Source organism: Telopea speciosissima, chromosome 4 (assembly GCF_018873765.1).
Source record: "Telopea speciosissima isolate NSW1024214 ecotype Mountain lineage chromosome 4, Tspe_v1, whole genome shotgun sequence".
NCBI classification, from domain to species: domain Eukaryota; kingdom Viridiplantae; phylum Streptophyta; class Magnoliopsida; order Proteales; family Proteaceae; genus Telopea; species Telopea speciosissima.
Genome location: NC_057919.1, coordinates 1,997,448 through 2,134,582, shown reverse-complemented (window position 1 = coordinate 2,134,582; position 137,135 = coordinate 1,997,448). Strand labels below are relative to the sequence as shown.

The window sequence follows — 137,135 nt, the reverse complement described above, 5'->3', positions numbered from 1 at the left end:
ATTGATTCAGATCTGTTATGACTGGGGAGTTCATTGCTTGAACCTTAGGCCTTTTTTATTTGCTTTCTAGTTTGATTCATGTTTATGCTTTGAGGTGTGACAAAATGGTATCATTTATTAGAGGGCAACTATTTAACTTATGTGAAGAGGAGAGAGATAGACATAAAAGTGCTAGCATATACTGCCTTGGCGGCTCGAAGAACCATTTCCCATAATTTAAGTATGAGAAAAATAACATTGCCTAGTACTCTAGTAGTGTGGTGTCTGTGCCCAGATACAAAGAGAGGCAAAATGATCACTATACCCCCATGAATGACAAAAATTACATCGCTATGGTACAGGGGCACGCTGCCCTCTCCCTTTAATCATGGGAAAAGTCTCTTAATCTAAGGTGTTTCCTACTCCCTTACACATGAATTTTTTACTATTTTATTCTCTTCAAAGAAATAAAAAAGATTTATGAGATGGTATAAGAAATACTATAGGTTCAGAGAATCCTTCCCTTTACCCTGACCGTTTTAGAGAACCCTTGCTCTCACCAATTTTTTTAAAGGATTTTTCAGTCATTACAAGAAAAGCTATTTTTGTTGAGCATAAATTTAACCATCTAAAGTCTAAGACATGATCAAATACAGCGATAGCCAGGAAAGAAACAAAGAAGGAGTGACATGAAAGGAGGCAGCTACCTTCCTATTGCCTTTGTTTCATGTTGAGGTATCGGTATCATATCGTGTATAGTGGGTGATACATACTCATTTTGTAATTGATTTATCCTCATACTGTGCCAATATCGTATCGATGACACGGTACAAATAAGGGATAAAATTCTAAAAAATAATCCATTTTTAAAAGAAAAATCAAGGACAAATTTGTTCAATTAAATCTATACCGATACCAATCTGATACCATATCGGTTTCTAGGTTAACCGATAACCGTTATGATACCGTGCGCTAACTAAAACCATGCTTTGTTTCTGGATGAAGTGCAGCAGACGCAGCCCACCATTTACTGTAAATCCAAAGCTGAACTGATTTCTAAGTTAAGAAAAAACAAAAATCACCAGAGTTTAGACAAACCGGTCCGAGTGATTGAAAAGGTAACGGTTGGGTGCCGCACTCTCACCGCCCAAAGCTGATCCGATCTGAAGATGAAACTGAGATTCTGAGAAACCTAGGGCAATGGGTAAGTAATCATTTCAACTCCCATGTGAGGCATTGTAAGGGAATTGGAAAATGTAGAGATAAAAATTCGATTATGAGAAGATATTCTTTGGTAACATTCCCCCCTCACTCCCTTTGCTTTGCTTTGCCTCAAATCCATACTCATTCTCTCTCTGTCTCTCGTCCATAAATTCTTTCTTGTTTCTGCAGCTTTCAACGTCATACGGACTTAAAAATGGGAAAGTAAAAATATTCTCCAACTTTTCCATCTCAAGTAAAGTTGTTGATGGCACTGGCACCGTGGCACGTGGTGTGCCGAAGGAAGGGGATTGGAAAAGCAAAATAACCCACTAAAGTCTTCTTCTACAAAATCTACGGAGTAAGTACTTCAAAGTGATTTATTATCTTATCCAAATAAGTAGAAATTAATTATATTATATGTGAGTTGAAAACTAGTAATCAATAAATATATGAAAATCATATCTTGTGGTTTGGGCAAAGTGGAAGGTGAGAATGAAATCGAAGAGACAAATCCATTCATTCATTCATGGCGGAAGCCGTAACCAGCTGTAAGAGAGATCTGGGCAGCTGTAGGCCCATGCTCAGCCCATTTCTATCCCCATCCAAGCCCAGTAAAATTTGGACTGTAACTGGGACCGCCCTGAACCGACCATGTAAAACTAGAAAATGACCCGTTCCATTATTGAGTGGAATTTTGGGCTTAATTCAGTGTTTGAGTGCCCAAACCGTAAAGAAACTAGAACTGAACCAAAACCGATTAAGAACCATCCCAAATTCAGGACCCAAAACAAGTCTTATTACTTGGTTTGAGAATTGAGTTTGTTCATCTCTGGACAGGGATTTAGTTCACGATATCGATGTCGGGATCGGTCACTCCCAATATTGATATGTATCGGTTGTATTGGGTCTAAAGATAGGAGGACTTGGACTCCATGCCAGTCTAATCCTTGGGTAGGTTTACTATTTTACTCTGAGTACAGCCAAAAGGCCCAAAACCCAAGTCCCCCTTCCCCAAAACTTTGGAAGAGTGACAAAGAATGCAACTTATTTGAGATAGTAGGCTTTATAGTTTTAAAAGTCTTAATATTGAAACCCAAAACGTAAGTCCAGCCCATTCTAATTGGGCTAAGAGTCGGCCAAGAGGGTTACACCATACTTTTTTTCCACCATACAAAAAAAAGGTTACACCGTACTTTAACCTTTGTCCGGACCAAACCCATAACTTGGAATGGTTATTCATTAATTTGGCAAGTGGGTTACATCTTTTTTTCTTCTTCAAACAATAGAAAATCCTATTTTACAGGAAAATTTCATTTCCTACCTTTTTCCATGAAAACAAACTGAGAGTTTCACTTGAATCATCTAATTTTGTCTTTCCTTTAATTTTTTGTTTTTAAAGGAGAGGGGGTGTTCAAACCTGAAAAGATTGTCAAACTCAAAACTGTTGAGAATACTTTCAGTTGGATTTGGGGAGATGCTCAACATCATATCAGAATTACTTTCTCTTTCATAGGAGTTCATGCCTTTATCAAATTGGAATTATTTAGATTCTTTAAAAAGCTTTGGAGTCACTAAAGATAATTCTAGGTCATAGAACAAGATTCTATTTGGAAAAATAAAAATATTGAATTCAATGAAATAGATTCTTCAGCCTGGAACCAAATAAAATACATAGTGGAATTCCCAACAATAGATAGTAAAGCTAAGTCATATCCTAATTTATCAAGCATCTATGCACTTCCCAAATGATGGGGTTTTTAACTTCAATCATCCAATGGGATAGCCAACCTTTTTCGAAATTTTAACAATTCAGATGTTGTAAATTAGTGGCTTTTGTTAGATTAGGAATAAATTTTCCTTCACATGTAGAGAAGCAAGAATTCCTTCTTCACGGGTGATGTGACCCTATGATTAAACTTTAGGTTCAAACTCAAAACTGTATTCTAAGTCGTTTTCGCAGTATTTTCACTCGTAATTTTTTTTCTTCAGTTATAGAGTAAGATTCTATATATTCCACTCGGGTTTTAAAACACAGGTGGAATTTCCCATATTCGAGAGTGAAGCTAAATCTTATCTTAGGTTATCAAGCATCCATGGACTTACTAAATGATAGAGCTTTAAACTTCAACCATCTAAGGGGATAGGCTCATTATATTATGAACGTTATACTATGATTTTGAAATTTTAATAATTCAAATGTTGTAAATTATTGGCTTAGATTATGTAAACCAAATAGAGTGTTTGACTTATATTTATGGTTGTCACGGCATCTAGGTGACCCAGAGCATTGGACGGGGGCCTGGACACCTAGGCAAGGTCTTGACAACTATGCTCTCTCTCTCTCTAATCGTTTAGATTTGGACACTCACATACATTGAATGGGTTGAAGATATGGTGCCGTTTTCAAAGTCAACCAATTGGTACCCATCTCTAAGGAAACCCATAGAAATCTCTTTACAATTTGCAGAATTAAGATGGTTTTGATTAGAATTGGATTCCATTTAAAAGCTTAAGGGAAGGGGGTAAGTTTGTAAGAATGGCATATCCATTGCTCTTGAGTCTTGACAAAGTGGATTCTAAGAGCATAAAATCTCAACCCAAAAAAGAGAAGAAAAGCACATTTGATGAGGATAGCCCCAAAGTGCAGAAGACTGGAAATAGATGAAGGGGAGAGTAACCTCTAAAACTTTTTATTCCATCTAATATACGGACAAACTCTTCTTCTCACAAAAGAAAAGCACATTTAGTGGAGATACCCAAAAAGTGCTGAAGATTGGAAATAGAAAGAGGGGAGAGTAGCCTCTACAAATTTTTATTCCATCTAATTTAAAGTTATTTTTTGGGAAAAAAAAATCCCTCCCTACTTGTTTGGCACCTACGCCCAGATATAGAGGGTGGGAGAAATGATGACCCAGTCCCCTATGAAATATGAAAAATCCATTCATTTTGATGCCCCTGCACATGTTCTCATTGGCCCTAGTGTTGGTTCAGGGATGGCGTGACCTAGTAATGATCCTCCATCCTTAGTTTTCAAGATAAATTATTAGAAAATCGTTTGAGGTGGCATGGTCATGTTCAGTGTAGGGTTTTGGATGCTTCAAGAAAAATGGATTAATACAACATATCTCTTAAATATTTTGGATTACTAAAAATATAATACCTATATTTTTTTTGGTAAAAAAAAAATGTCAATACATGATGTGCCTCAATTTGAGACATGTGATATACATAGCATCCCCCATCCAATTTAGCAATCTCCAATGACCTGGTTGATATGCCATATGGCAAGAATAGAATATGAAAACTCTTTGTCATCAATGTGTTCTTCAAATCAAACTATCAAGCAATTCACTTGATCAATGTATAAGGCAAGAGATCATTGCTTGGTCACCCTCTATACCAGCGTGAAGGCCAATGAAATTGTACACGGAGGCATCAAAAAAATAAGAAATTGGAATATACGTCTAGCTCTTTTCTCCTCAAATGAAGAGACTTCATTGCCCTCTTATGTTAGATACCCTTTTGTCGTTCTTCATTGGTACACTCTCTTATGCCCCTTGCTTAGAGAACACTCTCTTAAATCATATATAGAGCAATGTTACAATGACAATATTTGCAAGAGTTCTTGGTGGGGCAAAATAATTGTTCTTCAGATCCTTTATATTTCAATCATAAGTGAAAGATTGGTACAAAGGTCATTAAGGAACAGGAAGGGGTAAGTTTCACCCTCACCCCTTTTTTATTGATCTCTAAGATTTTAAACAGAAAGTGGTAAGTAGGTAATCCAATCCAATGACAATGTGGAGAAGCCACTATTAAAAAGAGGTGAAAGTTTTCCACCCATTTATTAGTGAATGAATTTCATAGGTTGACAACTCACCCATTTTCCCACTCTAATAATGAATGGAAGTAAGTGATAATGGATGAAAAGCCCTTTTTGCTTTTTTTCTTTGTTTTAAATTAGTAATATGCATCATTAATAGTGATGAATCATCTTTCACCAAATAGAGAGATTAGGATACTTATTTTGTCTGATGTCTCCCAACCTCCAACCATTAACCGAGGCCAGCACCCACTGTCCCCCAAAATTAATATTTCCTACGAACCAAATCGAGTCTATGAAACTTATTTTGGTTCGGTTTCGTTTTATACCTATTGTATTCTGAATTGAACCAAAAAAATCGAACGATTGACAATCTTAACCAAGACAAATAGTTTCAAGAATTGGGATGAGATCGCCCAAAATGGCTGATCCAGATTCTAGCCAATCTAATTCGTCCGTTTGTTGTATGGGAAAACCATGAAAGGCACTAAAATACTGATTCCAAGGCCGGTCAAAATTAATTCTGATCTAAATTAAAATTGACCGTACCAATCTGGATCCTGACTCCGTGTTCTTAAATCCTGAACCGGAATCAACTCTATGGCCCACTCTAATGCAACCATGTATGTAGTCATAGCATTTTAGTTGAAGTGGGACTCTTGATCATATATCAGGGCCGCTGGATATTTGTAAATTCCACTTGGATGTTAGGAAATTGTCCCCGCCAAAAATAATACGCGTAAACGTGTGAAGGATTGAGTTAACTCGGCAGTCGGCCGTCGGCAGTGGGCACCCAAAGAGTTGGGTAAAAAACAAAAAAAAAAAAATTGTTGTGATTGATGTGACAATTGATAAGGAACTTTGAACGGAAATCAAACCCGTGTTCATCTGACGGCTGTGAGGATACGTAGATAGATTCCACAATTTCCTTACCTTTGCTATCCTTTTCAGAAATATGTAAAAATAAGGAGATATCGTGGGTCCCATTTTCTCTGTAGGCATCATATAGTGGCCATCATAAGATCATAGCCTTCAACTTTTAAAAGTTGAGACCTCAAGAATTGAATGCACTTCCATTACTAACCCTAGTTTCTACTTTCTCCGTTTTGTGTTTTCTGTTCTCTCAATTTGGAAGTGAATAATCTGATTTTCAAACTTGGAAAAAGGATCTGCGTCCGGACACAGCCCTGCGCTGCCCCTTGGAAAGGCTGAAAGGAACACTCCGAGGTATAACACCGATTAACGTTTTTTCTTCTTAAAAATTTATAATAATTTTAATAATATTTTCTTAATAACTAGGTTTTTAATAAAAAAAAATCCAAAAAAAACAAAACAAATTGGACAAACCTGTAGAAACCGACCTTAATTGAATCGATTTCTTACTGGGCTGATTTTGGTTTTGGGTATTATGAAATCGATTAAAAATTGAACCATATCATATCAACTGAATTAATCGATTGAAACGAATAAAAAACGATATAAACCAAAAATATAAAAGAAATGCTATGTTTTTTTTCATAGTCATTTATATATATACAAGGTAAATCTAAAACTAAATATGACTCAGCTTGTTATCAAACCGATAAAATCTTGAGAAAATTGAAATAAAGCTGGGCCAAAATGGATAAAAAGTGAGCCTTCCCTTATCGGTTCAGCTTCAATTTGGCCTAGTCTAACCTAAAGACCAATTCAACAAGACCGAGACCAGGCCCAACCAACATTTGACAACCCTACTTTTAATGGTGAGTTGTATCTCACCCATAATTAATCAAAGGGGGAGCGTAGGAACCACATATGCACGACAGCTAATGAAAGCTCATGCTAGCATCTCAAGGATAGGATTTCTACCTTTCATGGGGGTGGAGCCGTCATTTTACCTCTCATTATATCTGGGCGTGAGACTGTATCCCCTTCAAAGAACTTCTCTCTTCATTTAAATTAAAACACATTTTCACTACTGTTTTTTTTTTTAGCTTCCTATTCTTTAGTTTTTTTAAAACTGTTTGATTTCCACAAAAATAATTATTGCACGTCAGATATAAATGGTCCAACGTGAAAACTCAGAAGAATATTAGTTCACCATATATAGAGTGACTGGACCATTAGATTGTAAGAACCAAATAAAGACAGAGAGATAGCCATACCGGCAGATTGCCAAGGACCAAGGAGTTATTCCTGAGTGAGTGAGAGAAAGAGAGAGGGGGAATGAAACAGAATCCAATCGTACATTTGCCAAATTTAACTCTAGATCTGAGGGTGACACATTACTGTTCTGTTCGTGGTGGTATCTACAAAAATGCCTTCTCCTTCTCGTTCACCTCCTCACTCGTTCCCTTCCCTCTAACCCTTCATTCCCCTGTCTCTGAGTCTCTGTGCTTAAGAGGAAATATAGAGTAATTAAGTGTAACCCATTCTTCAACCATGTTTGGGTCTTCTGAAATCCCAGATTGTGATTATCAAAACCAACCCAGTTTAGTTCGCCCATGGAGCCCAACCCCAAGACATAGTCTTTATCTCTCCAACCTTGATGACCAGAAGTTTCTGAGGTTCTCCATTAAATATGTATACCTTTACAGGAAATCAGTAAACGTAGAAAACCTGAAGTGTTCTCTGTCACGGGTTCTTGTCGATTACTATCCTTTAGCAGGGAGGTTAAGGATTAGTGCAGAAGATGAAGGAAAATTCGAGGTTGATTGTAATGGAGAAGGTGCTCTGTTCGCCGAAGCTTTCATGGATTTTACGGCTGAAGAATTCCTAGAAGCTTCAAGGCGACCGAACCGGTCTTGGAGGAAACTCTTGTATAGGGTGGAAGCCCGAAACTTATTGGATATCCCTCCTCTCCTGATTCAGGTCAGTTTTAGATTTCCCTATCCTTTGCTCCTCTGCTTCTCTGCTTCTCTGCTTCTCTGCACTTGTTTGTTTCAGTTTCTGAAAGAAAGAAATAAATAAACTGGTAAAGGAGGAAACCAATTTTTGTCGTTTTTTGAAAGAGTAAGAACCTCAGCGTAGAAGCAGGTCAGAGGGTACGAGAGGGTCAGGTCCAGGTGGTGGTGGGTTTGCTATTCAGGTATGGCCGTAGCCGTCATGTCACGTGGGATTTCGCCAAAATGTGGTTGGGACTTGGGAATGAAATGGAACATCTGAACTCACTTGCAAGTATGGTTTGAGGAACCGGTATCGGATCGGGCGTATCCGATTTCTGATCGATCCTCTATCAGTGGATAGGTATGGATAGGCGTAAAAATTTTAAAAAAATATTCAATTTTTTTATTTTTAATTTTTGGAGACAGAAAGGGTATCCGACTTTAGGCCTACTAAATCCCCTCATGGGCTCGTACATGACCTCTGCGTTACGCACGAATCAAAAGCTTCTTTGCCACGATTAAACCTGTCTGTTTTGGACCGATCCAATTACTAAAACCTTGCTTGCAAGCGCTTTACATATACGGTTTTAGTCGTATCAATATCGGTCACAGGCTCACAATCAATATTAATAACTGACTGATATGGATTGGCTGATACGTATGATGAGTATGAATTAAATCCATAATCTCCTATTTCCATTGCTTCATAGGTGTTTTCCTTTCCTTGTGCAAGCCAGTTATAATTTTTAAGGGAAAAGATACCACAAGGCCAGGGAACTATTGTCCTCTAAGTTCTTCATTATTTTCTCGATCTATTGTTTTGACCCAGTAACCTCAATGTGGATGATATCATTTTTTGCATTGTTATTGATGTGAAAAAATGCAGATTGCTCACCACATTGGCATTGTGGGGAATCCTCTCCCAAGTTCTAATTATAATTAGCCTAGGTGGATTGGGGCTATGGGATTCATCGAAACATCAAAGCAGTGAAACCGCGATATGTACCATACATTCATCATATGATTTATGAGGGTCCAGTAATAAGACCAATAAGGTGTGGTAAAAATATTCTTCATATACTACTAAATGATAATAAATAGAACAATTGTTGAGCATTGACTATACGTGGCAGGGCACGGCACGGCACATTTCTTGGAACCGATTTCTTAAATCTTAAACCCTGCTGTTTAAACTATTACAGGTGACAAATCTTAATGGCGGAGGAATGATTCTATGCACTGCAATCAATCACAGCCTTTGTGATGGGATCGGCACATCTCAATTCTTGCAAGCATGGGCCCACCTCACGACCAAGTCCAGTGATCCTCTCCCTATCTCACCATTCCACGATCGCCACATGTTGAGACCAAGAAACCCTCCAGACATAACATTCACACACCCGGAATACAACACCACCACCACCACCACCACCACCGGCACCGGAATTCAGTCTCAATGGCTGGAAGAGGTGCTTCAATCCCAGTCACAGTCACTCGTCCCCATAAGCTTAACTTTCAGCCCCTCTCAGATCCTTCACCTCAAGAGGCTCTGTGTGCCATCGCTCAAATGCACTTCATTCGAGGTCTTGGCATCGCACACATGGCGATCGTGGATTCAATCCCTAAGCCCACCACCATCTCTGAAGATAAAGCTCTTGTTCTCTGTGAATGTAAGGAAAAGATTGAAGCCAGAGCTACCAAGGGGTTATTACGGCAATGGGTTCGTGCTAGGGTGTGCTGAGACGACGGTGAAGGAATTGGTGGGAACTAATTACCCTAACATCCACCATGGAGTGAAACTAGTGCAAGAAGCCAAGGCGGTGCTCACAGAAGAATACATAAGGTCCATGATCGATTATCTAGAGGAGAGACGTGTGAAACCAGACTTATCCATGAGTTTCGTGATATCTCAATGGGCGAAATTAGGGTTAGAGGATTTGGATTTTGGGGAAGGAAAGCCTATCCACATGGGTCCCTTAGCTAGTGAGATCTACTGCATTTTCTTGCCGCTCGTCGGTGACTTGGATGGGGTTCGTGTATTGGTGTCGGTACCGGAGAGTGTTGCAGAGAAATTTGAGTACTACATGAAGGATTTCACCCACAGAGAAGAGGAAGAAGAAGAAATTAGGGAGAATGGAAGAGATGAAATCCAAACTTTCTTGCATTGTAATTGATTTTACGGTTAATTCCTCCCCCTTCAATATGCTTCTATTTGTCACATGGCAATGCATCGGTTAGACCATGACACCATGTGACAGAGGATCCACCAAGTATCTCATTGTTTTGAGTTGTATATTCATCTTCATTTGATGTCATATTGATAATTTTATTAAAACTTTGAATAGAAATTTAAACAACTTTCATTACCTACTTTAGACTAAATTTTGGCCATTAAAATATCAAGATTCAACCATGATTACTTTTCAAATTTATCTTTATAAATTGTTAGGTTTTTCATCTCAAAAGCTCGAACTCGTACATAGAACAGCCCAACTAGCATATGAAAGACCCTCAAAATCCCAAATTTAATTCGATGTGAATAAATTATTCTCAATATGAATTAGACAAAAAATAACTTTTGTTAAAGATATAATTGAAATCATAGGCTCAAAAGGTTCTAAAGTTGACAGGTTTCACTTAGAGCACACAAATTTTTATATAAAAATGTATATAAAATTTACAAATGTGTCTCTTCCGAATGTCAATCATTTTTTTTGGTATTCAGATTGAATCGAAATAGTTATAGAATAGGAAAACCTAGCTCTTTCTTTCTTGCCACAGGGCAAAAGTTTTTTCTGATTGAAACCTAACACTTGAAATAAGAAAACTATTATGTGGTTTATGTGGAAGTTGAGTCATAAGATTTTTCCTTGGATTTCCTAGAGCATGATTATTAATTTCACTAAAATATTTATATAGTGCAAGAAGATATGGCTATCTTTACAAAAGAAAAACCTTATCTTCTACAATCAATTCCCTTAATAAGACAAACTAACGCAGTCACCACTTAATTAGTGCTTTTGCATCTTTCTTCACCCCCATTCAAGTCCAACTATATGTTGCCCACTACTTCTATTGGTATCTTACATGTCTAGTCAATACATGGGGAGCAAAACAAATACTTCAACAAGGCCCGAATAATTGACAATCTGAACATGCCCTTCTAGATTATGAATTTAAGTTCATCAACCCCTACACTTTATACTTTTTATATATTTTTTAGCTCATTAACATATTTTTCTCTCAAATTTGGGGTGCAAACAGACAATAGTTATATTATTTTGTATATCTTGATCAAAATGATGTTCTTAACAACCAGAAAAAGTGAAAATTTAGATAGAAAGATTTCAATGAGTTGTACTCATTAGATGTTTCATAGTTGAGGTAGAATAATACAAAAAAATGACCTTTGAATGACCCACTAAGGAAAGACGGATTTTTTCCGCTACGGTTCCCTCACCCATACGGCTGTGAGGTTCTCTTTAGGGATGTTTGACACGTGTCAGAGAGAAATCCAACGGTTGTGAGGTGAAATACACTTCACGATATTGGTTCCCAAACAACCAGTGACTCTCTCTCTCTCTCTCCTCTCTGCACTATTTCCTCAAAACCACTCTCTTCTCTCTCCTCTCTCCACGTTTGCAGTTTCTCAATGAAACTGCAACTCTCACGTCTCCTCTCTCTCTTGTCTCTCTCCTCTCTTTCCTCTCTCTATACTATTTCCAAAGAAAAAACGAAGAGAGAAGCACCAACGATTTTGTCAGCTCGTGAGATCCCCTCATACATGTAACACAGCCTATCATGAAATTGAAGCCTGATATTATTTGCTTCATTTTCTTCAACTAATGAATTGGAGGATACATAAGACATGATCTAACAAACTAATACTTATGCAACTGTTTTCCAGAATATGGAGATTCAACATGATGGAAAGGAAATATGATTTTGAAGGTGGGAAATGTATTTATTTTTATGGGGATTCAAGAAAATTAATTTTCCTTCCAATCACTAGTGGACTCATCATAGATTCAAAGAACACCATCATGGATTCTTGTGGAAAGCTTATAGTTACTTCTTTCTTCTCTAATGTTACACATTCTACTGTTTTTCTGTTTTGTTTTTAATCTCTTTGAACCATAGCCAATAAATCAATCTCTGTTCTTGTCATGAAATCCATAATCTTCATTTTCATTCCAAGTTTCAACTCAGTTGAGGGTTACCCTATTGTTGTCCTATATCAATAAAAAAAAAACTCTCTAGTTTTCCCATGGAAAATCCCTTAGCAAACCATTTTGTTAGTCCATCCTTGCTGCTACAGAAAATCAGTAAACCCAAAAAAATTTGAATGAATAGAGTTTTTTTCCTTTCTTTTTTATAATCTACTTAGGCTCTTATCACCTTTTAATCACATCAGATCACCAAAGGCACATAAGAACTTGGGCAAATCCTTCTGCACACCTTTCAATTCCTTCCATATGCCCTCCTTCACGTTGTAACCCCTGATTTTCCCCAAATATTCATAGCAACACAAAACCCCATCAACAACAACAACTCTCCCCCTCCACCCCAAATCAAGCTCGGTCGGTACACTTCCGCCCAATTAGTAGATCGAGCCCAGGAATCCACCAAGCAACCTCCCATGACATAAATTTTTCCATTGAGAACATCAGCAGTGGCGAATTCCCTACCGACACATATTTTGGGACCGATTTCCCATCGACTGAATCGAGAATCGAAGATCCAAACGGTGGAGGATGGAATATCGTTTATGGAACCACCAAGGACGGATGGATGGAGAAAGAAGGAAGGATAACAGCCATCGGCTTCACCGGAGTTTCTCCAAGGCGCGCTCTTGGTTGATTTTTGGAAGTAGTATAGAGAGAGGAGAGAGACGAGAGCGGGAAAGAGGAGACATGAGAGTTGCTGTTTCATTGGAAAACTGCTTACGTGGAGAGAGGAGAGAGACAAGTCTGGTTTTGAGGAAAGAGTTGAGAGAGGAGAGAGAGAGAGAGTCACACGTTCATTGGAAACCACCAATGTAAACTATATTTGAAAAGCCAACCCTTGGATTTCTCTCTGACACGTGTCGAACATCCCTAAAGAGAACCTCACAACCGTATGGGTGAGGGAACCTTAGAGGAAAAAAATCGGGGAAAGACTTCCTTAAACCCACCTCATTGCGTCATATGGAAGGATGATGTAGCAATTATTGTCATTCGATAGAGAGGACAAGGCCTAAGTTAGGACTATGTCAAATTTTAGACCCTAATTGAATCAATGACCCTCCCACTAATTTGTATGAATTCGTATATTGATGCGCACCCTCCCCTCCCCGTAGTCCTTTTCTTGATGTACACCCTCTTGAGAGTCATTGAGTTTTCTGAACTTTATTTTGCCACATGAAAACTCAATTGGGATGAAATTTGACATGTGAGCAATGAACAACCACATGGTTTATCTGCTCACGAAATTTGGGGTCCATACGTGCTGACATATGAGTATATGACAAATATTTTAACCATATAAAAAGCCCTTCGTAGGTAGACCGTGTAGAAATTATTGCCTCGTGTAAGATTTGGATTATTACATTCCTCCTCTACTTGGCATAATGGTGTTTAAATTCCACCAAATATACCATACGCTAGACATGGGTGGATTCATGTTATAAGGGATCATAGACCAACCTCAAAACAAATGAGGAATTGCTTAAAAATGAGTTAAAAGTTACCCAAAAAAAAAAAAAGGTACAAATATTGCTTATAATCGCTTTCTAACCTTGTTTTAGGATTAGGGGTGTCAATTCCAGGCCCGGCCCGCCAGGCCCGACCTAGCCTGCCCGGTTAAAGCCCAATCCGGCCCGGCCCGATTATTAAACATATCGAGCTTAAGCCCGACACGTTTAGTAATCGGGCGGTCCCGGTGTGGGTTCCTAGCCTGTTGGGCGTCCGATCGGACCGACCGATTCCAAGCTCGACCTAGACCGCCCTGTTATAGCCCGACCCAATCGATCCTTTAACTTATAAACTACCCCTTCCCTTCCTTCCAAATTTCTTTTTTTTTGTTTGTTTCTTTGTTGGTCTTTGACATTTATTAGTTAGATACACTTAACGTAGGTGAGATGAGACTTAGTTTTAGTTTTTATGTTAGATATCAATTAGTAAACCCACACCGTTTAGAGACCGTTTTGAGTTAAACGATTCATTAGCCCGTTTTAGATCCGGTTTAGGCCCGTTTAGCCTGAATAAGGCTGCCCCGATTAAAGATCGAATATCGATCGACAGAAATGAAACCGTACCATGCCTGCCCAAGGCAAGCCCGAATGCTTAAACGATCGGACACGGTGCAGCTTGTAAAATTGGTGAGGTCCGACTAGGCCCGATTATGATCAATCGAACCCGACCGATTGACACCCCTATTCAGGATCAACTTGACTAGTAAAATGAGTGTTTGACACTTTTATCACATTAACCACCTACATCCATTCTAAATGCTAGCAACAACAAATGAATGAAGATTAAATGACATGGAAATATCCGATTGCATAGATATGGAGACACGGAGTTATTAGCTCGTCTAAAATTTAATTCGGGAGAAAATTCACTATGACACTAGTGTAGGGTGGAATTTACATGCCATACCATTGGATGTCTTGAAAAAGGCATGGGGCCACATATTCAGGGCCCAATTCAACATCACAAAACAAATGTTACACCTCAGAGTGTGGTGTGCTGTTTCAAAAATTGGAATCAGATCACTCGAATCAGTCATGATTGATCCCAATTCTGATCAATTTGACACAGTTGATTCTAAGGTTTTGGATATCAAGTTGTTGAGTTTTCATATCTAAAGACCGATCGATTCTAGGGTTTTTGAGATCAATTCGATTCTGGTTCAGGACCAATTCTGGCCAATTCGACTTAAATTCCAATTTTAATAACCTTGGGGGGAGGCGTAAGCAATTAAGCAAAGCCTAAGGCTCTTGATATTCTTACCACGGCAAGCATGACCTTTGACGTACTGTAGCCTGAATCACTCTTAATTGTTCGGGCCGGTGCAGAAAAAAACCGTAAAACGTGTTAAAACTTGCTTGGAAAGAAAACCTAAAACGCGTTACTGAAATTACTGAGCAGGTATGAAACTGGCCGGCCCAAGGGAATCATCGCTGTTGTATCATCGAAGTCAATAAGCTGAAAGACTTAGCGGTTATTTAGGGTTTTCCCTGTTTTTTAGTAATTCAAGCCCTATTTGGTTTTTATCATCAGGGAGCGATTTCCGAGCTCTCAGAAGGACTTCAACAATCTGATTATTTGAAGGTGATCACGAGCTTCAGGTACCTGTGTCCCTTCCTTACGTTGCTCGATTCTTATAAATGAAGCTCGGAATTTCTAAAAAGTAGTAAACTTTACTTCTTCTTGAATTTATGTTTAAATTAATGTTCCGTTAAATGTCTGACCCCGAATTTCCATATACTATTTTGTTTGAGTGAAACGAGAATCTGTTCTAAGGATCACAAGTAGCAGTTTAGTTGGATTCCCTTAAAATAGTTGTCCAATTTTCATGTCCATATATTCCTGCTAGTTTTAGGTTCACACTTTATGAGAGCGAATTTGTGAGACTTCCGAAGTTCCAGATTTTTTCGTCTTAGCATGAGCGAACCTTTTCCGACCTTACTGAACTGCTGTTTTGTGGTTTCTTTTGCGCAATGCAAGAAGAAATTGTTGATCAAAAGATGTATCCCATGAGGGAGTGAATTGGAGCTGCTAATCCTATATACATTAATTTAGAGGATGCAAATAAGCTACTAGAATCTAAAAACACAACCACGAAAAGATAGTATTTATAGTGGTTCCGCAAATGCCTACTACATTCCGTGCCCAACGTGAACTTTTCATTGCAGTATAACTTTGTCCAGTGCTATCCAAACCTTTACGGCTCCCTTCAATGATTGGAAATCACCTATTGTTTTCCTGCCCTCACAACTAACCCAGTAATTATACTCAAAACAGACACTTGCAACCCAAAATCCCACTCACACGGTGGGAAATCACCTACTGTTTTATTGGATTCACAATCAACAGAGTTCTTTCCTAGGATAATAACCAAATCTAGTTGTTTCAAGGATTTCAACTAACTTTTTAACTCACTCAAAGTCGCAAAGAGTTCTTTTGAGTTTTTGCAAACTTAGGCTCTAGAGTTTTGCAACTCCAGAAAACAAGCTTCTTGATAGGCAGATTGACAAATCAAAACTCAAATGGCAACCTCTGTCTAGGTTGGATATTCTAAATAAAGTTCTAACTCCCTCAACCTCACGCCCTTTCTGAATGCTAAGTTAATGCAGACAATAAATGCTCTCAAATGTATGGTGTTTTTATTTTCTCTTTGAAAACTGCCAAGAAACTAGATATTTGGTAGCTACCTGAAATTTTGAATTGGAAAAACCCTATGATCGCTATAGGAAACAATGCAAGATTTGGAAACATTTGAAGTCTTGTATAGTTCAGTTTATTCTTTACCTCGTAAACGGAGTATGTGTGAACGTACACTGGAACTGTTCCTCACATCTGCAGCAAGAAGCTCCAGACCCCAAAGAGTCATGGGTAAGGTACAACTATTAACCACAGATGTCATTTCATTCTTGGATTGCAATTGTTTGGCCTATTGTGTTGGTGATCCGCAATTGTGAAGTTATAATATTTGGACATCTAATCTGCTTGCTTTTATTGTTGCTCTAATGCAAATGCATTATAACATCCTTCTATCTAACCAGTGTTGTACCAATCTAATAGTATGGAAAATGCATTACAATATCCCTTTTTCATACCAAGCTTCTACTTGTCTTGTACAGGAAGTTGGAGACCCACAAATGAATCTGAAGTAAACAGAGAATTGGTTGGCAGTGGCTGGCAGTTTCATATTGCATATTTATTTCTATTGTGAAGAGAAGGTGACCATGGCAGGGCAACTGCTAGGGAATCCTTCTCAGCATGGGAGTATGGAAAATGGAGCCTACATGGTGTTCAATTATACATCAGAAGGGCCTCACTGTGCACCCAGGTGGTATTTTAGTAGACAAGAAATAGAAGAGTGTTCGCCATCTAGAAAGGATGGGATTGATTATAAGAAAGAGAGCCAACTTCGCAAGTTATACTGTTCATTTATTCAGGAGTTGGGCATGAAGCTTAAAATGTAAGGCCGTAATCCTTTTCTATTAAGTAATGCTTCAATTTTTATGGAACCACATGAGCTATTTGGCTAGTTTAAGCAACAGCTGCAGTTCCCCCCCTGAACTTTCAGCTTTTTTAATTGACATGAACATGATGATCTTTTGTTTGACTAAAAGACTGAAGTGTGCTTGACAGAAATGATTTATCTTTTTCTCTTGGAGGACTCGAAAAAATTCTAGAATTGTCCTGCTGCACTGTTTGGCAGCCATTATAAAATATTTAAGGTTGTAAACCTTCCAAAAGTTATCTAAGTCCAAATTCCAAACTTGGGTGCCTCTGACCGTATTTTACTTTTGTTGTAAGCCTTATGTTCCATTTTGTGCATTTTTTTACAAGTTAGATGTTCTGCAATAACATTATGCACAAATGAACTCATGAATGATGGTTTATGTTGCAGACCCCAATTAACAATTGCGACAGCGATGATTTTATGCCACCGGTTCTATATGCACCAATCTCATGCAAAAAATGAATGGCAGGTGCATGTTACACATCGTATGTTCTTTTCAGTAATTTTGTTGTTTAATGATTATAAACCCCCCCAGACGCAGCAGTGTGGCAGGAGCCTCATGTACTGGGTACGCTCTTTAATGATTATAACCCCCCTTGCTTCATTACATCTTTATTGGTGATATGAGTTATAATAACCTATGACTTAGATAATGTGCATGCATTTGCTTCAGGTGTGAAAATACACATTAAACACAGTGAGCAGTGGAAACTTACATAATGCATCCGTTTAGATAAATTCAAAAAGATATTAAAATAGTTGCATCCAGATAAATTGAAAGTACTTATTTATGAATACATAAGTAAAATCTATTCTTTCCTCCTCCTTATGGCATTTTGGTTGGCTAAGAATGCAAAACAGTAGAATAAACCCCTCAGAAGAATCATGAAATACACTTTTGTTAGCTATTTTGTCAATTAGTTGCCCTGTAATGGAATTTTTGTCAGGAAATTTGGAAAGCAAATTTCAGGATAGGATAATTTATGCGAGGGATCAAGGGGTTTTTAAACTAATTTTACTAGGAAACATGGGGAGAGAGAGAGAGTTTAGGAGATGGGGTGAAGAGTTCGGTTGAAGAGAATTGGCTATGTATATGTTAAGAGACCACTGGAGTGACTGGACTTCATTTACAATGTATTGATACATATGATATCATTTCTTTGATTCTGATGGTCGTGTTTCTGAGCTTTTCTCTGTATTTTACATACATATATCCTATGAATACACATGCAAGTTCTCTTTTTGATAGCCTTACTGTTTCCTTCAAGACAGCTTTCCTTTTTATCTGACGATGATCTTTTTTTTTTTTCCAGACAATTGCTTCAGTATGCATGTTTCTTGCAAGCAAGGTTGAAGAAACTCCACGGTTGCTGAGGGACACTGTTGTTGTGTCTTATGAGATAATCTACAGGAGAGATCCTCTTGCTGCACAAAGAATAAAAAATAAGGTGTGGCTGATATGCTTTTCTGTGTTTTTCTGTGTGCCTTGTAGTTTAAATTGGCTTGTGCTCCATATTTTGTACAGGAAGTTTATGAGAGACAGAAAGAACTAATTTTAATTGGGGAGAGACTTCTACTTGCAACTATAGCATTTGATCTCAATATTCAACATCCATACAAGCCACTTGTTGCAGCTTTAAAGAGATTAAACATTTCCCGTAATGACCTTGTAAAAGTGGCATGGAATTTTGTGAATGATTGGTAAAGTTCTTGCTCATTTCTTTTGTTTATTGACTACCTTGCTATTTCTTATTATCTATGTTTTAGCATCTGAAATTTGATTAGGACTGGATATATAGGCTCTGGACAACATTGTGCTTGCAGTACAAACCGCATTACATCGCAGCTGGCTCTTTGTTCCTTGCTGCAAAATTTCATAAAGTGAAGCTGTCTGCAGATAGAGGAAAAGCTTGGTGGTTGGAGTTTGATGTTTCACCTCAACGATTGGAAGGTATAGTCTCTACATGCCTTACTTTTATTTATTATTCATCTTTGTAATCAGCTTTCTCCTCATTCTATGATCATGATTCTAAAATTAAAACTTTCAACTTATTAGTGTGTGGAACTAGGAAATGAATGTGTGGACTGTTAAGTCACAGTGAGATTTACTGGGATATAGTGGTACATGTGGTTTTGTGAAGCGCTTGCCGGTTTGAACTTATGGATCATTGTACCAAGTATCTATCATGTTGGGTACTACCTGCGGCCAATTTTTGATACTTTTGCTGAGCCAGGATACAGCATGAGTGAAAAACTAGACTAGACACTTAGTAGTGAAAATATGATATCAAACTGCAATTTGGCCTGGGAATGAACTCTATTTGAATATTCGGTCCTATAACCTTTATTTACTAGCACACGGTCTAAGTTTATGGTCTACCATCTAGGTACCTTTTTAATCCTATATTTTCACCATAGTTGTCACAGCATCTGATGCAAACCCGAGAGGGTAAGCAAGCCAAGATCGAATCTGGAAGAGAATAGGTAGGTATGAAATGGGATAGCTAGATCGTAGAGCTGGAGTCCCACCAGTCTACCAGCCGTAGGAGTCCCACCTAGGCCAATCCGCAGGAGTCCCACCTGGGTTGCTGAGTCTCACAGCTCTGGTTTCTCATAAGGATTCTCAAAAGAGGAAATTTGTTTTCAAAATTCTGGGTTCTGAAACAGCAACCACCATTCCATTGTATAGCTTAGGAGGAGACTTAATAGCCTCTTCGATTACATCAAAAAGACTGTTGGAATTCCAAGTTTAATTAGAATTCCCACACCTAGAAACTAAAACCCATACATAGATAATATAAACTCAAATACATTGAACCCCACCCCCAAGAAAACTAGAGACTTGTTCCAAGACTTTGGAACTACAAACAAAGAAAAGAATAAATCTGCATAGGAATATGAAAATACACTTAACTACCTAAATATATGAAAATAAGCTACTACTAAGCCTAATCCCGTATGCCTTCCTTGTACCCATATTTTAGTCCCATTAAAGTGGCCCATTACAAGAAAACACATAAAATCAAAGGCCCAATGTATACATAACCCAACGTCCCCACCCAAGGCTTATTTCCAATAAAATAAGCCCATTATGTGACTTCTCTGCCGCAGCGTCTAGTCGACCCAAGGCGTTGGAGAGGGCCCAAAATTAAGGCGACACCAACTAGGTGACCAAGGCGACGCCTTGACAACTATGATTTGCACGAGTGCCTTCAATGAAGAGAACAGTCTGACTGTCTGACCACTTGGACCTAATAGGGCTGTTATAGCCCACTCAACTACAGATAGGTAAGTATATGATGCAGCAGCTTTAAACACTTGGGGAAATAATGTATTAAGTAATTTGTATGGAGGAGAGGTTGTAGGTCGATCAGTTTATTGATTGGGTTGAGAGTCTCAAGCCACAGAAAGCTATATTGGTTCGGCAAATGGGTATTGAGTAGATAAAAGTAATCAAAATCCACTGGAGCATTAATAGGGAATGTTTACTGGAGGGATACAGATGGCCGGTTGGTGGTGTTAGGATGTAATATTTGCAGGAGTCTTGATGCATTAAATTTGATTAGCTCTAATTATTTGAAGTATCAGGTAAATGTTGACTTGTAGATATACCTGTTGAATGTCGAATACACTGTAGCTTTCTCTAGTTGTATGTGAATTATATGTAAATTATGATCATCTCGTTGATTATGTTGGCCACAGAAAATTATTAGTTAAGTGATATTTTAAGAAATGTTAGAGGACCGAAAATAAAGAATTATGGATCATAAATTAATATTACTATTGTTTTGGATGTTTTTGTGGAAATGATTTTATGTCATTTTATTGACTAGTTTAAGTTCTTGGAGTTGAAAGATATTGGTTAGATAAACTTTATTTTCATCTCTTTCTTTGAATCGAGGCAATCCCTCCACTGAACTTATGCAAATAACACATTTTCTTATTCCTCTGTCCTGCAAACACACTTGATCCCTAAGTTCTTTAATCGTAATGCCTGCTTACTCGTTTTCTGAGGCCCAACTGATAAATGTGAAAGATTGGTGACTTGAGTGTGATTGGGAAGCATTGGGTGACAACTACGTAATGGTTTTAGTGGATAGATTATATTAGACTAAGTAACAATTACGTAACAATTAAGTTACACCATGATTTCTGTTTATTCAATCCTTGGTGGGGATTCTTCCTCTCTCTAATATGAACATTTTAATCCACCCTGAGGTATTTTTCTGTTCACCTTAGCGGTCTCTTATTTTTTCGTTTTTCAAATGATTTCAGAGGTTATCCAGCAGATGCTTGGGTTGTTTGAGCAGCAGAACAAAAAAACTTCAATTCCTTCTGCGCGTGAGAAGGCAATCAATGCTACATTTGTTGAGAAGGCAGTTTCCTGCAGTTCACAATCTTGTGTTCTAAGTGGGTCCAATGCAGCTTCTATTTCAAGTCAAGGTTCCGAAGGAGATGTAGGTGGAGGTGCCCTGTCAACAAGTAAGAAAGACACTTCTAGCTCTGTTGATGGAAAAGGAGAACTGCCACAATGTCGGACAAGTGACAGTGGAAGCAGGAACAGTGTTGTTGAAGATGACGATGCATCTGCAGAGGGTGAGGTTCAGGCGAGGGTGTTAGATACCGATCATTTATCAAGTTGTAAGATGGTGTCTGTTAATGTTGGCCTCAGTGATTTCGACAAGGTTCGCATTAGAGAGACGTTAAAGAGGAGGAGATGTGATGGGGCTTCAAGGAATGTTGTTGTAGCAATGGATGATGATGATGATGCCTGGATGGAAAGGGAACTAGAAAATGGTTTAAAGCTGGAGTCTGCATCTGGAGAAAGGAGACAAAGGATGGTTTGATGAATGCTTGGATTTGAACTGAGGCTCAAATTAATTATTACAAGGCCTTTTACCTGTCCAATAAGAAAGGAGGAAACAATAAAAGGTTATTGAATCCGTCAACTAGAGAATGTGTTGATTGGAAGTCTGGACTCTCTACTTTATCTGTGACTCATCAATTAATCTAGGTGAGATTAGGGTTGGATCTGATTCTTTTTCTTCTTTCTCTCTGACACAGTTATACTATTTTTTGTAACAACAATCTTGTTATCATTGTATTTGCATTCTAATCACAGTTTATATTTGTACATTTTGTGGTTCTATGTAATTCATTATTTTTTTTTTCATTTATCTTTCAACAGTTTATTTCTTGTAACGAATAGGTAATTGTGAAGCTTTGATTAACAAAAAGAAAAAATTAATTTCGTGCGATCATTGGGTTCGGACAGTTTCATGCTTGGTGTTTATTAAAATTTATTGATTGCTAGAGCCTCAACTCAAATCAACTAGGCCTCGTACTAAATTCTCTTCTACTAAATGTGGTTCTTCATTACAGTTGATATGTTGTAACTAATGCTAACGCTGTTGGGAACTTTCAACGTTGTTTAGTTCTTCTGCCTTTTCCAGGTCTTCCTATAAGGGAAAACAGGGTTGGCGGTTTGGCTTTCGTTAGGGTTCTTGTTGCTTGTTGCAGCTCAATGAACAGATCTTGATAGAATTTCTGGGTTTGGAAGTCAATTCTTAAGTGCATAATGATGCTCCATGAAGCAGATAAAGCCTCTCCGGTGGAAGATTTGGTTGGAAGGCATATAAGCATATGGTATTAGAGGGAGTTGTTTTGAAGTACCCTCTGTTGCAACAAGCAAACCACTTGGCTTTGTGTTCCATCTCAAATACTCAACAGCAGCGAGATCAAAATTAAAATGGTAAAGCGGTTGAGCTAGCAATATCTGTTTTTTTTTTTCCTGGGTAAAAGAGCTGGCAACTAATTAAATATTATGAATCCATGGAGCAAAGGGAAAGCTAATAATCTCAATAGATTATAACATTAAACAAGAATCGTATAAAAAAAAAAATTTCTAAAAATTAATGGATCAAATTTGGTCTATCTTGTAAAACTTTTTACAGGATGGCCAAATTTGCTCCATTAAATAATATTTGGGACATTGTTGCCAAGAAAATGAGTCACAGAAAGATAATTAAGGTTCCAAGCTAGCAAGAAGGGGAAGGCCTTAGCTTAAGAACAAAGTGTCATTTATGTTTCATTCGAAGTGCCTCTGCTAGGTGGAGTTAGGAGGGATCTTTATCTCCTGCAATTCTCCGCTCGGTCCAGTTCCCCTAGTGCCCCTAACAGGGGAGGGGGGGTGCAATGACCATTCCACCCCTGTCAGGTGAGGTCCACCCCCCTCTTATTACATGCACTAGAGAATTGGACCGGACAGAAAATTGCAAGAGGTAATTTTTCAGTTAGGACGCAGCCAAACACCCTCCAATGTAGTTGGTCACATAAGATGTTCATGAGAGTTTGCAACATAATTAAAGTATTTAATTCAGTAATTTACAATCCTTGCAGGCTGGACTTATCTTAGCCAATGTAGACCCAAGTCTTCTTCTGCCCAAGGTCCACCCACCACTTGACTACTTAAGATCAGAAAGCAGTTCTAGTAGTGATTCAAATCCTTCTCCTTAATTGAGAAAAAGAAAACCGTCTCTCTCTCTCCTCCCCTCCCATCATTGGTGGAGGTTTCTATTACATTGGTAGTTATTTGCCATGTGGTCGGCTGGTTGGTGCTCAAACTAGGTGCCATGTTATGTACATAATCATATGAAATATAATGTTTTAGAAAAAATTCTTGGAAGTCAAAGTCTATTTGAAGAAATTGGAGCGTTGAAGAAACTAAGGTGAAAAACTCTATATGATTATATAAAGGTGAGCGATATAGTTGAGATGAGCCACTTAGTTTGAAATATGACTTATTCCAGTTATATCTTATCCTTTGATTGACCAAAATGCCCAAATTATCTTTGAATATGTCCAAATCATGAAGTTGAGACTTAATTTTCGCATCTAACAACTTCAACCTCTAGGTTTATACTCAAATCAATGCACCTACCATATCATTCATGTAAATGGGGTGTGTTGCTTAGATTCAATTTCGCTATTCAACCTTGTTTAAACCCTCTAATATAAATTATGACATTCTTCTTTACTCGAGCATTCAATGGTTCCAATACAAAAACTAGATCATACCCCTCCCCTCATCTTTACATGATGCTCTAAAAATTGTTTGATAAAGCTAGCTCGGTTACCTGTTAGGGACCATTTGAAGAACAGAGACTACTAGAGAAACAAAGCGATGACCCCATTAATGGTGGTGGTGGTTAATATAACTGAGATGGACAATCAAATTGGACAGATACTCAATCTATGGAGTTCCTTAAATGGTGAGAATGATTTACAACTGCAACCACCATATGGCAACTACTAATATACATGCCAGAAAATTTTAATTACGAGATATGTTTCCACCAAACATGGGAAGAGAGAATGTCTTCATCCAAGGTGATATGATGCTATAATTAATGGATTCTTGGAATAGTAAATGTCATCATTAACTCACACCCCTATTTTTTGGAATCTCAAATATCCTTTCCCCTCCCCTTGCAATGTTCTGCTAGTCTTGTTGCACCATGAATTTAAATAGGGTATGCTCAGGGTTTGCAATGCAAAGGAATTTAAGAGCTGAACCATTATGCTTGTGTTTCCACGCTCGATAGTTGGGATCCGGCAGTTGAGGCCAATTTTGAATCTGGCCGATGCAGTTCATCCAACCTCTGCACAGAAACTAGGATTAAGACATTTAACCATCGATATGGGGTTGATCCCAATTCCGTATTTGTAAACCCTGATCCACTGATGCCCCAAAGGTTCCTGAAGTCCCCCTCCGATTTTTGTTTTTTAACTTTGGTCAGCTTCTTAGTTGGGCCAACAGAATCCTAAACTAATGAAGGCCAAGGGTTCTTAATTATGTGTTGTTCAAGTGCTAAGACTAAAAAAGAATTCCAGAATGAAAAATAAAAGTATGATGTGGCTGTAGTTTAGTGGTTAGAATTCCACGTTGTGGCCGTGGAAACCTGGGCTCGACTGCCAGCAGCCACAAACTTTTCGCGCGTTGAATTGATCTGATTCCGAGTCTCTGACAGAGAAACTAGAACCCGCTAAATATGTATCAGTATAGTGGAAACTTATGGATAACTTGTAAGTTAAACGAAGTCTTAATAAAACTTTTTATTTTTATTTTTATTTCATTTCATTTGAGAGAGAGAAAGAAGAGGAAGAAGAAGAAGAATCCCTTCACCATTGGTGATTTTATAAAAAGAGTTGTAATATTTTATATGCTTTGGGTATCAATAATTTATAAGTAGCCATTTAGATATTCTTTTCTTCATCAGAGGTACAAAAAATACAATACAGCATAAAGAGACTGCATTGGACATATGGTTAATTAAAAAAATGGGGAGAAAGAGTTTTGATGGATTATGAACATTTATACAAACAACTCACACATTAAATGAAGAGAGGAAAAGAGGAAATGGATGTAAGGAGGGATCTAGCTCCTCTCCAAGGAGCCCAGCACGCCCAGGGAGCATCCAGCCGTTGGATTGTGTCGCACACATCCCTAGGTATGCACCGAGATGTGTGCGGCACAACCCTACCCTTGGATGCCCCCTGGGCACTCCCTAGGCGTTGTAGTGCGGCCCTGAGAATTCAGTTACACTCATTTGTCTAAGGCAACAAGCCAACTAATTTGAGCTCGACACGTGGAAGAAGCTTCATCCAACAGTGTGAGCTTTATGCAAGACAGTTTTTTTTCTTTTCTTTCTTCTCGAGTTTGGCACCGTTGGATGTTGCATCTTCCACGTGTCGAGTTCTCAAGCCCGCACTATAGTGCACTACAGAGGAATTTTTTTCCCTCTGGGATTGGGCTCCTATCCTTGGAGGGCATCCATCACCCAATGAGTGCCCAATGAGGCATCCAACAGTTGGGCTGGGCTGCACACATCTCGATGGCTGATTGGGCACATGTTGGGATGTGTGCGGCACATGTTGGGATGTGTGCGGCACAGCCTAGCCGTTGAATGCCTCATTGGGTGATGCCTTCCAAGGAGAGTAGCCGAGTCCAGAACCCTCTCCCTTTCTAGTTTGAAAAAAAGAGCGATGGGCTCCTCTCCAGTGACCCCCCTTGAGTGCCCCAGTGAGGCATCCGATAGCTGGACTACTGGGTGCACACACGGATGTGTGCTTATGTGGGGCTCGACAGTCATCTCGGCGCGTGCCTCATTGGGCACTCCCTGAGCGCTAGGCTCGTAGGAGAGGAGTCGGATCCCTTTGAGTCATTGGGGGGTGGGGGGGCGGGGGGGCAGAGTACACTAGCACCTATGTGTTTGTCTCTAACTTTCTTACATCAAAATGACTCTATTGACTCCTTACCTAGGATACCATTTTATCACAATTAATTGGCACACACACACACACTCTCTCTCTCTCCTAAAAAAAAAAGGAGAAAAAAAGCCCCCTGATCATGTGCAGTGTGCAGTCATTGCATCGAGATACATACAGGGCCGCATAAAATGACCACCACACCCCTCATGAAAAAGTGGAAATCCTTGTGGGTGCGATAGTCATTTGGCACAGTCCTATGTGTGGACGTAGGGGCCACGGACCGCATGCAGATAGCGTTCCCTTTCCCAATACAAAAAAAAAATAACGTCATTACATTGGAAAACAAGGATATAGTTGTAATTCAAGGTCCGTATAGAGAAAATTTTCATTATCTGCACTGATTCCAAGAAACATTTACGTATGACTATAATTATCTTCTTGCAGTTTGCTTTATCCTCAATTGCTCCTCATCCGCTTTACTCTGCCTCTCGGGCTCTCTCCAGTCTCCACGCGGACCTCGCTTCCCTGCCTGTATCCTTTCGGAAGAAGGAATCTATTTTCATTTTTTATTAAAGCGTTCGGTTCCATGTCCTTGATCGCTTTAAAGCTCATGCACCCTCTTATCTTCAACTCTAAGCTTCTTCTCCTCTTCCTCCTCCTGTAATTCCACTATTTGATTTTACGTCGTTGTTAAGCAGAAGTTTATTAGGTTTCATATCATTCATGTCGACCTGTTAACTCTCCATTTAAAAAATTTCTTTATCTCGACAAAGCCAACTCAACCTGCCGGAATTTCGTTTTATCTCCGGAAATCCCTGTGATCTGCGACAAAGAACGCCGGATTTTAAAATTTCCAGAGGTTCACAGCTTGTGGAGTTGTCAACTCTTAAGGTATGATGTTGCTATTCTTTGATGATTACTCTTATGAAGGGAAGTCTGTTATGTTAAGCGTCCTTTCAACTGGTCAAACAATGTTAAGAGGCCACTTGAAAGTGTGATCCGTTAGTTAAGCTGATGATTTCGTTTTTGAAGAATATTTTTCAATCGTCTATCATATCTCAATCTACCTCACTCTAAGACCGTTAGAAGTCTAGAGGTGTGTGTCATTGATTGTGTGAGTGTCTCTCTGTTTTGTTTTTTATTGTGTGAATTCTGGAATCTCTTTTCCGCATTCTATATATCTATATCAATTTACTTATTCTGTTATTCTGGCATAAATATGAAAGGTAGCCGAATGGGAACCCTACAAAGACCTGTTGTTTGCCCTATAGTTCGATCAAAGCAAGTTGGAGCTTTTACACTTCCAGTGAATGGATCTTTCATGAAGGCCAGGACTTTTAGAAGTGGATTCTGGGGCTTTAAAGGGAGATTGAGAGATGGGGTTAAGGTGAGAAATTTTTTCCATCAGGGCCACACGGAGAAGTGCTGGACAGTACACTGCAGTTTCAGTTCTTCCTCAAATGGTAATGGTAGCATGGCAGAGAATTTCAACGAGAACGATGAAGAATACGTAAACTCCAGTGTGGTTGAAGCCGGTATGCTTGTGTAATGATCAGCCTATTTTTTTTGTTTTCATTTTTCATTCCATCAAGACGTGGATTTCCCCTTTTTCCGATACTTGGTTTTATATCGTCACATGGATCTGGGCATAGATAACTTATCCAGAAAGTACAGTTTTTACTAATAAGTTTCCTAGTTATAGTTCATATACAAGTTTATGGCTAATTTTAATATGTGCAATCTGTTGATCTTACTGTTGTCCACAAATTTTGTATATATATTAATATATATGCCTATTGATTTTTGCTAATTGTTTCCAAATGCCCAAAGCACGATAAACTGATTACCTTGTCACTGTGTACAATCATACAGTTGAGGTAAAAAGTGGTCCAGAGGGGTTCATGATAAAGATGCGAGATGGTAAGCGCATTAGGTGTGTTCATAACAATCCACAGAGTGGTCATCTACCGGATTATGCTCCACATCCTGCTATTGTACTAAAGATGGAGGATGGAAGTGATCTTTTTCTTCCAATAATTGTCTGTACGTATATATTCTTTGTGGTGGTCAGGATTTAATTGTCTCAGAATCTTGATTATTTTGTTCTCTTATGTTTTACATTGTTTCCTTTTTTTTGGATTACTTTTTTATGATTGATGGTTTACCTTGATTGTAGTGGAGATGCCAAGCGTTATGCTTATGGCTGCAGTTCGCAATGTTCAAATTGTATGTCTACTGCTTCTTTTGGAAGTTTTGTGATTACCTCTGCTGTTAATAAGTTGAAGCTTACTACTATCTAGAAATATTTTGTTGAATGAGCAATTATTTATAATTATAACACAGGCTAGGCCCACTGTATATCAAGTAGTGAAGGAAATGATCGAGAAGATGGGATATGTGGTATGTTTATGCTGTATTCCCCTTTCACTTTCATCATTATGTTGTGACTACCTGTATAAGGTCTGTCATTATGGATTTTGATTGTGATTTTGCCATTTTTGTTATGCCAATGGGTTCCCCCCCCCCCCCCCCCCAACAAATCCCCTTCACCTGCAGGTAAAACTTGTTCGAGTAACAAAGAGGGTACATGAGGCATATTTTGCTCAGTTATACCTTACAAAGGCATGCTCCTACTTAACATTTCTGTGTTGTTTAGCTAGCTTGCAGAATAGAATGGAATGCAAATTGGAGGAAATGCTGGTTGACAATATTGGGATGATTTTACAGGTTGGTGAGGGAACAAAATGTGTCAGCTTTGATCTCCGACCTTCTGATGCCATTAATATTGCAGTAAGATGCCAGGTAATTCATTTGGCATTTTCAAATGCACTAATGTTTTTTATTTTATTTTATTATTTCAGATATTTTTATTGTTGTGAAGATTGAGTTGCTGCAAGACCACACTACAAGTAAGAACAGTTTAAAAGGGTCAAAAGTCAAAATGCTAGGTCGACTAGATTCTATGGTTAATGGAAGAGAAAATATATAGAAGGGAGAAAAAATAAATAAAATTAAGCAAGAGTAATATGCTGAGTAAAAGTTAGAAGAACTTAAAGTCTTGAAGTGAATAATAGGGAGCGTGAAAACTGGAATTGGTGAGGGCGGGCCATGGTGCAACGATAAAGGTTGCTCCATTGTGACCAAGTGGTCACGGGTTCTAGTCTGGAAACAGCCTCTCTGAGAAAGCAGGGGTAAGGCTGCGTACAATTTGACCCTCCCCAGACCCTGCAGTGGCGGGAGCCTCGTGCACTGGGTACGCCCTTTTATGAAAGCTGGAATTGATACAATTCTTAGTAGCCTGTGGCCATGAGAACTTATTCCTTTCTTGGTTTTTGATCAAGAACACTATTGGTTTATGTAGTAATGTTGATGCTATTCATTGATGATGAATGATTTAGATTGTGGACCCAAGGTTTGTATTAGGAAGAATTGAGGCGTTAATTCTGAGGCCGTATTATCCATAGGCATGTGTGGGGCCCATATGGAAATCTTACTTGCACATATATGGACCATACATACATGAATATATCTCTTTGTGGACTAGTTATGCTAGTCTTTATTAGAAGTTTGCGTGAAGACTCTACTTAGTAATTTCGTGACAGCTCTGTCACTTTGCTGAAGCAGCCAAGGGTTTTGGGGCCAGAAATGGGTCTTGTCTGTGTCAATGTATTTGGTTTTATCTTGTGTCCATTAGGCTTAGTCTTTTTGTGAGTGGTCTTAGTAGTGATTAGTTTTGAAGTCAACATATGTTAATAGTTTCTATTATTGGAGCTTAAATTATGCATGGATTATCCATTTTAACGTCCCAGAGGAAAATTTATTTACATGTTCTTTTTTTTTTTTCACGTCAAACTTTAAATTACAGAAATTCCAGCACCATTTTGTGTGGTGAATTTGCACTTCTTTCCTTTTGTGAGTTTTCTAGATATTATATGTGATTGTCTAGGTAATTCTTTTTGATACTGTATCAGGTGCTAATTCTCTCTGTTATACAGTTTTTTGTGAATTGCCCTTTAAACCTATTCTGCTCTCCATAAGAACCTTGACCCACCTACTGAAATTCATCAAATTTTCACAGCCATTCAACCCTAGCCTTATGACTAACCAACCTGGGTTGGAGTGCCATACTGGTCATAATTTTCCCTGTTTTATCATCCTTGCATGTACCATACATTTTCACACATTCTACATCCCTGCTTCTCTGAATTGTGATATGTACTTATCTTTTTTCTTTTCATATCTTCTTCGATTGCTTTGAAACTTTACCCGCACATAAGTTCTTACTTTATTGTTGCCCTTTAAAACTGTCATTTTTTTAGATTGCTCATTAAAGTCTGTTTAAAGAATGATAAAAGTTAAAGAAAACAAAGATTTGAATGAAGGAATATTGGGGCAGGTTGTGGACTGGAAAGATGAACAGAGCACATTCAAGATAATGAAGAACAGAAGAATGGATCCAAAAAACAAGAAAGAAGGGAAATTATAATCAAAAGCAAGAGGAGAGAGAGTATTAGCTATACAACACAACCAATCACGATCATGGACTTCCTTTTAAAATTAAATGAAACTACAATGCTGCTGCCTTCCAGACATCCAAGACTAAAGAAAATAAAGCCAACTATTACCCATATGTGGCCGTTACTATGGACCCAAAATAGATGGCTGCCTGTTAGCCTTTGCCACCTTGAAAATGGGCTCACAAAAGTGGGATATGATTGACTTACACCCACCCCCTCAACCCAAATAAAATGGTGGAATACTATTTTCAGGCCTTTCCAATGCCATTGCATCATTGTAGACTCAGTGTCAACCACCTCTGCCCATTCAACATCATTAAATTCAATTTGATTTCCATCGGGCCATGTGGCATATGGCATAGATAATTGTGGGCTTGCAAATTAATTTAACCACTATTGTAATTGGATGCTTTTACATTTTCAATGTACCTACATTAATGCTATACATGTACAAATATTAAGGTGGAGAAGAAAATACTAAACAGGTGCATCTGGAGTCTTATTGTTTACTGGTTTCTTTTCTGCATTCATTGATCTGGATTTCAAGAAATTAGTAGTATCATCCTCTTTTCCTTGATCAATTTGTGTATCTGTCAGTTCTGCATGCACAAAACTTGTCCCATGCTACCACTCCTCTATTATTTCCCATCGCCTTTTTTTTTTTGGGGGGGGGGGGGGGGTTGTGCTCAAAGCTCGAGCATGCATTTGACTGTTCTTTGCTGCATGGGGCTAATTTTTCAGATCTAATGCAGGTGCCCATACAAGTCAACAAGTACTTGGTATCCAGTGATGGAATGAGGATTGTTGAACCTGCAAAGCTGGCAGCACAGACCCCTCTTTCAGATGGCTTATTGTTCACGGAACTTGATAGGTAAAATTTTGGATGAAATAAGAACAAATATTTGCATTTGGTGTGGAATTACCTTCAAATTTTGGGGGGCAGCCCAGTCAATCCTCTCTAAATCAATCTTTGTGTCACATACACGTACATGTGCATGCATGTAGAAAGAAGCAGGTGACTTTTTTTTACAATGTAAAAAAGTTTGCCTGGTATATGCACTATTTGTCTTAATACTTCAAGATCCATCGAATTATCTTTCAGAGAAAGACTTGCAGAAAAGTTTAAGCCTGGTATAAGCACACTGTGTCTTAATATTTCAAGATCCATTGAATTATCTTTCAGAAAAAGCCTTGCAGGAAGAAAAAAATTCATCTTGAAGCATGGATTAGCTTTTAAAATATGTGCATGCCATGAAATTGGACAATAACATTTGTGATTAGTCATTAGTGTAAAATATTAAGGTTACGCTTCTGCATTTTTTTTTTTTTTTTTTTTTTTTTGGGGGGGGGGGGGGTGTGTGTTGGGGGAGTTTGCAATTAGCCTGTCTTTTATCATTTGTGGTTTATGTGTCTACTAGTGTGTTTGCAAGTCATGGCTAGATTTTTTTTTTGGCATTTTTTGGGTAGAAAAGTCGTGCCTAGATTTTGGTTGGAGAAAATGGAGTCTGATGCAAGTAATGTTTGCAGGCCTGGCGGTCAGCCTTGTGTAGAAACCAAAGAGTTTGATCTGGTCCGCAACATGCTAATTGCTGCGGTTGAAGAACGCTACAGAGATGCAGGTATGCTTTGTGATCATTTACTGGCCGTACATTTCCTTTGCATGGGTTTTTAACCTTAATCTTTTGAGTAGTGTTCAGGAGCGATAGTTTCATTTTATGGAGAAAGTGATCAAGAATATCACCTACCCTGGTAGTTGCAGTTTCAAAAACTAGATATGGTCTGGTTCTGGTTGTTGGAGTTTTTTTGTCTCGAGAGCTCGTGGTTAAATTGGGGCCTCTAATGTTCCCAAACCCTCCCTCCCCAGGGGCAGGGGAACTAGCATGGTTATTCTGATATTTTTTTACTTATGCACTACAGCTCAGTGGAGGGACAAGCTTACTCAACTCCGGTCTAGTAAAAGGAACTGGAAATGACGGGTAGAGAATTTTCAAATGCCCGTCACCCCAATGGTTGGAGATCTATACCTTGCAGGGCAATCATCACCATTCAGTATTTCGTCAGAATCATTTGCACTAAGACCACATCACCCCTTCTTTTATTGATGGATCCAATGGTCCCAAGCAAAACTGTATATAGAAGCAATTGTTCAAGGCAAGAAAAGACCAGCCAAATCAGCAATTTGTATCTCCCGGCCTCCACAAATGGGTAAGCTTGTGAATATATGTAGATTGGTACATAGAAGTTTACAGCCAATGTAATGTTGGAACATGAACATGCCTTTTTTTCTTGTGCTTCTTACCTTGTCAGTCTCTTGTAGTAATCCGTAAATAGTCTCCCTATCTTTTACAGGAACTAGAAAGATTGTGAATGTAATATAGATGGATGTATGTCTTGTTTGTAATTTATATGGAATGAGAATGCTGCTGCTGCCTTCTTTGGTCATTATTGTGCTTGGTAGGTTCACACTTCAATCTCTGTTGTTTACCTTTTTATTTAATGGAACACAGTTATTTTTAACCTTTAATGGTGCTTGATGCCACCCCTAAGATGCAGTTGTGATACTGAATACTACTCTGGTTTCAGAATGCATTCTTGACCCAGAATCTATTCTCAGAATGCATAACAAACCCACAAATGCAAAATTTGGCCAATTCTGTTTTATGCACTTGGGTTTTTTTAAAAGAATGAATGTGACAGTTGCACCTTAACCCTTTTGTCTATGGCGGGGCCTAAGGGCCTTGCCTATCTTGTAGAAGAGAACGTAGATTTCATCCATGGTTTAAAGAATAAACTGATCACCAGAGGTTGATACTGATACGTGCCCAATTCTATATCGGTGGGATAGTCCGATTCAGGGGAGATACCTAGATTTTTCAAAACTTAGTATAGCAACTGTACCAGTAATTAGCTACTATAATAAATAAAATATATATAAATAAATCAACTCCGCCTTATCCCAACTGAATCTTATATTCTCCAATCAGTTCTATTCAAAGTCATACAAGATTCCAGTCTTGAACTATACATTTCTTTTCTCACTTCTTCTCCTATGGTTATTTTAGGCTTACTTGTAGTTTTTTAGTTCTTTCAATTTAAAATAAATCATTTCTTCATAGTGGAACATTCAAGGATTGTACGATTTGGATAACTTTAGATTGGATCATCCTATCCTAAATAAGATGTGTTAAATCAATATGAATTGGGATCGATGACCACTGATTCAAAACGGCTTTGCTAATCTAACTCTAATTTCGATTCCACCTCAAATTTCAATTCTGATTCCTTGAACCATGTATGCAACTGCGAGTTTTTGTGTACTTTGTTGCTATCGTCTACATAGCTCATGGAAATGTTTTAGGTTGGACACCGACTATCATCTTATAAGTTATATTGTATCTTGTAAAAAGAGCATATGATAGAATCTAGGTTCTTCTACTTGCAATAGTGAATGCACACAGTTAAGCATTCTCCCCTCCTGTTGAGGCCTTATTTATCTATATGGATGCTGCGGCTGCGGCGGTGGCGGGGGTGGCGGCAGCTTCTCAGCTAAGGGATTTGGAAGTTGGATGCATTATTCTTGATCCAAAGGAAGCAAATTAAATTGATTGCTTCTGATCACCTTGTTCTTATGCTAGATGTGGTGGGTGAACCTATTGGTGTCACGTTGGCTCTTTCATCGGCTCGTAGGTCCGAATATGTGCTAGCCTGTTATATTTCTAAAAGAGCTCTATCATTCCCCCCGTTGTGGATTTTGGGAGTCCTCCTTTCTAGAGGATCTCTTGGATATTGTAAAGTTGTTTTTGCCTACTTTGGATGAATAAATTTTCTTTTGTGGGGTCTTTCACCCGAAAAAAATAAAGAAAAAAGATCGGCAATAGCTCTTCGTATGTTTAGAGTTTAAGGTATTTTAGATATCTCATTCTACAATACATCTAGAATGTACAATTTATATTCTTATTCCTATATATTTATAGAGAAAAAGAACACTGCCCGATCGCATTCCTCTACACCCTCTCGCAATGGGCTGTGAAGGCTACACGCAGCCTGGCAGTGATCCTCGACCCATATTTATATTAGGAAAAATCTAATTGTAATCAAATGGTGAATTAAGAAATTGTAACCTTAAAGGCTTAAATTTTTATCCTTTCAAGATGACACATCTTTTCTTAATGAGGGTAAATCCTCCCATTTCTCATAAAAACTACTTTAAATATTGTATTGAATAAGTTTAGACTTTTAGAAATTTTTTTATTTTTATTTTTTATCTCTACAATAAATAATTTTTAGGAATAAAACAAATGAATAATTAAAGGAAGATTACAACTTTTTACTTCCTCACTTTGGTGACGACAAGTTGCACCTTATAATATTATGGGAGAGGGTTGGTATGCTGCGAACTTTCGGTAAGTCAGACACACATTGATCACATGGGTGGACAAAGGTGGGTAAAGGGGTCATGTCCAAAGGAGAGTAAAGAGGAGAACACATGTTGGGCACAATGATGACTGTCTCATCTATTAATAGTTATAAAGACAAAGTTTTTCTCCTTCACGTGGAGGACTGTCTCATCCCAACAAGGTTTTAGTATTTTCTCAAAAGACCATTTGTGATGCCCTGTTATGTGCATAATTCACTTGTATGTCTCGTCATTGTTGGTTGAGGAATAAGGAATGTAATTATGATAGTAAAATAGTATAGACGTTTGTATGTTAAGATGTTATATGTACGTGGGAAAGAGGGAGAGAAGTAGGAGGAGAGAGGTGGGAATGGGTAGTTTCCATAATTAAGTAAATAGTAGTTATATTTGTAATATTTATATTAATTTCAATTAATAGAAGAAAGTCTTTGAAATTGCTATATTATCTCTTGAAGAGATGAGGTAAGGCTTCCTCATCCAAATCAGAATGTCAATAAAACCAAACTCCCTATTTTCTCTTCTATGTTTCATATGTCACCTTTTATTTTATCTTTTTCTTTATTTTCTATCTTTCACTCCTTATCAAGCTATCATTTTTCTCTTTTATTTTCTTAATTTTTTTTTTAGATTATTCGTGCACGTATCATCTCTACCGCCGCATGGTGAATGAGATCCATTTACTGTGGGTGGAAGAAAACTCTATCCTATTCATAATACCTCAAAGATTAATGAAGCTATTTTTCTTAAAATTAATAGTTTCCTTCTCTTCTTATGTTGATTACCAAGTCGAAACTCATGTGGGTGCTAATGTAGAATCTTATGTTGGATATTATTTTGTTGCACCACCCTATGCCACTTGCTCACACAAACCTCTCCCATCCATTAATTATATTGTGTGATTTTTAAAATTCACATGGCATAAGAATTTATTATATTAATAGAATGAACTAGGGGTGTCAATACCCAACCCGAACCGATGAAATCGGCCCGAACCAGCCGCACCACACCGGACCGAACTCTTAATGGTTCGGTTCGGTTTGTGGATCCAGAGAGGCAAACCGTTTGGTTTGGTTTGGTTTGGACTAGCCCGACGGTGCACTGGTAGCCCGAACCGTTAGGCCCGAACCCAAACCGAACCGACCTAACCCGATAAATGAGTAAATTAGTAAATGCCTAATGCCCCATTGCCCCCTAAATGTGTTGTGATAGTTTCTCACTTTATCTCATATCCTGTGTTAGTGATTACCCAACCAATTGTATCCATAGGCCATAGGACATAGGATACAAAAATGCATTGTATTTGAAATATTTTATGTACTTATAAGAGAAAGAGAAGAAAAATTAGCACTAACCGGACCTTACTAGTTATATAAAACCGGTACCAAACTGAATCCAAACCGATATCAACCCGTTATCATAAATCGAAATTGACACGAAACCAAACCGCACCGAAATCGAACATTTCTTAATGGTTTGGTTTCGGTTTCTATAAAAGTCACATCGAAACCGAAAAGCCCGAACCAAAACCGGCCCAAACCTGCCTGTTGACACCCCTAGAATGAACAAATGGGGGATAACCTTGTATATAACAAGCCCTCATAGACTTGCGTCCAATCATAGAAGGGGGCAAAATGACTCCCTTACCCCATGAAATGGAATTTAACTCGTCTCCAGGGAGGCGTGAGCCCAGGTTGCTGTCAGGGGGCATCCAGCGGTTGAGTTGTGCCGCACACATCTCGGCGCACACCTAGAGATGTGTGCGGCACAACTAGGGCTGCAAATGGATCGGATTCGGCTCGGATAATGCTATATCCGCATCCGCATCCGCATCCGATTAACTATCGGACCGATTTGGATAGTGCTAAACGGATATGGACACGGATACAGATCGGATATTTTATCCGTTTACGTATAAATATAGCTTTCCGGATAGCTATAGCCTATCCGTATCCGCATCCGTTTAGCTTTCGGATGGATTCGGATAGTGCTAAACAAATACGGACATGGATACGAAAACGAATTTCAGCTATTCATTTACACCCCTAGGCACAACCCAACCGCTGGCAACGCCCTGGGCGTTCCCGGCTTCCTGGAGACGATCCGCGATATTATCACCCTATAGATGAGGGGTCTACATAAAAACAAGCTATAGTTGAGGGGGTGTCCCTATATTTTTCTATTAGAAAACAAGTAGGTTGACACGCGTAAAACAAAAGCGATTATTTTATATATCTAGAGTCTAGACAATTAGAAAAAGATAAAAAAAAAAAAAAAAACAAATTCCAATCCCACTATTTCCACCGACACTTGGCGTATAGAAAGCGACTATTTGCCATAAAGTCAAGATTCTATGATACTATCCAGGTGGCATACTTTACCGAATACCGGCTATGTCCAATTTCAACCAATAAGAATAAATAAATTAATTAAATAAAATTCTCCATAATCCCTCTCTCTAGCCGGCTTAGCTATCCCTCTTTCTTTGACATTCCGACCTCTACCTCCCTTCTTCCTCCCTGTTACCTTCCTTCCGTCGATCCTCGGCGGTATTTTATTTAACTTATTAATTAATTAATTTATATATTAGTTTTTCCTTTCCGTCGCTGTACTCTCGCCAGCCCTTACGCTGATGCTTGTGAGGTTCAGCTGCGGATCGAAATTCTGGAATCGAACATTTATTACTTACTGTGTAGTTATTTCAATATCTCTAGTTTTGAGAAGAGAATCGAGGTACTTTTCGTGGTTTTATGGCAATTAAGTTTGATGTGATTCTTTTCCAGGGTTTCTCATCAGACTGTTGGTTTCTAGGGTTTCGGCTTCGTACGGTGATGTCTGATTGAAGATCGTGAATATGTCTGGACCGCTTGATCGATTCGCCCGGCCTTGTGAGTGTTTTCGTTTTGACCCCCCTTTATTTCCCATTTGTTTTTTCTTATAGTGTATTGTCTGATCTTGGTGATTCTGGAGGTTTGCCTGATTTTGTGAGAAAACTTGTTTTCCTTCTTTTATCACCCCCTGGCTACCAATATCTGTAGACCGTTGGTTGCTACTATAAGCAGTAATTTACCTGATTCAATTGGGGGGGTTCTCGTTTGATTACACTTTTCAAAGTTTTTTTTGATAAATGCTGGTAGAAATTGTGGTGCCTCCAATAGGACTCTTGAGATGCGTCTTCTAGGAATTGATCTTGATGGGAACTTGGTACTTGGTGCCTAATTTACTAATGTATTTAAATTTCTTACAAGCCATGGATCAGGAGCTGCTCAATGAGGAGCATTGTCTTTCAAACATCTTAGTTACGCCAAAAGTTAACAAGCCAACAATGCTGTCCTTCTAGAGATGACATGGACCTTTCGATCGGCTATCTTAAATGGACACTTCAAATCATGAATTGTACCCATGTCTGCAGGAAATGGAATCATAGCTGCACCCAAGTTGTATTGTTTGCTGTGTCTGGGTACAATTGTTGATTGGTTTTTGTCATTTATGGTCTTGAAAAACAAGCTTTAGTTTGATCTTCTCTGTTCTTATTGGCACTCTAGTAAGTGCTGAAAATTTGTTCCATTAGGCTCGACATAGGTAACGATGGACCATATAGTATATGAGTTTTCATTTTATGCATGGAGAGAGGTTGACCACTAAAATCAGTTAAAAAAAAAAAAGTTGAAAACAGCCTGCTAGATTAAACTTAAGTGTATTTAACTGAAGACAAGTTGTGTTTATGGTTAAAATAAAAATCTTACTGTAAGATTGTTCAACGTGTTGGGGATTAAGGTTTATACGGAGAGATCATGGGCTAGGTTATGGCTTTCAGGTCTGAGATGCGCAGGGGTCTAATATGAAAAAATGACAAAAATATAGCCGTATGCTGGGGTTTTCTACGATTAGGACCAGGTTGGCTACCTCAGGATGGTTGGTTGGGATTGAAGGAAAATCTGTTTTCATTGTAAAGGAAATGGGTTTTGATTTCTGAAATTGATGAAGTAGTAAAGCAATCTGAATGCTGAGGATGTCCCCATGCCTGAAATGGGTTTTTGTTTTCCTTTTTATGAGTCCAGTCTTAGAGTTATTAGGAATTTCTTCCTTTCTCATAGTTTTTCTACACTTATATGTAATCATTTTTAAGTCCCAGTTGAAGTAAGAATTTCTATTACTCTTGGCTCCAGGTTTTATTTTAAGCTTTCCCTGTTGGTTTTTTATTTCCAAGTTGTAATAGGAACAGTAGAATCCGTCCATCCGTCTATAAATACATGTAAAGGCTTAGAGCCCCCCCCCCCCCCCTCTTTCTGAGTCATGCAATATAAATTTCTGGTTTTCTTCTAGCTGCCGTGGTTCAGTTGTGTTCTTCTTGAGTGGACTTGCAAGGCTTCCTAGGTGGACTGCTAGGTTCAGCAAGTGGACTCTTGTCGTGTCTATCTCCCTCTTTTCTATCTCTTCTTATTTTTGTTGAATTCTTCATTCAAACAGGTCTTCTAGATCCCTAACATACCCTTTGAGACCCTGTTTTAGTGTTCTTTTCCTTCAATTTCTTTTAATCATTTCTGTCTATATAGTTATCAGATGGCTTTCAAATTACATGTCTGAACCTCTGTTGCAGATAAAACACAATTGGGCTTATTAATGGAAATAAGCTTTGTGTTGGGTTATGCATATGTTGGGTCTTTGATCCAATATGTTTTCATTGTAATGGGCCGCTTAAATGGGCCTATAATATGGGTAGAAGCTAGGCCTACGAAATTAGTTAAGTGTCTTTATTTTAGTTGTTATTAAGTGTTTTAGTTAGGCTGGATTAGGATTCCTCAAGTCCAGTTTTATTTAGAGCCAGTTTCCTTCATTATTTAGTTTCTTTGTCAGTTTATGTTTCCTTATTAGTTAAAGATTGGTTTAGGTCTTTCCGTTTTAGTGTTTGAGACTATTTTTTAGTAGAGGGCAGACCTTGGCGCTACGGTAAGGTTGTTCCATTACGATCTAGTGGTCGTGGGTTTTTGAGTCTTTTATATAAGTTTGTAAGGGGGTTCAACCTTGTACACGGATTTTATTAATGAATGAAGATGGCTTTTTGTTGCTCTTTTCTGTGGAACTCAGAATCTATTGGTGAGACTTCAATACTGCTGGTGGGATTCCAACAAGTCTATGTGAGAAGTATAATCATATCATCCTTAATGTAGTCCTAGATTGGTAGGAGACCAACTAGAAGCCAGTAAACCAGGATCTGCTATAAACACTAAATCGGCTAGGCTAAAATAGGTGTTTTGGTGAAATTAGGGTTTGATTTGGTTTAGGGTTTGATGTGTGGGTTATGTCAAGTTGATGTAGGGGAGTTTAACAGTGAAGGTCCTCAGATGTTTTGATGGAGGGAAGTATGTAAATATTCCCTCCATGATGGTTTTCTTTTCATGGGTACGCGATTGTGCATCCCCGCTTCATCTCTAAGACAGCAACTCATACGATAACTGCACATAGCAGCCCTATTTGACTTGATCAATTCGGATCAAGATGTAGACAGTTAAACAGAGATCATCAATCAAAGTTTGGGTAATCTCCTATGCTGCCTTGTGAGGAGAGGGATTATGAGAAGTCCTGACTATCCATACTGACATGGCAAGTTGCTTATAACAGCTCTATTAAACGCACTATGGGTTGTACTCTATTCAAGTTCATACTCGGAGTTCAACCTAAGCGGTCGATTGACTTAGTTCCCCTCCCTTCTCATGCACATGTTAGTTTTGAGGCGGACGAGTTTGTCCAGCATATCCCTAGGTAAATGCTGATGTACGCTGATGCATGCTCTTAATAATGACACATTTAAAGCTACGACTAATCGTCATCGTCATTATGTCGAGTTCAAACCCGGAGATATGGTGATGGTATGAATAACTACGGAAAGGTTTGCTCCCAGTGCCTACAATAAGCTGCATCCATGGAAGATGGGTCATTACAAAGTACTGAAGAAGATTGGCCTTAATGCTTATGTTCTAGAACTGCCACCAGATATGACCATCGGTATTTAGTAATGTGTGATTCAACATGGTTGATTTGCCCCTTTATGTGGGTCACCATTCCGATGAGGGCGATACAAAGCATTCCCTTTGGTTACACCACTCAAGAATGGGATTGAAGAAGCCGTCGATGATAGATACACTACAGTATGAAATGGCGGTGGCTATTATATTTTTCTTGTCAAATGGAAGGGACAGCCGAGGATTGATTGCACTTGGCTCCATGCAGACGATTTCATGTGACTCAACCTTGTTCTCTACGAGCCGTACATGTCACTATTATTGGTGCAGACCTGGGTTGGAATAACTCTTATTGGATCGCTTGTAGGCCCACCCAAGAAAAGAAACACTCAAATTCAAACACAAGTGGCTAAAGAGTAAATAATTCAATGTTTAATAGAAAGGTGGCAATTCTCTGGATTGCATCCCAACAGAGCTCCAATCGACCACCAGATTCTGAGATTGAAGGACTGGAGCTGCAGCAGGCGGTAGAAGTTGCAGGCTTCAGCTCTTGCAACTAAAGGAAAGTTTCGAAGAAAATCTTTTAAGACTTGAACCGTCTATGGGCAAGCACTCTTCAACCCAGATCTAAAAACCAATCGGCAAGGATTACAGATTCAGCAGTGATAAAGCCCAGTAAACAGTGATAAACCTTGAACAGGGGAAACAGATGACAAAAGAGCTAAGAAGAAGAACAGGAGAAGGGGTTATCGCAGAGAAGGTAAGAGAAGAAGAGGAAGGGAGATCACAACTCACAGCAACCACAGTTTTTCAACTCAAAATAAAATTTCATTCCAAAAACTCTGATCTCCATCGTGGGAGTACATGCTCTTTTATAGAAAGAAAGAAATCCTATTCCTACTTTGAAACTGAAGTAAAAAGGATTCCTAGTTGAAACGGAAATAACCTTGACTCTAACTCTAATTAATCCAAAACAGGAAACAAACTTAAAATTGGACTCTTACCTTCCTACTTTTCTAATAACATAAATAAAATTAAATTAAAAAAGAATCCCTATTGGACCCATCTCCTAACTGCATCAATTATATTCGTCAGGGATGAATGCTTTCAAGCTGAGGAGAGTTGATGGAAGGGAGTTTTTTTAACTTACTCCCGCAGAATGAAGAAAACCAAATAGGCCTTTGTGGCTAGGGTTCATCCTATCTGCCCCCACACCAGAATGTGAATGCAGTAGACCATCAAACACTAACTGATTTTATTTCTCTTCAAAACTGACTAAGCATGGGTAGAATGGTGCTTATATAGGTTCAAGTTTGCCATTGCTAATCAAACTCAAAATGACAACTAAATCAGTATCTATAAAACGTATTCAAATAAAAGAACTTACTAAAAAGGTCTCTAAACACCCACGTCTGGACCTGTTAAAAAATTCGCAAGAAAGACCTCCACAAAGAGATATTTTTGGGCTTAATGTAAAGCTACTGAATCAGGTGTTAAAGAGAAGTTGAGAGGATTCAAGCATTCTCACTTTCTGTGATTAGGGATTCCATTAAAGGTCTTGGCAGAGATATGCAAGCTGAGGATATCTTGGGGCTAAATTTGGGTGAAGTGCTAGTTAAAGATAATTCCGTGGGTAGTGGAGTTTGTATAGAGTTTTCTCATCTTATCAGAGTGGTGAGGTTTGTTCTTGCAGATATATCCAATATGAATATCTTGTGACTTGTGACAATCTATAAAAAAAAAAATATGACTATATGGAAGTGAAATCAGGAAAGACTCGTGCAGATAAATAGGATAGACAATTGTCTTCCTCCTTTTGTATTTTGGGTGTATTTGTGCATTTGCCTTCAATTAAATCCATCATACATGGAAGAAGTTGCCCCATTTAGTTAGGAAGATGCCTAGTTGAGTTGAGTTGTACACAGTAGAAACTGATTACTGGAACTTCTGCAACACTTTTTTTGGAACCTCTCTTGGACTTCCCCTTGCCCCTGCCTATCAGACAATGGATATCTGATAACTATTTCTCTCTTGAATATGGTTTAGTTCATGATGATTTTTGTTACTGTACCTTAGCATGAATTTGGAATTGCATAAACTATTCAATATTTATTATTTCATTATCGCTTTTGTACTATGCGACAGGCTTTGAAGGGTTTTCAGGTCATGATGAAAGAAGAGAAAGGAAATCTGATTTTGAAAATTCTGAGGATGAAAGGAGGACAAGAATTGGGTCTTTGAAGAAGAAGGCTCTTAATGCTTCTACCAAGTTTAGGCATTCTCTTAAGAAAAAGAGCAGCAGAAGGAAAAGTGATAGCCGGGTTATTTCTGTTTCAATCGAGGATGTTCGGGATGTTGAGGAGCTACAGGCTGTTGATGCATTTCGGCAAGCATTGATTTTGGATGAACTGCTACCTCCCAAACATGATGATTATCATATGATGTTAAGGTGCTCCTTTTTCTTCTGTTTTCATCTGGATGATGCCTGTGTGTGAAAAGTACATGTTGGAATAATTTGTACCTTTTTCATGTTTTTATACCAAAAATGGTTGCATAACTTTAGCTGAGCCTGTGTTCTAGTCTTCATAAATATTTAGTGGGCCTTTCTGCAATTCATTGGGAAGTATTCATCAGTATTTAAATAATTGAAAATTGAAATTCTCTGAATTACTAATTGAAATAAATTTTTGTATGCTAACCGATCTTTATTGGATTTTATTTGAGAATTGTAGCTGCCTCAAAAAATGTTAATTTGCTATTTTATAGAATTATTTTGTTTACTAGTGGTTTGTCAGTGACCTAAATTATTCCTTAGCTGCTCTCCACCACCTGATTGAAGATCTGTATGTTGCTATGTGCTACTTACTTTACATTGGTTTCATTGATTTTGTTTTCTAAGTTATTTGCGTTTCCTTATGTTTGTTTATGGAAAACATGGTTGCTCATTATTTCTGAAAATGTTCCAAAGACCTAATTTGTTTATTTGCTTGTTTAGCTTATGTGGTGATATTTAACTTGTTTGCCTTTTGATATATGTCAATCAATAATGTGCTTAAAATTAATTTATTTGCAGATTTCTGAAAGCAAGAAAGTTTGATATTGAGAAAGCAAAGCATATGTGGGCCGAAATGCTTCAATGGAGGAAAGACTTTGGTGTTGACACTTTTTTAGAGGTAATAGGATTTTTTAGTGGGTTTAATTGATATTTTTCCTTTCCTTTTATTAATGAAATTTTTATTTGAAAAAAACCTGATTACCTATTAATAGAAGTGGTGAGATACTTCCCAACTTGAATCTTGGTAAAGCTGCATTTGGATGGACGGAATGGTATTGGGGGACTGGTATTTCAGCTGCTGAATTCAATAGATATAGATTTTGGCTTGAATTTGGATTTTTATCCTTCCTACTATTTTTAGTCGTTGGGTTTCATTCTTAACCTGTGTTTTAAGTCCTGAAGTCCAGATTGTGGTTCATTCCCGTTTTTAGGTTGACCAAAATGTTTGATGCTTCTATATTGATCATCAGGATTTTGAGTTCAAAGAGTTGAATGAAGTTCTACAGTACTATCCTCATGGTTACCATGGTGTGGATAAGGAAGGAAGACCTGTTTACATTGAAAGACTGGGAAAGGTTGATCCGAACAAACTCATGCAAGTGACGACAATTGATAGGTATATCAAATACCATGTAAAGGAGTTTGAGAGGAGCTTTGTAGTGAAGTTTCCAGCTTGCTCAATTGCTGCAAAAAGACATATTGATTCAAGTACAGCGATTCTGGATGTTCAAGGCGTGGTAGGTCTCCTGTTCTCTTCTTTCTCGTAGTTGGCTGGAATGGTTTTACTTGTGGGGACTATATAATCTTGATTGTATGTGTTCAATTTATCTGTTTTTAAGGGTTTGAAAAACTTCAGCAAGTCTGCGCGAGACCTCATTGTACGGCTGCAGAAGGTTGATGGTGACAATTACCCTGAGGTATGTTGTCATGAGACGCTAAAATGATGCATTCTAGCTCCTCATCCACTGAAATGTTGATAGACCACTGCATTATTAATCTCTTATGAGTTATGAATTGGAAACACATTGTTGCAGACACTCTGCCGAATGTTTATCATCAATGCTGGTCCTGGCTTCAGGCTTTTGTGGAACACTGTGAAGACTTTTCTTGATCCCAAGACATCTTCTAAGATTCATGTATTGCACTAATACCTTCCTTTATATAAAATGCTTATATTATTTAATTTACTATTTATGGCCTGAGTCGTATCTCATGTTCTCTACAGGTGATTGGAAACAAGTACCAGGCCAAGTTGCTTGAAGTAATTGATTCCAGGTAATTCTTTTTAATCTTTAAATTGAAGTCAGCCTCATAATAATGGCCATCCCCTGTTTCACATTGTATTTGTGCTATCCGCTTTTAAACTTTTACAATGTATTGGATCTATGCAGTGAGTTGCCAGATTTTCTGGGTGGTACATGTACCTGTGTGGATGAAGGGGGTTGCATGAGGTCTGATAAGGGGCCATGGAAGGACGCAAATATTTTGAAGGTTTGTACTGTCCTTGGGAATATTTTGCTTATATCATTATTTCAGAGTTAGTCTTGGAGGCAATCTCCTTACCAGTTATTGGTAAATGGTTACAAGTCCCTGTTTGTGTATTGTAATGCAGATGGTTCTTAATGGTGAAGCACAATGTGCTAGACAAGTTGTTACAGTTTCCAACGGTGAGGGGAAGATAATTGCGCCGAATTACCCGGTAAGGAAGGTTTTTTCAATCATACAACAACAACAACAACTCAGCCTTATCCTAACTAAATGGGGTCAGCTACATGGATCATTGCCCTCCAATCAGCTCTAGTCAAGGTTATACTTGATGCAAGACCTAAGCTATGCATGTCTTTCCTCACCACTTCTCCTAAGGTCATTTTAGGACTGACCCTGACTCTTTTAGTTTTTTTCAATCTGAATCAAATCACTCCGTACTAGAGCATCCAATGGCCTCCGTTGAACATTGCCATGCCACCTCAAGTGACTTTCTCGTTGCTTATTATGTATCGGAGATACTCCCAGACCAGCTCTAATATGCTCATTGCTTACTTTATCCTTCCTAGTTTTGCCACTCATCCATCTCAACATCCTCACCTCTGCTACTCTGAGCTTATTTATATAATGCTTCTTAATCGTCCAACATTCTTCACCATACATCATAGCAGGTCGTATGACTGTCCTATTAAATTTTCCTTTAAGTTTTAAAGGAATACGCCGATCACACAATACTCCGGATGCATTTCTCCAGTTAATCCATCCTATTTTAATTCTTTGTGAAACATCATCTTCTGTATCACCTTCTTTATTTATGATTGAGCCCAGATACCAAAAATAATAGCTTGCGGAATCTCCCTCTCATCAATTTTCACCACCTTATTATTCGCCTGGTGTAATTAAAGTTACACACCATATACTCCGTCTTTGTTCTACTTATCTTAAAATCTTTTGACTAAGGTTGATCTCCATAACTCCAACTTGGCGTTAATCCATTCTTTTGTCTCATCCACCAAAACAATATCATCAGCAAAAAGCATACACCAAGGAACCTTGTCTTAAATATCTCTTGTTAAATCATCCATGATAAGCACAAACAGATAAGGGCTTAAAGCTGATCCTTGATGTAACCCATATGTAATTGGGAATTCACTACCTTGGCCCCCCACAGTTCTTACACTTGTCATCGAACCACATACTTATCTTTAATTATGTCCAAGTATTTACTTAATATTCTTCTCTTCTCTAGCACTTGTCAGACTAACTCTCTAGGGACTCTGTCATAAGTTTTTCTAGGTCAATAAAGACCATATGGAGATCCTTGTTACAATCTCTAAATCATTCCATAAGTCTTCTAATTAGGTAAAAATCTTCCATCGTGGATCCTCCTGGCATAAAACCATTGGTTTTCCATAATAGTAGTTTCTTCTCTTAAGTGTGTTTCAATAACCTACGCCCATAATTTCATAGTATGATTCATTAGTAGTATGCCTCTATAATTATTGTAGCCCTGAATTTCACCTTTATTTTTGTAAATCGGAACCACGATGCTTCACCTCCATTCATCTGGCATGTTCCTTGTGCTCATAATCTTATTAAACAACTTGGTTAGCCAAGATAAACCACAGGTTCCTAAGCTCTTCCACACTTCTATTGGGATATCTTCTGGGCTCTGTGCCTTGCCTACTTTCATCCTCCTTAAAGCTTCTTTTACTTTAGACACCCTAATTCTTTGTATATATCTATAACATGTGGTGTCTTGAATCTTGATGGGTAATGTAGTCTTTTGGAATACTATTACTCGAAGTGTCTTCATTTAGTAGGCTGCAAAAATAACCTTCCTTCTTCTTAATGTCCTCATCCCTTATTAGTACTTTCCCATCTTTACTTTTAATACGTCTAACATGGTCAATATTTCTACTCTTCCTTTTCCTGACTTTTAACTATCTTATAAATAGTCTTTTTCCCTTCCTTTGTGCTCAGATTGTTATAAAGATCTTTATATTTCTTTGCCTTTGCTTTTCCCATAATCTTCTTAACTTCATTTCTGGCAAATTTATACTTTTGTAGATCTTCTACATCCTTAGTTCTTTGTCATGTCTTAAAACTGGCTTTCTTAGTCTCAATGGCTATTAGAACCTCTTCATCCCACCACCAAGTCTCTGACTCTCTCTAGAGGAATGACGTTTTTCTTTCGATTCGCCTAGGACATCTTTAGCATTTATCTTAATACAAGTAGTCATCTCATTCCACATTGTATTAGTGGCTCCCTCAAAGTCCACTTTCCTAGTTTGACCACTTCATCAATTAATGATTTCGAAGTGTCTCCTTTCAAGCTCTACCACCTTATCCTAGGGCAAATAACCTCACCTTTCTTATGATTCTGTGTAGTGAGGCACATATCCATGACCACTAATCTATAGATGCCAAACTTTATGCTATGATTCTTCCTTCTATTTTCATGTTGGAGCAGATTAGAGGTGGTGACACATCAACTGCTGAGTCAGGCTCTGAAGCTGAAGATATTACTTCCCCTAAAGGATCGAGGAGTTATTCACATTTTCGTTTAACTCCTGTTCGTGAAGAAGTAGGTGCTTGTTTATCTGTACTTGGTTAATATTAGCCAGATTTATTAGTTACAATTTTGGAGAAGTTGCAATGGAAGAATTGCCACATTTTGGTTTGATTGTATTACATGAATAATGGTGGGTATGTTTGTCAACCTATGATGGTGCAGGTTGTTGGGCCAGGATGTAATCCTGTGAGATGTATAGTTGATAGGTTTGAAAGGTGTGCATATTCAAGGTAGCATAAGGAGAAGAATTTCACAAAGAGTGAAAGCAACATGAGAAGTAGGATATGGAAGGGAGAAACTAAACAACTTCTTTAAATGGGGTGAAATCATATATAAACTTGACACACATGAATAAGACAGGTTTTTCACCATACCGTCAAGGTGAATAAAGTTTCTTTGGTTCTTTGGCTGGCTGGTGGAGGGAGTATGATTTCAAGAGAGGTGTTCTTGTTGAGGGTGCATTGATTTGAAAAAAAAATAAGAAACAGAAATGAAAGAAAAACTCTTGATTAGTGAGGAGTTTTAGGATAAATCAATAAACAGTAGAAAGAGTAAATGAGTGACTCAAAAATTAAGGTTCTTCCAGAAACACCTAAAGAATAGCTGGTTAAAAATTTGAAAACTAATACCAGACTCAAGAATTGATGAAGAAGGTCAAGAACATCGAAGAAACTAACCCTGAAATCAAAAGCAGATGTTACAATTGTAAGACCTAACCTTGATTGAGAAACTTTAGTATTAGCAAGCAAGATTTAATTACCAGTAGCAAGAACAGACAGATCATTTCAATAATAGAGGTCTACCATAGCCATCAATGATGTCATAAAAGACTGGTGACTCTTTCCATTCAGGAAAGGAAAGGACCAAATCCACCACTTTTATATCCGATGGCTAGGTATATGTATGCTGATTTACAATCATTATGGAGGGCCAGGAGCTCACTCCTATCCCTGTGGGGGGGTGGCTACTATTTGTTGATCCAAGGATTGTCGACATTTTGAAACTGTCACTATCTAGTGTTGATTTTATGTCTCTACCTAACATTGCCATGTTTTAGATTAATGATTTTAAAATTGTTTGAGAAATTTAGTTCTCTTTGAAGCATTTGGACCATTGAAGAAACCAGAGGAAAATCCTGTACAGCATGGGTAATCAGTTGAGATGGACCACTAAATTTGACGATACCCAATCCAGAGAATTTCATCTAATTCGAATGTTAGACAGACCAAACCACCAAATCATTCTTACATTTGGCAAAAATAGTAATGCCGTCTGAAAATCCAGATTAAATATCTCATATGCAACCAGGCCCAATAATCAAATTGTAATAAGATCTGAGATACAAGAAGCAACTACCTTGTTGAAGGAAGAAATTTCTTCGATGGAAGGGGAGCAAAATGTATGGAAGAACATAGGAGAAGAGGAGAAGAAATCTGGTTTGGGATACCAATCCCGTATGCACTGCTCAATGGCACCAAAATTCTTAAAAAGAACTCATAATCTTTACTCAAATCATCTCTAATTGATCTGGGGTGTATTACATATATAAAGACCTAAAATTCCTAAATTGACTAATAAAAGTACTCTTAATCACTCCAACACACTCAATAAAATAAATAAACTCAAAACAGAACTCAATCTAATTATTAAATATCCTAATTTATCTCACATGCAATAAAGTAAATAAACTCATAACAGAACTTTATCTAACTATTAAGTATCCTAATCTAAATCAAACACTCAACTTAACTACTAATCTCATGTACTAGCTTTATCCTACTTTACAGGCTTATAAATTGGGCCTATAACAATAAAGCCAAAAATAAATAAATGAAAGGTCTAACGTATAATATTATTCAAAGGTCAATTTCAGCCTATTGGACTGCCACCAGCACCTTATGGGCTTCCAAGATTGGATATAGGCCTCCATACGGGATTTATGCCTAATGCAATATGCAACTGCATTAAATAACAAACTGTTACTGTGGACTTGCGTTTTTGTTTGTAATTAATTTCCTTAATTTGTTGTCCAGTGAAGGATTCTTTGCATGACCCATACTGCAGGGGGCTCCTCAGCAGCTCAGCTAGTCGTATCATATGAAAAGACGATGTGGTGATTCAACTATTGGATAGATAGTACAGGATCTCACTTGGCCTTCGTCAAATTTAAGAGCCTAATCAATCAACTACCCTCTCAATTATTGGCCCTCGTCAAATTTAAGAGCCTAATTAATCAAATACCTTCCATTTGTTGGCATACCTCCACTTTGTAGTGCCGAATTCTCTTAGCTTTATTTTGCCCCTTGGCCAGTTGGCCCACTAACTCCATTTGGGCTAAAACTTCACATGTGAGCTGCAGGACTTGAGGTCTACCTGTTCACAATATTTAGGGTTTATCTGATTTGCTATATGGCAAATATTTGGGCCATACAGGAAGGCCTTCCCCAGTGGGACATCCGGGAAACAAGAGCCTTGTTAACTTTAACTGAATAGGTTTTTTATATTTTCTTAGAAATAATTATTATTATTTTTTGTAAATATTTATTTCTTGGTAGTGATTATATTTTCATTGACAAATTAATTGTATTTAGCTTTGTCTTCTATGTTAAAAATCAAAGTAATAGAAAGTGTTTGTAGATTTAAAAAAAAAAAAAAAAAAAACCTGTCTCTCCTATTTAATTTAGAGTTGGCCTCTTATTTTCAAAGTTCTTTTGAGATTTAGGAGTAGTTGGGGGGGGGGGGGGTTCAAAAATAACATGCCCATTTACTGTTATCGCAATCATTTTGATTTTGATTATTGAGGATCTGCGGGTTTCCTGTATGAGTTCTTGCTTAGACCAACTGTGTTGGGGTTTCTTTATGTTAATGCAATTCTTGCTGGTATTTGAGATATAGATATTATTTATAAATACAAACAATATTTGAAATGCTGTTGATCATATGTGCACATATGTATCTATCGGTCCAAGAATTTTTTAGATTAATAGAATAATCCTAATAATGTTTTGATATGGTTGTCCATCATTTGACAGCTATGCAGAACTCTTAAGAGTTGTCAGTTTCTTAAAATAGCTAAAGAAACATCACAGAAATGCAAAATAAGTTGCCAAGATGAGGATGCTGAGATGAATGTGTGGCAAAACCAGAAATATATAAGAAATGAACAAGTTGAGGTAATTTAGGAGTGGCTCCCGTATGTGTTAAGTTTATTGAAAGTTGCTTGAGTGATATGAAAATGTATGACTACCCATGACATGGTGCAAGTCCTGCTTTAGCAGGTTTAGCAAGGCCCTGAAAGGGGAAAACGAGATCAGTCCTAAGATTCAATTCAGTCTTCTTTGCACAAAGTGGTCACCCTTATTCCCGAACCTGCTTCTTTACAGTGGCAGCCTGAGCTTTTACCATTTCTTTGGGGTGAGTTTCCTCTAGACCTCTAGTAGAGCTCTAGTTACATAGTTGAACATGGGTTAATAGGTATTGCAAGTCTAAAATATATGTTGTAAATGCGCATAACAAAATCCCCATTATCTCTCTCTCTCACTCACACACACACACGCACGAGTGGTTGTCCGTTTCCTCTCTCTGTATCTTTGTGTGAATGGGGAGGAGGGGTGGTATATTTAGAATCATTAGAAAGCCTACTTATCTTGTGTTTGGTGTGGTTATCATTCATCTGACAGTCATGCAGTTTCCTCAACTACTGTCTTCAGTTACTTTTTTATTTGTATAAAGTAGGATTCTTATTTTTGTCGACGAATAAGTGGGTGTGTAAACTTCTTGTTGCACTTGTAAAGCTATTGACAATAAGTTTATTTTATTAATATTTTTTCTATCTATCCTGAACCATGTCTTTCTCAGATTGGAAATTCAGAATTTCTCTGAGCGGTTACTGATAATGCTAAAAATGTTGTGATCAAAGTACAGGCCAAAGTAGCTGGGAAGGCAAGCTTTGCTGGTAGTTGTTCAGAGTATGATGAATATGTTCCAATGGTTGACAAAGCTGTTGATGCTGGATGGAAGAAACAAGTGTCCCTTCAGGGGGACTGTTCTTCCAAAGGTTAGCAACATCATTATGGCTTCTATTAAAAGATTAATTTCCTTTGCTACTTGAGGTTCAGTTTCATGAACCACCTTTGTTAAGCCTTTTAAACTTGAAGCGTGATGTAGCCTGGGAAATAGAAAATCCTTTACATGTAGAAAATTCTCTGAAAATAAGGAAAAACTGAATATCACGAAACTTTGTGAACTGTCTTCACCATGAGAATATGCTCTCCTAAAGCACTTCCTCTATTTGTTTTGAGATGAAACTTGACCACTGAGATGAGTGGAGGGGTCCTCTACCCCCAACCCATGTTTGCCATGTGGCAAGTTGTGATGGAAGAGAAGGTTCACAAACCATTGTGGCATTTAACATCTTCTCCCATAAATAAATCATGTGAGTACAGAAAAAAATGAATCATCAAATATGACATTCCATGCAGTTGACTAATGTTATATACTAGATATACGTTTAAAAGTCATCCACCCATTGTACTTTTTTAATGGTTTCCTAAAGATTTCTTTTAAAAAAAGAACTTGTGGAGCCACATGCAATGCATGTGCATCTGAATTAGATTTAGACTACAATCTGCTGTACTCGAAAACTGAAAGCTTTTTATAGCTCTATTTAACATATTTTTTCGAACAGTTAATTTTTGTAGAATAATCTAGTACATCTATTATGAATATGAATTTGGCTGCTTTTGGATAGAAGGAAAGAAAATAAAATGGATTTTTTTTTATATAAAACCAATGATTGAAATTTTTTATTATATTATACCTGAGAATAGCAGAACTGCACTAGAGTATTACCAAGGGAAAAGGATGGTAGTGAAAGAGAAGGTTTTTTGGACTAATGATTGCATTAGTTAAGAGACTGGTTGATACCTTATGGTTGGTTGCAAGAAGTGTTTTGAGGGGAAGGGGTGAAGGAGAGAGAAAGTGAGACATGTGAAGGATGATGATTGATGACTATTACGGAGAGATGGGAAAGTGATGACAATTGGACGGCGTGTTAGATTTGTTTGATTTACCTTCTCTACCCCTCTTTTTTGCCCTCTCCAACATTAATTTGTGAAAGGTTTCGTCTTTACTGTTCAAAGTAGAAATGTGGGTTTGCCAGGAATCTTCTAATATTGCTATATTATGATAACAATACAGACAGGTGCATAGCCACTAGATATACAACAACAAACTCAGACTTATCCCAATTTAGTGCATAGTCACTAGATATATGTATGATATCAAGATTCAAATAGCCTACCATAATACCTCTTGAATGAACCCTCCTGATCCACGAAGGGGTAGGTTGATTAGTGTTACATGGGCCACATGGCTTTACTTTTCCAGCCCAATCCATTGCCGCCTCCTGAGAAGATGCTGAAAAATTTAATGAAGCAATCAGTTGTTGAAACTATAATTGTACATAGAAATGTGGAAGTCCTTGATTTGAATGTGTTAGGTTACTATAAGTTTTAACTGTGAGATATCTGTTTTTAGTTCTGATTTAGGGATTTTATGATTATTTAGAAACCGTTGAAAATATTCAATGCAGGGGTTCTTCCTTTGCCTAACACTAAGAAGACTCAAGAAGGAATTCATGCACGTATGTTTGCCATGCTTATGGCCTTTTTCATGACCCTCTTTGCTTTCTTCCATTCTGTAACTTGTCATGTGACCAAGAAGCTTCTGGATGCATCTCATCATGATAACAATGCTCCTGGTCTTGCACTCGATTTAATGCCCAAGGAGGAGTTCCGGCCCCCTTCACCGACTCCTGGATTTACTGAGGCAGACCTCCTCTCATCTGTTCTGAAAAAGCTTGGTGAACTGGAGGAGAAGGTGAACACACTTCAAGCAAAGCCATCGGAGATGCCGTGTGAGAAAGAGGAGTTGTTAAATGCTGCTGTTTGTCGTGTGGATGCGCTGGAAGCAGAGCTGATTGCTACAAAGAAGGTAAGATTACACGTTTAATTGATGTGAAAAGATTACACCATGCATACTTGGAACCCTTGTCATGCCTGCCACTATCAGCCATGTGGACTGATGCTTTGGAAGGCTGACTGTGGGGTATACGATACCATCTGTGGCTTATCTCAAATTGTCAACCGCACGGCCCACCATGCCTGGGTTTTCAAGCCTTTTTTAGATCTTTATATTAATACATAAGAATGTCAGATTAATCTGAAATTTGATCATTAATAAATAATGATGTGTACAAGTTGCCCAGCAAATTTGGCTCCAGAAAACTGTCATGTGGCAGTTGTTAAGGTTGCGATGGAATGGGTTCCATGTTTGTGTCTGGAGGCTAGCTCTTTTGATTAATTTGCAACACTTGCATAATTAGAAAGTGGTTGTAACTTTCTATGGAAGTTCAGTGGTATGCCAAACACCTCCACCAGAATGTGGTCAGAGTTGGAGCAGTTGGTCTGAGTACCCACCCCTTGTATCTAGGCCACATTTATGGACTAAATGGTGATTTGACCACTGGTCACCACTAATGTTTGCATTTTTATGTTTCTCTGGGCAATCTCTCAACATGCTTCACCATCAGTCTGATAATCTGATTACAATTCACAACTCAACTTCTGGCTGGGTTCTTGCTTGACCTATTAAAGTGAAATTTTTTTGTTGAATTTCTGAAGCCCAGATAAATGAACAATGTATTTTTCAAATCTGTCTGAATGTTCTATACTGACATTTCCTAAACCAAGTTATGGAAGCAATTAGTCTCCTTGTTTTCTTAAGAAAAATTCTACGTTCTACAAATACACAATTTTCTTTCTCCCCTTTTCTGGGGATTAACTGCACTTAGTGCTGTGTACAAATTATTGGGCATTCTCCCATCCCAAGTAATCTTTTTATGTTCAACCTATAAATTTTCAAAACCAGCTCATGTCAGGTGGTCTCCATCAGATTAAGACATCTTTTTGTATCAAAATAGGGCATGTTTGGGGAATTATTGATCTTATTTGATGGTTTCAGAAGACAGACCCAGATAGAAGTCTTTATTATTTGAAGCTTTTTGGCTCATTTATTTTTACAGCCTGCAAAGAGATTCATAATGAAGCATACAGTTATGGGATATTACTCTTATCCTAGTAATAAAACATTCTCATTATTTTTATATGCTTTCATGTCAATTCTCTCGAGGACAGTAATTCCATATTCTGAACTTCTTCTCTGCTTCCACCAAAAAAAAAAAAAAAAAAAAACTTTCTTCTTTGCCACCATTCATGGTATCTTTCTCCACTTCACCTCAAGTCTTAATTTAGTGTTTGCATATTTAGTTGATGTTGCTCGAGTCTCCAATAAGTCAAATTGTGGACGGGTGAGTCTTTTGTTTGAGGTATTACAGGATATGGTTCTTAATAAGCAGTAGAGGAATAACTCATGCTGCAATGTATTTTCATGGACTGGGTGGATGATTTGACTGTTCAGACCTCAGCCTTAATGTTTTGTATTGCTTCAAGGAGTAAGGATTCTTTGACAACCATTGACTTCCACTGCTGGGCCATGCAATGGTTGGCAATAAATATGATGTTAGATAACTTCTATCGAACACTTGGTTGTGTGGGCATTTTTTTTTTTTAATCTCAAAGACGTAACACAACCAATGCCTGAACCACCAGCTTGGCAGTTCTTTTGTGTTTAAATATCTGTAGGTCAAATATTTTAATATTGGAGCACATATTATGTTAAATCAATGCAACAAATTGGATAGTGTCGTGTCAATTAACACCAGGCCACAACAGTCCATTATTTTTCAAGATATTGATGTGCACTTATCTGGGGGAACAAATGAGGAGGTGAACGCGGCAGGTTGCCATTCATTAGAAGTTAATTTGTGAATGCTTTATGTTTTCGGTGTGTTAGTATCTAAGTGCCTCTGGTTGCTTTTAATTACTACTTACAATGCCTCTTTCATAGATTCATGATTAATTGATTGTGCATCTTTTTTGTTTCTGGGCAGGCTCTACATGAAGCTCTGATGAGGCAAGAGGAATTGCTCGCATATATAGATAGTCAGGAAGAAGCAAAGTTCCGGGTAAGTTTGGGAGAAATCTATGTATGTGCAATAATATTGTCAGAATCCAGTACTGACTAATATTATTAATTTTTTTTTAGAAAGGACTTTTATCTGCACTTTGTTTTGGCCTGTTGATAATGGATCCCCTTTTTTATCTATGTTGAGCAGAGAAAGAAATTTTGCTGGTGATGGAGAGACTTTGTTGGAGTATTCTCTGGCGGTTTATCTATTCTGTCATTTAATACAGATGTTTGAGATGCAAATAGTTCTTCAGGGAGGGTGGATTGGCTGGAATGATATGGGTTTCTATGGATCACAGAAATTGCTGGAATAAAGTTAGTTTGTTCAGCTGTTCATATATTTGTGTATGGATAAAGTTTTCCTCCACCCATAGAGGATTGTTCACCCACTATCCTAGGGTTCACAAACCCCTCCTAGGGTTGTAGTATGTTCCTAAATGCCCTCCTGATACCTATTCGCACCCCTCAGTGAATAGTATGTCATTCACCGTGGGTGGGAGGGAAACTCCGTCCTTTGTTTATTATATTTATTTTCTAATTGTTTTTAAACTCCTGTTCATCTGTGTGATTATTGCGGTTTAAAAAGGACCATGTAAGGTAAAATAGCTTTTCTGGTTCTTAAATTAATTGAAGCTCCATCTTGTTGGGCGCAAAACATTGTGAACTAAATGTTTTAGAAGAAAGGACCATTAACACAAACATGATTTTACCATTTGTTGCAAACCGATGTAAAACGTCCACTGTTAAACGATTCCCCCTATGGATTGTCCATTTTGCAATGCCTTAAAATCAATTTCTGGGAGAATTGATGGAGAATTTTGCTGGGAAAAAGAAAAAACCATGAAACTTTAACCAGACCTTGATACTGATACTTAACCTCAAAACTATTAATCTAAACCTGAAATTTGCTTTAGATTCTTCAAATCTTATTTTTATTCAAACAAATCATTCGTCATTCCGTATCTCATATCATGGTTCAAGCGATGAAAATTGCTGGTCTATTTTGAAGCAAATATAAACTTTAGAGGTCAAACCCCATTGTGAGGAAGAGGGGTTGGCATCGGATTTGCTAGTAAATCACATCCAGAAAGAGCCACTACTGAGACTAGTCACCAGATTCACTGGGGAAGTAGCTAACACACCCAACGGCGGGAGCTGTAGGAAATACTGCGTCTGGTACTGTTGTGCCCTCACTTTCCAAAATCCGATCTGTTTCCAGCTATTCTGGATTCATTGAAACCATGGTTTGGAACTCGATAGTTGGGTTTCCAGATTTGAGGGGCTGATTCAAACCCAATTGGCATGTCTGATTTGACCCAGATAATTTAAAATCCTTGACAGTGGCAGCTGCCGTTCTCATCAAATTTGATTGTGAAGTTGCAGGATTTCCCTTCAAGACTCAATGTTGAAATGAGATCCATAACATTGTTCTGGGATTAGGAGAACGTCTTCATCGACCTGTCTCATTTTGTGTCCTGACTTTGGTGATTATCCTTCAATGTTGCATGGAGCGATCCTTTTAAAGACCTATTATTTTAGCTGAATTTATTAAGGGAAAAGTCTATGAGCCTAAACCTTAGGCGTTTCGTACACCCTCTCTCACAAATGAGTTATCAGCTCGTTATGAAGTACCGTTTTTTTCATTGTGGAGCTATAGCTAATCATGAATTAGAGGAGGCCTTAGATAGATACATATCAAACTCCAGCATCCACTTCTGATGCTCGCACGGAAAATTGATTTGATCGAGCAATGAAGCCTCAGTGGGACTTTGCTTCCGCCGCAATTGCAAACGTTCTTGGTCCTGTGAGGTGAAAAACCAAGAAGGTTACCGTGGAGGTGGCGAAGGCAACGCTATTGATGTCACTGGTATTGACTCCGCGTTGTTTTAAAAACATCCTTTTTTAAAGCAAAAAAATTGAATGCCTACATCTGCTCCCTTGGCCCCAGCAAAGTGTGAAAAATTCAATAGTTTGATGAATTCCTCGTGGAATGTGTAACAAACACGACCTATCGAGCGGCTTCAATCTTTGCTATTATTGATAGTGATGGAAAATAATCTCTCCAATTCTCTAAAGCTGTGCGCATTGTTAGGTAGAGATGTGGACATGTGGCAGTTTGGACGTTCAACAATCTGAGTTCATTGATTTTTGTTGAGTTTGAGCCGTTGAATGTTCGAACTATCAGATGTCGACATCTCCATCTAACACAGCCACGTTGTACAACTTTAGGAATTGGATACAAACTCAACACTATTACCCTTTGTCCAATAGGGCTACACCATCATATGGTTAGATCCGCGAAAACCTAGTATCAATAGTTGTTTAAAGCAATTAATGATGCAATCAAATAAGATTCTACAATATGCCGCAACGAAATAAGGCTACAGTTTATTGATGTTATCTTTATCGCTGCTTTTCTTCTCTCACCATTTAAATAAAAATTTTGTTATAGGCTCCATTTGTTTCGGTATAAAATTTTACTTGAGAATTTTCACTTCAAAATATTTCAGATGTAAAATTTTAAATGTTGAAAAGTATTCCAATATCTTTTTTTATGGAAACAAACATTAGAAACTTTTTCACCATGTAAAATTTTATAACGAAGTAAAATTTGCCACGGAAAATTGAAAAATTTTACATCGAAACAAATGGAGCCTAGTAAGTAAATTAGGTTGTGGTGTCACATGGAAGAAATTATACTATATTGACCGAGCCGTATCGATCATGTATCAATATCAATCACTGGTGATATTGATACGAATCAGCCAATACAACTTAAAAATCATTAAGCATGGAAAAAATATTAAAAAAAGGCTAAGAGGCATATTGGATAAGGGTGTCAATCAATTCGATTCCAATTTTTTAATTTGATTTTGATTCGTTTTAGGATACAATATATACAAATTGAAACAGAATATTTTTTTCATAACCTTAGATCGAAACCAAAAATCAATCGGTTAAGATTTATTCGTTTCCTATTTGGATTCATTCAGTTCATATACAATCTTGGCAAGTTGGTATAGCTTAACCAGTTTTGTTCGATTCGCTTCTTCAATTTATAGGAGACTTGAGAGTATCTCGTACTAACGTTAAAGAAGCAAGGCACGAAAAAGGAAATGTGGCTGTGGTTGGGGTTTAAACCGGTTTAAACAGTCTTGTACTAACCTTAAAGAAGCATGTCACCCACCCATGCCCCTGCCATGCAACACCCCCCAGCCTCACCCTCCCCTATCCCTGCCATCTGTTCATGCCAACAGAGGTGACGAATTGATTTGGTTTTAAAAATTGAAAAGGGGTTGGGGTGGGGTTTATACCAGTTTAAACAGTTTTATTTCATTTTGGTTTACAATTCACATTTCACACCCTTAACTGCATTAGTTGTTTTCCCTGCGGTCCCGTGATGAAGAAAAAGAAAAAGGAAGCAACAAGGAGGATAGAATCAACATTTTTAATCTGGGAACAACAAGTAAGCAATTGCCAATGGCGAGTTTTATTTAAGATTATGAATGGAAATGTGAAAGAATGGTTAACTTATATATATAATTAAGCAGAACGTTTGAATCTTTTTCTGGTAATGGTAAATATAGAGGTCAGAGAGCATTTGAACGGTTTTAAAGAATTTTGAACAAACAAAATACACACGGCTTTGCCTATAGTCTGTGAGCATCATACAGTGGCCGCCTTCTTCTCTCTTTACCAGCTGAACGGATTCTGTATTCACAGTTTTAAAAAGAAAAAAACATAAGAAAAGGTGAAGATTAATTCTTAAATTGATCTGAACAAACAGACAGACAGAATCAGTAAAGCAATATTACACCCTTGATGACTTACCAACAATTTTTTCTTCTTCTTCTTCTTCTCAATGTAATCCATAAGCTCTTCCTGTCGAGCAATGGAATCCTCAAGAGCCTGCAGAGACTAGAGTAGTTAGCGAAAAAAGAAGATATCTAACTACTCTATTTATTCTTTTCCTTTTTGGGAAAAGAGGGTGTGATCTAGGCATTGAGCTCCTCTCCAGGGAGTGCCCAGGAGGCATCCAACGGTGTTGGGCCGCTGGGCACGGTGTGTGCCTGATGCACATCTCAACGTGCCCAGCCTTTTGGATGCCCCCAGGGTGTGCTTCCTGGAGAGGAGTCAGATCCATGATGTAGTTCTCTAGATTCGTTCACTTTCTATTTGAGTATAACTAAATTACTATCACTATTTTATTTGTGCTTTTACTTTTAGGACAAAGTTTTTTTAAGCTGCCCGTTTGGAGAGGTTTTCTAAATGAGTATTCCATCAGGTGGAGCACGATTTGGCAATTCCGACTGTAAGATAGTAAGGAATGGTTTAGATTGGCCGTAAGCCAATTTTCAGACTCAAATTCAAATATCCCCATGTATGTTCAGCCACCCATCCATTTCTAGGTGTGCACCCACTCCGTTGTCCTTAATTTTTCAATACTTGATTTTCCCACTTGTCTAACTCCAATTGAGATGAAACTTCACATGTGAGCAGAGGACCTGTGATCCATCTATCCACAGAAGTACAATCCCATTAGACTTACCACTTGGTAAAAGCAAGGCCCGATTGGAGAACCCTCTCTAAACCAGCCCACTTGGAAACACCAGTCCCTTATTTTGATTGAACTAAGGTTTATAAAGACATGAATTGCCCCAGGGCTGAAATCCTTGTAAGAGTAAAGGCTATTTCTAGCTAAACCAACCTCTATTGGCTTTGATCATTGACCGATAGCAATAAACCTAAAAATATCTACACAACATAAATAAAACTATTGTTTTGTCAGGGACACAATCTAGCTTAACCAAACTACACATTCACTAGAAGAAACATTTTGTTCTACCAAAGGAAAAAAGAAATTTTACTTTGCACCCATATCAGCAGTTTATATTATAATAGGGACCGATTTTCCCTTCACCCCAAAATGAAAGAGGAATTCCTTCACCATGGCCATCAGTACCATAGGATTGCATTAGGGAAGGGGGTAGTTACGATTTCGTCAATCAATCAAGTGGTCACTTGACTCACTTCACCAGTGGAGAAGGAATTCTTCTTCTCTACGGGTGAAGGAAAACTTTCACCTTATAATAGAGAACTTTATTATAAAGGTAAATATCTGAGAAAGAAGCCACCACTCAAACCATCTATACAGAATGTTGTTCCGGACCAGTATCATCGCAGCCTAGTGTGGATGGTGAATTTTCGCTTGTTTAATCACACGTCTACTGTAAATTTCTATTGTGCAGGTTTTCCTAATTTTGGAACTCTTTCAAAATTACTAGAAACAGACACATTCACATAGAAAAGCAAATGCATGCTAAAAGAATTTTTTTTTCAGTGTCTTTTTTCTTCAATAAAAAACTACTGGGACTTGGGGCAATGAAAATTTTCATGGGAATCAATGATCTTACCTTCTTGGTTGCCATAAGCTCTTGCTCAAGGGCATCAACTCGGCTTACAGCAGCATTAAGCATTTCCTCCTTCTCAGCTGGCATTGCTGCAGGCTTCATGCTTAGAACATTCACCTTCTCTTCCAATTCACCCATACGCTTCATGACAGTCATGTATTCGGCAACGGAGATGGCAGGACCAGACAACTGGTGGTGCTGCTCCTGGCCTTTATACATTGTGTCAGCACAGCAAACAGAGCTAGAATAGAGAGTTGCATTTGTGAGCTTCTTTGGCATGTCGCGCGATACTCTGATCATAGTGACGATGCCCATAACAAAGGCCATGAGCCCAGTGAAGATCGGACCACTAACCCCATCTGAACCCTTGCAAGCATCATCCATAGTGTAGCAACCTAATTAACAAGTTAGAACAGAAAGTTATGGACGAGTTCTTTGGATTCAAAACCCCTTGACAAGTAATTTATTGGTATTCTTTCTCTTGGGTTTCTCACTCAACTTGATGGAAAATCCATCTTGTGTGTATGGCAAGTGCTTATACAAAAATTTTGGCAGTAGTATAAAGGAAAATATGGACAAGCAGAAATATATGGATATCCTTTTTGTCGGCAATCAATATAGAGGATTATTGATATCCTCCATTCATAACGTTGTCAAAACTAAATTGGCGTATCATACAGAAAATCATGGCAGTTCTTGTCGCCATAATCAATTAATTTTGATTCCTGACCTAGATGAAACACCTTAGTGACCCAATGTAGAGTGGATCAGTGGAAACTGTGGATGAGCTGCAAATACATAGATACACACAAAAAAATAAACAAAACATATACCTTTAGAGAGCGCGAGCTTGTCATTTGCTACTGCTTTATGCCAAGTTGTGTCCACAGACTTATCAACCACTGGGATGAACTCATCATATCCATATTTACCATAGCTATTTTTGCCAATTTGAGCCTGCAAGGTAGGTTTTTAAAATATTGAGATGCTATCAAACTCTTACCAGCGATAAATAGCACTTGAGTAATAATAAAGGTGAAAGATAATCATGCTAAAATTCAATAGTCCAAAGACACTTGAAGCTTTCCAATATCCATACTACTACTTAGAAATGCATGCCTTCATCTCTGTCTATGTACATGGAAGGTGAAACAGAGATCCTTCAGCATTTCCTCAGATTCCCTAATTAAATTCTAAGAGAACAAAGAAGGCTGCAACAAGGCAACAGATATAGGTTGCAATAGAAGAAGAGTGGGTAGTAGTTGGTCCATTTCAGTCACTCTGGAATTTCCAAGCTTTCATCTACTTTCAGAAGCCCAATGGTGGGAATAGGAACTAAATTATAGTTCTAAAAATGACATGTATATTTGACAGTTTCTGAACAAAATGCAGCTTCAGACATCCCCCCGCAATCGGAATTCCAGGAAGGCACTGAGGACATTGCATTAAGAGGAACAAAGCTTCTCAAGCCTGCTAATAAATTGTCAAAGCCCAAAACATATTTTTTGTGCATTATTACCCCAAAATCTAAAACTATTTAGTGGAGAGGCCCAACTTGTATATCAAGTCATCTAACGTAGTAGAGTGAGTCAATGTTAGGGACCAACACTCACCTCATGTGTAGCCCATCTTTTGGGTGGCAGTATACACGTGCACGTGTGGCCTTTCTTTTAATGGCCATACATGGATGTATCATTAACGTCATGAGCCTAGCAGCGCTAATACCATTATAAATTATACAACCCAAAGGTAAGTGGAGAGACCCAACTGGGATATGAACTCATCCAAGGTCCCAAAGTTAGTCGATGTCCCAACAATTTCAAATCTCAGTAACACAACAAACAAAAAAGCCTGAGTGAGCTGTGGATACTTACTTCTTCGTGAACAGGAGAGGGTTGTGGATGCTGAATATACTCCCTTTGAAGTTTGGGTGAGTGAGATCGCATATCATCAGCTTCCTCCCCCTTCACAGAATCACATCCTTTGATTATATATTACGAAGAGTGAGAGAATAAAGCAAAATAATTAGCCACATAAACTTGGCTTTGCAGAATTGAATTTAAGAAGAAGGTTGATAGTTCAGCATTGAAAATATAAATAAGAGAATCTAGAGAATAAAACAGAGCATTAAGTGCGGGAGGAAGACAGGTTTCAAGATCAGTAAAGACCTTTGGGTACAGTATCTCATCCTCAGAAATTGTCTTCTCATCAGTGCTTGGTGCCTCAGTCTTTCGCGAGCATTTGGCATCACCATTTTGAACCATCTGCATACCAAGATATCAACTGGCAATATTAATACAGTATGCTATTTGATAAGAATAAGACCACTCTCAGAAAGAAATGAATGGAAGAGAGAGAAAAAAGTGCAAGATAACCTTCAATATCTGTGTGTCCTTCCATGGGCCCTTATCAGAACGCATACAGCCACCCTGATTAGCACAAGTACAAGTACCACCCAAAAATTCTGGCAGCTCACTGGTACAAAGCCAGGAAACAGAAATAGTGGTGATGTTTGATTTAAAGTAATCAGATCAATTAATCATACTACTCAAGAATCTAACAACTTATATATTACTGACTACACATTTGACGGCCATAAATTACTAAGTACAAATTCAGCAGCCAATGTTATGGATTACATTGGATAATGAGAAACCAAAATGGAAAAAGAAAATTTTGTATTACATTAACCATATAAGAGCTTACCTAGCATCAATAACTTCAAGCAATTTGCTCTGGTACTTATTCCCAAGAACCTGATGGGCAACATCCAACAACAGTTAAAGTAGAATCCTTGATCGAAACAAGCAACAGATGGAAAAGGAAAAGAATATGCTTACGTTGATCTTTGCTGTAGTTTTGGGATCAAGGAAGGTCTTAACAGTGTTCCATAAAAGTCTAAATCCAGGACCAGCATTGATGATGAACATGCGGCACAGGGTCTGCAATGGAAACAGAAATTTTCCATATCACATCATCAAAACTGTCATCTGCACTGCAGGAAAAAATTAAAAAGCGACAGCATATTAATTGAACAAAGGAAGAAATACAGTACCTCAGGATAATTATCGCCATCAATCTTCTGAATACGTGTAATAAGTTCCCTTGCTTGTTTGTTGAAATTTTTAAGTCCCTAAGACACCAATTCCTGTATTAAGCTTGGTATAGTAGGAATGTATACATGTCAAATAATATGATAATGAAGTAACTGAAATATCTCCTGAAAAGAAAATGACAAGAGATACCCACTACTTTCTTTATCTCTTTTCTAGGTTTCTTTCCCCCACCCCAAAAAAAATTGTCCTCGCAACAATTTTAGAACTATATTATCAATGCCTACAAATCAACAGTTGGGGTCTATTCCTCAAATATATTTGTAATAACAACAGAGATTATAGTCTTTCCAAAATAAATGTGACCATCCTCACATACCACTCCTTGCACATCCAGTATGGTTGTGCTCTGATCAATGTGCTTTTTTGCTGCAATAGAACAGGCTGGGAACTTAACAGCAAAGGTCCTCTCAAACTCTCGTACGTGATACTTCACATACCGATCCATGGTTGTAGCTTGCATTAGTTTGGTAGCATCAACTTTTCCCAGCTGCTCAATATAGACAGGACGTCCATCCTTATCTACTCCATGATGCCCTTGAGGATAGTGTTCTAGGACTTCATTGAGTTCTTCAAATTCAAAATCCTAAAGAATAGTGGGAAATGAGGAACATAACCATATTAGCGACAACCCTACAGTTAGATTATTCAAAGAACAGAACTCTTCACTTTTGACCACCAGTTTTACATGAATACCTCCATGATTGTGTCAGAACCAAATTCCTTCCTCCACTGGATCATGTCAGCCCACATTTGCCTTGTCTTCTCAATGTCAAATTTCCTGGCCTTCAAAAATCTGCATCATTAGATAAAAAGTTAAATGCTTACACTCAATCGAAAATAGTGAAGCAGTGCTTCTATGATTATTTATAAGGTGGTTCTAAATTTCATTTTACAATTAATAACATGAACTCTGTACAAGATCATGTTGCTTTCACTAACTTGCTATATAAGCAAAAGTAATATTACATACGTGTGTCTCTATCTATATCTGCATTTCTGTCATTCATAAACAAATGAATAAATAAATACTATTTAAAATCTTTCAATGTTCTTCCAAATTTCCACTCTATGATACTAATGTACCAAGACCATTTCTGTATCGTATGACATGTCTGAGTTCAAAGTGGTCTTAACTCGCTATAATATCATACATCAAGCCATTTTAATTAAGTATGCATTGTTGATTTTCTGTTTTATTCTCTGACGGTTTTGACAATAAAAAAAATGTCCTAATACGGTAATCCCCCCCCCCCCCCTCCCAAAAAAGAGAGAGAGAGAAACAGAGAGAGAGAATTTTTCCCTTCTTTGAAACAACCAATAACAAGTTTTGCAAACATGCATCATGCACAACAATTTCAGAGGAACATTTTTTAAAGAAAAAAAAGTCACCTAAGCATCATATGGTAATCATCATGTTTCGAGGGTAATAATTCTTCCAAGATGAGTGCTTGACGGAATGCATCAACTGCCTGCACTTCCTCTGCATCACGATCATCCTCAATGGAAATAGACATGACTCTACTGCTTCTCCTACCCCTCTTTGTCATGGAATGCCTGAACTTGGATGAGGCATTGATAGCTTTCTTTTTCAAAGACCCGATCCTAGTATTTTCCATATCTGGTTTTTCGAGACCTGCAAACAAACAATGAAAAGTAAAGGCTCAAACATTTTCGACAGTCAGATTCAACAATGCTGCATACCATTCAGACACTAAGAATCGAAAAAAATTCTCAGTAAATATACTTGGCATTCTATTGTTTCCATCAAATGTGGGATTTTGATGAAACATCCATAAGATGAAATACATTTGCAACCTTGATGCAGCGGTTAAGTTGCACTATTGCAACCTGTCGGTTGTGAGTTCAAAACTTGGAAGCAGCCTCTCCTGCGAAGCAGGGGGTAAGGCGCATACATTTGCCCTTCCCAGACCCTTCTGTAGCGGGAACCTCGTGCACTGGGACGCTCTTTCTTTTATCCATAAAATGAAATACATTACTGAATAATAATCTTTGAACTTTGCATCTTTCGAATAGCCTTCCAACTCTTATTATATTGTTGAATCTTATGTAGATCAAACCACATGTGTAGGGTGCAAGGAACTATTTAGCACATCTTAGAATGTGAAGTCAAAACCCATGAATGATAAAAACAATGATGTACATGTTAAATTTTATTATCCTTTTGTATTTAAACAGTTACATATGTCAAAAAGAAATGGAGTTTTAGTTTTACAAAAACTCATTACATGAGACAGGGATTATTGGAAACAATTTCTTACCAGACTTCACTCCAAAGTAAAAACAAATAGTTTAATACTATGGATTTGGTTATTCAATTACTTACCAGGTCTCAAGGAACGCTCGAGAGATCCAGACATTACTTCACACATGGTCATTATTAGTGAGCTTGCTCCTGTGAGACGGCTAAGGGCAGGAGAATTATACACTCATATTATGATAATAGAGTTGAAGGTCCCCGCCACCAAATGTCTGCATCGTGCACAAGGTGAACAAACATCAGAGTCCAAGATTACATTTTAATTCATAAAATGTAGTTTACAACTTGTATTTCCCCCCTGGCTAAAAAAAAAAAATTGTATTCTCCCAACTTCACTGTCAGAACCATTATTCATCTGCTATAGAAAAGGGAGGGTGGGAAAAGCAGTCACCACTTATTGCATCAGACAATAAAAAACCCCAAATCCGAGGAACAATACTCATTTGTTTAAGTAGGCTTCGGATCATACACTAGTAATCATGAAAACAGAAACAGCCCGAGACAGAATCCATAGAGATCCATAAATCGGAATTGTCTGTTTTGCACTACTGCTTACCACCGATAAAGATAATCCAAAGAAGTAGTATCACACAGAGAGATCCGGACAGCAGATATATCCATAACACAGAGAAAGAAAGAAAGAAAAAATGTATTCATCTCACCAGTCCAATGTTGAACCAGAAATACAAGAATCCAAGTTTATATTCATATAATCATACAAAGTCGCAGATAAAGAGAGTGGCCATCTTTATTTTTTCAGCAGCTCATGAATAAATATCAAAGAATCTAAAACTAAAAATTTGGTCATATTGGGGAATTCGTACGCAAAATTGAGGAAAATAAACAATCATACAATCATAGTTTTATCCAGTTTCCACAATATCTATATTCAAACAGAGGATATAGAAACTAATCATGTCAGAACGAAAAAAAATAAATTCAATGAACAAGAAGAATGTTGAAAAACGAAAGAGATACTATTCAGGTCCGAGCTGAAAACCAGAAATTGGAGCTAAGATTCAAACAAACAAAACAGAAACAATAGAAAGAGAGAGAGGGGGGTTCGGGAAAATTACCTCTGACAAAAAATGTCGAACCCTGGAGAGGAGAAACTTATAAATCACCGAATAATCCTCTCAAGGGCACCTAAGAAAACGGAGAATGGACAATGAGGACGACACGACGCTGAACCGACAACGAAGCGAGAGAGAGAGAAAAAAAACTTTTATAATTTATAGGGTTGTTTACTTTTTTGACGTAGTCACCTGCCATGTTCGTTCTCAGCTTGCTGTTCTCGGGAGAGAGAGAGAGAGCTACCGAAGCGAAATGCGAGCAAACTCCATTCAAATGTTAACAGCCTTTCCCACCAACTTTAGCTAATTCCACATTTGCACAACAACCTTTCCATTTTCCCGGCAAAGTTTCACGATACATGCCAATCCGATTTCTAAAAATAATTCTCACTACTCCTCCGCCGTTCGATGCTGTAATTTCCCATCCACCAGATCACCACTTTACAACCAACGGTTACGTACGAAACTGAATCCGAAGCGTGACATGGCGATCCTCCTTTTCTTTCCCTTCAATTAATTACCATTTAATCAATTAATAATTACTGGCCCCGATCGCATGGTGCCCCGCTGTCCAGTACGGCATGTCCGTCATTGGGGCCAAATCCTACACAGTTATGTTAATCATTCATTATATTCAATTTTTTTTTCTCCTTACTTCTTTTAAGGCAAAGGAGTAGGCGACGGCGGAGTCAAAGAGATACATTTGTTGTTGTTTTTTTTCTTTTTTAAATTTTTTTTGAGTAAACAACATTGAGAGGAATGCATGAATGAGATGGGAGTCAACCGTATCATAATCAAGGATGAAAAACTCGGGTTTCGGCCATGTTTCAATCTGGTTGAAACCAAATTTTGATCGAAATTGAGGAGTTTTTCTCATTGATGGGGAAACCTTGGTTGGAGGGGTTTCTATCAAAACATGGTCAAAAATGTCGAAATAAGGTATTATATAGACCTGGTTCAAGGTGGTTCAGCCATGTTTTGATCGAATGGTTTCGATCGAAACATGGTTGAAACTAGTCGAAACCACCAAGTTTTGGTTGAAACCCTGAATTTTTTAAAATCACCCCTTAACTCGTCTTGAAAACCTGCGAAATCAAGTTAACTCAGTGATTTCAACAAGTTTTGATCGAATTCTTTCTTCAATGATCAAAATATGAAAATTAAGAAAGGCGATGATATCATATCATTTACTCTGCCTGCCAACTCTAAGAAATTTTTTCCTTTTTTTATGGATATTTATTCATCTAATTTTTTTGGGATAAACATATTTATTCATGTATTTAATACTACGACTGTTGGATTAAATAATAATCGTAGTATTTAAGGGAATAGGTGTCCTGAAGACCTCGACAATACGTAGATCACATTATATATGAGCAGCATACCATTCCATTTCTGCCGCCGTGCGGGTTCAGCTCTCCGCCTTAGTGTGTGGTTACTTCTCCGCCATTAGTGCGTGTATTCCCTATCCCCATCACCTCCTCAACTTCTCCGTCATACCCATCGGAAGCGCTTCCGATGAAGATGCCGATGAAGTCGACGATGCCGACGATGCCGCTTTCTTTCTGCCATGCTCCCAACTCGACAGGTTCGTTGAGACAGAGGTCTACTTCTTTCAGCCCTGCTCCGTTCATTCAGTCTCTCTCTGTGTCCGCCTGTGCGGCTGGCTTCACACCGCCTCACTTCTTCTTTTCTATTTCGTTGTCCCTGTGTTGAAGGCGTTATTTGGCAATAGCTTGGGTTTGTTTAAGATGGAGGCGGCGATGGATCTGATACGAAGGATCCATCCAAAGCAAGCAGAAACGGCTCCTTAGAGCTTCTAAATCTGCTGCCTGACCACCCTACTGATCTACTCCACCTACCCCCTTTCCACATGAAGAAACGAGAGACCCACCCCCTTTCCATCTTGCTCCACCTACCCCTGCATCCACACCCTTTCCGCTCTACTCCCAACTTGGCTGCCACCGCCAATGCCCTTTACCATACCCCCACCCCTCCTCCTTCCCCGTCCCTGAAGCTCCTTGTTATGTGTTTGGTTGGGATTTTCTACCATTTCCGACAAACATTCTCTGTTATTGGTTTCTCTGTGGTCAACACCGGGGGGCTCCCAGTAAGAGGGTTTTTTTCTTTTCTTCTTATTTGTGTGCATGCAGGGTTGCCGACTCTAGTGCTGATGGCATCGAGGTTTTCGTCGGTTTGGATTTTCTAACAGTCGTTCAAACTTTACCAACCCTCTCTTATCGCCCGACGAAGCTCCACTCGTCGATCCAACAGATCCTTACAGATCTGTTCAAAAGTAGGTTGTGGTAGCATATCTGGTGGTCTACTTGCCATCAATCGAAACTCCACTTGTCGATCCATCAGAAATTTGCCTATCCGGCAAATCTGTTTGAAAGTAGGCTATGGCAGTATGTCAGTACGCGTGGGAAGTGTGACACTGTTCTACTCGGCACGTATAGGGATCCCTTTATTGGCATGTATGTACATGCACTTCAACTTTGTTGTGTTTACAGCCTGTTCTCTAGGAAAGTGTTTGTGAACCAATCCCTAGCCTGGATGATCCAGTCAATGGTATGTGAGACCGGATCACTTTCCACTCTTTGGTTTTTGATACTGTATATCCATACCTTACGTTTATCATGCTATCTATCTGTGTTATGTCTTCTGTCTTCCTTTGTTTGGCGTTGGGCACGCATGAATGAATAGCCTTACTTTTTACCCCAAAAAAAAAATTATTTATGAGCTTCATAATTTTTTATTTTTTATTTTTTTTAGTTTTTGAGATAATAACACAACTATTTATCATAAGATAATAAATTGGATGGATGGAAATTTAAATTTTGGGAATTGATAAGTCCTAGGCAATGTTTGGTATGCATTCTAGGTCGATTTTGCATTCTCGGATAATAAAAATAGATGTTTTTATCACCTGAGAATGCAAAATCGACAAAATATGCATACCAAAGACAGCCCTGATGTGTCTTGCTCACATTTCAATTTTAGTCCAAATAAATTTGGCTAGATGGCAAAGTGAAGTTTTGAAAATAGATGAATGAAGCTTATTGATATAATGGACGACTTAAATTACAATGGAATAAATATATAGGACGTGTATAATTGAATTCGAAATTAAAACTTTACGTATGATCATTTCAATCCATTTCCTATATATCTTTTTTTTTTCTTGTGGGTAAATAATTATTTCCTAGATATGTGGTGCACCTAGGTGTGGACTAAGTCGAAATAAACTCATAAAATAAAGACTTATAGGGGGTGTCCATGAAAAATTTACTTTATTTTGAATGGAAAAAGGAAGCATGTGTTGCCCATGTGCAGATTCCAATATACATCTCTTACACAATAAACAATTGATGTGCATCTAGTCAACCCAACCATTGGATGCTTATTGGGCACTCCCTAGGTGATGGATTCGCTGAAAAAAATCCCGATCCTGTGGGTCCATGTGGAATCATATGAATGATATCATTTTCCATACCCTCATTGGAGTGATTGGTATACCATTCAAAATTTTTTTGGGAATTTGACTCCAGTCCAACTGTGGTGGGAGCTGGACCGTCCAACACACGCTAAGATCTCTCCACCTGGCCAGCAATGAATCCAACGGCCTTAATTAATAAACTCTATTTTAATCCCATTTGGCTCTCTCACCAGACCAGATTTTGAAACCAAACCTCAAAACCCTCGTTCCCCTTTTATCTTCCCCCCTTTCTGGTTTTCTCCATTTTCTGTAGATGGTAGTATAGTACAGAAGAATTGTGCAATTCGACCAAAATTCATAGGGCATTCGTGTCAAACACGCTCTCTCATCTCCTTGGCCCTTCTTTTCGTTGAAACGCTCACAAAACGAAAGTCACAATTAAAGTTCTTTAGTTCTTTACTGAAATTGTTGCCCATAGTATACAGAGTTCTCATCTGTCTTCACCAAGATACAGACATACATGTTTCAAATTTATAATTCTAAGAAGTTGTAATTGATAATAAGAGAAATCCAGAACTGCAAGTTCATATGATATAAGAGAAATCCAGACAAACACTAAACGATTTGGGGAAAATTTTTTGAGTTTCAAACCCTAAAGCATTTTGGGGAAGATGAGGGCAATTTGGTTATTTTTTTTTTTAATTTTAGTGGGTTTTTATCGTAAGGAAATTTGATTCCCTAAAACTAACGTCTAACCTTCAAATTAACGGATTGGACCAAAATGCTACACTGTTTTGAAAATAAGGGGAAATTTACAATTAAAAAAGTTATAAAGAAACATTTGAACAAATAAACATTTTCAGGGGGCAATTGTAAAAAACCCAAAAAAAAACCCTAAAGGCCTAAACCATTTCTTCTCGTTCAGCTTCTAATAACAAAAGAGAAGAAATGGTTTAGGGTTTGATTTTCTTTTCAAACCCTACACTCCAGAGTAAACACAAATCTTTCCACAACCAGAGAAATGATAAGGAGATTAAAAAGAGAAGAAAACACATTAATGGCCTTGAAGATGATATATAAGAAGTGTTATGAAAGAGAAGCTAGAAAGGACTAATAAAAATTTTCAGAACAGTACATGAAATTGGTTGCAGAAGTACCAATCTTAGGGAAGACTGCATATGCCATATGTTGATTTGACGGTCCTGAATCTGATACACCGATCTCTCCAACTCTATGACTTGCCATGCAAAAACTTCTTCTAAACCATCTTACAGGAAATTGCAGAACCAATTAAGAGGCGGCGGAGGTGGTAGAAAGGGGAGAAGAAGAACAGAAAAGAATAAAAAATTTGAATGTTCACCTATTTCCACCCCAAACCCATATAAAACCTCAAAGCATGCTTGCTATGTTTCAAGCAGAGAATAAGAAAGAAGGGGGTGTGAATTCAAAATCTCATCACTTTTGTTCCCTTTGAAACCTCAGAGCAAGTCCTCTTCTACAGCAAAACCCAACAAAAAGATGACAAACCCTAAACCATTTCTTCTTTGAAAGATTTGTGTTTATCCTGGAGTTTACGGTTTGAAAAGAAAATCAAATCCTAAACCATTTCTTCTCTTCTGTTACTTGAAGCTGAACGAGAAGGAATGGTTTAGGGTTTGATTTTTTTTGGGGGGTTCAGATTTAGGTTTGATTTTCAGTTTCAAGATGAGGGTAATTTGATCACTTTACTTTTTAATTTTAATGGTTTTTTTAATCACAAGGGCATTTTGATCATTAAATTCTCTAAAAGACTAAAACTAACGTCTAACCTAAAGAAAATTTGCAATTTGAAAAGTTGTAGAAATACATTTGAACAAATGGGCATTTTCAGGGGCATTTATAACCCCCAAAAAAACAAAGGCACGTAGGATTTGGTTACCTTCCAGCTGTCATTTTAAGGGCTGTCTGCCAAAAATTTGGTATGTTGTGGATGCAAATTCATGGTGGTTTGAGTAGTAGTAGAAGTAGGGGTGGATGTTCCTGAGAGAATCTTTTCTGTTGGTAAGGAAGACGCCGTAGACATCATCCTCGACTGGTCTGCAGGACGAGGTAGAACGGCATTCCTCTCCACTGGTTCAGTGGTTCTTCCTCGTTTCTCTGTTCTAATTAACGGGTCTCCACTCCAAAACACATACAACGGAACAAGATTACAGAGAGTGAGATAGAAAGATTTAAAAATGGGGTTGGTGGCTGAGGTGACCGGATTGAAGTCTATAGAGTTTGGAACGGTAGAAATTTTGTGAGAGGATCTCCATTGGAACTCTTTCTGATGCTACTACGATACTTTGATTATTGAAATACGGTTCGTTCTGCTTGTTATGGGAGACAGCGATCCGTTTCGACTTGAGGAGACGGCCATGATTTTCTCAAGAATCTCACTCAGACTCAGGACTCAGCAGAGAGGAAGAGAGAAAGAAAAGGAAATTTTACTGGCGTCTTGCCTCAGAAAGATTGAAGTCCTCGAGCTGAGCGGAAGAAGTAAAGAAGTTGAGGGTATCTGGAGATGGTTATTAGATATCAGATTTGTCTCTTCCTCTCTCAAGAACTCTTATTCAATTTCAACTTTTCTCTAAAACGGAACGAAAATAGTTAGCAGGTTCGGCAAACGGAAGCTCGAGGACGGAGAAGATGAGGACCGAGTAACCCGACCGACCTTGTGTGATTCGGGTTTATAAACATGACGAACGGGTCGGGTGCTTAAACCCAGCGTCTCTGCCTAATTCCTACACTAATAAACCATTGCGATTCGACAACAGTAGGCAATAGGCACTGGGCGCCGCAACAACACGCCTAAACCCTTAGGTGCCTGCAACTACTGCTTTCTGCTTTGGTTCTTGTGGAATCTCGCCTTCTGGAGTTTGATTTGTTCAACGATGGCGGCTGCTTCTTTTGCCATTCAGTCTCCTTCGTTTCCAAAAGGTATACAGTACCGTTCAAACCATGTAATCTCGAAACCTTCAGTTACCTTCAGATATTATACGCAGTCACTTACAGTAAGGTCTGCTGTGTCGGAGAACCGTAGTACCGTCACCGCCGAGCCAAAGGAGAAGAAATTCCAGCACAGCTTCAGTAAGTCTGGTGACGGGTTTCTTCACTGCGAGGGCCTGAACGTTCAAGATATATTGGATTCGGTGGAGAAGAGGCCGTTTTACCTCTACAGTAAGCCCCAAATTACCCGAAACTTCGAAGCATATCGGGAAGCGTTGAATGGCTTGAGATCGATTATCGGTTATGCAGTCAAAGCCAATAATAACCTGAAAATTCTTGAGCATTTGAGACGATTGGGTTGCGGTGCCGTGCTAGTCAGCGGGAATGAGCTGAAATTGGCGCTTCGCGCAGGGTTTGATCCAGCAAGGTGAAAAGCTCCTTTGTTTTTATATTATTTTTTAGGCTAGCCAACCCTAGGATAGGGTTCATCTGAACGTAAACAAATAAAAATGAATTTTAACTGTTTTTTACCATTGTTGAGTGACTGAGTTCTCATTGGGCGGATCCTGAAATATGTTTGGCCCTATCCCCCCCCCCCTCCCTTCTTTCCCTCCCCTTGTTTGCATCTACTTTGTCTCAAAAAATACCATCAAACCCGTGCATTAATACGTTGTTTTTTCTTTAAATTCTTTTAAGAAAAATGCATAAAGAAAAACTCAAGGATTGCCAGTGGGAGTACTTTCCGAACATTTGAATTCGTAGCGCAACCCCTGAGCTATGGGGCGCAGGATCCTCAGTTTCAAGAATTTTACTTTTGGTTAACGAGAAGGGAGACGTAAGACTTTTAAGTTTTAACTTTAATCCTCTGTGTCCCATTTTCGAGCCCAATACTCCCCAGATTCCCTTTCTTCCCACCCTTCCCATATTTTGTATTCTGCTAATGGGGCAAACTCTAAAGCCTTTTGGACTTTGTAACCGTTGTTTACTTGTCCAAGTCTCCTGTTTTAGGGGCTTTTATAAGTACTTCCTTTCATCCGAGTCAATAGAGAGACCACTCTAGTTGGGACTTGGAGGCTGGTTGCGGTGGGGTCAAAGTTGTTAAACTCGGAATCGGGTCCAGTTGATTCCGATCTGAATTGGCCGGAATTGGAATCGGCCTTGGCTGATTCCAATCCGAATTGGCCTATTCAAATGATATGATCCGTGGGTGGGGTAAATTATCAATGCCATTGAAGGTGTATTATGACAGATTGGAAAAATTAGTTTTCATTAATAGAAGAATTTTAGTCAAGTTTATTGTAGCTTTTGCCAAGGCTCCTCAGGTAGGTTCAGGAATTGCAGTAACTATGTTGCTGGGGCTACATTTTATCATCCGGAGGTGCCCAAAGATTGTGTTCTCTCACTCTCTCTCCCCCACCCTTTGATTGTAATCTTAGTTTTAGCCTTGTGCAAGAGGACTTTAATAGAGAACTCTGGTCTGTTATATCATCAGAGAATTGAATGTCGAGTTATTGGCTTGCATTTTGACCCGGATGGTCCTTAAATTTCACATCTGTGCAAGCTTGGTTATTCTTATTTATGAGGTCTTCCCTGCTCTGGTAGTTTGTTCTCAAATTGACAGGTACAATGATCCTCTAAAGGTCCATAAAAAAAGGGAGAGGGCAAAGAAAAAAAGGGGGGGGGGAATTAATGTCTAGATTACATTTGATTTTTTTTTTCTGTTCTTCTTAAAGATTGTTGTTTAAACTTGATGAAAAGAGAATTTTAAAATAAGGAGCGGAGAGTTGGTGCCTCATGTCTCCCCGGTTCCCTGGGTCCCATTTTTTATCTAATGGTAGTGTTGGAATGAAATGTTGGTGAGTAATTTCTAATCCAAAGCTCAATAGACCTTTCCCTTTGTATTTTCAGCCTTCTGTTTGTTCAGTTTGTGTCCATTTTATCAGAAGGCTAACTTTTCAACCGTGTGGCTTTATGACTAGGTAGTGATGCGGACATATCCTTAAAAGTTGAACTCCAACTAGGCTATTGCATCCAAATACTTTGTCTTCAAATAATGACCCCTAGATGGTTTCCAAGGGAAACTAGCACTCAAAATGTCCATTAGGAAACTCCATTGAAAATTCGATTCCCATTAAACTTGGTTATAGTGGTTAAAAGGTGCTGTGGAATGCACTTTCTCGGAATGAATCGAGATTGATTGGATAGTTACGGATTAAATTAACATTGGATATCTGGACATTCCCCTGAAATTTAATGGTTCTGACAGGCCTGTGAGTAGACACACAGGCAATTTTGCTGATTGTAACTTAATATTTACTAAAGTTGTCATGGCAAGTTCTTAAGAATTCGTACATTGCTCTTGTTTTCATCAACTACTCTCCTGTAGGTTAATTTCTCCCATTTATATTTTGAAACTCAGGTGTATATTTAATGGTAATGGGAAGCTCTTGGAGGACCTGGTACTGGCTGCCCAAGAAGGAGTTTTTATTAATGTGGACAGTGAATTTGATTTGGAAAATATTGTGTTAGCAGCTAGAACTGCTGGAAAGAAGGTCAATGTTTTGCTTCGGATCAATCCTGATGTTGATCCTCAGGTGCATTCACCGTCATTTTCAATGCATTATTCTTTTTCTATAGGTGTCATGGTGCATATAGAAAACTGAATCCAGAACTAAAATAGATTACTTTGAGAACCTGTTTAAGTGAATCTACTTGCTCAGTACTGAAGAGCTTGACGAACTTCTCAAACTTTACTTTTGGTGACTTGTGTTGGGCTCTTTATCAAGTCTTTCTGGAGCTTCTGAGCAATGAGGATCAAACTAAGCTTGCTCTGTGATTGCTGGAGACCTGTTATTACTTTGTAATTGAGTAAGTAGTGTTAGTAAACTCACTCTAGATCTCATTTTTTTTTATTCTTAAAATTTTCCTTAGGTTCATCCTTACGTTGCTACGGGGAATAAAAACTCCAAATTTGGTATTAGAAATGAGAAGCTGCAATGGTTTTTGGATGCTGTGAAGGCACATCCTTTGGAGCTGAAGCTTGTGGGGGTCCATTGCCATCTTGGATCTACCATTACCAAGGTAAATCAATGATTTTGGTCTCTTTTGTTTTTTAATACCTGGATATTAATTATTTTTCTATTACTATTTCTTTTTCATTCATCTGCCTATCTTGAAATCTGTTGACATTGTGAGTTTCAGTTCTGTAATGTTTTGTTTTTGAACTTGCTTTACATGACAAACATCTGAAATCCAAAAATTTGTTTGTTTTTTAGGGAAAGTTAGGGGAAAAGATTTAGCTGCTGTTTTTGTTGTTGTTTGTAATCTGCCTATGTAGGGCTGAGATCTATGTTATAAGGTTGTTTAAATTTTGAAAACATTAATTTTTTTCTTCTCACTTTGATGCACTTACCGACCTCATTATGGGTTTATAGGGATTTGTTTACTGTTTGGGGGGGTTGTTTTTGTCAATTATTGTTGTTTTCGCGGTTAGCACTTGTTGGGTTAAGTCAAGAAGTTGAGTATGATTCAAACTCTACCTCGAAAGTAAAATATGATTAGTAATGATTTATTTTCCCTAAAACATGAATGTAATCCATCATTGAATAAGATTGAATGAATAAAGTTTGGTTTGAGTTGCGTAACTTGGAGCGAAGAGTGGCCGTGGTTCTTCTTCCTCTTCCCTCTTCGATCCAGTCATCTTCTTTCTCAGGTGAGTTCTCCTTGGCTTTCCTTCTTCTGTAATTAGCTTTCTCATTCTTACATTTCCCTTCCAGCTTTCTTCTTTCTATTTTCCTTTGAGATCCTGGTATTCTACATACAGTATCTGTTCAGCGGTATTGGCAGTTACCAATGTGGCTACATCAAACTCCTTCAACCCTTTTCCTTTCCTTCTCAGGTTGTGGGAATAAATACCTTGCCCTAGGACGATTCAAACCGTAGAGTTTCAATCCCAACCAAATTTCCTGCTGTGAGATTGAAATCAGCAACCAGGTTGGGCTCTTCTAGTTCTGCCAGTTTCTGTTTCAGACAATTATTTTTAAACTAATAGCTGCTTTGAGATTGAAATCAGCAACCAGGTTGGGCTCTTCTAGTTCTGCCAGTTTCTGTTTCAGACAATTATTTTTAAACCAATAGCTGCTTTCTGGAATCATTGTTGGTTGATCTTAAGAGGGTTAGGTAGTAAGAATCTATGTTTGAAATCTTATCTTGTTAAGAGTTGAACCAAGAGAGTTCTCTCAATTGAAACCGAAGCAGCTCACTGCTGGTTACATTCCCCATGGTGAGGTTGAAGATGAACAGTCCCTTAAATTATAAATAAGGACTGATAGGTAGTAAGAATCTATGTTTGATATCTTATCTTGTTAAGAGTTGAACCAAGAGAGTTCTCTCAATTGAAACCGAAGCAGCTCACTGCTGGTTACATTCCCCATGGTGAGGTTGAAGATGAACAGTCTCTTAAATTATAAATAAGGACTGAACTCATCATAGTTGCACAAAGCCCCTATCTTCTAACTTTAGCTCTTTCTTAGTTCTACTTCATTTTAAATACCAGAAAACTCCTTGTCAAGTTCTTTTTACAGTTTAGCCATAGGGTCCTTTATTCCTTCCAAAGGGTCTTGAACTGTGCTGTGAATTTACAAATTTGCCACTATTCATATAATTTGAGTTTCTCTTTTTGAATGGGCCTATAACAACCCGAAAGTAGGGTTCTAGAACCTGGGGTTCATCACACCAGCCAAATCCGTTTTTTGCTAAGATCATTCCTTGATAGGCATAGCTATCTTATCTTCTTTATTTTTTTTGTGCCTCTTATAAGTTCCCACAATTGCATTGGCTTCTATCTCCATCGTTGCTAGTCTTGTTATTCATTCAACATTCATGTCCCAGCTTCGCTCATGTCCATGTATAAAACTCAAGTAATTCAACTATGCCTTTTTCCCAACTAAATGGACCAGCTACATTATCCTGTTTCACAATGCGATTCTGTTTAAAGCATATTTATTTTTAAATCTAAGATCTCCTTATCTTTTGTCACTACTGCTTCCGAGGTAATCTTCGGCCTATCCTTGTTCTTTTAGCTCCTCTAATTTGCAAACTACTACTCCTCCTTACTGTTGCATTCCATGGCCTCCACTATATATGCCCGAACCACCTCACGACTTCAAAGGACTCTCCTTAAACTTGTCACCTATTGTGGCACACCCCTAAATCACCTATAATGTGTTAATTATTATTTTTTAGTTGTTTTTTTCTTTTCTGGTTTTACCACTCATCCACCTCAATGTCCTCATTTTAGCTACATTTGTTTTATTTATGTTTTGTTTGTTTGTTGCCAACACTCTGGCCCATACAGCATAACTGGTCTTATGGGTGTCCTATACAATTGTCCTTGACTTTTAGTAGACTGTTATGATCACATAAAACTCCAAAAGAATTCCTCTATTACATCCACCTTGCCTTAATTTATGAGCAACATCTTTCCCAGTTTCGCTTTCTTTATTACGATGGAGCCTATATATAAAAAGCTCTCACTTTGGGGAATCTACCTATCATCAATCCTTACCGAGCCATTTTCACTATGGTGTATCTTCCTATCATCGGTCCTAAGTCCTAACCAAACTATTTTCACTCCTATTTTACTAGGTTGTACTCAATATATACATTTTTAGTTTGGCTTATTTTAAAACCTTTGAATCTAAAGCATCCCTCCATGTTTCTAGCTTGGCTTTTATTATCTCCACCTTACTTTTCAGCCACCAAATCTATATCATCAGAATGAAATGTGCAATGTGAGAAATTTTATATATAATGCAATTCCAAATAGCTGGAAAGGACCCAATATTTAGGATTTTGCTTGTGATTTTGGTTTTCTAGTGCTGAGAAATTTGTTTAACTGGCTATTGGATATTACTTGAGTTTACATCTCTCTCTCTCTCTCTCCCCCCCCCCCCCCCTTGATCCAGAGAGATTCACATTCTCCTTTTCTACTCCTTGATCTTGTGTGCTTTTCATTTTTTGTCATCTGCATTTACATTATTCTGCACATGTATGGATTTCTAGGTTTCTTTTTTGCCTTTGTGCTTTTTCTCAGTTTAAATATATTTCAGGTGGACATATTCAGGGATGCTGCAATCCTTATGGTGGGCTTCATTGACCAAATCCGAGCCCAAGGCTTTGAAATTGAATACCTCAACATTGGAGGTGGTCTTGGAATAGATTATCTTCACACTGGTGCTGTCCTTCCAACACCCATGGATCTCATCAACACTGTGAGCCCCATCGTTTCTTGTTCTATAATGTAACATGTGAACAATGTCTGTGTGTGTGTGTGTGTGTGTGTGTATTTATAATTAGGATAGATAATGTATGTGTTGAATTTGTACATGCACACCATGCATATGTTCATTATTCTTTGACAGATGAAAGTTGGCATGGAGTGTAGAAGATGGCACCTCTTGATATATGGATACTAAAGTTAGTTCCTTGAAATCTGAGGATGGTCCTTATGCAGCATAACCTAGGGTTATGAATTTATAAGGCTGAACTGCGAGGAATGGTGTTGGGGAATAGGGTAGGTTTTAATAGGTTTCCAAGAAGAAAAAAAAGGGCGTACCTAGTGCATGATGCTCCCGCCACTGCGGGGTCTGGGGAGGGTCATAATGTACGCAGCCTTACCCCTGTTTTCACAGAGAGGCTGTTTCCAAGAAATAGAATAAATTAGAGGAAAGGATAAAAACAAGCACTGTCACTGCACTCTGAAGATTACCATTAACAGTAACCTAGGACAATATTGAATGATAGAAATCAGAGAATGGTAGCAGGCATTGATAGAAGAAGTGATGTAGCCTAGGTGAAATAAATCTCACTTAGGACCAGGTTCTGTTTTAGGGTTGGCCGAATGGGCAGTTTAGGGTACCTAGGGCAAAATTAGGGTTAGGAATGGGAGATTGAGTTAGGGTTTTATTGGGTAATGGTCTGCAGAATTTTAGGAGTCTATTAGAATAGGTTTTAATGAGGTTTGATTAAGAAATAGAAATTCAGAAATATTAGGGTTAGGGTTTTGGGTTTTCAGATTTAGGATCTAAGCTGAAACCAGGGTTTAGAAGCAGATTTAGGGGCTGGGCTTTAGGTCGAGTTTTCCTAGCAGGGAGGGGGTGGTTCGGCTGGACTTTGGTGGGGTTTTGATGGCTGGTTAGGTCTAGGCAGATTTTAGGGTTTCTGGGTTTTTATGTTGAGGGAGGGATTTAGGGTTTGTAGTGGATAGGTGAGGCTGCAACTGAGATCGAGTGGGAGGGTTACTATGATGGACCTGTGGTTAGGTTTTGAGTGTAATCTGATGAGGGAATAGGGCTGTGATGAATGTAGATGAAGCTAGGGTTTGGGGAAGTCGATTAGGTTAGATGGAAGTAAGAAGAAGAGATGATAAAGTTGCAGGAAATTGTAACTCTTACTGGAATTGCAGAATTTCAGCAGCAGCAACCTTGAAGAACTTGAAGGAAGAAGAAGACGAACCTCCCGATCTGCAAGATGCAAGGAGTCGCTGGATTTCTCCAACCCTAGCCCTTGATATAACTCACAAGGGGTCTTGATATGACACACAAGACAGAGAAGCAGCAGCAGTCATGGCGGCAGCAACAAGAAGAAACAAAATTTCAAAACATAATAGGTGGGGGAGCCTCCCACGATTCTACTATTTATAATAATAAAGGGGGGCCAAAAGGCCTTACAAATAATCAATCTAAAGCAATCCTAATCAGATTAGGAGTTGGGATTCCTAATCTGAATCCTAATTATAAAACATAGAATAGACTTATACTCTAAATAGAAGTATAAGTTTAAACAACTAAAACAAATAAAATAAAATACTAATCCCTCTAAAATCGTGGAGGGGAACTAAGAAGATAAACCATGAAAAAGACTGTTTTAACCCTAGGCTAAAAGAACAAACAAATAAAAAGGCTCCAACGAATAATCAAAGAACAGCCAAATTAATCATGGTTTCGGCTTCTGCATCAAGAAGAAGAGGAAATGTCTTCAGTTGATGCTGAAACCTTAAGTAGCCAAAATCACTTAACTAAAACTCAACTTTATTCCATTAACTCGTATAGCCACTTAGCCAGAGGGTAGGGTACGTATCATTAAGTATAATTCTCAAAATATGATTCCTACTGCGACTAGAACTTCCCTGATCCTAATCTACTTATTTGACCAGTAATGGACTGAAAGAGCATAAACCAACTCCTAAACTGACTAGGAATTAAAGATTAGTACACCTTAAGAAATGCTAATGAAACTAGGAACAAAAAACCTATTGTACTTTCAAACTTCTAATGCTACTGGGGAATACTTAAAATTCGTGTTCGTCTACCCTGCTTGGATTAACTTTGGGCTTTTCCAATTGAGCCCATTACCGCCAAAACATAAAAAACATAGGCCCATAACCATCTAATATTAAAACAGGGCCCTATTCTTGGCATGTGACTGCATCAGATCCTTAGCCTACATGCAGTACTAGACTGATATTGAATTTGCATTATCTGGGTCCCACAAGAAGTGGACTCTAACTGGAGCCATGCTGAGATGGACTGAGGTGAACTTAGGGGAAGGTCAATTATATCCCTTGGGTGCACTCTGGTGGCTAAAGTCTTAGCCCAAGCTGTTGGCTTTGTACCCAGCTGAGCTGAATTGTGTCAGGTCCATCTGAACTTTGGAAGATTGTGCTGTTCATTTTTTTTGTTATGTTGGAATGGTAGGAAATTACTGGTAACACTGTTGTCAAATATCCAACAAGAGAGACCATAGGAAAAGGAGATCTTGTTTCCTGGATTAGCAGATGAGGAATGACTTCTTCGATGGCCCAAATTTTAACCATTGTTATCTATCATAATCAATCCTGTCCATTGAGCATTTTGGTGTATATCACGGATAACGGGAGGTATGGTTTGGGAATTTATAGAGAAGTTTTCTTAATACGTTGGATGTATATATACCAAGGTTCGGGATTTTGGTTCCGACCCTGGTTGAAACAGAAATTCGACCAAAATCTGCATGTTTCGGTGCCATTTTGTTTGGCCATTTACTCAAATGGCCATATTTTGGCCCGGAACTTAAAGAAACCCCAATTAAGTATCTCTAAACGTATTTGGACCTTTAAATTGTAAGAACACACAAAATAGTAGTTTGGTTTCATACCCTAGGTTGGTATTGTATGACGTACTCTGCTGTATACTTTCTCAAATATAGACTATTCTCGACATGTTTAATATTAGAATATACAAAATTCAATGTAAACAACTAAATTATAAATTAGAAATGAAGAAAAACATTTAATATTACACAATGTTAAAGTGTTACAAGAATAAGCACAAGTGTACAAGTGTTACAAGTAGTCAATTACAAGTGTACAACCAAGGTTAAAACACCCCAACGAAACCGTTTAATGTAGAACTGTATTTGAATGCTCAAAATAGTGCCTAAATAGGATATTTTCTCAGAGAATAAGTTCATTAGGAGATTTCAAATAACAGCAAATCAGATGGTCAGAATAACTCCAAATTCAAATCGAATCTAGCAAATCAGTAGTAGAACAACTGCTGAAAATTACATTATCTAATGGACAGATCTGAAATTTGGGACCAATCCTAGTTGACCTAGGAGAAGGACAAATCAGTACTTTGACTAATCAAAATAAACTTCAGAAATCAAAACTAAATTGTCCAATCGATTCTGTATATGGGTTGTAAATCTCTGCAGAAAAGGGTCATAAATCAGCATTCAAATTGGCTTAATAATGAACAGAATACCAGTCAAGAGCAGAATTGGAAAAGTAAATATATGTCCAGATAAGCGGGTCTGATCTGGGAAGAATTCTGATCGAGTTCTTCTAGGATTGAAGAACAACTGCTCAAAATCTGGACAGATTCTAATGGCCGGATTGCTCTAATCAAAATTCACGCAAAAAAAGACTTGCATATGAATTCCTGACCAGATCAGGAATTGCAGAAAATCTTTTATGTAGACCCAGTCCACAAGAGGATCGCAAACTTCAGGTCTAGCAACAGTAAATACTTCGATCGGTTCTTAGATTTGCAGGAAATTTCAGAACCAAAAAAAAAAAAAGAGAAATTGAAGAACGGAAGAGGAAGATAAGGAAGTCTCTCTCAGACTAGGGTCTCTCACCCACGGTTTCTCACCATATTTTTGGTCTCTCATCTATGGCATCTCACCATATTCTCTCACAGAGCAAAGCACAAAGCTATGTCTTTTTTCTTCTCAATCTCATTAATCAAATTCGTGTACAAGGCTGTAGCCCCTTACAACTTATATAAGAGACTCCAAAAGAAAGACCTAACCCAATCTTGAACTAATAAGGTAACGTAAACTGACTAGGATACTAAAATATTGAAAGCAAGAGACTCAAAATAGGACTCTAACTAAACTAATGAAGTAAACCCCTTTTCGTACTTTCTAATTTCTACCCATATTTTAGGCCCATTAAAGTGACCAATTACAAAGAAAATCCATGGGATCAAAGGCCCAACACCCCTAACCTAACCCGAAGCTTATTTCCATTAAAATAAGCCCTTTAGGTGACTTAGCTGCATCAATTTCAGAACAGTACTTGTTAATGGAGAGAAAATGGAGGAAAAAGAAGACAACTAAAGAAAACACTCGAGCTTCACACTGCAACATGGTTTGGAAGGATCGAACACAAGGAACCTTGATCCAACATGATGAGCACATTTATGTGTGAAATCTTAGGGCCATAAAACATGCATTTTTTATACTTGGAACGGAGCTACTCCAGGTTTTTGTTTGTGTTTTCAGGTTTTAGGTAAATTCTTGTGAAAATGGAGCAAATGATGCTAAGGAGCCGTTTTTAAGTTGTTTAGTGGTGTTTGGCAGTAGCCGGAAGCCCCCAAGAGTTGAGAAAATCAAGTTTGGATTGAGCACTGAAAGAATCACGTCAATTAGTCAAATTTGAACGTGAGTACAGTGGGCCCCTTAGCATAATTTTGAGGTATTAATAGTATGGATGCGTAGCCCGTCGAGTCAGCTTTGCAACGGTTCAAACGACACTTGATTCCGAGTTGAAACGAAGAAGTTACGGCCGTTTCCGTAACAACGTGCGAAATGGCATTCCACTGTTTTCAATTTTTATGATAGGGGTTTGTTTGTAATTATCGAAAATCGGCCGGGACAAAGTAAAGCGAAAGTTTGGATTCGAGGGGCCGTAGTGCAATTATCATAAGTTATCTTTTCTGTTAGCCGAAAGATTCCATTTGGAAGGCTCTGGAGTAGTCCAACTTCAACTTGAGATATCTTGGGCTCCCGAACTCCAAATTGGATGAAATTTGGGTCTATTTTGGGTGATTTTTCGCAAGGAATGCAACAGTGAGGCCTATATAAGCACCCAATGCTCCACATTTTTTGGAGGACAGCATGGGTATTTTATTTATTTTTTAGTTGAATCCTAGTCATCACTCTCTCTCTTCTCCAACTCTCCAAGGATATTTTACAGATTTGACTATGGATAGATTGTTTTTGGAGAAGATTCCCTTATCCTTGGAAGGTTGAAAAATCAAAGATGGCTTGATCATATTACTTGGAAAAGACTCCTTCAAAGAAAAGGAAGCACAAGAATAGAAATAGAAAGTCACTTTTTGGAAAATAGAAGGTTTTTGTAGTTAAGATTTTTATCTCTCCCTCTTTTCTTTTTTTCTTTTTTTCTTGGGGTTCAAGCTTTTTGTAAAGGAAGGAGAAGAGAATATTTCTCCTACCTCTTCTCTCTTCTTTTCTCCTTGTCCTATCAATACCCATGCTTTGGGGTTGTAATAAGTAAATAATTTTTAGGTTAGTTTTAGTTCAGTTTTTTTTAATGAATTTTTCTTCTTCTTCTCCTTCTAATTTTTGGCTTTTCTAGTTCTAGTTTGATTTTATGAGTTTGATTCCATGGTGGTAATAATTTTATGCTTTCAATTACTGTTTTCAATATAGTTGTAATCTCTTAATTCTAGTTTAGTTTTAAAGTTTTCTAGTTTAAGTTCCTAAGTTTGTGAGAAGACTTGGAGATTTAGAAATGGAAGCCATGCAAGGATTATTCAAGTTTTTCAAGTTTCATCAAATTACATTCATGCAAAGCTTAATTAATTCATGCACTTTCAACTTTGGTAGAAGGGAGTATCAATTTCTTGTTTTTATTTTTATGTTCTTCTTCTTCTTAACCTCTTAATTCTTCTAGTTTCTAATTTCTTCTTCTTATTCTCTACCTCTTTCTTCTTCTATTATTTTTATTTTATTAGTATTCCCACCACCCTCTATTCAATCCATTCTAGTAGGACTCTCATTCTCCACTTTTTATTTTATTTCTCATTCCTTACCTCTCTAATTCAATCATGCTTTTAGGATTTTATTTTTTATTCACTATCATTATCATGCATTATGTTAGGATTTTAATTTAATTATTTCTGTTTTAATTTCAGATTTGGTAGCGCAATTTCAAGTGTGTTAGAAGAAACAAGCAATTTCAATCCGGTTCAAGCACCTTCGGGTTTTACCTCTCTAATCTCTTAGTCTCATTCTTCCTCTTCTTCTTCTTTTATTTTATTTTTATGTGGTTGTGGTGTATTGTCTGTGATTTATTCCTTCCAATCCGCATTAGTATTGATAGGTTAGATGGATATGTGTTAGGACGTCAATTCAATTCGTTAGATGCATAATTTCGCTAGATGCTTGTGAGTTATGATACGTTAGTTTAATTATCATTTGTTTAATTCCACACTTTAATTAATTTGGTTCACTTTGCCAATCTTAATGTGAGTAAGATAGAGTGGCGTAAATCTCCTTGAGTTCGATCCGTAGCTACGATTGATCCGTACGCTTGCGGTTATTATTTCTTGCAAACAAGTTTTTTGGTTCCACCTTTCTTAGGCAACGGCGCCAAAAACTTGTTTGCAAGAAATAATAACCGCAAGTGTATGGATCAATCGTAGCTACGGGTCGAACTCAAGGAGATGTACGCCACTTTATTTTACTCACTTAGAAGCAATGCAAAGTGAACCAAATTAATTAAAGTGGTAGACTAAACTAATGATAATTAAATTAACGCATCCTAACTCACAAGCATCTAGTGAAATTACGCATTTAAAGAATTGAATTGGCATCCTAACATATATCCATCTAACCTATCAATACTAACGCTGATTGGAAGGAATAAATCGCAACCACACACCACAACCACATAAAAAAAAAAAGCAAAGGATGAAGAAGGCTAAGAGATGAGAGAGGGAGAGTGAGACTACGAGATTGGAGATGTAAAACCCGAAGGTGTTTGAACCGGATTGAAATTGTTTGCTTCTCACATTTGAAATGGCGCTACCAAATCTGAAATTAAAACAAAAATAATTAAATTAAAATCCTACCATAATGCATAATGATAATAGTAACTAAAAAATAAAATCCTAAAAGCATGATTGAATTAGAGAATGAGAATGAAAATAAAAATATTGGAGAATGAAAATTCCTAATAGAATGGAGGGATTAATGGAGATGAGAATACTAATAAAATAAAACTAATAGAAGCAGAAAGAGGTACAGAATAAGAAGAAAAAATTAGAAACTAGAAGAATTAAGAGGTTAAGAAGAACATAAAAATAAAAATAAGAACTTGATACTCCCTTCTACCAAAATTGAAAGTGCATGAATTAACTAGGTCTTGCATGAATGTAATTTGATGAAGCTTGAACATTTGAATAATCCTTGCATGGCTTCCTCTTCTAAATCTTCTCACTAGAATTAGAAGCCTAGACTAGAAAGCTTTAAAACTAAACTAGAATTAAAATATTACAACCAAATTGAAGACATAAATTAAAATTAAAGCATGAATTAAACCTATTACAACCATTAAACTAAGCTCATAAATCAAACTAGAAAACTTAAAAAGCCAAAAATTGGAAGAAGAAGAGAGAAATTTCATTAAGGAATTGAACAAGTTTACAAGAGAGAACTATGGGGTATTTATAGGGGGAAGAGGAGAAACGAAGAGAGAAGAGGTAGGAGAAATATTCCCTAAGAGAAGAGAATATTCTCTTCTCCTTTCTCCTTTACATTACTTGAATCCTAAGAAAAATTAGAAAGAGGGAGAGATAAAAATCTTAGATACAAAAACCTTCTATTTTTCAAAAAGTGACTTTTTATTTCTATGCTTGTGCTTCCTTTTCTTTGCAGGAGTTTTATCCAAGTAATATGATCAAGGTATCTTTGACTTTTCAACCTTCCAAGGATAAGGGAATCTTCTCCAAAAGCAATCTATCCATAGTCAAATCCCTAAAATATCCTTGGAGAGTTGGAGGAGAGAGAGAGTGATGACTAGGATTCCACTCAAGAATAAATAAAATACCCATGCTGTCCTCCAGAAAACGTGGAGCAGGGGGTGCTTATATAGGCTTCACTATTGCATTCCTTGTGAAAAATCACCCAATATAGACCCAAATTTCGTTCAGTTTGGAGTTCGGGAGCCCAAGATATCTCAAGTTGAAGTTGGACTGCTCCAGAGCCTTCCAAATGGAATCTTTCAGCTAATAGAAAAAATAACTTCTGATAATTGCACTACGGCCCCTTGAATCCAAACTTCCATTTTATTTTGTCCCCGATCGATTTTCGATAATTACAAACAAACCCCTATCATAAAAATTGAAAACAGTGGCATGCTATTTTCGCGCATCGTTATGGAAACGGCCGTAACTTCTTCGTTTCAATTCGGAATCAAGTGTCGTTTGAACCGTTGCGAAGCTGACTCGACGTGCTACACATCCCTACTATTAACACCTCAAAATTATGCTAAGGGGCCCACTGTACTCACGTTCAAATTTGACTAATTGACGTGATTCTTTCAGTGCTTAATCCAAACTTGATTTTCTCGACTCCTGGGCACTTCCGGCTACTACCAAACACCACTAAACAGCTTAAAAATGACTCCTTAGTATCATTTGCTCCATTTTCACAAGAATTCACCTAAAACCTGAAAACACAAACAAAAACCTCGAGGAGTTTTGTTCCAAGTATAAAAAATGCATGCTTTATGGCCCTAAGATTTCACATATAAATGTGCTTATTAGATTCCCCCACACTTGAACGTTACTTGTTCTCAAGTAAAAAAAAAAACTAATCTAGAATGCAGAAAATCCTAACTCACTTTTGTAGGAATCACGGTTGCACTTAGCATGTGCAACACGCTTTTGAACTCGTATGAACTCGTAGGTTACCCCTAGTGGACGAGTTTAGTCTCGTAGGTGTTTGCAGTGAATGTACACCCAAAATTCAATCAATCAAAAATATGCTGCAAAAATTTTAATCATGGCATAAGTAGGATAGTGCACACAATCTCCAAAACTGCTCAACTAAAGATCAAGGAGCCAAAGATTCCCCCACACTTGAATTTTATCACCCCACATCAATTCAAGTAACAAGCATGCATCAAGATTAAGGGATCTCTTCATATTTTCTGAACACTACTCACCTTCAGGTAAACCACTCATAGCATCGATGGAACCAAAGACTTAGGCTTTGAGTATTTTTTACCGTACTTTTTTTTTCAGGCATTCAGGCAAAAAAAACGCCTTTCTTTCTCAACGGTAAACTCTATTTCTACTCCACTACTGTTCCCTGAATGGCATGGTGGAGCATACACCAGACATCCAAATACTTGGTAGCTTTGCTTTTTGCATATATCCATTGAGACATTGAGACATTGATGTAAGAGTTTTTTTTTTTTTTGAGCTTCCTTCCAAGGAATTTCGAACAAGTCACCCTGCTTCCTGAGGCAACAGTGCCCTGTCTAGTCCCAAGGAATTCCACTTTCCTTTCTTGCTTCTTTTTTTTTTTTTTTCCCTTTTTTCATTCACTTTCACTTTCATGCCTTGCCACAAACAAATTGGTCTCAACTACTAGCTCAAAGGGTCCATAAAACACATAGAGGAATCTAGCCATCAAACAAAATAGTGCTAATATTTTTCAATTCAGTCCCTCTCACCGGATACATATCAATTACCGTCCTTGAAAAGGAATTTTTTTTATTATTTCGCATGCTAGGGCACCTAATTCCCTCTTTCTCTCGCCTCGCAATAAAAGAAACGTATGCACAAAACCAAAACTACCACCACAAACAAAATTCGCCAATTAAGTTCACAACACAAGGGACTTCTTCACATCATGAAGAGAAGAGCCGCAATAACTTTTCATTAATCAAAATTCGTGTACAATGCTGGCCTCCCTTACAAAATTATATAGGCCAAAAAATAGACTCCCACACTAAAAAGGAAAGGCCTAATTCAATCCTTAACTAATAAGGTAACGTAAACTGACTAGAAAACTAAAATAATAAAGGAAACTAACTCAAAACAAGACTAGACTTATAGAATCCTAATCCAGCCTAACTAAAACACTTAATAACTGGTAAAATAAAGAAATAAAGACACTAAACTAACTAATCCCGTATGCCCAGCTTCTACCCGTATTATAGGCCCATTAAAGTGATCCATTGAACTAAAGGTCCAACACATATATAACCCAACCCAAGGCTTATTTCTATTTCTCATAAAATAAGCCTCTTTAGATGATTTAACTGCATCATCGTTCCTCCAACTCTATGTTAGTACCATATAGAGTTCCAGGAAAGCTCGAAACCTTTGGGCGGAAAAGGGTATATGATGCAGTTAGGTGTAGGAACAATTGGAGACATCTATGTAATTTGTTTTCTTTTTATCTTTATCTTGTTAAGAGTCGTTGTTAGCAAGTAGGAGATAGAGTTTTAGTTGCATTCAAACTTGTTTTCAGTTTCAAACTTCAGTTAGGAGACTTTGTTTTCTAGCATATAACCTACGATTGAGGATTGAAAACGTTTACCGTGCTGCTGCCAGAGCTGTGTGCGCAGGTCTATTCCTCTCCTCTCTCTCTCTCGTTTCAGGTCTGATTTTACCTTCTCTTAGTTTACTCTTTCTGCTAATAGTCTTCTTTTCCCTTTTCCTTCTGTCTATTGGGCTTTCTTTTGATTTCTCAGTTGAACCCTGTTTTGGGCGGTACTTTGCAGCACCTAATACCGAGATCATTCTCCTTTGGTTCTCATCCGATCGATTCCAGATTTTAAGAGGTGATCTTGATACCAGAAACAACCTAACTTGTGGGTTCTGGGTTCAAAATCTGGTCATAGTAGGAAAATCTAATCAGATCTTTGAATCTTTTCCTTGACTACTGCCCCCTCTGATTTCAGAGATTTGTGGTTAAATATCCGGCCGCTGATTCGAAGTATTGTGGGCTGGAATCAACACCCCGTAGAGGGGTCAACCTTTTTCCCAAAGTATCGAGTCAATCCAAGCTTGTTTGACAAAGTGCGAACAACATATCCCTTACTGGTTCAGCGCTGGTTGTACTGCTTTCATCATGAGGAAGAAGCAGAATTTCTTCTTATTATTGAAGACAATTTTATTCTATTCACACAAGACCCCCTATACTACCAAGTTTGTTTATTTTATTCCCCAATTGTATTTTAGTTCTAAGAAAACCCTCCTCTTCTAAGTTCTACTCCAGTTTGACCCTCTCACTTGTTACCTTACATATAAGGTGCGTACTTGCTTCTGAAATTACAAGATTGCCATTGATCTTTTACAATGGAATTATTTGTTCTTTGGTGGGTCCATAGTGATCCAATTTAAGTGTTTCTGAACACAGGTTCGCATCGGTATACCTCTAAGTGTGAACCTTGTACATACCTGTTCAAATGTAGTGATGTGTCGCTGTAGATGCGTTGTAGTAGTCCCCAACACTTTCTTCCACCAAAAAATGTCTTTAACTTCTTGAGGCATTACCTGTTTCATGCAACCAGAAGAAGTAGAACCATGGACATTGGATCACTCTAAAACAGGTAAAATAGTATTTAGCATTACAGATTGGCCAGTTTGGTCTGCTTATAATGAGTTAATTTTTTATTAGTTATTGGTGAAATAATCTCTCACAAGAAAATTTAGAAGAAGTTGATTTGGCCTTAAGCTGAAGACCCCTTTTTGTCGACTTCAGAATTGCAACTGTTTATTTCTTTTACACCATATATCGTGCATAAAAAAAATAATAAGTTACCTATTACCTGCCCAATACAGTGATAATAAATGAATCTTTTGATACTTATTAGAAAGAAGATCTTTAGCAGAAAAATTCACTGTGGATAGTTAGTGCATTTGCCTAGCAAATGGAGAACGTGATTTGTGTAACTTGATTATTTTTTTGGGGAGGATGGGGAAGGGGGAGTGACCCTATTTAATTGGTATAAGGTTTAGTTGAGTTCAGTTTCATGTACAAGACAGTGGTAATAAGTAGAATCTTTTTGGAGAAATACTCCTGGTGAATAATTATTGCATTTGACTAGAGAACAGTTTTTAACTTTTCATGTTCCTGGTTGTTGTAGGTCCGGGAGCTGGTTCTTTCTCATAACCTTAATCTCATCATTGAACCAGGGAGGTCACTTATTGCCAACACTTGTTGCCTTGTTAACCGAGTAATTGGGGTCAAAACAAATGGGACCAAAAATTTTATTGTTATTGATGGAAGCATGGCTGAACTTATCCGACCAAGTCTTTACGATGCTTATCAAGTAAGTAGCTACTTTATTGTCAATGTGCTTTTGTAGTTGTGGCTTCATCCAACTCTATTTACTAGGCACTTATATGATTGCTCTCTTCTTGGGGAAGTTCCATCTCTCTTTTCCCATATCCAGCTATAAGCAATTAAATTAAAAAAAAAGTCATATCACACTTGAACTGAGTTTCACCATGATAGTACATTGGTCAACTAATTTAAAGCAGTGTATGACATCTGGTAGCTTGTAGCTTACCAAGTTGAATGGTGAAGTGGCAACCAATGTTTACTGTCACGTATGTTCATTACAGCAAGAACAGCCAATGGCTTGGTCCTTATATCTGATTTGGAAGTCATATTTAATAGCTTGCCCTCCTAATTCCCGCTTCTTGTAATTTACTATATCAATGGGCCGAGAGAATTAGGAACACTCCTAATTTCTCGACTCTGTGGTAGATCCCTGGTACCATTGCTTGATTATCCTCAAATAATTAGACTGTATTACCTTTACTCCATGGAATTCTGTATTCTACAAAAAAAAATGGACTCTGGTAAGTTAATGTCTTTATTCATTAATATTGTATCAAAAAATGGACTCTGGTAAATTAATGTCTTTATTTATTAATTTTGTATCAGATATTGATAAATCTCTGAATTGAGTTGCTTTTAGATTGGTATTGATCAAGTGAACTTGTTGGACATTTGTTATAGCACATAGAGTTGGTTTCTCCCCCACAGCCTGATGCAGAGATTTCCACATTTGATGTGGTAGGCCCTGTCTGTGAGTCTGCAGATTTCTTGGGGAAGGACAGAGAGCTCTGTACTCCTGCTAAGGTGACATTTCATGATTTTCATTTGTGTTTTTCGCCCACGGTTTGTTGCTCACCAGAAGCTTTTATTTCTTAGGGAACTGGTCTTGTAGTTCATGATGCAGGAGCATATTGCATGAGCATGGCATCAACGTACAACCTCAAGATGCGGCCACCTGAGTATTGGGTATTCTCTCTCTCTGTGGGCCCCTTGGATACCTTTGTATCTATTATGATTTTTGTAGATGAAACACCTGAGTGGTTCTAAAGTATTTAGCTCTAAGTTTTTTTAATGTTGAGTGATTTGGTTATTAATAGTATTTCTTTCTGCTCTTTTGCCTGTAAGAAAAAAATATCTGTTATGATGTTTTTAGGGTCTACACACATTTGGGGAAATAAAAGACCCAATTGTTGAACTTATTCTTGCTGATGGGACTCTTTATTCCTTGGGTATTCTGTTAATAAAGCTAATGCTTTCCGGGGTGGGAATCATGCCTAGCTATTCTGACAACTTGTCCAAGTCCTGCCACCCTTCTGCTGCATCCAACTTCTGACATGGCCAGAATTTTCCTCCCTGCAGTCTGTGTGAAGCCCTTTGAGTTAGTAGACTGAAGGGGCGGGCTAATTTTAGGCCGGAAAAAACTCCTAGCATGGGTACCCAAAAAAAAGAAAGAGGGGGGGGGGTTAATATTATCCCTCGGTTGTGGCAACCCTTTTAGGTCCAAGATTTTCCCTAATGAGCTCCATCAGAGTTGAGCTTGACAAGGAAAGGTAGACATGATCCTCACTCAGTTCTGATGTACTCCGAGAAATCTGGTTGCTGAATTGCAACGTAACATTCCTCTTAATCACCCAAAAGAAGAAAAATTAACATTCCTTTTACAGTTTGCAATACATACAGCCCATATGGCTAGGTATTTCTCTATTTTCTTACTAATATATAGAATTCTAAATGAGTTGTAATTCTGAATGTCATTGTCCTCCTATAAATGCCTCCACAAAGTAATGCATGCCATAGCTTGTCGACGTGGGAGTCAACTTGTAGAGTTGGCTGACTGGATTCGACGCCACTCCATGGTTCTAAGAATTGGATTCGGAATCAGATCGGCAGAATCGTCTGTGAGCCCGATCCTGATTCCTACCAATCCTGAGCGGCTGATCCTTGCTGGATTTCTAGGGTTCAGGCTGATTTCGGCTGAATCAGAGTCAGAATCGGCTGAGGCTGATCCTGTTGCTGATTCCGCATATTTGAACCTTGCTCGACTCCCTGGCACTTGAGGTCTGGAATCGACATGTTGGCCCTCCTGTGTAAGAGTTGCTAAGTCAATATTGACTCAGGTGACTCACATTACTGGGATCGAGTCTCTCGAGTTATACGAGTCAAATTAATGACTTTTCATTAAAAAGTCTTTCACAATTGACACAAATGAGGCTTGAACTCGAGAAACCTGTAAGAGAAGGGGCATGTTTACCATTCTGACAACATATATTTTTATTATATTGTTAAATTTAATATTTATTTTATTGTTAAATTTAATATTTATTTGTAAAAATCACTTAATTAATAATAGAAGTGTGACCTGACTAATTTGAACCCTGGACACTGCACCTATTACAAAGCAAAGATAAGCCTTGGTGGCGAATTTGAACCCTGTGCGTATATGTCTTTGTGTGTATATGGAGAGAGAGAGATAGGCCAGACTAATTTGTGATTACTGTTGATTCATGTTTGCTTCAAGAATGATTCACCAGCCTATGTTTTGTAGGTTGATGAAGATGGATCTGTGGCCAAAATCCGGCATGCAGAGACATTTGAGGACCATATGAGATACTTTGAGGGACTTTGATAAGATGATTATTGTTCAGCAACCATTGATGGGGACTGGTAAGGTTCTTGAGCTTGCTATTGTGAAGAATGCATGGTGCGCTTGTTTCCATGCATGTATTACAATGTTGTGTATCTGAATGTTCTGTTATATTTTATTATTTGAATTACAGCTTTTCAGTCCTGCCTTGCATCAGCTGAACAGTCAGTTCATTGAATGTGTCCTTTTTTTTTTTTTGGGGGGGGGGGGGGGAGCACCAAAGTGATTAAACATGACGAAAAGAAAGTGAGTTACCTGGCCTCTTTCTGTTTTTTTTTTTTGTTTTTTCTGGAGAGAATTATTTGATTTCACAAAATTAAGTTTTCACTTGTCAAAATACCCAACCATCTTTAAAAAAACACACCCAATTGTTCAATAGAAAGATTTTTATTACCAAATTAAACAAAATAATGCCTTTTACATAGCCGGACCTTTGCTTACATTTTGGAAGGTCTGATCCTCTTTGTCGGCCACAATAAAAAAGGGTCCAGAAATACTGTGGTAATCATATAAAGAAAGTGAGGATGCCTCACAAGTGGGCGAATAAGGTTAGGGGGGAGAAATTAGCTGTTGTAATATCAGACAATGTTCATATCTTTTTTTTTTAGTTAATGACATTTTCTTTTAACCAAAAAAAATAAAATGTGAGGATGCTTTGGATATTCATTTAAGCAGACAAGCAAAACTCAAGATAGGACCTTCGTGGCCACTTCCCACTCTTGGATATGGTAAACCAATACAGGATACGTAGGTTTGAACGTTACAGCTATTTTGGTGGGATTCCATAGAGTAAAGCAGGCTATAGAACCTTCAGGAGCTCTGCAATGCTTGGAGGAGGTTTTCGATTCCTGCATGAGTAGGGTCCTTGACCTCTTTATGGGAACTTGGTATTAGCAATTGCAAGTTTGCGACCGCACTATTGAGATTCAGGCGAGTCTGCCATTTAATAGCTATTGGAAATTGTTCTGATACTCAATAGTCTGCCATTCATCAGCTTTCTTTTGTCTAAATTAACTAACTGGTAGCCCGACAATTCATTCCCATTGAAACACCCCCCCCCAACAAAAATAAAGAGTAGAATTCTCAGTTTGCTCCCTTCAGTTCTCACAGGTAGAGTAGCCAGAGTTTTTTTTTTTTTTTCAATTTTCTTTGTTCGTATGTAGAGAAAAAACAATTTTGTTTGGTTTGAAGAAGAGTCGTCATTTGCGACATGGGCATCTGATTGTGTTTCAGACACATAATTTATTTTGAGAATGCATACCAAATACAGAGTTTTGCCACATGAAAAAAATATGTAGCAAATCTTACTGTTGGATACACAAAGAATGATCTGAATAAATAATGTCTAATTTCAGCCTTCAATTCTTATACAGCATCTGTAACAATGCATGTTTGGATGGATGGATGATCATTGAGAAGGGTCAAAATTAGATGGTCGGTTGGCAGCACAGTTCAAGGTATTGATATTGTGTTTTGACATATCGGCCGATATGTATTGGTATCGTCGGGTACGATCAATCTGTATTGTAACAGAGACTAATATAGGCATCGATAACAATACCTAAAGATCTTGGGTGGTAGTGAATGATCGATCAGGTAAGTTGGGAATCAAGAGCTCTACTTGTTTTTTTTTGGGTAATAAATCAAGAGCTCTATTCTGCGCTAGAAGTCTAGAATGAGATCTGGTCGTGTTTGGTAATGTAAAAGCATAGGAGGGTAGTTTGGTTAAGGGTGTTAAATGGTTCAATTTGGTTCAAACCGTTTAATTAAACGGTCTCAATTTTGAAACCATAATTGAATCATTTATGTCACGGTTTCATGGTTTTGGTTCAGTTCGGTAATCGATTTTTGTTTGCTTATAGCACATTTATGTATATTTAAGAGTGTTAAATAGTTTGGTTCGATTTGGATCAAATCGTTTAACTAAATGACTTCAATTTTGAAACAATAATTGAATCATTTATTAAATGGTTACACAGTTTCGATTTAAACAGTTCAAGTTAATTTTAGTAAATAATTTCGGTTTGATTTTGGCACCCTCAAATTTAAGTTTGATAATAATGAATCTATTTATTTATAATTAAATCCCCCAACCTTCTTGTACAATCTATTGACCTTTCCCTATTGCCACCCATTTGAGTTGATAACGCTGACGTTATAATGGACAACGACGGACTTTGACCTGAATAACGCGGAAAACCAAACAAGGAAGAAGGAAGAAAGGAAGGACAGACCGACACAGCAATTGTTGTCGCGGCCACGCGAAGCTGCTTGCTGGTTCGTCGTGTGGGTTTGGATTTTGCCATTTTGGATAAAGCAGGGATGAAAATCCAATAAAATTGCAACTAAAATGGAGGAGGGAGATGAGTGGCTTTTCAACAGTCAAGTGGACGCCTGCGATCGACTGAGACGGAGTCTACAAGTTACATTGATGGGGCCATTGACGAATTGCTTTCCCTCCTTTTCAGGCGAAGCTGACAACTTTTGGTAGAAAAAGGTGGAAAGCAGAAGAAAAATGGTCATAAAAAAATTTAAAAAAAAAAAAAAAAACAATGAAAGGAACAAGAAAGAAGGATAAGGATCGAGTTTGAACTTTTTAAAATAGGGATGAGATTGGTTGCATTGAACAATTTCTATCTAAATTGGCTAAAACCCGATCCCAATTATGAGGTCGATCTAGGCTGATCAGCCTGATTTGAATTTTGTTTGTGTGTTTCAAATCTATATAATATAATATAATAATAATAGAGGACAAGGAAGAATCCTCTCATCCTTCCAACATTAGTTATTTGATTTTGTGATCGTAGTTTCACCATTACTCTCTCTCTCTTATAATTGTACAAAACGGTAAATACATTTTCCCATGGTCAAATCTCAAATTTTCTCTGGAGATTTTCTCTCCACAAAGGAACCCGATCTGAAAAATTATGTTTTGCTTGGGTTATATATAACTTGGAAGTGTTAGCTTAGGCACATACATACATGCTCTTTACTTGGTAGGAATGAGCAGGTCGTTCAAAATTTCGTATTCTACGTTGCGTAAGCTCAATTGTCCATAATTACCCTCTCCAAATGAAAATTTTCCTGAATACACATATCACACCAAACTTCGGAGGGCACGAGGGAGTGACAGTACGAACTACGAAGAGAGAGTATGCGTATTTTGGGTTTAAGCTCTAGTAACTCTTTAATGTCGCCGTTGAATGCCTAAAAATCCGATCCCTCTTCTTCTTAAGGCTCTTGAGACTCGAGAGTCCTCTGGCAAAGAAGTGGTTTCTGGCTGTGGAGCGGTGAATGAGTTTCTGCCACCATTGAATAAGGTACTAACTCTATCTCTCTCTCTATCTATCTCTCCAGCACACGCATAGTCTTTTCACTTCTCTTTACCGTCGTCGTTGTTTCAGGTTTCCCTTAGAATTGATGGGTTCTTCTTCAGGTTGTCTCTCCCTGCTTTCCGTCCGTTCGCTTCTTAGGTACTTGGTCTCTCTCACACACACACTCGATGGTTTAGTCTTTCTTTTTCTAAGTGGTTTAATTCTGATTGGACTGGATATCTCCGAAGAAGACTTAATCTTTTTTTATTTTTGAGTGAGTTGTAGCAGCGCTAACGCCCATAACCTTAAACGTACCCCACCCTTCAAATAGTTAGCAGTTATTACCTCCCACAGCCGATAGCTCCTTTTGCCGGAAGCTGTTTCTTTTTCTTCTTCTTCACCGGCAACGTCCGGCGAGTAGAAATGGACCGGAGAAAGAGAAGATATCTGAGACGCATGGTGATAACTCCTCTGTTTGACGAACCTGAGAAAGGCTCCCTCTCCCAACTGCCTTCGCGGTTGTTGTTGTTGGTATTGTTGAAGCTGGCGCTGTATCTCTAGTTCTGAAAGAGGTCTTTTTGCAACCATGTCGGTTTGCCAAGGAAGGATTCTCGCTGAAGACTCGTTACCGAGAGTACCTCCCAGTTGAGATCGATATCGAACTTGCCCATCGTTAATCGTGGCCGATCCTCCGCCGATCCCAGCGGAATTGTAAAAATCGACACCGCTTGGGTACCCAGACGACATTGTCGGGGAAGATTAGATTGGGGAAGAAGAGATGGGGTTCGTAGGTAAAAAGGAAATTCCCGATATCTTCTGTTTATGCTGCTGCTCACCGCAACTTCAGTTTCTAGTTCTTTCGAATATAAATCTCTCCTTTTCTGAAATTGAGGTCAAATAATATATATATTATAAACTTTAAATGTCAAATATATTTTGTTATATAATATATAATGAAGATAATAAGTGATAATATGCTTTATTATACTGTTATTTTTATGTAAAATTGATCATTTTCTCCCGACCCAGCCCAACTTAGTCCAGTCCATGCATCTCTCCCTTCCCCTACTCCATGATTAGGGCCAATCACGGTCAGCCTGGCTCGACCTTGAGGGCTGGTCAGGGTCAGACTGGGCCTAGGTCCAAGGTCCAAGGTCCAACTAAGGGGACTCAGGGTTGGGCTAAGGTTTTATAAAGCCCGACCAAACCTAACCTTGTTGCAGCCCTAGTTTGTGACAGACAATGATTAAAGTGAAGGTTACAAAAAAATTTCATAAAGAAGACAATTGTTAGTGGACTTGAGGTTAATGCAATAGAGCTTAGCTCACATGAGGATTCGAGTTAGAAACCTCCATTCCTTGCCTAAACTAAGAATCCCCCACCACCTCAACCCCCCCCCCAAAAAAAAAATCATAAAAGAAAGTGCCCTGGTCTGTTGCATTTGCACCAACCTCTAAAATATGAAATCAAATCCGTGACTGATCCCAAATTCTGGATGTTCTTGTTGGCACCCACATTTCACAAGTTGGGATTTGATTATGCGTGCCATAAGGCCGTGCATTGCACGCTGCCATCAAAGAGTTATCCTTTTAAATTTGAATAACCAAGTGGATAGGTGGGGACCCGCCATGACTATAGATGGTGGGAGGTTACAAACCCCACATAGCCACATGGCACAAGAGATTAGCACTTTGGAATAAAAGCGGTCCACCACACTAGGAAGCAATCTGAAAAGTAGGAGATGCAATAGTGGGAGTTACTTCATGAAGGGGTCATGTGCAAAATCAAGGACATGTGACATTGAAACAAAGGATTGTAGGTACATGGGTGCAGCAGTTATGGCAACTACCAAATGGAAGCCTTTATGGGATCTATCTATAAAAGGCAGAAGTCTCCATTGAAGAAGACATCACTCAACGGATCAACAAAACACTATTGTCTCTATCTTTATTTTGTCTTTTCCCTTTTTTATCTTTCAGGATGTAATCTTTCATCTCTCTTTGTAATTTTTGCTGGAGTTGGGTTCCAGCCACCAATGCCTCATTGACTTGTGTTTCAAGAAGCATTCATGTAGGCCTTGCTTGGAGAATAACTCCAACAATCATGTCTTTTGGCCCGTGTTTCAAAAGACAACCATCATCATCGAGTTGCGAACTTCATCAGTCCGAGGCTGGCAGGGCTGTGGAAGCTTCATCAAGACTGTTTTTGGAAGATGCTTGGAGAACAACTCCAACAGTCTTGTCTTTTGGCCCGTGTTTCAGAAGACAACCATCATTAACATCAAGTTGCAAGCTCCATCGATCCATGGCTGGCGGAGTTGTGAAGCTTCATCAAATTCGTTTCTATGAGATTATATGATTTGGTTGTAGAACAGTGGCAGTGTAAACACCAAGTTGTAAATCTCGTCAATGTCGGATTTCGCAAGTTGTAATGACTCCAATCGGATATTGACTGTAAGTAAGCAATTTGATCTTCAATCTTCTTCCTTTGCTTTGTCCATCGCGATTTGCTTTTACTCAAAAGACCTTAGAGCTACTCAAGCACGGAAGGATCCTCTTCTCGTCCTGGTTAGAAGTCATAACGGGCCGTTTTCGGCCTCTTAGAATAGGCCGTTTCGCCAGTCAGGATAGGTCGTTTTGTCTCGGTCTGAAGTTAGAACGGACCGTGGCCGTTTCCAGTTTTGTTTGGGCCTGCGTCAAAGGCCCTGGCACGCCCGCCTTACTTCCACCACGTGCGTTGTGCCTCTGTGTGTGGGTGTTGGATTTTCCACCAACAGTTCTAAAATAGCCAATTTTAGGGTTTTTAAGATCAATTTTAGATGACTTTGAATTGGGAGACCTATTCAATCCCGATTCCAAATTTAAAATCCCTTGATTTGCACGCCCTCGTCCAAATGTCCAATAGATTCAAATGATATGCCATGTTCTATGTCTCTGAGTTGTGACCTGTAACTCATATATATATTCACTTCCAGAGAGTTCCACGTCTCGTCGTCTTCCTAGGCCCACTCCCTCCATAGCTCCACCTATCAAAAGTCATTAACCAAAGTCACGAGGAGGGGAGGGAGGTCTGGTGTGGTAGGTGATCTGTGTTTAGTAATATTCAGGTTGGCTTTTGGACACATTTGCCATTTCGAACAGATAAGAGAGATCTTTTGCACTTTTTTGATTTCCAATACAGACAGGAACATTAATTAATGATACTAGTCACTGCTAGTAAAACCTGGTCAAGACCGAGGTTACTTTAGTAATTCCATATCTTTTATATTATCTCTCTGTCTCTCTACAAGTATATATTCCTTCGCGGCACTCCATGTCAAACATGCTTTTGGATTTTTGTGTTTTTGACTATTTTGTGGCTTTTTTCCACCTCTCTTCCCCTTTGCTGCTGCTCTGCTCCACTTCTTTAAGGGAGAAAGCGAGCATTTTCGGCTACTTTCTCCTCCTGGTTTTTTTTTCTTTTTTTTTGGGGGGGGGTGTTTGATTCACAAGAAGAAATTGTTCGAGGAACTGAAGCAGTTTGAGTTTGAGGCAAACCCTCTAATTTAGACCGTAAATCACACTTTCACAGTATTCGAATAAGAAGAAGACAGATGAGCTATTTAGTTCTTATTTCTCTTTTGGGCTTTCCAATGCACTGCTTTTTATCATGCTTTTCCGTTTTCTGTTGAAGCTTAATTTGATCTTCTGAAGAATCTGCGTGAATCGTGCTCTTACGAACCTTTGCTGCGGGTTTTGTTAACTGTTAAGGCGCGTTATTGAGAGAGTGCAATGTGTTGACCAAATTCCCGATTTATATATTAGTTGATGAACGTAGAAAATAAAGGGTAAAAGATCAGACAAATTAACAGAACGTAGTTGGTAGTACTCATCATCATCTCCTCGTTTTCTTTTTCTTCTATCAGACCATAGGTAACCATTGATGGACGATGATACCGGAGGGGTCTGGACGCCCCATTCGTTTCTGGTTTCTATATCAAGGAATAAAGAGTCATGATTTGTACTTGGATTTTCCGACTGTAACCCCTCTTCGTACTGCCCTGTGACGATCCCAGGGCTGATCCCACGTTGGCTGATATGGTCTTGGGCCCTCACCTTGTAAGCCGGTTTATGGGGTTGAGTTATCCCAAGATTCGTATCATGGCCCTCTATTTTTTCGTCCCTCTTCTAGATGAAGAAAGTGGGGAGGTAGCCATATAGATGATCTTCAAGGTATGTATCAAATTTGATACCAAGTTCAATTAATCTACTAGTTAAACATCAATGATGCTGCTGGGTCATTGGAGCTTATCCTCTTCCTTTATTCTTTGGGTACATCAGTGGATGCATGCATACCCTTTTACTCTGTAAATTGGTTCAGTGACAGTCTCTCTCAGTTTCCCTTGCATGAAAATGCGAGTTTTGGTTGTGGGATTTAGAGAGTTAATTGACATTTTCTGTCAGGATTCTGCTCTAGGCAGTACTTTATGGTGGTGATTTATGATCTAACGGTGGAAAGAAAGAAATCTTCATCACTCCAAGTACGAGTTGTTAGTAAATAAGATCCCCCAAAAGAATGTTGTTGAACGATGTTTTATTGACAAATATTTTCTTTTATTATATTGAAATATGTATCTGCATTGACTGAAAGAAATGGCAACTTGCATTTCAAATTACTCACATTTAAGGTCACGAAGCGGTTACAAATGAAAATGTTTTCTGTGTGTTTACTTTGAAATTCTTTTGGTTAGTAGTATTTTTTCAAACATATTAGGTAATAATTCAGTTACCCCTATGTTGCCTCCATATTTGAGGGCATTCAAGTGGCAATTCATAGTGGATACCCATGACCTTTGCCAGATCTAGAGGTTGTTAGCATTCTTGGTGCTCTGTCAGTTTTAATTCATCATTTTTTTATACAAAAATAGTGATTTTTTTTTTGAGAATCATGGAGTGAATCTTTTAGCCCCAAGAAAATGACTATGCTTATATTTGATATATCTGTGCACGATGAATATCTTATGTGCGAGGTTTCTTATACTCTATGTAAATCATTTGTCAAGTATTGTAGCTTGTAATTATGTCATTTTCCTGTAGGAGGGTTGCCTTTCCTGTCTTTTCTGCTTTCCTTCCCATGCTTACCATCTGATCACAGTATCATTCTTTTTTTCATCTCTTGCTTGTAATACAGTTTGATACTTTTACCAATTCTAGGTGGTATTACATTTCAACAGAAGTAGCTTGACAGGTATTGTTTCTGAATCATTTTTGCAACCATACGTGATTGGGAGGCATAGATCTCTTCTTCGATTTTCATTTATGGCTGGTGACGCCCTCGCAAGCCTTCCAAATGGCCATGCAAATATGAATTTTGATACCCAGAGGACTTATCAAGTTGTTGTAGGTGCAACCCAAAGTATGGGTATTGGGAAGGATGGGAAATTGCCGTGGAGGTTGCCTTCTGATCTTAAATTTTTCAAGGAGATCACAAAAACTACTTCAGATCCTCTGAAAAGGAATGCTGTGATAATGGGTAGAATAACATGGGAAAGCATTCCCCTAGAACATCGGCCTCTACCTGGTCGACTTAATGTTGTGCTAACTCGTTCTGGGAGCTTTGACATTGCCACTGCTGAGAATGTTGTGATATGTGGAAGCTTGGTTTCAGCGTTAGAATTGCTGGCAGCATCTCCTTATTGTCTGTCAATAGAGAAAGTGTTTGTGATTGGAGGTGGCCAGATATTTAAGTGAGTACTTCAATGCTCATTGCTTCAGTTTATGCTCCTCTTCTTTTTATTTCTTAAAATAGGGGGAAATAAATTCTTTTCTTGACTTTAGGAATGCTATAGCTGTTTTAAGAATGCTGTTGAAAAAACTGCAGGGATTCACTCAATGCACCTGGATGCGAGGCCATCCACATTACAGAAATTGAGACGAGCTTTGAATGTGATACTTTCATCCCTCCAATTGATTCCTCAGTATTTCAGCCATGGTACTCAACCTTTCCATCGGTAGAGAACAACATTCGATATTCTTTTGTTACTTATGTCCGTGTGAGGGCTTCTACATCTCTAAACAATGGGGTGATGTTTGATGGTTGTTCTGACAAGACTAAATTTGAGGTAGAAAAGTTCTCTTTTTTGCCCAAGATGATTTTTAAGAGGCATCAGGAGTACTTGTATCTTGGACTTGTTGAAGATATAATTTCAAATGGCAATCAGAAGGATGACAGGACAGGGACTGGCACTCTATCTAAATTTGGTTGCCAGGTAATTGACAACCGTATTATAAAGTTGTGTTCTTTTCTGTTTTCCTCGTAGCCTTTAGCCAATACCAATTTATCTGTACATGTTTATTATCTGACATGCTTTAACTTTTCTTCTTTTCTGTTCCCTTCTAGATGGAATTTAATCTTCGTAAGTCATTCCCACTTCTTACAACTAAGGTATCGACTCTCTTATATGTTTCTCCTGTACTATTTGCATCATTTAATAAAGTATTAGTACTTTTGTTGACGTTTTTGTTTGTCTGGGCTTTAGGCAACTTGATTGCCTGTAGAAACGATGTATTTGACTATGAGTCAGACCTGGACAACATTGGGATTGCATTGCCAGAGATAAGATCCAGATCTGATCTGGACCTGGATAGATCTGATCAGGATGTGATCTAATAATATTTGGATCAGGACAAACCAGTGCAATGGAGTTGTCTAAATCCATGGCTAGTCATATTGCTTTGCTAGTTGATGACTAACAATTCCCTAGGCAGCCCCCCCCCCCCCTCCCCCAAGAAAAAAATTGTAACAATATGTATGTTATTATTATCCAAAAAACATATTCCTTCTTTAACATGAGATGTCTTCACTTTTTCTCTCCACTTGCAAGTGGTTCAGAAAAGGAGGAGGATAAATGACAAACATAAAGCGCATATGGCAAACAATGAGAACATATATTAGATAGGGAAATGATATTAGGTTACTACTTACTACCTTGAGTTCAATGCCTACACTAGGATACTTGAGGGTAATTGTTTGCAAGCTACTCATATTAGAAGAGCATCTTCATATAGACAATTGGGACCATGGCATCAAGTTACTACCTGATGGGCTTTCCTTCTTTTCTTTTTTTTTTTTTAGTTATATTTGGTGGTTTTAAGTATTCTTTGTTAAGTTAGTGCCCAAAAAAGAAAAATATGAACCTTTTTAAGTTAGGAAGTGAAGTTGTATTTGGTTTATGATTTTAATTTGTAGAGACTTGAGTCAAAGTAGGAATTTGGATTATTAATGTTTTGAATCCAAATAGTTATAGTGTTTCTTTTAGAATGGAATATACCTGGAGTCTTGGCCATGGGCTATATGTACACATGTGATCTGACTTTTCTTTTTTATTTTTATTATGATATTATGGAACGGCTTTTATCATTACTCAAGACTCCTTGCCATGGTTTGGTTGTGGAACCTAAATCTCTACTTCTCTTATCTGATCAATTATTACAAGTTCTTCATCTATTTATCCAGCACTCATTTTTTGTCAATTGGTTAATTTGTTTATTCCTTTTAAATTTCAAGTTCGCATACAATTTTCCAATCAATTACAGATTTTAACTCATCTTTCTTCTTCAATTGGATAGTTTCTGATTTCTACTTTTGACGCCCTTGCTTCTCTGTCCAGCAACCTGGCAGTCATCAGTTTCTTTAACTTTCTCTTCCTTTTTGTATTCTAAAATTAAAAAGTTGTATCTTTTCTGTTTTATATTTGCATTCAAATTTCCTTTACAATGCAGGAAAGGATGTTGTTCAGATACATTGAGCCCCTAACCCATACATGACGATGGCAATGTTCTGGAACAGGATTATTTGCAACAGCTACAGTGTTTATAGGGTCAAGTTACTCAAACCATGGCATTATAAAGATGTGCCCTGGTTTTAGGAAGTGGGCATGGAGCCTCTTTCCTGCCCAGGTAGAACCAGTGTGGATTCTTGCTTGCAGGATGGTATGTAGAAAGAAAGATTGGAGCATTTTGGAGAAGATAGAATTATGGGTTACTGACTTACTGTGGAAACTGGAATCTGTAATGTCATAGCTTAATATAGAATCCTGCCTTTAAAAAATTGAATCTAAGCCTTAACATAGTGCTCTATCCTCTGTGGCTGCCATTGCTACCACCCACCAGACCACCACTCCACCTACTAGATCCTCCTGCCCAACCAGGACCTCATAATCAATTGCATTTAGTTCGTCTGGTGTAACAAACTGAGGTTCACATGCTTTTCGTGCATCCAAGCACATCTGTTGATCCCCAAACGCTCTCCATGATGAAAGTATGCTCTTCAAATGCTGTCTGGAAGGGGAACCTTTGGAGACTCTTACAATGCTCAGAACTCTGGCACAGTGAGAACCCTCATCTGATGCTTCATTTGTGACATCGGACAGGAACTCCGACACATTTTTTTCCAGAGATTGAAGCCCTTCTCTCTTCTTACCCTTTTTACTTATTTGTTTAATAAACAGAATGGATGAAAACAATATGAACATTTTTAGTATGTTTGTGGTGAAAATGAAACTTTGTGTAAAAGAATGATTCGTGGTTCTCAAGCAAGTTTCAAAATTTTGGATTTTGGTGGTATTTCGACCCTTGTTGAAACTAAAATATTTCGGTCAAATTTCGACATGTAAATTTCGGTAGTCATTTCGTCGAAACCAAAATGTTTCGCCAGAAATTCCAAACCATGTTGTCAAGAGAGTTTAATATGATTGTTTACTCTTATCATATTCCTAATTTTTTTTTATCAATTTATGTACTTGATTTTGTTGTTCATTTGAATGTTTTTTATTTGTAATAGAAGTATTTCCTTATGCTTATCTCATGATTAAGTTTGTTTGTTCCACCTAGGTGAAAAAAATTGAGAATATGCAGAATTTATGAATGCTGGACAAAATATAGGATGGAACAAAAACTGGTGCAAGACACCCTGTTGTGGGAGTGTACTTTATGCCGGATCCTGTTTTTTATAGACAGAATACCTGCAGATTTTGAAATCAAAAGTAAAATACTGACCTGATTGATTAGAAGAAGATAAAGCTGGAACTTGTCTTTTCAGAAATTGAATTGAAAACTAGAAAAAGAAGAAGAAAAATGGAAATCATCCTAGCTTGGTTGATGAAATCTACCCTCCAACATGAATCCAGAGTTATCACATGATCACTTTAAGATTTGCTGAAAAGCAATATTCAATTCATGTGATCTACTTGCCATCCTGAGAGCTTTTCATACGTCCAAATTTTTCTGGTGATTTTAACCAGCTTTGGTCCTTTACAAAAAGGAATTTAGTTTTCTTCTATTCGTGGACTGTCACTTACAATAATCTTTTGATAGTGCAGAAAGTCTTCTGGCGAGGTGTTGTTGAGGAACTTTTGTGGTTCATTAGTGGTTCTACAAATGCAAAGGTATGTATATTAATTAAATATCTTAGCAGAAGCTTTTATCTAATTTCCTTTGTTTTAAATTTGTCAATGGGCCAATTGTAAAGAAGTTGATTTATATTTTCGGATTGATTGGGATTGGACAAGTGTTATGGTTTGCTAGTGTTAATTATTGAAGCTCTGCTCTACCATGGTTACATCTGTTAAGTGCTAAATTTTGCTGACAATACGGGAGTCACAAATACGTTGCAACAATTTCAAGGAGAACAATTGTTTTTCAAGCTCTTAATGTAAAGGCAGGGATAATTTTGTTACAGCTGTATAAAAGAAGCAAATGGCATTCAAGTTAGTTTGTAGGTTTTTTCAAATGTTTTGTCTAACCCAGTACTCTTGTCATCATTTCAAAAATTGGAGGATGAAAATTTCTTTCTCTGACCAGTTATACTATATTCTTCTTATTTTTTAATTTTCTTTAGTTCAATCTTCTTGTTTCTTCTCAAATCAATTCTACTTCACTTTCAGTGTGGTTTTGACAGTATCAACCTAAAAGATGAGCAATCTTGTCTTCCATGATTATTTGTGAAACTAGGTGGTCTCTGTAATGAGCAAAGTGTCTTTGTGAGAGTGATGTGGTTAATGAGGTATGCCAGATTGAAGCAATCATCCTTCTACGGGAGGGGTGATAGAGTGGCAAGATCATTCCTCCATAAAAAAAATCTTCTTTTTTATATTTTAAATGGGGGTGGCGGGTATAGTAGATGGCATTATTGCAGGCTTTGTGTTTTATTCCATGATATACCTCTTGTCAGATTTTGATAAAACCAAGTTCGATGTTAATAGATGTTACTGCTAACAGGTTCTACAGGAAAAAGGCATTCACATATGGGATGGCAATGCATCTAGAGAATACCTTGACAGGCAACTGCTTCACTGCCCAACCCCGTTTTATGACATTTTATTGATTTTTATTAAGCAAGTCTGACTTATTTTGTTTAATTTTGTTTCTCAGTATTGGTTTGGCTGACCGAGAAGTGGGTGACTTGGGACCTATATATGGGTTTCAGTGGAGGCACTTTGGTGCCAGGTAGAGGGACAGTATCTATGATTAATATATGTATTTTTCACTTGCCGTGTTGTGTGACTCTTAAATTAGAACTCTATTTTACAGGTATACTGACACGCATGCTGACTACAAAGGACAAGGATTTGATCAGTTGTTGGATGTTATTGACAAGATCAAGAATAACCCGAATGATCGGAGGATTGTTCTTTCAGCTTGGAATCCATCTGATCTTAAATTGATGGCACTTCCACCTTGCCACATGTTTGCACAGGTTAGCAATAAGCGGATTCACCATTCCTTCTTTGGGCATTGCTTTTAATTATTTGGAGGATATCCTGTTTTGCAGTTTTATGTTGCCAATGGGGAGCTGTCTTGTCAAATGTATCAGCGTTCCGCGGACATGGGTCTTGGTGTGCCATTTAATATTGCATCCTATGCTCTCTTAACATGCATCATTGCTCATGTTTGTGGTATGTATTCCATCCCCACAACTAAAAGTTGGTTTGAGCACTTTCTGCAGTCTGCATGCTTAGGGCTTTGATGAGTGTATTTTGGCTTCTGAATTTCTGATTAAGTGACCATGGCTTTACATTTTTGTAATACGTGACTGTAAGATCCACTTCAGAGGGGTGAGATCTCAGTAGTTCCGTCAAATTGTATGATACACAAACCTGCAGATTTGGTGTCCTTTTGTTTCCTAAAGGGAAATTGCAGTGACCAAAGCAATGTTATATTTAATTACTCCTTGTGGTGAGGGATTTATAGAGCTTGATTTTCTCTCCTAAAAGTGATCCGGGGTAAGAAATGTGCAAGATTAAATTGACAATCATCAGGGCATAGTGGGCCTATTCTGTTCTTTGTTTAGCCTCTTTGATATTTGTAGATTAGTTAAGTGACATGCCAGCTCGGTTTGCTGCTTAAACTATGTGGGCATTGTGCTGCTGATGAGGGATTGAGTCCCACCTGCAGTTTGTGGACATCTTTTTCAAGAGGCTATTTGGTATTATTTCTCCTCTGCAGGTCTTGTTCCTGGTGATTTCAAACATGTTATTGGTGATGCACATGTTTATAGAACACACGTTAGGCCTTTACAGGAGCAGTTTCAAAAACTACCTAAACCTTTTCCAGTGAGTACATAATGTAAACAGAATATGAATTTACTTGGTGAACTTTGTTTTTTCAATAATTTTGATATTGAAGTTGGTGTAGTGTGCTAAGTTTCTTGAACTTTGCTATTCTGTTTGTTTCCATTACACAGATTCTGAAAATCAATCCTCAGAAGAAGGATATCGATTCTTTTGTGGCGACTGATCTCAAGCTCATAGGTTATGATCCCCATCAGAAAATAGATATGAAAATGGCAGTATAGAGCTCCTAAACCTCTTGAAAGTTTAGAAATGGAAGTACTTGAGATTCTCTTCACCCTTCCAGCTAGATCTCATAGTTCCAGGTCAGTCTTACTGTTGCAATTACTTATGCTTTTTATTATTTTTTTTCTTCTATTAATGATGGGTTGTCCACTTCATAAATCTTATTTTGTATTTAACTAGAGGACAAATAGTTGAACACCTTCAGTATATAAACTCTCGCTCTCTCTCTCCATCTCATGCATAGTAGCCATGCATGCCCCTTTGATCAATTTGAGATCATAGGGAAAGCATTCATGGGAAAGAAGGAGCTTTGAAGGCCATAGTTAAGGCCATGCCTAGGCCTCACCTAGACCCCAAGGTCCTTCAGACCTGCACTCACCTAGTTTTTTTTTATTTTTTCTGCTACTTAGCCCTTGCTTGCCTAAGCATCACCTTGGTTGCCTTGGCCAAGTCTGTTTTTGTTTTGTTTTTTTTTTTTCGGGGTTTGAACTCATGTATGTTGTATACTTTTATGGTGCACCTTATTGCAGCTTATAATGTCTTCAAATGGGGGTTAAAATTGGAAAAAGAAATATTGCCAAGTCTTGAACTAATGGTGATTTTTAATGAATATTGAAAGCACACTGCTGGATGGGTGAATGCTTTATATCTCCTCTTTACTTTAGACTGTATTACCACTAGGTTGACTAAATATTAAGTTATATGAGTAAACAATTACTAACAAAATCTGAAAAGTCGTAGACTAAACATGTTTTTTATTGGCTTAGGACCCCATGCCCCTTGCCAGCACCTTGGCTCGCCTTGGCACCTTGTAAGGTATGCCAAAGGCAATCAATACCTTTGGAACCAAATTGGAAGGAAAGGGAAAAGTGAGGGTGGGGAAGCTATATAACCCAAATTTGGCTGTTGTCCTGAATTGTGTGCCCATACGTGTCTGCGGACCATGGGTGTGCTGCTGACATGGGCTTCCCCAGGAGTCCTCCCTAACTTGATCCCCGAGGGAGAACAGAAAAGTGATGGTTGCAGAAGAAGAGAGGATGGGGAGAGGAGGATGAGGGTTCCTTGAGATGAGAAGGGGAAGGGGAAGTCTGCCAGTTTTGTAGCTCTATTTAAGATTGAGATATTGAAGAACAATATGTTTCTTTTGTCCCATGCAGGCGATTGGAAAATAAAGAAACGGCTGATATATTCAAGATAATTACATATTTACAAAACACCGTCTCAATTCATCCTATTTCATCAGATCCGGGATGTGATATGGTTCTGAAGGATGAACCGGATATGGACAGCGTTGGGGTTATGATGTCTTGTATTCTGTTGCTTGGTTTGTGGGTTGATTCTGAAGGGCCGTTAAGAGGCCTAGAGGAATCGGCCTTGCGCGTTAATCTACTGTTCTAGCGGGACTTCGGCGAACTAGTGGGTCCATACAGAGGTTCGGGGGCTGTGAGAAGAAATTTTAAGGACTATATGGGTATTTCGGTAAAATTCCTGTATAGGGTTTTGCTATAAATATGTAGCAAGGGTTCTTCCTCTGTAACGAAATCTGACAGAGGTGTGAAGACGAGTGGCTGTAACCCTATTCCCCATTGATAGTGGAACAGATCTCATCTCATCATGGACGTTGGCAATCTTGCCGAACCACGTAAATCCTTGTGTTCATTGTGTGATTGTTGTTTGCGATTTCCATTATTTTCTGCATCGTGTTAGGGTTTGTTTTCAATAGAGTTACTCTCGTGCTCTCTCTTTGTCAAAGCTCTTGAAATCCAGCTTGGGCTCTCTGTCGATCTCTCCGTATCTCACTTAGTTACTGATATATGATATTCTAATAAACTGATGGTACTGTATTAACCAGTAACCATCATTACTTTCACAACCATCAGCAGTTTCATTATCTACATTGTATTACCTACATTGTTTTCATTATCACCTAATGCAGTGCAAACCCTGAACCAGTGAAGTCCAGCGGGAGGTCAGCTTGTAACAGGATCACAGGAAAAGCACAAACCAGATTAGGAGAAATTTAATAACTCAAAGAAAATTGCTCAGACCGGTCTGAAATTCTAATCGATAGCTCGTTTATCAGGTACATTAAGAGTGTTAAGTATGATCCAGATCTGATGTTTGGATCTCAAGAAGGGGTTTTCCTATTTTAACAAGGAAACTAGAAAGCAACCAGAAAATCCAGAATTATTGTGAATTCTGGAGATCAAAACAGAGTTCAAAAACCAAGTTTTAAAACTGATTATAACAGGGCTTTAGCACTAAACTCTAAACAGAAACAATGGTGCAAATCAAAACTCGAAATCAGCAGAAAAGAAGTTGAACAGCACTTGAAAACTTGAAATCGATCTGGATTTTGAGTTTAAAACAGGATATGATTCTTATCTTATTAAGGCAATCGATTAAAACTTGAGTCAGATATATTCTAACAGAATTAGAAATCTCAGGAGATAAAAAAAAGTAGTAATTCTGACCTATTTTGATGGAGAAGTAAACAGAAATAGTAAGGAAGATATGATCAGGAATCCACCTGACTGTAGGGCTGGAATCCCGCTAGTGCCCGAACTTAAAATCTCATAATAGCAGCTAAGCTCTCTTGAATCCCACAGATGCAAGCCTGAATCCACAAACCAAAAGCCTTTCATTAATTCATCAAAATTCATTGGTAGGGCATAAATCGTTAACAGGATTCCAACTGAACCAAAAACTCCTCCAGCCAATAGCTCGCTATGGAGGTAGCCTTAACTAACTAAAACATTGTATAAAATAAGAAAGAACAACTTAAACAAAGACGGATTCATAGAGACCTATTCCAGCCTAACGGAAACACTTAATAACAATTAAAATAAAGAAATAGACTAACTAATAAAATGAATCCTGTATTCCTACCTCCTACCCATATTCAAGGCCCATTAATTGTCCTTTTACAACAAAAAACCAATGGACCAGAGGTCCAACATATATGTAACCCAACCCAAGGCTTATTTATACTAAAATAAGCCATTTATGTGTCTTTCTTTTTTGGGAAATTTACACATACCACCCCTGAGGTTTGACGAAAGGATATTTTCACCCCCCAGTTTTGGAAAATTCTGCGTACCCCCCTGAGGTTTGCAAACGGTAACAAATAAGTCCATTCTGTCAATTCATGACTAACACTGTTAAAAATTAGACTTGAACCGACGGAATTGCCCTTCTAAGAAGAACCCAAAAAAAAAAAAGAAAGCAAAACCTGCAACTCATCTTCCCCAATCGATTTTGGGGAAGATGAGTTGCAACCATCCCAGCTCCCATGTTTAAAACTCTTCCGACCTTGTGATTTTGGATATTTGCTTCAAACTGGTGGGAATTTGATCCGATTCTGATTGAAGGAACTCCTTCAAGTCCTGGGAAATGACTGAGATCGTCTCCGCGGAATCGGATACAACTTCGGCCATGGAAATCAAGGCTTCAAGAAGCTTTAAAAACAAACCTCTTCCTCTTCTTGACCACAGAAGGCAAATAATAGACCTTATAGGCACCATAACCAGTGATGCCGAGTGCTACGAGTAGCAAAATCCATTTCTTCCTCCTCCGTGAGAAATCCAAACCCTTTTGCACCAGCTGCAAGTCCATGTAGAAGAAGAGCGAATAATCCTTTTGCACCAACTGCAGGTCCATGTAGAAGAAGAGCGAATAACCCTTTTGTACCAACTGCAGGTCCATGTTTGTGAATAACCTCCGTGAGAAATCCAAACCCTTCCTGCTCTTGGGTCTCTGTTTTTCTTGGGTGCAAAGGACGACATTAAACCCATTCATCTGGAATGGCCCAAGATTTTTGATGGATTCAAAGTGAGCAGAAACTAAGTCTGTAGCTTCAGATGACAATGGTGAAAAATCTGTAGTTGTGCTGACACAATAGGTTGAGTTGGATTTAAGAAGAAAACCTAACAGAGGATTGATAAGATTCGTGGTTAGTTCATCTCTAAATGTGTTGGAATTTAGATTTAAACAGTCACCAGAAAAGGAAGCCGACAGCTTGATTTCTTTCTCCAAGCCCCATCTGATGAGGGAGTAGTAAATGTTCTTCAGAGATGGCAGAACCAAACCCCAATTCTCCTAATGATCTCTGTTGCAAAGGACAGCATTTCCCACCACAATGGTGCTAATTTTGGTCGAAGGGAAGTAGGTCAGAACATGGGTCCTGACCCAGCTTTCTGCCATTAAAATGCTCGAAGAAACCTCATAAAGATGGCGTTCACTCACGGAGACAGCAATAGGGACATCAGTGTGATACAAGCTTTGAAGAATCATGGGAGATGGATCAAGGATGTTCAACGGTTTGATTGATTCGTGACCTGCATCTGCTACAAATACAGAGAAATGAAACAAAATTTGAAACTAGAAAGAAAGCAATCCATCGGGCAATCCATCAATGAGGCGCTGGATGGTTGCAACTCATCTTCCCCAATCAATTTTGGGGAAGATGAGTTGTAGGTTTTGTTTTTTTTTTTTTTTGGGTTTCTTCTTAGAAGGGTAATTCCGTCAGTTCAAGTCTAATTTTTAACAGTGTTAGTCATGAACTGACAAAATGGGCTTATTTGTTACCGTTTGCAAACCTTAGGGGGGTACGCAGAATTTTTCAAAACTGGGGGGTGAAAATATCCTTTCGTCAAACCTCAGGGGTGGTATGTGTAAATTCTCCCTTTTTTTAACATCAATCCTCCTAGGCTTGAAAAGACTCGTCCATGAGTTTCGATTTTTGAAGCGACACCGAATCATACCAGTAGAATCATCTTTCAGTTGGAAATGAGTTTTGATTTTACTTGAACAATAAAAAGGGAACCAGCAACCCTCTGCACTCCTTCCATAGCTCTGATATCAAATAATGCAGTGCTAACTGCGAACAAGTGAAGTCCAGTGGGAGATCAGCTTGCGACAGGATTGCAAGAAAAAGGACAAACCAGATTAAGAGAAATTTAAGTAACTCAAAGAGAATTGCTTGGATTGGTCTGAAATTCAAATTGATAGCACAGTTGTCGGATAGAATAAGACTTTAAAGTATGATCCAAATGTGATGGTTGGATCCAAGGTTTAAAATCTCGTCTCATCTCGCCATTTCGGGCTGGTCAAAATTTTCGAAATGTCCGGAAAATACCAAAATTTCGCCGAAATATGGTATTTTTTCTGCCATATTTTGGTACTCCATCTTGGCGGGTTATTGGTCATATTAAGGCCTGATGCTTCATGTATACCATTATTTAAGCTAAATAAACACATTTAAACCTTCATATTGCAAAAAAATTAACTCAAAGTGGTGTTTTGGGTTTGCACCCTTGATTGACAGTATACAATCGGACCCTGATGTATAAATAGTTAAATACACATTGTTTAACGTTGATGAAATATACCGACATTTGAACATTTTTCATTTCGAAAGCTCATCTCATCTTGGTAGTGTCAAAATTACCGAAATATACTGAAATTTCGGCAATATATCGCGAAATTTTGAACTGTGATTGGATCTCAATATATGGGTGCATTCTATTCTAACAAGGAAACCAAAAAGCAGTGGCATTTTGGGTCCTACTCTTTGGTAGCACACCTTTGTCGAAATTGGGTCTGGTTGCCATGTTGTGGTCAGACTTTTCCTCTTTGTAGTGTGTTGTGGTTGGTTGGGGCTCTTTCCCTTCTCTTTTGCAGGCCCTTGCCTTCCCCTTTGTAATGGCAGGGCCTTGTAATTGGCTTGTGCTTGTATGTTCTCTCCCCCCCCCCCCCCCTTTTTCTTTCCTTTGGTAATGAATTTTTTATTCATTGAAAAAAAGAAACCAGAAAGCAACCCGAAATTTGAGAATCATTGCAAGGAATTCCTGAGATCATAACTGATTATAGCAGGGATTTAGCATTGAATTCTTAACAGAATGGTGCAAATCAGAACTTGAAATCAGCAGATTTTGAAAAAATTAAACAGCACTAGGAAATTTGAAATCAATCTGGATTTCGAGTTTAAAACAGGATATTCTAGTGTTATTAAGGTAATCGATTTCCAAGAAGTAGCATAAACTTGAGTGAGAAATATTCTACAGAATTCGAAATCTCAGGATATAAAAGTATAGAAATTTTGACCTGTTTTGATGGACAAGTAAACAAAAATTGAAAGGAAGATATGATCAGAAACCCACCTGATCTATAATAGGCTGGAATCCCACAAGAGTAAACACACCTGAATCCCGCAGATGGAAGCTTAAATCCACAGACCAAAATTAAGCAAAAGCCTTCCTTAATTCACCCAAATTTGTTAGTAGGGCATCGCCCTTACATATGTTTAAATAAAAGACTAAAACAAGACTCAAACTAAGTCTGAGACTCCTTCAACCAATAACTTGATATGGAGGTAGTCTTCAAGTGACTAAAACTCTGCATAAAATAAGAATGAACGACTTAAACAAGGCTGGACTCATAGAAACATATTCCAACCTAACTAAAACACTTAATAACAATTAAAATAAAAAATTACACTATAACTAATAAAGTAAATCCTGCATTCCTACCTCTTACCCACATTTTAGGCTCATTGAAGTGGCCTATTACAAACAAAACCCATTGAACCAAAGGCCCAACATTTATGTCACCCAATCCAAGGTTTATTTCCACTAAAATAAAACCCACTTATATGTCTTATCTGCATCATCACCACTACCAACATCATGCCATTATCATCCATATTATAGGAAACCATCTCTATTATGCACGATAGTTGACATAGAGAAGAGGGTGGTAGTTTTTTTAATAACACCCCATGTATGCATATATGCCCTCTACAATGCTTGGTATGCCATTTTTACTAGGAATCCCTTTGAAAGATTCTTCAAAATAGCGCCTTCCTTTCCTGTTGACTCAGTGTTCTTGGGAATTCAAGCATTTAAATCTGTGCTGGACTTTTGATTCATTGCTAGGGTGAAAGTTATGAAGGATTTTATTCTGCATGATTGAAGTTTGTTTTTGGTAATGTCTTCAGGCAGGTACAGGAGGTCTATGATTGTAGAGGTACATGTAAAGAAAGGAGTATGGTTTACTTTGACATTATTTATGCTGTAGTAGTTGAGGATCTTGGGGGAACCAATCAATGATTGTTCTGGTGATTAAGGATTCCTTATCCTCTCCTTTTTTTTGTAATGTCATTTTGTGTTGTGTAAGACATTTTACTTTTATGGATTCTAACCCCTCCCCTTCTTTTGTTTCTCTTATATACCCTAAATACACTTTTGCGGTTAAAAAAGGGTTTGGGGGGGTTGAAAGGAAAGAACAAATTAGATATGACCACCGTCGTGTTCCTTTAATCTTCACTGAAATTTCTAATGCCTTTTAGAAGCTTTACTAATTTTATATTGCCTTTTCTCACATGTAACCCGCAGGGATTACAAGATTGCATTAAATGGATCTTTAGCTTCTTGTATCTGATTGTAGTAGGTGGGGAGTTATTATGAGAATATTCAAATTATTGGGTAAATTGCTGTTGTAGGCTTTCTATGAATACTTAAGGTGTTTGGGAGGCAAATGTCTTTGCTTTACTGCCGCATGGTTCTTTTGATTGCTGGAAAGAAAACCATTAATGTTGGGTTGTGGTCTAATCTGCTTGAAATCATCCCTTCACTGCCTCCTGGTTTTGTTGATTGCTTAAAATGCTTTTCTATACCCTGAGTAATGCTTGGATCATTAGATACCGTGTATAATTGGTCTGTTAAGTGATGTTACTGCATTTGGAGAGTGACAGCATTTCATTCTGGTCTCAAAGAGTGATGAATGATTTAAGAAGTCTATTGTTATCATTAAATGTTAAAATGTAGAGATCTGGTCTTCCTGTTATTGTACAGGCAAATTGCTCCTTTTCAAATGATTGAACTATTGGAATTGGTTTAGAGCCTTGGGCTGTTCTTATATTTGGGATTGCATCTGGCCCTTCCTTTACACCCCTCCCCCCAACATTTGACACTGGGGTGAAGGGTAGGGGTGGGGGGGAAGAACAGAAACAAATGTAACACGGCTTTGTCGTTGGCCATGCCCCTTTCATTGAGGGTGGAAAGATTGGTGCTGCCTTTTTGACAGGTTCTGCTAGCTGATCATGTAAATCCACTTGAACATGGTGATGGGTAACAGTTGTCTGATATGGCTTTAAGCAACTTTATCATAATTCTGTTTCAGGTTCATCATCGAATGAGCGTATGCAATTTTGTTTGGGAGGGATCAGTGGGCCCCACATCCTAAACAGCTCTCGTCCCCCCCCCCCCCTCACCCAAAAAAGAAAAGAAAAGAAAAGAAAAGAAAAGTCTCCAAGATAATGGAATATTCAATTGGGGGTGGAGTGGGGAAGTTTCTCTGGATGGCTCGTCCGTCCTAAAGGGATCTATGTGCTGCTATCTTGTCTGAGCCATGTGGAAGGATGATGTGGGATTTTAACCTTTGGATATCCGGGAAATGGTTTGGATAAACTGTCAATTCTAGATGCAAGTCCAATTATATATCTCTCCATGTAGCATTGATCGTAAATGGAATTTTCACCCAAAAAAGAGATCCTACATGGAATGCACTTTTTTTTTCTTTTCCAGCAGGTCACAATAGGTGCAGTACAGTTCCCTTTTCCTGTTACCTTTACTGGTACTTGGAAGTAAATCATGAAATCATCGATTAAGCATCAAAGGCGTGATCAAATCCTGCCTTCACCTCGGAGTGGGACTTGTTCAGGGGCCCTAGGCAACCCAGACCTTAAAATTGCATTTTGTTTTGGAGCATCTGCAAGTCTGCCCCGGCACGCACCCCTTATTTTTTTTAATGCTTGGCTAAAAATTCGAAGGATTGGACTGTAAACAGTTGGGAAATGCAGGCCTAAGGTTTGGTAAGGCTGGGGATTGGTTGACCACTTGACCCCAATGTTGCCAGCCATGTAAACATTTATGCGTATGAATGAAAAATTATAGGGTTATTTTCAAATGCACCCCTGAAAATGGCCAAATTGACAGCTGTCCCTTTGAACTTTCACTAATTCCACGTGCACTTCTGCTTTCCAAACTAAGTACCTCTATAGGCCCTCCCATTAGATAGGTCTGTTATGTTATAACAGATCCCAGTTTTTTAACATTGATGGATCATTCTGCCCCTTGATAGGGTAGAATGATAAAATTGCCCTTATTTGAAAAAAAAAAAAAAAAAAACACCCTGCAACTCATCTTCCCCAAATCGATTTGGGGAAGATGAGTTGCAGAGTTTTTTTTTGTTTTTTACTTTTTCCAAATAAAGGCAATTTTGTCGTTTTACCCTATAAAGGGGCAGAATGGTCCATCAATGTTAAAAAACTGGGATCCGTTATTACATAACGTCTAACAGGAGGGACTATAATGATATTTAGTTTAAAAAGCAGGGGTACATATGGAATTAATGAAAATTCAAGGGGGCAACTATAAGTTTGGTCATTTTCAGGGAGGAATTTAAAAATAACCCAAAATTATAATGTGTGGGGGTTCGTATGCAGGCTGCGTGGCCCCTGCACCAGCACAGGGTCAATTAATATCAAATCAGGAATGCAGGATGGTGTTTCTACCCACCAAAAAAAAAATCAGGCTGGTGTTTTTGCGTTTGACGGGTTTGGGGCCATCATTTAGACCGTCTGGGCGCATGCACCACATACCTTGTGGCTTATGCCATTACCATGTGTTTCTCTCTCGCATCCCCCATGAAAAGATGAATAATTATCACCTCCAAGTCCTCTAATAGGGAGGAATGGACCTTACCCTGAGCAGTGTTTTCGGGCAAGAGTAGGGAAAAGACATCCCTATCTCTTGTTTGGAAGAGGAGAGCTGCCTCCCAGACTGAGAACCACTTCATGGTTTTTATTCCTGAATCAACTTTTATATTTGGGAAAGTTACCGTTTCATGGTCCAACAAGTTACACATAATTAGTCAGCCTATCTAATTCTCCCATGTGGCACAATGATGTGACGTGTCCAAACTCAAATACACATGCGTAAATGAATCAAGCTCTCACACATGCGTAAATGGGGGGAGGGGGGGGGGGATAGTTTCACACTTTCACTTCATGGAAATCGATTTATACTCTTTCATGGTGCTAGTGATAGCTTGTTCAACTGGCAGCCTCTCCATGCTTGATGCACCATAGAAACCATGAACTCCCTTTGTTCTCTTCAATACAAATTCAGCGTCTCTAGGACTGGATATAGGACCTGCAAATTGTGCCAAGAAATCCGAGTAAATTATAGAAACAGACATGCAAAGTCAAAAATGAATTGCTCACATAAAAGAAATATTGTCTATATGGTTTTTATTGAGTTCATGATGTAATTTGAGCTTGAAAAATTATTTCTTCTAATGGTTTTTGAACAAGTTTTCTTTCACCCATGGTGATGAGAGAATCTCTTCAACAAACAAGTTTTCTTTCACCCAAGGGGATGTGAGAGAATCTCTTCAACCATAGGATCTAATCTTCTGATTCAACTATGGAAAGGGTATTTCAAACCTTCATCAATAGGGAGCAAGAGTTAATGATGTAATTTATTGTTCCAAGAGTCCAATCATAACATCAAATCACCATGGATAAAGATGATCTCTCTTCACCCTCACATGAGAATAAATATCCTTTTGTATCTAGATCAGCAAGGGCGTTTAATGCGAAGAAAATTACAGGGCGCTAAAAACCTGTAGTTTTCTGGCTAGAAAGGAAATGTATGACATCTTAAATTTTGGAAAGTCAAATCAAAATCTCTCTCCACCAAACAAAGGAAAGAGAGAGAGTCAAGTGTCAAACTCAATATCTCCTACTACTAGAATGAGCCCTCAACCTCTGAGCCAAAAGTATTTGGATAGAGAGAGAAGGGGAGAGGAGGGGGGGAGGGGAGTATAATAAAAGAAAATTTCAGCTCACTGAGCAGAGAATCATAGGGGACTGGGGATAGCCAAATAGTACCTCCATGGCAAAGCACAATGATATTGGAATTTATCTCATGTGCAGCATCTGAAATGTCTTGCACAAGAGCAACACTGTCCTCCAAGGAGATGGCAGTTTTAGCACCAATAGACCCTGAAGTTGTGAGCCCCATGTGAGCAACTATAATATCAGCTCCAGCTTTTGCCATGGCAATGGCTTCTTCTCGTTTGAAAGCATAAGGTGTTGTCAAGAGACCAAGTTTATGAGCTTTTCCAATCATCTCAACCTCCATGCTAACAAAAAGGAAAAAAAAATAAAATGAAAGAGAGAAAAGAGAAAGAGATGTACATTTGAATTCAAAATCTGAGATTAAAAAACACCCGAGTATTGATTAAATGAAAAGAAAATTTGAGAAATACCCATATCCCATTCCTGTCTCTTCCAGGTTTTGCCTAAAGTTACCATCAAAAAGTCCCACAGTCGGAAAGTTCTGCACCCCAAAAAATCCTACTGATTCCAGCTGCTTTAGAAAGTAATCCATTCGGCGAAATGGATCAGTTGCACACACTCCAGCAAGAACAGGTACTTTCTTGACCACCTGCACACCATTTCTGGATTATACTCATGTGAATCTGATGAGATAATTATAGAGCCTTTAAAGAGAAACAAGGTTTGACAAGGCTGGTATGCGGATATTAAGGTCAAACCTGTTCATACAACCATGATGTAGTCCATCTATCAAATTTTCAAGTCTTAAAAAAATGACAATAGTTATGAAGATGTCCGATATTTTCAAGTTCTCTAATGGTTAGTACTTCCGTCCTGAGGGAGGAGACCCAAATAGCTGACCTAAAAAATCGCACCTGACATCCAATATATGCCATGGCAACTCCAGTGGGGCCCAAATCTTGTGGACAGGTTGATTGACCCCAAGTTCCCCAAGTTGATCAGGTGACAAAGCAAAGAAATAAAAAAAATCCACGGATACGAAGAGGGTGCACAGGACTAGGACTCTAGGAGGGAGTGTATGGACAAATTGTGGGGGGGGGGGGGGGGTGGTATGCATTACATTGGAGGGTAAATGATTGAATTTAAGGTTGGAATTTGACACAAAGCCAATCTAGAACTTGACCCACCTATCAAACAGTAGGCCATTTGCTGTTAGGGACATTTCAAAAGATCACCCACTTGGGATATTTGGACCTTTCCAAATTATAATAATAATACTAATAATAACTCTAGGTCTTTTTCACTGCGTTCCTTGGCTGACTTAAATAAAAGGGGATACGGAAAAGCAAATTCTCTCATTAAAATAACTTTATGTAGTCAAGTAGTTGGAACTTACTGGCAATACTTCATTAGCCATATCAAGCACCACCGCATTTGCGTCTGCAAAAGGCAGTAAACCTGCCAAGGAACCCCGTCCTGCCATGCGGAAGCGACCTGAGTTGTATAATACTATGAGATCTACACCACCTTCTTCCTCAAACTTAGCAGAAATGCCTGTCCCTGCACCAGCTCCTATAACGGGCATTCCCTTATTTATTTGATCTTTCAATTGATCGCGTATTGACTGAGTTCTCCGCAAAGTTTCTGTTAGGATGGCCAGCCATAAGGTCTTGGTCCACATTTTTGCAAAATACACAACAATTCTTCCAAAGTTAATGAACATTCAGCTCAATTTGTTCTATCTATAACACTCAACATTACGAGTTTGTTAGCCAAAAAAAAAAGGGGTAAAAGCGACATTTACAAAGGATTTCAACCAGAACTGTGAGGCAAGCATAATCGCACAAAATGATTAAAACCGACATGAACTTTCAGAGTAGAAATATTTCATATAATTGTAAACATTGATGCATGTGTCCTCGTTTAAGACCTCAAATTCCAAAAGAAAATAACTATCATTTCAAAATTAAACAAACCATTTTCCTTTTGTTTTCAGCGATTAATATGTACATATGATTGAGATCCAGGTCATATTCGATCTGCTTGAAGATGTACACAATTCTCCTGAAAACAATCTAATTTTCTGAGCCACAAATACAAATATGATCCCCCAATGTAGTGGTGCAGGCCTAATAACATTGATATTCTTACCTTTGTACTATTTTTATTAGTATTTACAATTAATACCTATCCTTAAAAGTCCTCTAGAAATTTCAGTAATAGAAAACATTAGGTTGCATGAGAGCATTTATTAACCATATCACCATATCAACCCTTTTGGATGTACAATGTACAACACATATAGGGTAGCTGAACTTCTACAACAGCAGACCCACATGATTTAAGATTCCCAAGAAGGATAAAATTTTAATACAGGCCTTGAAACTTGGATGTCAATACACAAATTTTCCTTTTGTTAATGCCTTATCTCTGTTTCTCTTCTACTACCGGTGGACTTCTTACATGTGATTTCAAAACCAATAAATAAATAAGGTCTCCCAGAGAAGCTGCACTAACACTTCATAAATGTAACTTTTTTAGTAGAGTTGAAATATTTAAAATGCACAGCAGCGGTTTAGAGTTCTCTTCATCAGTAAGTTCCATGATCTCTTCCCAAAAAAAAAAAAAAGAAATATTTTTTTGGGGTTTTAGGGGTTTCCGATGACAGAAAAGAATGTGGAGATACATCCACAAACAAAGATTTTTTTTTTGGGGGGGGTCCTACAACACAAAAAAAAATGTGGTATACATCCAAAACAAGGATTATCACCTTAAAGGACTAACATAGCAGTTTAAATGGTCAAGTACACATGCAAAGCACCAGTTTTACGTGTATCTCTTTCTAACTGGATGAAGCATCCACATGAAGAAGTCAGATTCTTCTGACACACAACTCTGATGAGAGAATTTGGATTTTCCTTTTTCCTCCATATTTGTTTGACATGATTACCATTAGGGGTGCATCTTGGGTCCCAAAAGCTTGAGCCTGCCAAAAATGTTCCAGAATTGGAGGTTGGGCCAGAGGCCTCGGGTTGTGCCCCAACCTGGCCCAGCCCAGTCTGCTTCACAAACATAAGTACTGTATAAATAATGGTGGCAGTTTTCCATGGCAAGTTTTTTTGCAACAAACATGATATAACATTTATTTATGCCCTTCTCCATAGGTATGTAAGACAACTCATATAAATAGTAACCTGGTATATCCATGAGGATCACAACAAATCCATTGTTGATCAACAAAGATGTCTCCTGAGGAATCCCCAGGAACATGGTTTTTAGCCCATCGAGTCAGACTCAGCAATATGTGTCCAACTCTGATTCATGCATATCAGGGATACAGAAACAAAAGCAACCCTTTTAAATACTGCCTTTAATTTATTTATTAACTTAATTTGGAGGGGGGGGTTGTTAAGAACCCCTTCATGTAACTTAAAACTGGAAACTGGCCAAAGTAGGTATAAAAAATGATCTTAACGTGCTTCAATTCTTTACCACCAACATCATGACTTTATTTCTCAGAGTTCCTGCAATAGTTATACTCCCCAGATGTAAAATGTAAAATCCAGAAGTCAAGGTTTCGATTGTCCAAAATATAAAAGGAGGCAAACTATAACCTGGTCTTGCATCAGGGAAATCGGTTGGGCTGTAACAAATGATTCCACAGCCTGACAAGTTCCCCTTAGAAATGTGTTCCTCATGAAGATGTCGACAGTCTTCAAGGACAGTATCTTGTTGCAGACCGGCGTCTTTGGAATTCTTGACACTAATTGCTAAAAATAAGTCAACCAAGGCATTTGCAAATTCAGGATCATTTATGTGATAGGGATATCTCTTTACCTGCCAAAATGAAGCAAGATTAAAATCTAAAAAGGTAAATACAAAATGATATGAAAATAAAGATAATGCATCCCATACACAAATAAATTTGTAACAGCGTGCATCATTAGATGAGTAGTGAGAGTACCTGCCTATCTACATTTGTCTCAACAAGCCTCTCCAATTCAGAGATAAGAGTTCCAGTAGCTTCAGGATCATAAAAGGGCTGCCCTGGTGCATCCAAAGCAGAGATGCCCTTCTGTGGCAAGCAAATGCATACCTTAGATGATGACTTGTTCACTTTATCTGCGATGAATGCTGCAAATTTCTGGTTTTCATCTACTGTAGTTCGCATAAGTGAAACCTGCAGAATGTTAATAATGATATTGACAGATCCACATATTCAGCATCAGTCTCACAAATTTTAGCAGTCAAATTAACTAACTGCTATTTCTCTCCAATCATCAAACAAGGTAACAGTGGCAACTTTTTGCATATGTATGTGTGTTGTGGGAGAATTTGTCCATCTTACATAATTCCCCAGACCTAATTATCATTTGTACTCAAAATAGATAATGTTTGAGAAACTTGCACTTCATTTCATCAGAGAAGGCAGCTCAGTGGTGGGAAAGTATGTATAACAAATCTAATCAGTATAAAATCGATACCTGCTCATTATGTTCATGAAAATTTCTTTGTTGAAAATTCGAAGGTATGGTATCTTTAGCTCCAAAATTCACCATATCCAAGGCTCCTATACTCAGAACCAATGGAACCTTCTTCTCTATGATAGCATCAAAACGAGAACTGTCACAGGCCATCACACCTCCCACCACATGGTCAGCAACTTCCGTCGTTGTGATGTCCAAAACACCCTAGACAAAACCAAGAGATAAATAGAGTGAACGGATAGGCATAACAAGATACTACAAAAACTGATTCAGTTCAGAAACTGAAACTGAACCAACTTGCTGATTTGATCTAGTTCATAACAAAATCTAAAATTTACAAAAGGTGGATTAGGAAAAAGGTTCTTGTAACTTCTTACTGGTGCAAAGAGAAAAACTGATCAAGTTGTCAAAACGAATAGCACTTACATTACCCCCCCCTCTCCCCATTAATGTTGAAAGAGAGTACATATGGATTTGGTTTTATGGACAGGAACGTCCAAAAGGAATCTTTGGACGAGCACCTAATTGTCCCACAGACAATTCAGATGAGGCAGAAATTTTGTAGACCCCAAGGATCCCTTGTTCCCCTGTCAAGTTTCAGCGAAAAAGTGGAGTTTGCCAAGTGGCAAAATAAAAGCATTGAAAAATCCAGGCCTACCAAGGGTTTCAATGCCAATGCCTTGACTACCAAGAAGATGCATGCCAATGCATGGAGGGTATATGCTTGAATTTGAGTCTGAAATTTGATACGTAGCCAATCCGGATCATTCCCTGTACATCCAACGGTCCATCTTGCAAGATCACCTTCCATGTGGCACAACTAGACATACCCCATCCAAGGATATCCTTTGGATATTCCAGCTCTCAATTTGAATTTGTACTAATCTGACCTCAATTTTGATACAATCAGGTATACGAGATCAATGAGGTTATGACAGAAGCAAAGCTTCTTTTTTTATTGCAAATAAATAGCATCCTCTACCTTTAACCTATTTCATTTCAGTTTCATTAAACCAACAAGCAAATCCTCGTCTTTATCAACCATTTGAACTTGGAAGGCATGCACCATTGAGAAGGAATTTCAGATGACAAAGACATACAGGTCCAGTAAATTTTTCACACATGCATCTCCATCAAGTTAGCTGCTCTTTTAAGTGCAAATAACATTTACATGACTAAAGTACCTGTATTAATCCTGCTCTGACCAGATCCTCCATAGCCCTTCCACCAACCCCAGTGGCATGGAAAACCAATGAGTCATAACCTTCTTTCAACAGTCTTTCCTTGACAAGATTTACACATGGAGTTGTCACTCCAAACATGGTTATACCAACTGTACGTTTTTCAGTCATCTTACCAGAATCTTTGAATCCCAATAGTCTTCCAATGACCATTCCAGAGAAAGCAGCTCCAGCATTTGATAGAACAATCCGACTTACACTGTTAATCCCACATATATCTACCACTGATGGGAATAGTATCAAATCTGAGGTTCCGATATAAGGGTCAGTTTGTCCACTAGCTACAGTTGATACAATGACCTTTGGCACTCCAATTGGAAGAGATCTTAGAGCAGAGGATAATAGGCATGTTCCACCACTGCCTCCAAGGCCAATAACTCCACTAAGAACATGATCTTCTTGAGTTTTCTTCAGGTAATGTTCAAGGGCTTTACTCATCATGGCAACTGCCTGACCCCTATCACTTGGAAGCTGCTTTAACGGTTGCCCTTCCAATCCGAAACAGCAAGAGAGAACCTCCATTCTAGTCACAAATGGGAAATCTCTCAATTTTTCTGTTTCCCGTTGACCAGTAGAAACATCAACAACTATCACTTGAACCTGCCATTTCCATAAGCAAATTATGAGATAGAAAAAAAAAAATCCCTTGGTATAATGCATGGGAAATGAGATAAACCTAGAAATATAGAAGTATATACACAAAATCAATTAAGACTCCAAAAAGTTAAATCACGTTGAAAGCCAACTAATATGAAGCATGCAGTTTCAACATCTTAATTAGAATTCTAGAATGATTTTCCTTTTATTTTAGAGAAGAAAATTTCGAATTTATCTTTCTCATTCTATTAGCATATCAAAATCAGAAATGGAAAAAAACAAATATTACAACAAAGAAATACACAAGATAGCTGCCCTACACAACTAAGCCAACAATAAGAGAGGATTTTGGGTGAATCAGTAGAGATTTTAACATGGATTTCATGGTCAAAATGACATCAATGACATAAGTTTATATGAATACCATAACTCCATAAAAATTGATGGGCTTTGTATTTGCTATGTCTCTTGTATTCAGTTCAGTGAATGATCACCAATAATGTGATACTGTACACTGGATTAGTACACTATATACCTTTTCTAAAATGGGTGTTAAGGTGTATTCATCTTCCTTGGTTTCCTTGTTTTAGTGACATGGTAATCAATTTCATTTTGTAAGAAACCAGGAGAGAGTACTCTGCTTTGTAAACCTAAGGTTTCCCAGAGTAGGGGTATAGCTTTCCACACGGAGAAGGAGAGAGAGAGAGAGAGAGAGAGAGAGAGATTTCTGCTACAAAACCTATCTAACAAGAACAATAACCAAAACCCAATAAGTGTTGACATTGTTCATGCACAAAGGAAGAAAAAAGAATTGTGATCGGGGTGGGGGAGCAACGAGTGTTGAAACGTTTTTTCATTCCCATGATACTCAAAGGGCTGGTTGTTGAAAGAAAAAAAATGCGTGGGATCCTGATGGTTGTTGGAAGACTCCATGCAATAATTCATGCATTTACAAGTCATATTTTTCTAAACTTTCTAAATCAGATTAATTTGAACAATCTATAACCTTAAAATGAATATCTTATAAATATAAATCCCCTTACACAGTATAGTATTCACTTGTTGGAGACCTTGTCCTTTCCTAATCCTTGTGGGGATGAAGGTTGTCCATATAATTGGATTTTGATATGCTCACATCAACTGAAGGTAGACAGAACGTGAAGGAAATCTCCTTGAAAATTATTATTATTAGAAGATTGAAAGGCTATGTTGTGCATGCAAGGTGAGCATTGGAGTAGTGATTCATCCAACAATTGAGTAAATAGTTCATTAAGGAGATCTGTTTGCAATCATGGATGAAAAAGATACCATGGAAGAAGAACTTGATGGATATAACAACCAAAATTTATAGAAAAAATTCAAAATCATCATTGACTACCTCTAACATTGAATCAAGAATAAAGTCTTCGGTTAACCATCCATAGCAAGACTTCAGGAGTATAACAAATATGACATATCACAGTTATTGATTACAGAAAAGAAGAAGAAGAAGAATAAAAAAATCTTCCACAGTTTCGCATGTGAGAGGTGATTTCTTTGTTTTTAAATAGAAAGAATGCTCGTAAGGATTAGAAGGAGAAACCTTGAGCGCAGAAGTCTTAGAGAAAATCTCAAGATGGGATCTAACGGAGTCGCAGAGGAATCGGAGCTCCTGCAACTTCGTATCGGCTGTCCCTATACAAAAAACACGAAAAAACTTCTCACGATCTGTCATTTTCCTTCACCAAAGAGAGTTAAATGATTCCCTGAGTTGAGAATTTGAGATTGCTTGATGCCTTGATCACTCCAAGTTGCTGCAATCGGAGACCATAACTGAATCGACTTTTCCGGCCAAACCTTCTCCTGTGTCTGTCCAGTGTAGTGTCTGCCAACTACAAACTAATATAGTAATACTTGGTGTTAGGGTTGTAAACGGATCCGATTCGGTTCGGATAGTGATATATCTGCATCCGCATTCGATTAGCTATCGGACGGATTCAAATAGTGCTAAACGGATACGGACACGGATATGGATCGGATATTTTATCTGTTTACATGTAAATATAGTTTTTCGGATAGTTATAGCATATCCGTATAGCTTTCGGACGGATTTGGATAGTGCTAAATGAATACAGAAACGGATTTCGGCTATTCATTTACACCCCTACTTGGTGTTACACTTGCACAGTTGCACTCTTGGATTTTAGTCCACAGCACATATCGGTCATATCGGGTCGTACAGTCTAGCTAAAACTCTCTTTTTTTTAAACAAAATTTTTTTTAAAGGGAAGCAGATTTCTGTATGGGAGTGTGGCCTACACTAGTACTCCCATGTGTCTATCTCTCTCCTCCTTAAAATAAGGGGCAGAGCTATCTTTTCACATGGGAAGGAGAGAGATAGACTCATGGGAGTACTGGCGTAAGCCACACTCCCGGACAGAGAACTTTTTCCCTTTTTTAAATCATATCCATATCATGTGGTATTGTACACCTGCACATACGTGTAGAGGAATTGGACGGAATGGTTTCTTATCGATTATGATTTCAACAAAGCCAATCCCATAACCGTCCAAACTCTAAATGCCTCAAAAATTAGGAATCAATCCGATTGAGAATAAGAACACATTCTCAAAACCAAACCGAACTAACTCAATTTGGTTCAGTTTCGATTTTAATTCGATTTAGACTCTATCACCCAAACCTTCATCAATAATTACTATAGAATTGAGCTTCCAACTATTAATACAGATTAACTTGAATATAATGCACAATCCACTTACACCTTTTGTTTCGGGAAGACTCAAAAAAATATAGACAAAAAATGATACTCTATACGTAATTACTAGAAAAAAAAAAAATTTAATTTTTTTGGTTAAGATCACTTGAATTCATAAGGATGAATATTCAACAAATGTCCCAAATTTACCTATGACTTAATGATGCTTTTATTTTTTAAAACTCAGCTGGTTCTTTCTTATACCATGTTCAAACAAACTGTAAATAAGATTGTTTCACATAGAAATTTTCATTGGTTTTCGAGGTGCTTTTGGTGGTTGCCCACAAACCCTAACTTTAAACTAGTAATACAATTTAGAGTAAATTTGATTCTAATCAAACAGTTGCACCCTTTTAATCGGAAATGAACCAAACCAAACCAAAAAAATATTCATTGTTTTAAAACCAAAATCGATTCGATTCTTTTTCGGTTTGATTTTAAACAACTAGTTTCAATTCCGAAGTGACACCCTTACGTAATAGATTCTTTACCAGTTCTGAAACACTCAAAGGTAATTTTTTTTTTTAATATACATGAAACCTTTAGTTTTCCTTTATGATTCGAACATAGTCTTTATAAAAGCTATAGCGGTTAAGAATTAACTAAAACCCATCCCAAAACGTCCCGTTCCTAGTAACCGATCGTTTCAACCTACACCAAACCGAACCCTTATCACTAAAGTTTCAGGTTGGGGATTTTATGGAACAGGAAGAAACCAAACCAGACCGAACACATGCATCCACCGAAATCAAAACCAAACTGAACCTGATAAAAAAACCTGAGGTTGGGCTGATTCGAACTCGATAAGAAATAGAAAAGAAAACAGAGAAGAAGAAACAACCAGGATTTTCTCATTAATTTCTTTATGTAAACCCAACCAGAATGGACCAAACCAATACTAGCCCAATTACAAACCAATAAAAATCCAATAAGAAACCAAACAAAAACCAAAACTGAAAAACTTTCTTTAACAGTTTGGTTTCGGATTGACCTAACTAACATATCAATTAAACCGATTTAACTCGACCGATCACCATCATTGTATTAATGTGAAATTAAGGAAGGTTTATTAATTCAACCGTGAACTTTTATTGAGATTACAAGGGTGCAATTATATAGCACCAAGAGAAAGAAAGAAATAATGGAATAGGAAACTATCGAATTTGGATCCTGTACTGGCGAGCTGCCCTGACACGGGGTTGCAAGCAATGTCTGCCTTACCCCTACCCAAACGCCTTGCTCGAGTGGGGGGTAAGGTGGTAATTGGGTGCAGCCCTGTGTTTGGGCAGCACGGTCCTACCGGGCAACTCGGCAGTAGAGGATCTGGATCAGAGACTATCTCATATCACGTGTGGTAATATAAGATTGTGATTTACTAGACTTCTATAACCGTGAATCCTTATCCCCTTCAATTCGCTGTCATCTTCAATTCCTCCAATTCCTCACATGGGATGAAAATGACCACCCTACCCCCTGTCCAAAAATTCTACCCAAGGTGGGATCCACTCCCCCTATTAGAGGAATTGGAGGTGATAATTATTCTATAACCGCATGCGATAAGGATGAAAACAAATAAAATACAGATAGAAACAAATAGAAAAGAGATAAAAATATCGATGAAAACCAATCTCATCCAGTAGATACCGCTATTAATTAAAGTTATTGAATCAATAGATAAACAACCATCACGTTCAACCGACCACCATTTTTTTTTTTTTTTTTTTAAAAAAAAAAAAAAATCTTTATTGGAAAAACAAATCAGATAAAGTATTAAATGTTGTGGTCGAAGTTCTTACAATGGGAGTCAATCTTCCACATGATCTTTGTTATAATTTTCATTTGCTTTTAAGATAATTTTATAAAAATTATTTCCTAAACCTCCATTATGCTTGGAGTTATTCCTTTTTGGGCTTGTGTGACCAATGTCTAAAACTTGGATTAGGAAACGAGATAGGTCTCCATTTAATTCTGATTTGATTCCAATCCAATTCCTTCCGGAATCAATTAGAAATCGATTTGACTCGATGAGACTTAGTGAGGAAATCGGGGTTAAACAGGATTTGTGTCAGTTTTCGAGTCGAATCAGCTACTTCCCTTGATTCCGTTACAAGTTCTTAATACTGTGTATGTAACCACCATGGCTTAAAAACTGAATTGGGATTCGGATCGGTCACGACTGATTAATCGGCATGAATTGGATTGAGCCAAGCCGATTCGATTCCTAAAACCTTGGTGGTGACTACTGACCAAACTTAACATATATGGTGATCCAATACAAAAAAAACTATTTCTTGTAAGTAATGAAGTGGTAGGTAGGTGTGGGAGAGATCTGATCTGGCGTTTGTTGGGATTTCAAGTGGATTGGGGTTGAACCTACCGTTGAAGACTTTGAAGTAAAGTCTTAGCAACCCTGTGACTAGAGCTTCATTTTCGAATTCTCTATTTTCTTTGACAGAAACAGATTTTGTGTATACTCAATTTTGAAACCCTCCACTTTCACCCAAAGATTTCTTAATCTTCATCAGTGTAATATTGAAAATATTGGGAGAAATGGGTTTCTTAGAAATTGGAATAGAATCAATGCTTTAGGAACCAGGATCGGATTGGCTGATTTGGATCAGAATCCCGATTTTAGCTGATTTGAGTCGGTCGAACTACTGGCAAATAACAAAGTGGAAAATTGATTTTCCCAATAAATAAATAAATAAACATTAACATGGTCATTCCAATTTTTTTATTTATTCATTTTTTGTTTGGGGAGGAGATGGTTGACTTGTTGGGTTCTCTCTATAAACACGTGTCACAATATGGAGCATGACACGTTAGGCTCATCCCAGTGTCCGACGTGGATGTACACCCGCTCGCACCTATGGCAGGAACTGGAGGGTAGAGGAAGAAGTTGTTGACACTTTAGGTCGTCGTCGGGCTTGGGCTTGGGCTTGGGCTTGGGCTTTCCATCATCCTTTGGCTTTGAGTCGGTGGGGTTGGGAGGAGGCCCAATACTCTCCACTTCGGCGCATCTACCAGCAGCTTTCCTTGCCCGGACGATCACTTCGTAAGGATCGGCGTTCCCAGTAACCGTCAATGTTCCCTTTGCTGCATCTGCCTCTACCTTGTCTACACCTACCACCAACCACAACATACTATATAAGTAACCATTTTCACACACACACTCTCTCTCTCTCACAAGTTATTTTTGTCATCACCGAGGGCCCATAGGTCATTAGGGGTTGGCACCCAACTCAAGAAAAGTTGGCCAAGGGGTGGTGGCAGGGATTTGGGTCCTCTGTAGTATGACAAGGAGTGTAGCGCATTATCCGACGGCCCACAGTGCTTGGGCACTCAGCCCAACACACAAACGGGGTGTTGGACTGCATGCCCAAGCACTCTGGGCCATTGGATGTGTGCTACACTCCCTGTTGCGCTACAGAGGAGCCCAACGCTGAGGACAAGGGGAATAGCAAGATTTACTCAACGGATGTGGGGTGGGGCTGTGGGGGTGGGGGGGGGGGGGGGGAGGGAAGTCTAACATATGACCTCTCCCTGGGCTTAGGCCAGCACTCTCCTGCATTGGCAGCCATCAGGCCCACCATCAAACCAAGAGGTGCTCCGTTAAGGGTTTTTTAATTTTTTTTTTTGGGGGAGAGGGGTGGGGGGAGGCGAACATGTGACCTCTCGCTGGACTTAAGCTAGTGCTGTATTGCACTGGCAACCACCACCATGCCAATAGGCGTTTCCCCAATACTAATATGGATTGGCTGTATCGGGCTGATTCCTACAAATTGCAAAAAAAATCATTTTTTGATCGTATTGACTGACATGGATCGGTGCTCTATTAATATCGATCACTGTCAATATCGATACACATCGAATGACATGATTCTGATACCTAAATCCCACTCTCTCTCTCTCTCTCTAAAGGAGGAGAAGAAGAAGAAGAAGAAGAAAGGTGTATATATAATAATTACCTTCCAATCCTGAGACAGACTTGAGGAGCTTTTTCTTGCATCTTTGGCAGGTAATATCTACTTTCAAGACAGTCCTTTGCACCATGGATCGAAGAGCTGAGAGATGCCTCTCCTCACTCCTGCAACCAATGGATAGACCAATTAATCTCAGTAAGTTCTGGAAAGAGATGAAGAAGATTGGTGTTATATATAAGGAATTGAAGGGATAGGAGACTTGATGATCAGAGGGTTCGACGTCGGAGACTTAAAAAACAAACTAATCTATCAAGTGGTCGATCACTCTTTCTGGGTGGTTGTTTAACCTCCCTCGTCAACTTCTAAAAGATAGAGAGAGATCTTTATAACAAATCTCCAGCAACCAATTCAATTTGGCTTGTCTTATTCTCTATTGTTTGCATTTTGCCTCAAAACAAAATAAACAAACAAACAATCTTTTTATTTTATCATTAGAAAATAGAAATCGATCGACCCAGCGCTAGCAAATCATAGTTTTGGAACTACTGTAACCTTAATTAGTTTAATTTGACTTTTTCAACCTTAATTTGGTTTTATAGATATGGAGGCCGGAGGATATATATATATATTGACAATTCATTCCAAGACCCCACATCCAGTACTTAACATACGTTAACCGAACAACCCTATGCAAATGGATTGATAAACCAATTAATTATGTGGGAATGCATATATATAGGGGTGCAATTTTATGGGTGGGACACAGGGGCCATGCCGTGCCGGTCAGCCAATGTGAGCGCACGCGGTGGCACAAAAGGGAGCGGAATTTCCGTCATACATGGAGGACATGGCGGCCATTTCGGCCCCTGTTGTGTGTGGGCGTGACCCCTCCGTGACTGCATCCCACACAGAAAACATACTCCGATCGCATATATATTATATCAGGAAACCAATCAAACCTTGATCATATTAATGGTTTCCTAATCATTTTCAAGTCAAGCAACCTAAAATATATTTAATAACTCCTCCTTCCGACAGCTGAACTTCCAAACTCAGAAATTCTTTCTATATGATTTTTTATTTTTTTTTTTGTAATAATTTTAAGGGAAAAAGATCCTCAAGCGATCTCTAAGGGGATACTATGAGCCGGCTTGATAACCTTTCTACTGTTTCTGTGCTGAGAAACAGTAGTAATAGTTTTTTCCGTTTCCTCTATGACAGGGTTTTAATACACAGTATCAACATCAGCTGCTAATATCGATTCGGATCGATTGAATTGAACTATTTGCCCCTCAAAATACCGATACTGGCTTTTTTTGTTGGGACAATTTTGCCTTACTCTATTCTGATACCACCAATATGATAGCAGTCAAGTATCAGAATCGGTCGTGGCCGATACAAATCGATTTATACAGTCAGGTCAGTCTGATCCCGATACTTAAAACTGTCCATGCTCCGATTGGTGGTGTGGTGTGGAAATCTTTCTCATACCCTCTAACATCGCTAACACTCTCTCTCTCTCGCTCTCTCTCCTCTCTAATCATGTGAGTCCCTCTATTAATAATGAAACCGATTCCTCATTTGTGGTGTGGTGTGTGGGAGATCCCCTACACTGGCAGCGCCGGAACCCTCCCTTAATTTTAATAGTTTGGTTTTGGTTGTTAGCAGTAGTTAGGAGTTGGTGATTCCGATGTTATCTGAAACTTCACTTAGCATGATAACTTTGTCGACTGTTTGGAGTATTCCGATCGACACATATTGGATATCTAAGGTTAGGAAATATTTTATTGACTGATTTCGATCGATTTCTAACCATTATAGAGAAGCTCATCCAGATCTCAATTCCATTAGCCCCTTTAAAACAAAAAATCTCGTTTATGTTGATACCCTTGTGCACGTTCTCATTGGCTTCATGCTGATGTAAGGGCCACATGACCATGACCAGGCAGTATTCTTTTTACCTATATTGGGAAAAGATAGCCAACTCACATGGGCCCTACGCATAGACACAGGAAAAGATGCAAAATAACCACCCCACCCCTATAGAAAAGCGGAAATCTCAACCC

At 38.2% G+C, this 137,135-nt stretch overlaps 9 protein-coding genes and 1 long non-coding RNA gene across 17 annotated transcripts; 7 read left to right on the top strand and 3 right to left on the bottom strand.

Annotated features, from left to right (window-relative positions):
- The first annotated feature begins 7,392 nt into the window (after positions 1 to 7,392).
- LOC122658154 (alcohol acyltransferase 9-like) lies at positions 7,393 to 10,043 on the top strand. Its single transcript, XM_043853060.1, has 2 exons — positions 7,393 to 7,855; positions 9,072 to 10,043. Exons 1-2 carry the CDS (start codon positions 7,427 to 7,429, stop codon positions 10,041 to 10,043), a joined length of 1,401 nt encoding a protein of 466 aa, XP_043708995.1. The 5' UTR covers positions 7,393 to 7,426.
- Positions 10,044 to 15,102: 5,059 nt separating this feature from the next.
- Positions 15,103 to 22,179, top strand: LOC122660527 (cyclin-T1-4-like). Its single transcript, XM_043855869.1, has 7 exons — positions 15,103 to 15,199; positions 16,715 to 17,055; positions 17,491 to 17,572; positions 18,417 to 18,551; positions 18,629 to 18,804; positions 18,903 to 19,054; positions 21,379 to 22,179. Exons 2-7 carry the CDS (start codon positions 16,820 to 16,822, stop codon positions 21,948 to 21,950), a joined length of 1,353 nt encoding a protein of 450 aa, XP_043711804.1. The 5' UTR covers positions 15,103 to 15,199; positions 16,715 to 16,819; the 3' UTR covers positions 21,951 to 22,179.
- Positions 22,180 to 27,035: 4,856 nt separating this feature from the next.
- LOC122659977 (bifunctional nuclease 2-like) lies at positions 27,036 to 33,335 on the top strand. Its single transcript, XM_043855143.1, has 11 exons — positions 27,036 to 27,264; positions 27,600 to 27,908; positions 28,246 to 28,416; positions 28,550 to 28,599; positions 28,717 to 28,773; positions 28,930 to 28,995; positions 29,101 to 29,175; positions 31,643 to 31,761; positions 32,418 to 32,509; positions 32,808 to 32,875; positions 32,910 to 33,335. The coding sequence occupies exons 2-10, from the start codon at positions 27,608 to 27,610 to the stop codon at positions 32,861 to 32,863; spliced, it is 987 nt and encodes a 328-aa protein (XP_043711078.1). The 5' UTR covers positions 27,036 to 27,264; positions 27,600 to 27,607; the 3' UTR covers positions 32,864 to 32,875; positions 32,910 to 33,335.
- Positions 33,336 to 38,093: 4,758 nt separating this feature from the next.
- LOC122658128 (phosphatidylinositol/phosphatidylcholine transfer protein SFH8-like) lies at positions 38,094 to 56,808 on the top strand. Of its 2 annotated transcripts, none has more exons than XM_043853031.1 (14): positions 38,094 to 38,192; positions 43,413 to 43,716; positions 44,341 to 44,440; positions 44,793 to 45,059; positions 45,162 to 45,239; positions 45,357 to 45,458; positions 45,548 to 45,597; positions 45,714 to 45,813; positions 45,935 to 46,021; positions 48,281 to 48,394; positions 52,307 to 52,439; positions 53,976 to 54,376; positions 56,394 to 56,468; positions 56,619 to 56,808. In XM_043853031.1, exons 1-14 carry the CDS (start codon positions 38,159 to 38,161, stop codon positions 56,637 to 56,639), a joined length of 1,866 nt encoding a protein of 621 aa, XP_043708966.1. In that variant the 5' UTR covers positions 38,094 to 38,158; the 3' UTR covers positions 56,640 to 56,808. The 2 variants fall into 2 exon arrangements, with proteins under 2 accessions (XP_043708966.1, XP_043708965.1); XM_043853030.1 differs by having other exon boundaries at positions 48,278 to 48,394.
- Positions 56,809 to 60,134: 3,326 nt separating this feature from the next.
- On the bottom strand, positions 60,135 to 68,484 carry LOC122658129 (phosphatidylinositol/phosphatidylcholine transfer protein SFH12-like). 3 transcript variants are annotated; one of them, XM_043853032.1, is made up of 15 exons: positions 68,352 to 68,484; positions 67,342 to 67,487; positions 66,387 to 66,630; positions 65,691 to 65,790; positions 65,314 to 65,580; positions 64,937 to 65,014; positions 64,722 to 64,823; positions 64,588 to 64,637; positions 64,257 to 64,356; positions 64,050 to 64,145; positions 63,756 to 63,863; positions 62,715 to 62,838; positions 61,885 to 62,276; positions 60,302 to 60,379; positions 60,135 to 60,181 (listed from the first exon to the last, which is right to left on the bottom strand). In XM_043853032.1, exons 2-15 carry the CDS (start codon positions 67,391 to 67,393, stop codon positions 60,164 to 60,166), a joined length of 1,809 nt encoding a protein of 602 aa, XP_043708967.1. In that variant the 5' UTR covers positions 67,394 to 67,487; positions 68,352 to 68,484; the 3' UTR covers positions 60,135 to 60,163. The 3 variants fall into 3 exon arrangements, with proteins under 3 accessions (XP_043708967.1, XP_043708969.1, XP_043708968.1); XM_043853034.1 differs by having other exon boundaries at positions 63,756 to 63,845; XM_043853033.1 differs by having other exon boundaries at positions 67,342 to 67,410.
- A 6,100-nt stretch (positions 68,485 to 74,584) lies between these two features.
- LOC122658702 (diaminopimelate decarboxylase 2, chloroplastic-like) lies at positions 74,585 to 96,225 on the top strand. Its single transcript, XM_043853781.1, has 8 exons — positions 74,585 to 75,181; positions 77,174 to 77,348; positions 77,686 to 77,835; positions 80,865 to 81,026; positions 93,212 to 93,397; positions 94,093 to 94,215; positions 94,288 to 94,377; positions 95,957 to 96,225. Exons 1-8 carry the CDS (start codon positions 74,700 to 74,702, stop codon positions 96,035 to 96,037), a joined length of 1,449 nt encoding a protein of 482 aa, XP_043709716.1. The 5' UTR covers positions 74,585 to 74,699; the 3' UTR covers positions 96,038 to 96,225.
- On the top strand, positions 78,414 to 79,475 carry LOC122658705. Its single transcript, XR_006332480.1, has 3 exons — positions 78,414 to 78,747; positions 78,834 to 79,021; positions 79,276 to 79,475. It is a non-coding gene; the product is annotated as an uncharacterized LOC122658705 (long non-coding RNA).
- Positions 96,226 to 104,581: 8,356 nt separating the features above from the next.
- LOC122658701 (bifunctional dihydrofolate reductase-thymidylate synthase-like) lies at positions 104,582 to 118,739 on the top strand. 5 transcript variants are annotated; one of them, XM_043853778.1, is made up of 11 exons: positions 104,582 to 105,094; positions 105,229 to 105,616; positions 105,748 to 105,792; positions 108,728 to 108,793; positions 109,626 to 109,687; positions 109,779 to 109,853; positions 109,938 to 110,103; positions 110,179 to 110,302; positions 110,853 to 110,959; positions 111,091 to 111,282; positions 118,204 to 118,739. In XM_043853778.1, the coding sequence occupies exons 1-10, from the start codon at positions 104,667 to 104,669 to the stop codon at positions 111,199 to 111,201; spliced, it is 1,572 nt and encodes a 523-aa protein (XP_043709713.1). In that variant the 5' UTR covers positions 104,582 to 104,666; the 3' UTR covers positions 111,202 to 111,282; positions 118,204 to 118,739. The 5 variants fall into 5 exon arrangements, with proteins under 5 accessions (XP_043709713.1, XP_043709712.1, XP_043709711.1 ...); XM_043853777.1 differs by having other exon boundaries at positions 118,200 to 118,739; XM_043853776.1 differs by having other exon boundaries at positions 118,083 to 118,739.
- A 2,500-nt stretch (positions 118,740 to 121,239) lies between these two features.
- Positions 121,240 to 130,120, bottom strand: LOC122658699 (toMV susceptible protein tm-1(GCR26)). Its single transcript, XM_043853775.1, has 9 exons — positions 129,974 to 130,120; positions 127,738 to 128,394; positions 126,551 to 126,757; positions 126,031 to 126,246; positions 125,681 to 125,903; positions 123,463 to 123,710; positions 122,537 to 122,715; positions 122,157 to 122,410; positions 121,240 to 121,416 (listed from the first exon to the last, which is right to left on the bottom strand). Exons 1-9 carry the CDS (start codon positions 130,103 to 130,105, stop codon positions 121,265 to 121,267), a joined length of 2,268 nt encoding a protein of 755 aa, XP_043709710.1. The 5' UTR covers positions 130,106 to 130,120; the 3' UTR covers positions 121,240 to 121,264.
- Positions 130,121 to 133,946: 3,826 nt separating this feature from the next.
- LOC122658153 (heavy metal-associated isoprenylated plant protein 2-like) lies at positions 133,947 to 135,237 on the bottom strand. Its single transcript, XM_043853059.1, has 2 exons — positions 135,115 to 135,237; positions 133,947 to 134,269 (listed from the first exon to the last, which is right to left on the bottom strand). Exons 1-2 carry the CDS (start codon positions 135,197 to 135,199, stop codon positions 133,947 to 133,949), a joined length of 408 nt encoding a protein of 135 aa, XP_043708994.1. The 5' UTR covers positions 135,200 to 135,237.
- Between the last annotated feature and the right edge of the window lie 1,898 nt (positions 135,238 to 137,135).

Excerpts from the sequence above, each read along its gene's own strand:
- LOC122658702 (XM_043853781.1), top strand. The coding sequence starts at position 74,700 with ATGGCGGCTGCTTCTTTTGCCATTCAGTCTCCTTCGTTTCCAAAAGGT. Across the intron at positions 77,836-80,864 it reads TTGGATCTACCATTACCAAG|GTGGACATATTCAGGGATGC; the intron begins GTAAATCAATGA and ends AATATATTTCAG. Across the intron at positions 94,216-94,287 it reads AGCTCTGTACTCCTGCTAAG|GGAACTGGTCTTGTAGTTCA; the intron begins GTGACATTTCAT and ends TTTATTTCTTAG.
- LOC122658701 (XM_043853778.1), top strand. The coding sequence starts at position 104,667 with ATGGCTGGTGACGCCCTCGCAAGCCTTCCAAATGGCCATGCAAATATG. Across the intron at positions 105,793-108,727 it reads TCCCACTTCTTACAACTAAG|AAAGTCTTCTGGCGAGGTGT; the intron begins GTATCGACTCTC and ends TTGATAGTGCAG. Across the intron at positions 108,794-109,625 it reads GTGGTTCTACAAATGCAAAG|GTTCTACAGGAAAAAGGCAT; the intron begins GTATGTATATTA and ends TACTGCTAACAG.
- LOC122658153 (XM_043853059.1), bottom strand. The coding sequence starts at position 135,199 with ATGGTGCAAAGGACTGTCTTGAAAGTAGATATTACCTGCCAAAGATGC. Across the intron at positions 134,270-135,114 it reads GTCTGTCTCAGGATTGGAAG|GTGTAGACAAGGTAGAGGCA; the intron begins GTAATTATTATA and ends GGTTGGTGGTAG.
- LOC122658128 (XM_043853030.1), top strand. The coding sequence starts at position 38,159 with ATGTCTGGACCGCTTGATCGATTCGCCCGGCCTT. Across the intron at positions 45,814-45,934 it reads AGGACGCAAATATTTTGAAG|ATGGTTCTTAATGGTGAAGC; the intron begins GTTTGTACTGTC and ends ATTGTAATGCAG. Across the intron at positions 48,395-52,306 it reads TAACTCCTGTTCGTGAAGAA|GCCAAAGTAGCTGGGAAGGC; the intron begins GTAGGTGCTTGT and ends ATCAAAGTACAG.
- LOC122660527 (XM_043855869.1), top strand. The coding sequence starts at position 16,820 with ATGGCAGGGCAACTGCTAGGGAATCCTTCTCAGCATGGGAGTATGGAA. Across the intron at positions 17,056-17,490 it reads TTGGGCATGAAGCTTAAAAT|ACCCCAATTAACAATTGCGA; the intron begins GTAAGGCCGTAA and ends TTTATGTTGCAG. Across the intron at positions 18,805-18,902 it reads TGGAATTTTGTGAATGATTG|GCTCTGGACAACATTGTGCT; the intron begins GTAAAGTTCTTG and ends CTGGATATATAG.
- LOC122658699 (XM_043853775.1), bottom strand. The coding sequence starts at position 130,105 with ATGACAGATCGTGAGAAGTTTTTTCGTGTTTTTTGTATAGGGACAGCC. Across the intron at positions 128,395-129,973 it reads CTAAGACTTCTGCGCTCAAG|GTTCAAGTGATAGTTGTTGA; the intron begins GTTTCTCCTTCT and ends TGGAAATGGCAG. Across the intron at positions 125,904-126,030 it reads AGACAAATGTAGATAGGCAG|GTAAAGAGATATCCCTATCA; the intron begins GTACTCTCACTA and ends TCATTTTGGCAG.
- LOC122659977 (XM_043855143.1), top strand. The coding sequence starts at position 27,608 with ATGGGAACCCTACAAAGACCTGTTGTTTGCCCTATAGTTCGATCAAAG. Across the intron at positions 27,909-28,245 it reads CTCCAGTGTGGTTGAAGCCG|TTGAGGTAAAAAGTGGTCCA; the intron begins GTATGCTTGTGT and ends ACAATCATACAG. Across the intron at positions 28,417-28,549 it reads TTTTCTTCCAATAATTGTCT|TGGAGATGCCAAGCGTTATG; the intron begins GTACGTATATAT and ends CCTTGATTGTAG.
- LOC122658129 (XM_043853032.1), bottom strand. The coding sequence starts at position 67,393 with ATGACCATGTGTGAAGTAATGTCTGGATCTCTCGAGCGTTCCTTGAGA. Across the intron at positions 65,581-65,690 it reads GTTCTGACACAATCATGGAG|GATTTTGAATTTGAAGAACT; the intron begins GTATTCATGTAA and ends ACTATTCTTTAG. Across the intron at positions 63,864-64,049 it reads ATGAGATACTGTACCCAAAG|GGATGTGATTCTGTGAAGGG; the intron begins GTCTTTACTGAT and ends TATATAATCAAA.
- LOC122658154 (XM_043853060.1), top strand. The coding sequence starts at position 7,427 with ATGTTTGGGTCTTCTGAAATCCCAGATTGTGATTATCAAAACCAACCC. Across the intron at positions 7,856-9,071 it reads TCCCTCCTCTCCTGATTCAG|GTGACAAATCTTAATGGCGG; the intron begins GTCAGTTTTAGA and ends AAACTATTACAG.